Source organism: Struthio camelus, chromosome 2 (assembly GCF_040807025.1).
Source record: "Struthio camelus isolate bStrCam1 chromosome 2, bStrCam1.hap1, whole genome shotgun sequence".
NCBI classification, from domain to species: domain Eukaryota; kingdom Metazoa; phylum Chordata; class Aves; order Struthioniformes; family Struthionidae; genus Struthio; species Struthio camelus.
The window spans coordinates 29,628,351-29,758,454 of NC_090943.1; the positions used below are offsets into that span (position 1 = coordinate 29,628,351).

The 130,104-nt window shown below is 40.9% G+C and overlaps 3 protein-coding genes and 1 long non-coding RNA gene across 13 annotated transcripts; 3 read left to right on the forward strand and 1 right to left on the reverse strand.

Moving 5' to 3' along the window:
- Nucleotides 1-50,150: 50,150 nt before the first annotated feature.
- TAC1 (tachykinin precursor 1) lies at nucleotides 50,151-57,430 on the forward strand. Of its 3 annotated transcripts, none has more exons than XM_068934918.1 (6): nucleotides 50,151-50,290; nucleotides 51,102-51,260; nucleotides 51,608-51,704; nucleotides 52,343-52,366; nucleotides 54,047-54,100; nucleotides 56,941-57,430. In XM_068934918.1, exons 2-6 carry the CDS (start codon nucleotides 51,138-51,140, stop codon nucleotides 56,988-56,990), a joined length of 348 nt encoding a protein of 115 aa, XP_068791019.1. In that variant the 5' UTR covers nucleotides 50,151-50,290; nucleotides 51,102-51,137; the 3' UTR covers nucleotides 56,991-57,430. The 3 variants fall into 3 exon arrangements, with proteins under 3 accessions (XP_068791019.1, XP_068791020.1, XP_068791021.1); XM_068934919.1 differs by lacking the exon at nucleotides 50,151-50,290 and adding an exon at nucleotides 50,319-50,365; XM_068934920.1 differs by lacking the exon at nucleotides 50,151-50,290 and adding an exon at nucleotides 50,326-50,365 and having other exon boundaries at nucleotides 51,050-51,260.
- A 16,474-nt stretch (nucleotides 57,431-73,904) lies between these two features.
- ASNS (asparagine synthetase (glutamine-hydrolyzing)) lies at nucleotides 73,905-92,957 on the reverse strand. The gene is made up of 12 exons (XM_068934922.1): nucleotides 91,948-92,957; nucleotides 90,316-90,598; nucleotides 88,115-88,352; nucleotides 84,438-84,623; nucleotides 84,035-84,136; nucleotides 81,781-81,908; nucleotides 81,075-81,201; nucleotides 79,569-79,675; nucleotides 78,866-78,966; nucleotides 76,455-76,536; nucleotides 76,034-76,189; nucleotides 73,905-74,908 (listed from the first exon to the last, which is right to left on the reverse strand). Exons 2-12 carry the CDS (start codon nucleotides 90,562-90,564, stop codon nucleotides 74,699-74,701), a joined length of 1,686 nt encoding a protein of 561 aa, XP_068791023.1. The 5' UTR covers nucleotides 90,565-90,598; nucleotides 91,948-92,957; the 3' UTR covers nucleotides 73,905-74,698.
- Nucleotides 92,835-103,249, forward strand: LOC104143672 (uncharacterized). Of its 3 annotated transcripts, XR_011139617.1 has the most exons (5): nucleotides 92,835-92,962; nucleotides 97,983-98,143; nucleotides 98,235-98,398; nucleotides 100,597-100,684; nucleotides 102,835-103,249. It is a non-coding gene; the product is annotated as an uncharacterized lncRNA (long non-coding RNA). The 3 variants fall into 3 exon arrangements; XR_693943.2 differs by lacking the exon at nucleotides 92,835-92,962 and having other exon boundaries at nucleotides 92,978-98,143; nucleotides 102,835-103,238; XR_011139618.1 differs by lacking the exons at nucleotides 92,835-92,962; nucleotides 102,835-103,249 and adding an exon at nucleotides 102,547-102,745 and having other exon boundaries at nucleotides 92,978-98,143.
- Nucleotides 103,250-103,488: 239 nt separating this feature from the next.
- Nucleotides 103,489-120,245, forward strand: C1GALT1 (core 1 synthase, glycoprotein-N-acetylgalactosamine 3-beta-galactosyltransferase 1). Of its 6 annotated transcripts, XR_011139619.1 has the most exons (6): nucleotides 104,309-104,439; nucleotides 107,512-107,759; nucleotides 110,099-110,338; nucleotides 112,070-112,737; nucleotides 114,897-115,018; nucleotides 115,634-120,245. XR_011139619.1 is itself a non-coding variant. In XM_009674303.2 (5 exons), exons 3-5 carry the CDS (start codon nucleotides 110,116-110,118, stop codon nucleotides 115,841-115,843), a joined length of 1,101 nt encoding a protein of 366 aa, XP_009672598.2. In that variant the 5' UTR covers nucleotides 103,489-103,727; nucleotides 107,512-107,759; nucleotides 110,099-110,115; the 3' UTR covers nucleotides 115,844-120,245. The 6 variants fall into 6 exon arrangements, 5 of the variants coding, with proteins under 5 accessions (XP_009672598.2, XP_009672599.2, XP_068791025.1 ...); XM_009674303.2 differs by lacking the exons at nucleotides 104,309-104,439; nucleotides 114,897-115,018 and adding an exon at nucleotides 103,489-103,727; XM_068934924.1 differs by lacking the exon at nucleotides 114,897-115,018 and having other exon boundaries at nucleotides 104,297-104,439.
- The last annotated feature ends 9,859 nt before the right edge of the window (nucleotides 120,246-130,104 follow it).

Here is a 130,104-nt window from a genome sequence, read left to right on the forward strand (position 1 = left end):
CTTGCAGAGTTGGATAGTTCTTTCACAATTTCCTTAAAAGAAAAAAGCAACATCTAGTTCTAGTCCCAAATTCTGCAGCAGGTTTTCAACAAGCGCCAAAGTCTCAAGCTCTGCTGAGCACGTGTTGTGTGGCCTATGCTAGTTAGGATGAGGGGGTGAAATGCTAATGCCGCTGGACAGCCTCTAGTTGTAGTCCTGGTTCCATGCTAAACAGAAACAGAAACCACTGGGACTCTTGCAAGGACTTACAAAATTTCAGAATTGGTTTTGCAGATTTGTGAAATTTTTGAATTTTTAGATGAGGATCATTTTTAGATGATGAAGCACCTGGAAAACTTTGTATGGGCCTCCAGTCCTGCACAGTTCAGGATAAAATTAGTAGCTGGTAATAGGATTATTGATCTCCTCTCACCTTTAATTTTTGAGCTACAAAACCAACCATTAAAACATGAAGACAATTTCTTAAATTCATTGGTTAAGAGGCAGCAAATCTTTTTTTCCCCTGGTCAGCTATATTCTACCCTATGTTTGTCTTTTTTTGTGCTCAGTCTATCATAAACCACATATGGTAGATTTATTAGTTTTATTTGACTTATGTTACCAGAGTGACTAATCATTGATTTCTGAGCATTTGGTACCCTTTTTATGAGATTTATTTATTTTTAACCTTAAAATACTGTGTTACAAGGAATTTTTTCAAAATGAATTTTTAAACTGATGAAGACTACCTCACAACACTTTTTTCCATATATTTACTCTCCTTCCCCCCTACTCTGTATCAGAGAGTTTAAATATTGCTTACTGCAATTATACGTTAATGTAAAAGTACTTTTTTTGCATTCGTGCAGAAACTTCTGCCAGATCCTTTTAATTGATTTTATCGCTTTGTTAAGAAGACTTCTTAAATTTTTAATCTGATGGGAATTTATCTTTTCCTAATTTGGAAGTCACATCACTTTGGGTTAAAAATACCCAAATTTAATGGGCTGAAATGGATGAAATAAAAAATTACTGAAGGCTAAATATCCAGCAAAGTGCAAAGACATGTAGTGGGATGAGTTAGCTTCCCAATGCAATATTTGACAGAATATTTTAGAGAATATGGCTGACATGATGATAACACCATTTCCAGGCCTTGCTTGCACCACTCGGAGGGGTTTCAAGGCCTTACAATGATTATGTAAAGCATGAGCATCCGAATGTTACTTAACATTCAATTTGAAATTCAGGCTATCTTGAAAAACATTTAGCAAGAATTTACTAGATCACTGAATAGTTCTTGCAGAATAAGCAGCAGAACCTCAATCACGTGAAAGGCTGGTAAGCAGATGGGACAAGAAAAGGCATACTTCCCGCTCAGGAACGATCCCAGAGGTGATGTTGTGGCAGGCTGATAACACTACCAGTTCCAGGGTGGTTACTTTCTCAGTGGAAGAGAGTGCCAGGAGAGGAGGAAGTCATTAGCTCCTCTTGTAGAGAGGTCTTCTACTGAAGACAGCGAGATCCTTTTCTGATCCACGTGCGGGATGAAGGCCTGTATGTTTGCCATTTTCTGTGTTAATCTTTTCTTTCCAGTGCTGCTTTTTTCTAAGTGAGGGTTCACTTCTGAGAAATGACTTATGGTAACAGTAGTGAACAGTATGTCTTTCCCTGTACACTCATCTCTGTAAATGTGCTTTCTTCATCCATGGGGAAAAAAAAAATATTTCATTCAGCTTTACACCTGTTACTTCCCCAAAATCATGCCTGCAGCACTCTGCACGCTTTCCTTGTGCCTATCCAATACAATATTTACTATGGTCCCTATTTTTGCTCGAGGATAGAGTAGGGACATTATCTAAAAATAGATATATTATAATCAACCCCACTTGTTCTATAGCTCTAAATATACATAAGTGTCCAGAAAAATTGGATCCTTTCTTGCCTGATCTTCTCTCATTAAAAACTATATGGGACACTTGGACAAGTCCAAGTATTCCACCAATATTCAGCCTTGAAAACTGCAGGGACCAACTTTAACCAGAAAGTAGGGACCTCAAATGTTTGCCTGCAGCTATTCTTGGATTTAAGCTACAGCTGCCTAGTTACCAGCTATATAATTTCCAGCAGAGACCAATAAGGCAAATACTGCCCTGAATCCCATAGGTCCACTGCACAAAATTAAATTCCAGCTCTCTCTGGTTAGCACTGAGTGGTGGCAGAGAGAAGAGGACAGAAATCCCATCCCTTGAAATCATTGGTTTTCCCCATTTGTTTGCCCAGCAGCTTTCTCCTCAGGAGCTTTGTGGGGACCAGGACCCCAGGGCTGCTGCTACTGGACCCCAGGCTGTGCCTCACCAGTTCGCTAACACGGCACCCGCAGCAGCAGCAATCACTGAATGCCCCACTTGCATCCTGAAAGTGGGTGTGAGAAACAGCACCAAGAGAGAAGGGGAAGAAAAGGAGACCTCTCCTGCTCTCTCCTGTGAAATGCTCTTGCTTCAGGCTCGTGGGCTCTGGCTCGGTTCAGGCAGCAAAGTTCGTCCTTACACATTTGAACAAAAAGCACTAAGCAGCGCATAAAAAAAGAACAATTTGGGGACCTTAGAACATATCTGATGCTTGTACAGTCCTCTTCATCAGATTCCTGATAAAGCAATAGCAGCAGTTGCTTAAGGGAGCACTTTATGCCCACCATCAGCACGTTGAAAAATATAGTACAGAAGCCTCCAGACGGCGATCAGCTAATACTAAAATCACCAACTATTATCACACAGCAAGAGGAAGAGGATTATTTTCTTTCACAAATTGTTTTGCAATATTAAAAATATTCCTTTTTAAAGGCTTCTTCCTGCAGGGAGTAGCTTCTATACAGGAGTTTGGAAGAGAGTAAAAAGGGTTTGGTGCTGAAGTAGACCGTGACAGTGTTGCTTACAGAGAAGAGGACCTTCAGGAAAAGCACAAGAGTAGACGCTAGGAAGGTTCAAGAGGTTAAAATCAAGTTCCTCTGATGGCATTTTACAAGACAACTCTCCAGATGAAGTGATCTGAACTTCTGTTGCTATTATTAAAATGTGAGAATAATTTTTTCTCTTTCACTTCAAATACCCTTCACTGGATGTGTATACACTATAAATGTTGTCTTTATGCCACATATTTTTGACAGCCTTTTAATTATAATAATTAAAAACTGTTTACGAAGTCAGATAAAAAGAAGGTTGAGTAGAACAGCCTATGACTTTCACTGCCAAAAGGTTCTTGATGGCAGAACTAGTAATAGTTTTTGACTGTGAAAAAGGCTTACATCTGCAGCAACAACCACAGTCTGATGGAGTGTTTTGTGTCTGCAGAAAATTCTGACATATTATATTGTCATGCCCAAGATAGTATAAATGACCTCAAGCTTTGAATAAGATACAGTAGCTGGTGTATCAATTTAAATGATTAAGCAATAAACCAGGGACAAATCTCCCCTGTCATTTCTATGTCTGCCTGCTGTGCCAAGTGCACAAAGAAAACACAAAGACATCAGCATGAGATGCATTTTAAATCTGGGAGCTTTTAGGGAAATTACAGGGTTCTGCAGAATTTCATTCCCCATTAGGTTTGACTAGTGTTAAAGTGGAAAAGGAAAGATCCCTTGTACCTTTTGTCCCCTCTGAGAATCTGCACGCTATGTTTAGGCAGAATGTTTTATCTAATTGAGAATAATTACTCTATAAAACCAAGTCTGACATTTCCTTTTTGTGGCAATCCAGTTTTAGTCTACCGCTAACATGTGCAAAGTAGAGAGTTACTGTAACATTTTGTGGATGGTTTAAAACACTGAGAAGATGCTCCTTGTTATGATGCGTAAGATAAACAAATCAACAGTTTCTAGATGGAGAAACCTTCATTTCTAAGCCCAAAGCAAGAAGCTTCTTTCTTTTGCCAAAATGTGGCGCTGCAGGGATCGCACTCTGCTTGGGTGGCGTCCATCTGCTTTGTCTGCTGATATAGCGCTGAACACACAAAGATTTCTCTGGGTGCACTTGAGGTCATTGCAGAGTATTTTCAGATTTAAAATAAACTGTATTTTAACAGCTAGCATTCTCTTGTCTATCTGCTTCAGTCTGGCCAGTGTACATGGACCTTCGTAAGTCAGAAAAGAGAAAAGGATTTGGGTGAAAAATTTCCAAGCATCTAGACATTTTCACCAGCCATGGCAAGAGGCCAACAGGATGGGCAAAGTCAGCACAGCTGACTCAAGGAAACGAGTTTAGGTAAAAAACATCCCCATCCTCTCTGGCCAACATGCACTGACTTTAATTCTTAAGCATTTGAGAATAAAGCATTAGCTTTTTAAAATATAACCAAAGAAAGTGGAGGCAATCATGTGGGCTATTGTTTACAAGTCATGTGCAGTGATTTTTCTCGTATGACCAGCAAAACATTCTAGTAATAGTGCTCTAGTCTCTGCTTTATGAGGAATATGACTTGTTTCATGTAGCACACAATTTCCCTCTCTTTCTGTTACTGATTTCTCTCAGAGTTGTGAAAAACCTCCATAAAATCCATCTGCTATCTACTATTTCTAAAATCTTTATTATCTTCCAGCTTCTTAGAATCAGTTAGACTGAAAGACATTTCTGCACCAGGAGCTTACTAATGCAGCCTACCTTGCTTCTACTGCACTCTGCTTCCACCAAGCAAGTAATCCTGAGCTGGGGATTTGTAGATTTTCTCTCACAGTGTAACTTCCAAAGCTGAATTTGGAGCAAGCCTCTGTGTCCTCCTGTGCCACAGGATGCTTTGCTCCCTCCTCAGCCACATAGCTCCAGAGTAGACGTGAGATTATTGAAGAAGTACAAACCCAGACGAGTTTCATCATATGTGAAAACTATCTCCCTGAATAGTAGTGAATGATTTATATGCAAAATGCTTGTCCTGGGAAAATTAGGAACAGTAATTAAAATGATATGTGTAACCTCGTCCATCCCACAGCTTATGAATGCCAGTGGGTCACTTTCAACCATTAATACGTCTCACCAGACTACAGAATCCCTTATCTTCAAGTTTTTCTTCCAAAAGCAGGATGGAGGTGAGGTAAATGGCATCCAACTTAATATGTTACTGTGTGCCAGCTGGTCTACGGCCCACGGTACAGGAACCCCTTGTTCATGGCATAACATTAGACATGCAGCCTGGTACTATTATCAGGCTGAGTACTAGCATCTCACTCTCTCCCGCTGGTGCGTCACTTACTCTGTGCGTCACTATGCAACGTGAATGTAATTTGTGGAATAATGTGACTTTCAAATCTATCCCAAAAAATAAGGGTCCTTGAAGATGAAAAGCCTCAGCTTAGTGCAAGACATAGGTGTTTTCCACACATAGACTTCACTAGTATTTCCATACAGTTCAGTTTCCTTAGATTTCAATAAAGAGGAAAGACTTTCCAAAGAGTGTGTATTACAAAGTCTGACTCCTTATGACTGTGGTAGGGATCAGGGAGGAAACTGCAGAATGAAAAGGGCAATTCAGCTTTTAGAGCCTGTTGGGTTTCTGCCCTGGGGCTATTCTGCTTCTCATGCTCACGAGTCCTGCACTAGTCCAACAGATACCCAGAGGCTCTATTTTGGCCCCACATCCGGGTAAGCTCCTTCCAACCAGCAATGACACATTTAATGAGCGCTCACAGATTTCAGCACATCTGCGCTCAGTAGGAGGCTGTGTGAGGTCAGGCATCTGCTGTGTGCAGAAACCCTGCGTAAAGGAACACTGCACACGGATGTCATGTCCTCCTGTAAATCACTTTCAATCACTCTGCACCAATGGAAAAGTATTTAGCTCTCAATGAGAAGTCTTATGAATAACATTTGCACCATCCTGTAGGAGAGGCTGGAGGGAAATATTTTGTAGCGAGCAAAGAATATTTACCCAGCTTCCGAATGCCAAAGAGATTCTTCTCAAATGTTTCAGTGAAACCCACTTTCTGGGACTGTTTCCCAAAGACAAAGTGGGCTAAAAAAGCTTCTCCAGTGGGGAGAATTTGCACTCTGCATGACCGCTTGACTAGTCTTGACTGATGCCTCTTACAGCTGCAAAACTAATAATACTACAGACAGACAGGTCAAAAGAGAGCTTTTACCAAGAACCACAGCTTTGAAGTCAGATTTCGGAGGCCTCCTGGCCAGCAGTTGCTGTCAAACGCTTTCCTTGATGGAGGAGGTTATCATCATTTTTCCGTTTCTGACTGAAAAAAAAAAAATCCCAGGAGCTCTTCCTCTCTTCATTAAAAAGTCCTTATGAACCACTGGGGTCTCCCCTAGCTGCAGTTTGCTGTCTCTCCTGCATGCTAAGAACCCGTTCCAAGCAAAACACCCCGGTTAAATCGATGAAAGTGTTGTCCAAATGAGTATCCGGCCTTCTAGATGTTAAGCTGAGTACAAAGATCCTTATATGATTGATTTCCCAAGCCTCTCAGCATCTGAGTATCCTGTTCCTCAATTCTGTGCTCAGCGCCTGAGCCAAAATGCAATTATGTGCAATTTCATCAGCATTGAATAGGAGGAAATAACTCCCTCCCAGAGTAATGTGTGATAATGATGCTCATTCAGTGTATGTGCCTTGTCCAGTGCTGTTGTGCCAGAGTCACATTTTTGATTTTCTGAGGTGTTCTTCAGCACTGCTGTTGTTCAGCAAATACCTTCCCATCTTCTATGAGGAGTTTTGGTGACAGCGTTCAAATTTGATGATCCTGAACTTCATTACATTCACCTCAGAATAAAACCACATTTAATGTTTTGCATTGTTTTTTTCCAGTTATGCTGCCCTGGGGAGCTGGATGATGGATCACAGAAATCCCCTTGCAAACACAGCTGCCACTGAAACTTCGTAGAGAGAGATGCAGTATCTGTGGAGAAAAAAAAAGTTTCCCTCCTTTACAAAGATTACCTTGAAAGGAGTGTTGAGTAAAAATTGAATAGAAGTGCAAAGACTCTGCAACCGGAACCCACTGTGAAGGCTCAGATGTGTTTCTTTACTGTTATTGTCCATGCAGCAAAAGCTGCTTCAGTTTGAGCAGTTCCCCAAAGAGTCTTTGCAGTGACAGCCCCCCAAATCTGTATGCTGGTTTTGTGTATGAGGAAGCAGGTATGTACCATGTATTATCGTCAGCAAAGAAGCATCTAGCTACTTCTACTGCCAGGGGAAACCTGCTCACTCTCCCAAATAATATGAAGTGATCTCTTTCCCCAGCCAACTCCTAGAGGAGAGCCATTTCCCAGGGGATTAGCCTGCTCGCAAACAAAGATTGCGGAAGACTTATTTGTCCCTGCTGCTATGAATAGAGAACCGCTGAGCCAGCATAGCCATCAGAAGGCGATAAAGAGAGATAATGAAATAGCAGATGGTTCAAAGAGTATTGCACTGGTAAGTGATGGTTGGAAGAGCAACAGATACAAGAGGAAGGGTCAGAGAAAGTAGACTGAAGAGGGTATTTTCTGAGAGGCAGGAGAGCACAAGGTCTTGTCAAGAGAATTTTTCAAGCACCATTGGCGTATTCCAGAGGAAGCTCAAACTATCTGGCCTCTGGATTGGTAAAACCCACTTGATTTTTCCACTTTCTGCAATGTCTGCTTTGCCATAATCAAAGTAGCAATGCTGAATTTTCATTAGCACAGGGAAAGAGAGATGCCCAGAGAGAAGCACATCTGACCTACTTCTATCTCTGCAGGGTCAAATATATCCTGGTGCTGAAGCTAGTCTTCCTTCAAAAATTGAAAAGGTCTTGAGAAGTAGTGAAAACAAATAAGAACTTTTAAGGTTGATAGAACTTCTCTAAACCTTGACTCTGAAGAGTGAATTGAGGTTTTTTTTTTTTTCTCCTTAGGATGAGAGAAAGGTATTGCCGTTACTAGGACCTTTTATTCTGCATTTTAGTGTAACAATCATCAAAACAGCTCCTGCTTTAGATGACTGCAAGCCAGAGTATGAGCAGAAAGACCGTGCTCCTCTTGCTGCTCCATGCTGCTGAATGGGTTTAACAGTTCTTCCCTCATGCAGACCCTGTGTTTTGAAAGTTATCTGCAGCCTTTCCAAGGCAACAACTGCCCTCCCTCATGATATAAATAAAGTCTGAATTAATTATGCAGTGTGGCTCAAGTCATTTCAATAATTGAGCATGAAAGCCTAGAAAAAAAAGCCAATGCTGTTAGTACCTTTCCCAACAGTCAGGCTTGCCAAAGAGAACAGTTTATAAGGAGGGAAAATTGTTCCTCTGCTACCTCCACAACAGAATTCACCAGAGTGACTGTGTACAGAGCTGATAACCAGCCCTCATGCTGCTATATCCAACACAACATTCAGGGAAATAAATCATAATGCCCACTGTTATAAGTGCCCAACAGTCTCCCAAGGGCAGATCTACCGACACCCTCAAGACGAGTGCAAGCTCAGACACTGGTATAGATCAATAGCTCTCTACCACAGACATGCACTCTAAAATAGGGCTTGTAGGCTTGCAGTACTAGTTTACAGGGCTAGAGGTATAGCCTGCAGCACAGCTTTTACTTAAACACTAGTTTCCAAGTAGCCTTATGCAGTCAGGATGATTTTGATAGCTTTTCAGTGCCCTCCTACAGTTTCCTAGGACCGCATTTCTCACCCCTGTATCTTTATTCTTTCGTTTCCTACATGTGTCTGAGGAAGTAAAGGACAGACATGCACCCTCAAACCCATGAGACTGTGTAAGCAGCAAGAATATCTTGCTTGATATGCTGGTTTCCACTGTTCAAAGTGTGTTTTACTTTACCAGCACGTTACACATTTGCCTTACACAGTACAGCTGGGAAATCTTGTGAGTGTTTTTCAATAAACCTTGTTTTCTCAGTGTTAGTGCTATTTTAATTGCTAATGCATTGGCATGATTTCCAATGCATTGTCATGAGAGGGAAGCAAAAGCCGGATAGTTGATATTTATACAACAGCTGAGTGTGATATCCCATTCTCTCATCACTGTGTCCTGTTTCCCAAGTAGGATAATAAATGGGTACATGGTCATTCCTTATTTCCTTTATATATCTAGACCTAGCCGCAGTGGTGAAAGATGCATTTGCTTCTGCTTCTGCTTCTGCCTGGACCACAAAATGGTAGTGTCTGGGTTGTGGGGAAAATCAGAATTTCCCTCGTTGCAGCTTGTGTACTTCACCTCTCACCCTGTCATGTGCACCTCCAAGAAGAGGCTGGCTCCATCTTCTGTATCTTCTCCAATTAGGTAATTGAAGAAAGCAATAAGATCCTCTCATAACCATCTCTTACAAACGGTGAACCAACTCGGCTTCCTCACTTCTCCTGATCCTTCAGGTGCTCCAGCCCCTTGCCTAATTTGGTGGCCCTCCACTAGTCTTACTCCAGTGTGGCAATGTCTTTCTCATGCTAGGGAGCCCGAAACTGGAGCCAGTGCTCCAAGTGTGGTCTCTCATTGGTGTAAAAGAGAAAGGAAGAGCTACTTCCCTGGTCATGCTGGCTACAGTCTTGCTAAGACAGCCCAGTGTGCAGCTGGCCTTCATTGCTGAAGATGAAACAGCAGTGAGCACTTGCAACTTATTTCTACCAGGATATCTAGGACCTTTCTGTAATGCTTCTTTCTGGCCAGTCAGCCTCCAGCCCACGCTGCTGGATGGAGTCTTTCCACCCTGGGAGTAGGATTTTGCTTTTATCTTTGATGAACTTCCTAATATTTCTGTCAGCCCATTCCTCCAGTCTGTTGCAATCTCTCCCAAAGTGCAATCTTTCCCTTTTCTGCTGCTTCTCTTCACGAATCCTGGTGCATAACCTAGACTACTGCAACACCAGTGCTGTTGTGGGATGTATGTGTGAGCTGCCATGGGCTGTGAAGTGTTGATGCTGTGCTGAGAGTCTTGGTTTAGTCAAATGAGCGTTCAGATTACCAAACTCGGTCATGTCATCTCTTGAACTGTAAACTGTCACTTAGCTTTGCTGCCTTCAGCGTGTCCTTTTCTTTTATCGCCTCGTTAAATTTGGCAGATAAATTAAAAGGAAATAAGCAAAAACAAGGAAGAAAGACCATTTGCAATTGAAGCAGTTGACACTGCAACAAGGTGTCCCCTTAGTTCAGAAATGAGCTTGAACAAGAGCCAGATCCAACAGGATGCCAGAGCCAAAGGCCCCTGGAAGCACAGTGTCCCCCTGCTCACCATGAAAAGCTGTGGAGCATGTGTGGCAAGGACCTCAGGGGCTTTAAGGACTTAGTGCACTGGCTGAAAACGAGCGGTGCGAGTGCTCAGAGATCAGGTCCTGGCATCTCAGCCTTAGTCAAGTTTAAGAGCTGAATGACTATTTAGACTCCAGCTGCCTCTGGTGCAAAACCTATCACTCATATATATATAATATGTGCCCTACAATTATTATATGCACCCTCTGAATTATCACATTGCAAACTATGGCCAGTCTGAATATCTAACATAATAAATGACAGTTTAGCTCCACTCATTGCAGACACTGTCAGAGCTACTTCAGAACAAAACTGTGATTTGCTATCTTGATGACGGTCTTTTTTTTTCCCTATCTTGTCCGTCTATCACTGCTTGAAGTGCTCCTTCATCTTGGATTGTAAAAATGTAATCTGATAATTGAATGACAGACCTCTGCAATGAGCTTGGTGGAAACTTATATTCAAATATTCATTCACTGACGTATTCAGTCCTCAGCAACTCTATTATCAGTTTCGTTAAAGTTATTTAAATGCAGATGTGAGTTAGAGCAAGAGCATGAAAGACAATCATTTTCCCTCTAAAAGAAGACTAAGCTAAGCAAAGATCATAAATCCGATGAAGACTGACTGAACCAAAGCAAATGCTCACGCATAATCTGTTGCCAGGATAGGATCAGAAGTTGTGACGTCAATTCAAACAATTAAAATTCTCTGTGAATCAGTGCATCGGTTGTGGTTGCTTCCTGACCTGAAAATACCCCAAACTGCACTGTGATGCTTGCATTCAGGTACGCTGTGCCGGGGACTGGCCGCTGCCAGGAGACGGAGACCTGACTGCTGGAGAGCAGGCAGCGCAGAGCTCAGAGCACACCCACTCGCGTTGCTTCTTGCCTTTGCACGAATTACTTTATACACCTCTATGCTGCTCTGCAGGTTGCAGTGTGCCATACTCCCTGCTCCTCAGGCGTAAAAATATGAATATTTTTGCATGGATTTAGGTTTTACTGTCTGACTGTCATTGCAATATTTCACCAAAAAAGAGAGACGAAGAAAGTCTTTTTAAAAGCTGTGTTTGTGAAAACGTTCGACTAAAACGACTGTATTTCCCTTTAACTTTCAGTTGCATGGAGGAAATTGCAAGAAAGGCCTGAATCTGATCGAGCCACTCTTTTGCTTCTTTTCACCCCCTTTCCAACCCGTTTTATTCTGAGGCATAATTTCCATGCTCAGATTCCTCTCTCAGGAACTAGAGATACTTTCTGAGATGCATTCAGAATTTTTTTCTTCTCAGTGTTAGAGTAGGTGAGATGCTCTTCGGTCACAGCTGTGCTGTGGAATAAGGCAGAACATTGTAACTTGCTGACAGCATAACACTCCCCGATAACTGTCATATTTTTCTTATCTCTCGGAGTTACAGGGTCAACAGAAGAAGTGGCAGGTGAGGATTTGCAGTCTGGCCAATATTCTGTTGCCTTTTTTTCTGGCCAGTCCTGCTCAGCTGCCACGGAGGACCTATAAGCCCTTGGCAGAAATAGCTGTGAATCTGTTTGGTGAACAACTGCCGGGTTGCTTTTATTGTTTTTTATTGGTATTTTATTGGTTGCTTCCGCCCCTTGATAATCAATGATAGATATTAGCTTTGATCTGACTGTTAGTCGGAAACAAAAATGACTCGCCTCCAAGCGGAAATGCTACCTCATATTACAGCTGATTTTAAAATATGCAAAGGTATGAGGTAACCAAGCACTTCAGAACTGAAGGAAAAGCCCTCCCTTAATTAGATCATGCCTTTAACCTAAAGTATATCAATTAAAAAAATTCTGAGCTTGGTACTGAGCTATGGACGACTGAAGTTTATTTTATCCTATGATTTGAAGTTGTGTCTTAATCAGTGAGCTGAAGCCAAAGAAAAGCTGGTGAAGTTGAAAAAGTCAGTGACAAGTCTGTATGTCTGTAATACATCTGTGCATACCAGTCGTCTGTCTTTGCTGAGCTCAGCTCTGCTTTACTAAGGGCTGGCTGCAGTTCCAAATTTGTAAAGGGAAGAAGTCTGCTGTTGGTAGTATCAGTCAGTTGTAGGTGAGTTTATTATGGAGAAGGACTTTTAAAATTCATTTTGAAGTCTCATTATCTGTGTAGTGTCTGCGTGAAAAATGCTGAAAGGAATTCAAGTGATGTTATTTCTACTAATGGTTCCATCAGTGACTAGTGGATTTATTTAGATCCTGTTACAAATTCCTCATAATGCTAATATGTCAACACTGTGCCCTTTGTTTATTAGTTTTCTGATACATATATTGTTTGTCTGAACCCAGTTTTTCTTTCACCAAAATTACCTGTGAGAGGGGTATCGATTCCAGGGATCAGCTTGGAATCCTGTTCATTTATAGTTTGTGTCACCGGGAGGAAAGCTACTTAATAGAAACATCAGTTGTGCCCAGAAGGCATTGGCTCAGAAGCATCCCTTCTCTGTGCCAGCAACACACAGAACCCAGAAAGGAGCGTGGGGACAGACGCGCCATTCCTTCGTCTCATCAGTTAAACGCCAATAAAGCTGCATGATGCTGACTGCTTCTTTCTCTCTTACTTGGGACGAAAGCCAGATTAAGTATGTGAATGGACAAGCAAGGGGCAGAGGCTCGTTTTAACCACGACCTGCTGTCTATGCTTTACTGCTCCTGAGAATTTCAAAGGATTTTTTTAGCATTCCTTTGAGACAGGTAAACATTAGTACGAGGTGGAAACCAGAATTTTCATTTTATAAGAAATTTCACTAGCTTGAGGCTTTTTTCATTCTGAATCAGAGCAAAATGCTACATGAAAATTTCCACAAAACAAATGTTTGAGGGAAAGACTGGATCAGAAGTGGCTCAAGTGAAATGTTTCATTTCAGTCTGGCTTCTCTTCCCCCCATCCCCCGCCCCAGTATAACATTCAACATATTTAGAAGTGATAAAATCATATCTAAAAGAAAGGAAAATATTAAACATTCCAAAACCAAAAATATTGAGTTTAAACCATCCCATTAATAAAATTAAATTCTTCTCTGAATGAATGTTCAGCTTTGACTAAATGGTATTTTCAAATAAGAGAATATTACACTCGGGAAAACTATCCACTTTTCCATGACGCAGTGCAATAGGATGTCCTGCTGCAGGAATGTTACATGCTGGAAAGGAAGGAGGGATGCAAGGAGTATACTCAGCCTTTTTCTCTCTTGTAGCCCTCTTTGGCCTGTTCAGCCTGTTCAGCCTCTTTTATCCAAATCCTGTGTAGCTGTTTAAGAAATAGGAGGGTGCAGTGTACTGGCAGACTATGGCTAACAGCCCAGTTACTCTGGGGAATCCATGGGAAGAGATTAAAGCTAGTGGCCATTCACAAGGTATATGTAAGAAAAAGACTCCAGAATTTGTGAAAGAGAAATTAGGGAGGGAAGGAATTCGTGGCTATAAAAAACTGGCTATCTATTTACCTGAAAAGGTTATTTTGCTCATTCCCGTAAAATTTGTTTACCTGTTGGATATAAACCAGGGTACTGTTCCTCTAAAGTTTTAGGTTTGTACTGTGAGTCTGGCTTATTTAAAACATGATCTGATGAACTGCATAACTCCGTTTCACAAACGGAGGAACAAGGAGAAAATGGTCAGATTTTCAAAGGCCCTGAGCATTTATTGTTCCCACTGACTTCTGGTAAGAGTGATGAGTGCTCACTGCCCCTCAAATCATACTAAAAAGTTATGATTTTTCCTTATTTATATTAGTGGTGAACAAGAAATGAAATGAATAGTAACAGTTCAGCTTGGTCAAAGCTGTTTGTACAAGCAGGAGGACCCGGAGAAAAGCAAAATGGAGGTTGCACAGGGATTGTGTGCCTTTGGATGGGCACGGCGAGACAAGCAAAGTTATTCGTGCTCACCATTTCCAAAGTCCTTAGACACTGATTCCTTGTTTTCATGGGACAGGAAGCTCAAGCAGGGGGAGCAGAGAGACAAGCAGAGTTCCTGATAGTCACAAATGGTGAGTATAGGGAAGGCAACAGAGGTGATCTGCGAAGTCCTTGCTGTGCACCAACACAGCTTGGCTCTCACTTTTAAGGGAGTGATACTTTATCGCTGTTCCCCAAAAAAATCACCAAAGCCTGCCTAGCCAGATGTCTGTAGATTTAAGTTGTTGCAGTCCTTTTAAGTCAGTGGAGAAACTGATTTATAGCTGCCAAGGGCCTGGCCCAGGGATTCTAAATTAAAGTAGACGTCTTAATTACATATGGAAACAGCCGTCAGTTCCAGATTGCATAGAGAGCCAATGGTTATAATTTAATTGTAGTTTTCCACTGTTCATGACATTCTATGACATCAGCAGATTATTTAATTATAGCTTTCTTTCACTGCCCAATATTATATATTATCACTCCCTGTGAAATTGGATGAAATTAATTAAGAAACAAGGTGTTAGGCATTATTTTGAGATAAATGGGCCCATCTGAAAAAGGACTGAAATATCCCTGAATGCTCATCAAAAAAACCTCAATGAAATCACAAAGGCATCAAGATGTCCAAGGAGGCACTTTTTGTAGTGTTACTTTTCAAAGTGGCAAGATGGTTTGAATGGTCCCCCATTTTTTCGTAGTCTTCCACCTACAGCTTACTTTCTGCTGACCGACCTGAGAGCGCACAGTCCTGTCCATTTCTAACGTGAGTTTTTCTGTTCACCCTGCTGCAAGTCTGTGGTTTCACTAAAACACAGGACTTCAGCAAATATTTGCATTCATGGGTGCTCTGTAACAGATCAGTGCAAAACCTTAAATAGAAAGATGCTAGTGTTTCATGCACAAGCCACAAGTCACATGACTTTTTTGTTTGCTTTTTAATACTCTCTTCTAATTGCCCAGCCAATGATGTGACAGTTACTCTACTTGAACAGTAGCACTTCGCAATTCTTGAGCATCTCTCCCAGGCAAACTGTTCTCTCTTCTCCAGGCCAAAATTAATGCAAGTCTCACACCACCCTGGCAAGTGCATCCCTACCATTTATAAAGAGCAACTGAAACCTTTAAAAGCAGCTAGCTGAGTAAAAACGTCTTTGTACACCGGAAATAAAGGTTACGTTAAACAAAACATCATCTCAGGCAGCATTTACTAGGGCAAAAACAAGGGCTCTCTTTAGCACCCTTTTGTTCTTTCCTTGATCCCCAAGGGGAAGGGTTGCCTTTGCAGGTTTTGTTCCTATTTATGGGCCACAGAACAGTGCATTTCAGCATTCAAGCCTGTCAGCAGATGTTTAACAAGTTCAGTCAAACTGAAGCCTGTGCTCTAGCCTGGAGTGCAATGGCAATTACGAGCAGAGATCGCTGGCAGGTGGGACATTGCATAACCCTGCAGAAAGCTTCTAGCAAAGATCAAACTGAGCTGTGTGCGGGAAGTGAAGGGACGGAGGTGGCAAATGGTGAGGAATCCATCAACCTTCAGAAAATCTGTCTGAATGAGAGACTTTCATCCGGGCTGGGGGCTCTTTCAAATCCCAAACTGCCTGCTTTGACAATGTGTTGTTCTAGCTCTCTGTACTCCATTTCCGTGTTTTATCCAAACTGTGGCGGGGCCTTTATGGAAGCAATAGGGGAGGTTAGAAAACTTGTTTTTAAGTCACTTCTAAATGATCTTTTTTTCCTATATAGGCAAAGGAATTGCAGCTGTGTCCTAATACCAAAGAAGGCTGATAAAGGAGAAGGAATGGGCACTTAGCTAGCAGCTGCTCAATCTGGGCACCATGCTTTGCCTACTTTCCAAGGCTGGGGTAAGGCACTCAGCAGCAGCTATATGGCAGCAGGAAGCACTGATCCCAGCAGCCATGCAGAGGTGCACGGGCAAGGCAGCAGCATGGCCAGCCACACTGCTTCAGTCCTGACTGACAGATGCACTAGTCGGTGCATCTGACGTGTGCCAAGTCCAGGCTGTAGAGCGCTGGCCTGTTCCGCACATCTACAGGGCTGGTTTGTCAGGAGATTTGGACAGTTATCAGTAGACGCAAAAGAGAAGATGATCTGACAGGTCTGAAATAGCCACAAATAGTAGTATGCTGGCCTCACTTCACGTTGTAAGAAGGGCTGAGAGGTCATGGCTTTCACCTAATTGAGTTGCATCCAGCCTGACCCTCCACATGTTTAAGGATTCCCAATAGGCATTTGAGATGCAAAAGGTCTACTGGCAATGAACTCAGCTGCACCTACAAACATCAGAAAATCTCCCATCCCCAGCAAGCAGTTAATGCTGATAATTCCTTTAGTGGGTACTCAAGGGGTGGAAGAGCAAAAGCCAACAATACCAAATTCAGGGTATTTACTTTCATGTCCTCATGCATGCACCAGGGTTTCTAAACACTGTGATATTCTCAAAGATGTATTATTCTATCTAAATAAGACAAAAGCTAAATGCAGTCCTGGACAAAAGCTTTTCACTGCGACAATGACCTTGTGGCTAGGGTTGTTGAAGCAGACAGGAAAATAAAGGCAGATTATTTTTCATTTCTTGATTATTATTTATTCTAATTCTATTTTGAAAAGAAACTTCCTTAGCCTCATCAGTTCTTGTCTAATCTGTCAATCTCCTCCACCCTCAAAGTGTCCTCGAATAGCATTAACCGTGGAAAAAATTGGGATTCTCTTCTAGCAAAACTAAAAAGCAGATAGGCATCCAAACAGTGCAGTTTTCCTTCTCCCTTTTCCCCTGTCTACATATATCTCATGGGCATCTTTTGGTTTGCTGTAATATCCTTTTTTCTGCTATTTACTTTGGGCTCTGAGCTGGTCACTTGTGTGAGGCTATTGATGGACAGTGCCAGCTTTGCAGATCTTCTGCTACTGAGTCCCAAGGGTTTAATTTGAAGCTAAGGCTTAACTAAAAAATGTGACTGTAATGATGGGGACATGCTCACTCATGGCCTGATTGCAGCACCCCTGCCTGCATTCAAGAGTACCAGTAACACTCAGGCTCAAAAGCAACCTGTTGACCTGAAGAGATTCAAGTTTTATTAAGGGTATTTTATCACCCCAAATTCTTCAAATAATATTTAGTCTTTCAGAGAAGAAAAGCTGTAATTGCTAGATTGCCTCTACAGCTAGACTCTTTGTTGAAAGAAAAATTCTTTTTTGTTCTTTTCGTACCTACCTGGAGGCCATGAGGCAATCAATATCATGCTGTGACTCAAATAACACCAGAGGAAATTGATGAAGGCAGGACTATCCTGGTGGTATGAAAAATGGAATAGCCTTGTGGTCCAAGATCTGTTCACAAAGCCGCTCTGAAAGTTAAATAATTGATGAAATATTACAGCTAATGAATGCATACCCTATACAACTACATGTGTTGTATTACGCATGTTAGACAGCTCCTTGCGCAACTCTGCCTCAGCACACTCGGCTGGTTCCTGTCCAAGTCTCTAACTCTTCTTTACTTTGTGAAAGTATCTTCCAACAGTAACTTTGGACCTTCACATGGCAAGACACAAACTCGTTTGCCATTATTGTTTGCCTCAACTTGAAATGGATGTGCTGGTTAGCAAGTTCCACACTTGCAATGCACGAAAAGTTTTCGTAGACTTGTTGATTTTAGGGCCAGAAAGGTTTCCTTAAGGTCACTAACCTGTTCTATGGAAAATGGCCAAAATATTTCTCTCAGTAAATTCCACAGTTATCTGGTGGTTGGCGTAGAGCACAGACTGACGTATGATCAGAGAGATCATAGGAAGTCTAGTAAGATTAGGATTTCTTTTATGAAGTTATCTAATCTTACAAAAAATCCAATTGAGGCCGGTCCCACCACTCCTTCCACGAGCTCTCACTAATCCCTTATTATGCTGTAGACCTGAGGCCCGAGATATTAAGATACTTCTCAACTACCTCTTTGAAGAGCCTGAGTGATTTATTTCCTATTACAATACTTTTTTTTATTATGCTACGTTTTACATGAAAATAATTTTTAATTACAGTAAAAAATAATTATTTTTTCCTTTCTGTATAAGTACTGTTAAACTAGACATTGCGTTGCAGGTATCCCTGTGAAATGTTACGTCACAGCTTGCTGAGAGCCTCTAATCTCTCAGTTGCTTTCATGTTAAAAATTTGCAGAGATGAATGTCATGTTTTGAAGACAAAGCCTAAGATATATCATTAAGGATATATTCTTCTGTTAAGAAGTGCTGTCTGCAGTCAGTGTCCTTTTACAAGAAGAAAATTTGTATAGGAAGAAAGAATGGTATCTCTCTGTTGGGACTGTGTTTTAACTTGTGTTGTTTAACTGTGTTTAACTTGTGTGTGCAAGGCTCTACAAATCATTCCATGTCTGCATTGACACTTACTCCTGCTTTTCTTTCTGCAGCCTGAGTATGGCTGGAGACATGGCCCCATCTGCCATGAGATGCTGCTGCCTTGGGGTGTATTCCTCCTGCCCTCCACACGCACTTTTCACACATACCCCCTGCACTCCCCGTGAGACGGTGTTTCTTGAGCCATAGGGTGGTCACCTCATTGCCCTACCTTTGGCAGCCTCTTGCCAAAATATAACTAGCTTCAGCACAAATGGTCAGCGCCCAGTGTCACCCCAAGAAGGGTCCATGCCTGTTAAAGACAAAACAAAGTGTGGGCCTTCTGTGCAGGCTACTTTGAGAGGGTTATTGTGTTAATGCCATTTTTCCCAATACTTCCAAAGGGGAGAACTTGTTTCCTCATGACCACCAGCAAAAGCTGTCCCTGCGGAGTGCCACTTTCTGACCAGCAGTGGAATGTGTCATCAATGATAGTAGGCCTGTACACGTGACTGAGTGCTAACACAGACTGTAGCAGCAAGTCTGCAAAATGATCTCTTGGTTTGCCATGTAATCTCTCACACAAGAAGAACCCGAAGGGAGATACTCCAGTATCTCCCAGCCAGCTGGCGAAATTCACTGCTCTGAATTCAGGTACCTCCCAGCAGCTGCTCTGATTAAGGCGTCTAAAATCAGGTCAACAGTGAAGTTCCTTTGAGGTTCTAGACCCAAATACCCACTAACAAAACACTTAGCAAGGGGAACTTATCTAATCTAGAGAAAAACAAGCACAGTGACCCACTGGACAGCTGATGCAAGACACTGTAATTGCAGAGCTCACAGATAAATCAAAACTTCTTATGGCTTCAGTTCAGTTCAGATAATTACTTTATAAAACTCCTCCCACTTGCTTGTTTATTGCATAGGGCTGGTAAGCGTGACCCTTAGTCTAAGGATGGGTGACAGTCGAATGATGTTACCGCATCATTGCTTGTCTCAATGAAAATGTCTATATTAGTTAAGGTTTCACAACTATTTGATTGTTGGAAAGCACATAGTTTACCAAATGTTCAGCATTTTGCAATATGGCAGACTTCTATGTTTCCAATTGCTTAAGCACTTCTGTTTTAAGCTTTTTACTTTAAAGTGAATAAAAGAACCTTTCATACTATTCTACCATTTAACCAAATTGTGCACAATACTGAAGTCATGTTATTTAAGGCATTATCATTCCTTTCAGAACAGAGCTATCAGGCCCAACAAAATCTCTCCAGAAACTCTTAAAATGATTCTTTGAAGTTAACACTCAGAGTTATTTAAGCCCATTTATCTTGGGAAATTTATTTTTAATTTTCCCTTTCAAGTACAGCTGTAATCCACATATTCTCAATTCAATTTGCTGTTTAACGGAACTGTGGTTGATTGAATTTATACATTTAGAGTAAATTCAGAAAGCTGACTCTTTCCTCAGACAGCTGAAGTGAATAACTCTACTCAAGTTGACAGAGTTGTGCGAATGTAAAATTGACATAAATTAAAGCCACAACCTGTTTTTCTTTGTTTTGTAAAGATTAGTTAAATCAGTTTTATCTTATAGGCACATTCTAGCAGTGAAGCATTTAAAGAGGTTTCTCTGATCTAAAATGTAGGCCATTCAAATGATGAAAACCAAATTTCTGAGAATTCCTTCTCACAAACCCTCATTCGTTTCCCAAAAATTCATTTCATCTATGTTCCATTACGAGTTCACAAAATTAAAATTAAAATGCTTTCTTGGAGCATAAACAACATGTTTCCGAGAAGTCTTGGCTTTTGCACTTCCTTTGTCAAGCAGCTCAATAGCAGCTTTTGTTTCAAGGTGCTATCTCACTTGGCGCCATAACATTTTGGAGGTACTACAGGGAAAAATAATCTTTCAAAAGATGATAAAACATTTTTTTCTCAATTTAGTATTATCGCTTGCATAATCAGTAAACAAAGTTCTCAGCTACAGCAGTATATGGGAAGAATCCACTCCTCTGACTTCCCCCCTCAGTGAAACCAGTTTTTATAAAATGATAAAAAATGCTTTTAAAAAGCTCTCTGATATAAAGTTGCTGTAATCCTCTAAGCGCAACTTCTTCCCCAGTGGACAAGTATAGATTGAAGGCTCTATTATGCCAATGATTACTCAACACATCTTCTTTCTGGAACAGTGTATATCTCACAATATAGCAATTATAGTGAAAGATCTTGTGCATATCCTTAACAAGGGGAATAAACACATCAAAGTGGAATGGAAAGCACATAGTGAAGATATGCTGCTTGTAAACAAGACCATAGAAATCACCCCGTAAGACTTCTTCCTGTGTCTGCAGGGCCTGAAAAATTGAAGTTATCTGTAACGGGATTCATTCCAGGCCATTGTGCAGAACACCGTGAACACTGACAGAGAAGGATTAGAGTCTCCTAGCGTGTTCCCACATTGATGTACCATTAACTAAACTATTAAGAAGGCACTAATACAAAGTGTAACAGTAGCCTCTGTAACTGGGTGCAGATTCCTCATGCCTGCAATATGTACTTTTCAAAGGCAGAAGCTCCACTGCACTTTCGGGTACCCCGCAGCTCCTCAGAGAAGTATTGTGTGGGAGATTTGCCAAAGCTTTCTGTGATCCCAGAGGGTTGTGAGGAAAGGGATTAAACTTCTCTAGCTATCAGTCTCTGAAAGAAGACTAGGCTGAACACTTATCATTTATGATTTTTCTCAGAAAGACAGCTTTCTCCTGGTGATCCACAAAATTGGTCACCAGCCATTTAGTGGCAACCATGGCCCTAGGAGGTGTGTTGCCAATAACTCTGGGGAGCAAGAGACTGAGACCATCAGCCCATGAACTTAATGATGCCATTGGGAAAAGAGGTTCTCCAGTGACCCAGCCAGATCTCCCAAAGTTCATAGGATCTCTCCTTTCAGACAAGGAAAAGAGAAACAGGAAAAACATTATGCGTAATAATGTGAATCGTCATACCATTGAGAGTTTCCGGCTTGAACTGTCTGGGAGCAGCTGCTGTGTTGCACAGATGCTCATGTTACCCCATTCTGATCAGGAAGGACTCAGACCAAAAGCGAAGCAGGTTTCTGTCAGATGCCTTGGCTCTGAATAAACCAAAATAAAGCAAAAATAAAACAGAATAAAATAAAAATGAATAGAACAAAATCTAATAGTAACACATTAGCTGACCTCAACTCAGTTTCCTGACATGGACATAACCTGAGCAGCACCACAGGGTTATCTCCAGCTAGATTCCTAGTCTCACCCTGTTGTAAAGGCTGGTGCTGGCAGGATTTCTGTCCTTCCTGGTGCTTTGTTATCCCTCCTCCCTGTTCTGCCATGACAGTCTTTTCCCTTACATTGAGAAATGAGCTACAATCTAGGTAAGAATTCCTCACATAAGGCTGAGATTTCTTGAAAACAGCGCTGAATTTCACAGGTAACAGTGAGTCAAGGAGTCCAAAAGAAGAATCACTTCTGGGAAGAATTTTCAGCTGTTCTTGTATTTGCTAGTTTGCACATGCTGTCTGAATCCAGACGTTGTCTATTAGCTTGTTTTGGTTCCTAAAATCTTCTTAGGCCAGGTTTCACCCACAGTTTCCTAAAGTGTAAGCATTGTTACCACAGCTACCGATGCTCACTAAATACATCTACCCAGGAGTTACCTCCTACATAACTTCTATCATGGAAGTGGTTCTCCCAATACAACATCAGCTGCAAGAACGCAGCCAATGCTGGGATGTACACTTCCAGCTCAGGACACGGGGTCAAGCCCAAGGAGGCAGAATACAGACACATGAGCTTCCTTTAGGCATGTGAGAGGATAATTCTGAGGCTCTGAGCTGTGGGGAAGCACAGCTGCAGTGCCTGAATAGGTCTAGGGTTATAAGAATTCAGTTTTAGTTTGTTGAGATCAGTGTGCTGGAGGGGATAGGGTTTGTGCCCTGGTTTGGAGATAAGATTTGGTGATGAGTCCTAGACTATTAGGTCTTTTAGGCAAGGACCTTTTTCACTTGATGCCCATACAATTTCTTCCATATCCTTGAGCTTTTGTCGATGCCTTTATGCTCTCTTTTAGAAAAAACAAAAAAAAAGAACAGTAATACCAATACATGATTCTGTCTACTGGTATATTTTGAGCTATTTTATTTATTTTCCTAGCTAATCAGCTAGGAAATCATGTGCCGTATTCCATAAGCTACAGCAATTTTGTCTGCTCTGGAGCAATACAATAATCCAACAGTTCCTCCTGACATATTACAACAGGAAGCTGACTAAAAATTATAGCTCAGTTTTAAACATAGAGGCTGGAGCTAAAGAGTGCATAAAGTTTCATATCAGGATATTTCACAGGATTCTGCAGACTGAGGAATTATATAATGTGCTTTTTTAACATGACAACTGATGTTGCAATTCGGGAGTGCAAAAATCAGATGAACATTCTAAAATGTGTCTTACTTTCTAAGAAGGGCCATATAGACTATCCATCCACTAAAACAGCTTTGTTGTACTTACCAGTGTCATGAGTTTGGACAAGTAACCAACATTTTGGCTGGAAACTTTGTTAAGCAACTTTGAATTTTTATTTTGTTAGTGCACATCATTGGCAAGTAATATAAGTTTATTTTAAATTGACTGAATTTTCTAAATAGTTCTTTCTGAAAAGACTGCAGTTTTGTGAATAGTCATTTCTGAATTCAGCATATCCTACTAGAGAATCATTCGATCTGGAAATGAGCTTAATGAACACCTTTATTCCAGCTCTTGCAAATGCCTATGCCAGCCATACAAATTTCTATCTGCCCCAAATCATTTGTGATATGGATGCAGGAAAGGGAAGCAAGTGGCATCAGGCTGGCTTTAGTGACTATGACCAGACCTGAGGCTGCAGTGGGATTCTGCAGTGCAAGTCTGGCACTTCCTTCGTAGCTGCACCGGTTCCCGGGCAGTATGTGAATGCCTTGCACATCCATCAACACATAGTTTGATTCAATTCATCTTTGAAAATAAATCATCTGAAGAACTGCTATACTTCTCCTTGTGAATTGTTTATGAACTAATCCTGATTTCAGGTGGTTCACCAAGTTTTAACTTACAGGCTGGTTGTATACTACTCTCTGATTACTCTTTTATGTAAAGCATCTCAATGGCTTGGTCCAGTCATGTTTTTCTGCTCTGCAAATGGATGCCTGAACCATTCTCATAGGTAAATCTAGAGTGGGACATGACTCTAGTCTCAGTTCCAGAGGATAAGGAGATACGCATTCTAATATCTGTGAAACACCCAGGAATTACAAATGTGTGCATGATTAAAGCAGCAAGTCATAAAAGTACTCCCAAAATGGAATAATATGTTTTCAATAGCAGCTAGATGACTTTACCATGAATATTCATAAAGCTATTAGTACTTTATTTTTTATACTGTTCCATTAATGCCAGATTAAACTATACCACAAATGTATACCTTAGCAATCACACAAAAACAGTCTGGAGAAAGTGCTGAGAGGCATTAAGCAGTTGGTAAGACCAAAATGTAAAATGTACTTGTTGGGTGGTCAAGTGGCAAATACACTGAAGAATTCAAACACGAAAGACAACGATTTGCACAGTGTGGCTGAACACAAATAGCTGCCTCTACCTTCAGCAGTGCGACACTGTAGGCTTGCACCAAGGATAAATCATTCGTACAGGAGATGTCTCTTATATGTCTCATATTATAAGATGTTATAAACAGCAGTGAGAGAGTAAGAAAAACTTCCTTCCTTTCTATAGAATTTAAAGGGGTGCCCTTTTGCTCTTGTTTGATCTATGTATGTGCTTGGATTTCAGTACTATCTGAGGTTAGCTGTTGACACAGACATGTGATTACAGACTTAGGTATTCAATAATTACTTGCTTTCTCAGGAAGGTCTTGCCCGCTTGTGCATGGTAATCAACCATCTCCTGAAGAACACAACATACCTAGAGGCTGACTGATCGACTGTGCTCATCTCCACATTGAAACACAGCAAAATTATGAGGTGGTTCACAAGGCCACACTTCAAAACACTGAAATACATTCCTCCGTGTTTAGTTAATGAGAAGCAGTCCCACTTAGCAGAGCAGAAACAGGTTAGGGCAGCTTTGCAGCAAGGAAGGATGGAGAACAAACTGCCAGGGGCAATCTGCTCATAGTGGTGGGCAAGACTCTGCCCCTGGGAAACCCAAAATCTAGTACTCTCTTGTGTGGATGATATTTTAAGCATAATTAGAAAGTAGGCAGTAGGCACCGTATTCACTCTCACCTACCCACAAACTGAGGATATGGCTAACAGTGAGAAATACAGTGGTACTTGGAAGGATCACGACAAATAAATGATTCAGACCTATGAGGAAGTGAATAAATTCCATCTGCCTAAAAACCATGCAAATGAATGCATTTTCTTTTTTTTTCCACTGTTGATTTTTCAGTGAGCATATATATCCCATCTTTATCTCACTTTGCTGTTCAAGAGTTAAAAATACATCTGCTGTACATAGCTAAGGGTTCATCTGTGGAAAAGAGATTGGAAATTGGAGATTGTGTAAAACTATAGAAAATATTGGTATTGTTTAAACCCCACAAATTATTATTGCAAGTATTGATTTATCATGCAGGAAAACACCACTAACGAAAGAGAATTCATTTTGTTGTACCTGCATTGCAAAAATGATGAAAGGAGAAGGAGGACCCAAACCCAGAAAATCAAATTCTGCAGTCAAAGCTTTAAGTTACTTTGGCTTCATTAGACAAGAGGAGACAATGTAAGGAGTCAAATTCATTTTGTCTGAAGAAAATGTATTTCATTTTCTTGCTCCCAAGAAAATACAAACATAGTTATGGAGGACAGAGTTTTCAAAGCAATGAGTTGAGAAAAGGCAGAAAATGCCAGATCATTAATTACAAAGTAAATAGGAAAATTAAGTGATCTGCTGAACATAAGGCAAAAGTGAAGACAGGCTTTAATGGAGAGACAAATAGGAGAAAAGCAATTAAGGCACCATTTGGAAATAAATAGGAGAGGTGACGGAGGATAAACCATCAATCAGGCACATGTCTCTATCATTAAATACTTCATAACAAATTATTATGAGTTGTTCCACCTCCCTTTCCCAAGCTGTCTGCTATGTGCTCATGGCAGATGAGTAGAAGGGTCCAAGCCCTGAAAGGCTGGCCAGCTTTTCCCTGACCACAGAAGACAATGACATGCTGAATCACTAATCTACTACTGCACTTTTCTAGCTGATGGCATACCCATAGCCACTATCACCCCTGGCCCCCAAAACACATATACTCACACCTCACTTTGCCATAGGCTGTTTGCAAAGCCTTACGTATGCAATGTATCTGCATGTCACTGTGAGATGCTAGGCAAAAAGGAACAGAATAACTATGGGTAAAATCTGGCCTCAGTGGGAGCATGTTGCTCATGTCGGGGGGCCAAGGACTCTAATTACACATCTCCCAAATCTCTCCTGTGTGACCCACCACACACATGCCAGGTTGCACGATGAACAGAGGAGATGAAATGCTAAGCTCAAGATGAGGAAAGTGCCATCAAACAGCTCTTTGGAGCACGGGCCTCCCATTAAGAGACTCACTCAACTGCTGCAGCACAGCACCAAGGCTTTTCTCCCACTCCCTGACTCTCCACACCAGACCCAGCTGGGACACTGCGAAAGGAGACCACAGAGCAAGCGCTGAGTGGCAACGTGGAGAAGGAACCAAGTGCATGAGACTCCATAGGACTGCCTGGTGCCTTATTTAAGGAATGTAATTCTCCCTCACTAGTAATTCCCCTAGCAACTGTAGAAGAGTCAGAATTTACCATTAAATGCAAGCAATATGAAGCAATATGGCAATATCAAGGGATGCACTCTGTATTGGGCAACTTATTTGATCTTAGAGTGAAGAATAATTCTCCTCATTCATTTCTAGCACTTCCTGCTGCCCCTGGGTAGAGCCATTTAGCAGGTGTAGCCAGAAATGCTAACTCTTCTCCGCTACTGGGGAGTGGAATATGCATATCATGCATATTCCATGCATACCATAATTTCATCGACGGTACTTGCCTTGGGAGAGCCTTCACACAATCCTTTGAAGGAAAAGTCTCTTTTCTCCCTGCTTTTACTCCACTCATAAAATATGTTCCAACACTCTCCAATGTTCCCTGCTCTCCACTTAAAAACCCCGGATCAGTGAAAGGATAAAATAAGCAAAAAAAGAGCTTGAGACAGACCCTCAGGCCAAGCAGCAGCTCAAAGAGAGATTAAAGCTGCCTCAGAAGGCAGAGATTCTTCTAACGTAAACATTAATTTATGGTGCAGAGCCACATAATTCTTAACATTTCCTTGATGTTTACATATATATTTTATCCATATCTACATATCTAAAGAGTGGAGTGGGGGCTCACTAACAGCATAGCCAGATGACACAGCACTCCAGCCACCCTGAGCCGTAGGTCAGGTCCTACTGAGTCCTCTAGCCCTGAATAGACAGTAGCCCTGAACTAAGAAATTCAATTTGCTCCCAACATTTCAACCTATACAGTTACCTTTTTCTACTTTCTCTGCCTTGGTCATTCTTTTTCCCCGGTTAAGTACTAGGCACAAGCAACCACGATTGTTAACAGGCAGGCTTTTCTCCTACTGTAACTTTAACTGGCATCTCGAAACTCCATTTTTAATAAAGGAAATTGCTTTCTAAATCCAAAGAGAAGGGTAGGTGGTGGAGTGGATTCTGCTACATTATTAGTTTGAAAGCAAAAGGGTATAAATGCATGAACATTAGTAGTTTCTGCATCATCAGCTCATACTGTACATGCTGAAATATACTGGTACCATGAAGTGTCTGGTAGCTTAAGCAACATTAAGTTACTGTAGGATTTGACAACTTGTATCACATACCACAGACAGTACGCAGGCAGATTTTGGGAGTGGGCATGGCTAGGAGCTGAGCACTGAGGGATGCAAGAAGCTCCAGTTACAATGATGAGCCGCTTCTTGCCTCTTTAGGAGCATCTCCCAACTTCTGCTGAGTTTATCCCAGCAAACTTCAGCTTTAATTTGGAAAAGGAAGTCTATCTGGCCCGACCACCCTTAAAAGGCTGCAGATCTACATTAGGATATAAGAACTTAGACGCTTGAACTGCTTCTGAAATGCACCTTTACACATACTGCAGGGGAACTGGTATCACTACAAAGGGTTTGTGTATGCAGCTGATAGCTAAAACTTTAAAGCTTCTTTAACTCCTAGTCATTTCTTCCTCAGAAAGAAAGATGGATGGAGTTGCTCAAGTGAAAAACCACGCTGGGTAGTAACCTCAGTAGGCACAGTACCACACTGGAATCAAATTAGAACTGTATTTTCTAAACAACATAGAGATGTCTCTTTTCCCCTCCCAAAAACTGGAAAGATAAAAATGGCGATATTAAGGTGCAAGATGAAGAGCTGCTGCTTAGAGCAATAGAGATTGCACCAGTGCTGCTAGGTTTCCTCTGTGCTGGGTGGCTTCTTTGTTTTAAAGTATCTGGAAACTAGATACTTTTTTTTTCAGGTTTCTGTCTATGTCTTTCAAAAGATTAAAAGGTGAGCAATAAGAATCCTTTGCATTAAGTTACAGGTTTTCAGGGACTGAAAATTATTTTGAAATTATTTGAAATTGTCAGGGATCATGACCACAGTCCTGTGCCTGTGTAAAGAAAGAAGAGCCCAAGGCCTCAGTTTTGGATGCTATATGGAGGCTGAGAACATGACATGGAGTCATGTATTATTCATTCAATTAATCTGAAATAATTAAGAAGGCATCTGCTTACTGGCCTGCCTGTAAGACAATTTTGAACCACTTTTAGCAGACCAGAAATACAAATAGGCAAATAAATAGTAGACCACTAAACCCACTGTGCTACCCCATAAATCATGCCCATTCCCAACTGGCTCCCAGATCCCCACAGTAATACTTCCAGCTGCCTCACACAGTTGGGGAACGGATCGTTTCATTTTTGCTAAAAGGAGTTAAATACCGCCCAGGCAGAGGGCTAAATCACCCTCTGCACATGCCAGATTCTCTCCGCTGAGTACAGAGGGCTCATGTAACTAGCCTAGACTAAGTATCTAACCTTTAAATAAAGAAAGTTACATGAGATGACAATCAGTAGGTCACCAGTGTTTGTATCAGATATTAATTAACCACAAGAATAATTTATTACTTTATTATACCAATACAGTCCAGTCTGTAGCATCTCCTGAATGTGCCTATATGCTGATGGTTTCTGGAAAGAGACTTGCTAACACAGTAGGCCATCGATACAACCTTGTTTCAGTTTTGCTTTGCAAAGATCTTTACTCTGCAGATGAAAAACCTTTATTCAATACAAGCTGATTTAAAAAGTTAAATACTTTGAGAATTGAAGTTATTATAGATAGTAATATTAATTCATAGCTAACCTTTTTATTTTAAGATATTACTTATGCTAAAAGGTCGCACTGTAAGTTAACCTTACAGTCATGATTTATCACTGTGAACTTACACATGTTAACTAAATCACCTATAGAGCAGTCAATATCAATGAAGTATTGGGAATAAGCACTGCTTATGAGCTATGTTAGTTGGCATGCAGCTATGAATGTTAATGAAGTATTATGCGCAGCATCTTTGATTGTAAGTGGTGTTACTAGGAATAAAACTATGCATGTTAATGATGTGGAAAAGACAATGTATTTGATTTGGAACTGTATTTTTTTCTAAGCAAGTATATATCTTTCAATATTTAGCATTTTGATGTGGGTTTAAGCAACAGCCTTAGCCTCCGCTGCTGCTACAACAAAACCAGCACAGTATTTTGACAAACGTGTCCACCCAAAATGCATGAGGTGATTCCATTTCTGAGTTTTGAATACAGCCCCACTTGTCAGAGATTATCTCAGTTTCACTATCAGTGCTGTATTTCAGGGCATTTAGATGAGGAGGATGTATCTGCCGAACCTTTGGCAACCCCAGACGTACATTTTGTACTTTACACTATAAGCAGTGCAGATGGTAGCACTTATGTTTAACTTTTCCTGATACTTCCCACTGTAAAACTTTGTATTCAGTTGTTTTAAATTTTCCCAAACTTTGCTGGTGTGTCTGCCCTCAGCTCAGGTTTTTATGTATTTTCAGTGCTGAAGGCAAAGTGATGACTTGAGACCTTGCTGCACACAGAAGAGGGCAGCATCCTCTTCTCCCTCCTCCTGCTCTGAAGCCTAAAAAGTACCTGACCAACCCAGATGCTGCCCCTTCAGATCTGCCCTTGCAATTTTAGTCACTTAGCATTTTAAATCAGGGGCAGAGCCCCTACTGTGTAGTTTATGCAAAGGGCCAGAGAAGTGCTAGAGAACGATATAGCCTGGAAATCCACCCAACAGTAAGAAAGACTGCACTCATGCCTAAACAGCGGGGCAGTTCACATGCTTGATTGCTCAACCCTGGCTTTCCCTGTTCCTCTCAGTGCTATCCTGGGACAATTCTCTGATTTGATTATTCAGTGTGTGCAAACACTTACAAGGGAAAGATCCTCAGGCTGACTCATACTGTTGCTATATTTATTATTTTCCATTGTTGTGCTGTTGGGCCTACGCATAACGCTTTCCAGACAACAAGCATGCCACCCTTACCAGACAAAAAGCACTGCCATGCAGACCTTGCTGATCTAATTTAGGCACAAAATCAAAAAACAAGTGATGAAAAGTACAGAGGAGTGTGAACTCGAGATAAGGGGATAGTAACTTTTGTCCTCGATACAAAGGACACCTAAGAATAACCTCTCTTCCCATCTGCCCATACGTTCCCATATCACCACAGTCGTGATCCCTGGAGGTAGTCAAGTTCAGAAAGCAGGTGACAGGCGCTCTCCAAAGGTGCCTGAACACCAGGAAGCTCATTTTTCCTCTTTCTGCCAAGGACCTACGTTTGCTTGCGCTCAAGGTAAACTGCAAAGTTTAATCTGTTATCACAGGGGTTGGGGATAGGGAAGCTGGAGATACTGAAAATATTCAGAAGGGGGCTACTCTTATGAGTAATCAGGACTGACTAACATTTCACAGCAACTCTGTTGGGAATTTCCCTTGCTTGTACGTTTCTCATAGCATTTCTATTATCAAGCCTAGCACAGGGGCTTCCAAAACATCTGGAAGCGTGTTGCAAATGGTCACCTTCATGCTCGTTACCTTTTTTCACCAGGAACAAATTTTTAAGAATGAAGATTTACAAGGAGAAATCAGTTTGGGGAAGAGCTCTGAATTAGGGCAGGAGTGGCTGCGGGGTGTAAAATGTTAAAAGGATTACAAGAACTATAAAAGATTTCCTTTTTCAGACATGAGAAATCACAGAACTGAATTCTTCTGTAGTTCATTTCTCTCTTCAAACTTTCATTTGGGAAGTTAGGTCAACATAACAATCCCTAGATCTCCACTAATGCTCATTAGGTGAAATTACATTTTCTTATAGTTGTCCATGACTTCTTGACATTGATCATCTCTTTACTTCAGCCACGGTAAAGCCTACAGTTTTGGCCACAGAAAATCACAAAATTACACTATCATGATTCTGAAAGTGTCTTTCTCATGCCTTTCCTTTCTATTTTAGTTTATGGTGATTTGTCAAAGAGCTGCTATTAAAGAAGAGATGGCTTCAGACAATGACTCTAATCTAAATGTAGTTTGTAAGTATAGTACCTACAACTTTGCACTTCAAAAGGAGCGTGAAAAAAGGCAAGACAAATTCTTCACTGGTTTCTTCCTGAATCGATCTTACTTTCTTCTTTTCGTCCAAGGACAAAAAACACAGTGGTAACAGAGTCATCAGTTTTCCAGAATCTGTTAACAAAGCGAAAGTTTTTGAGGGTTTGACTTTTGTGATATAAGTATGGAAACACTGAGATTATCGTCTTTCAAAAACATATGGAAATCAGGCTATAATAATGTTTGGTGTTGAGAGGTGCCGATTTCGCAAAATTTAACTTCTGAAAAAGCTTTTAGATCCTAGAAGGAAAAGTTCTTATCTCACCTGATATTCTATTTACTGGGATTTCTAAACCTGTTGGTCTGTAAATGAATTTCTGTCTCTGGTAGGGTAAAGCATGGAGTGTATCTTGATTAACATCCAAAAGTTCTAATACTGAAAAGTTTTATCCAGAGCTTAGCTTCAGTATGTCATACATAGATTAAATAATTAAATTATATTGATATGTTTAAAATTACTTCTTATGCAGATGTAATAGTCTATCATATATCAGCAATTTGTATGAGCACATTTTAGTTTGCCACATGCATCACCTGCATGCATCATGACCATCACTTGCGCAAGCGTGTGTGTGTCTGCATGTATGCATGGTGTATATATGTGAGAGTGAAAAACTCATCATCTGGGCATTGCTTTTTGATATAGTCCCACTGTTAGATGCTTAAACTAAAAAAAATGGTACCCATGTGTCTTTACATAAAGCAAATTTGCAGTATCTCATTCCTAAAACACCATTTTAATTTTGTTTGATTTTCCATCAAAGTTTAGTTACAATTGGAGCTTCCAATTCATAGTGCTATTCCTCTCTGAATATTACTAGTCTTACTAACTCTTTTGCTCATTCACAATCTTAATTCTGATAAGTTCATCCTCATGGAGAGGCCTCACAAACATCTGCTCACTCTGCTCACTCTGTAGTAGCCCAGCTCTACTTTTCAAGGAAAATCTCATAAAATGGGCTGTCCTTCATCACATTTAGAGTTACATTGCACTGAATAAAACCACGTCTAACAGATATTAACCTGTTTTGTACTGTTTCGCTTTCAGGAGTTGAAGAAATGCTTCTGGACTTTGTTTAACCTTTATTGCAGTTTGACTGCTTAATATGATTACAACTAACACAGCTCTCTACATATTATGACCATCAATCATTATTTCTACGCAGCTCATTTCTGTGGAGGTAGAATTATCTGCATGAGAGAAATAAAAGACAAAGCAGCTGTATTTTTTAGTATCTATTTGCCAATGAGAGAGGGAATTTTTCTCTACCTGACTAGCCCAATAAGCCACTTAGCAAGGTCGCTTAAGAATTTCCTCCTGCTAATATAATTAGGCTAATTTGATTAGGATGAAACCTGACCTAGGTAACCTCGAGCATTCATCATTTATGTAGATGATGATTGAAACTTTTTAAAATGGAGAGTATGAATGGCAAATAACTCATATTTTTATTCTGATAAAAGAATAACTCCTTAATACTTGTATGTACATAAGCGTTCATATACTTACATATACTCAGAAGTCTTTTAGAATAAATGCAGGAGACTCATTCTCAGTCGTTCCCCGTGATCAAAATCCTACTTGCAGATAGCAAAGAGAAGAGGCATAAATGCAGTTAAATGAAAAGTAATCTGCTTTTCAGTCTAGTATTTCCGAATGCTCTCATATATGTTAGTCAAGCACTTGTAATCATTGCCAAAGACTAATTCCATAAATATAGAGTATCACACTATTTACTTATTCCTAGCTGTCAGAACAGCTACTCCATACACACCTAATATACCTCACAGTGACATTCGCTGACTGTTTAAATGGTCAGGTTCCAGCTTTCAGATATACTGTGACATTTTGATTTAAAGAAATTGAATGAAAATTGCACCATTTGCTTCTTGATGGTTTGGCATCTTCTTGCTTCTTGACACACGGAGAACAGGTTCCATTGCCATTTGAGGTTGGGCTACCAATGCTGTGATAAATTGACAAAAATAACCCAAAATCTCTCATATAACCCAAAGCTGTCACTCCAGATGCAGCAATGGGGATGGATCCCATGCTTATTGCTCTGTTTCCAGACTATGCACTTGGACAAATTACAATACCTAGAGTAAAAGTTCTCCAAGGCCAGAGTTCATAATGGAGATTTATGAACACCTTTGAGCCACTGAAGTAAGCCTCAGTGCCACAGTGAAATATAAATGCTAAACCTTAAGAACAGCCACTCTAGGTTGGCAAAAATACTTGCAGCCCAGGATCCTCTCTCCAATACTTATCCAGCAGGGAAGACACCTTGATGAAGAAGGTGCTTTTCCCAAGGTGAGACTCATCCCTTGCTGACCCATGTAATTTTCTCAGATGCAGGAAACTTGCCTGAACTATTAGTGGTAAGCTGGGCCTTGTTCACTCTCTTCCTGTAAATAAGAAGAATAAAAATAAATGAAAGATAAAAACAGCCAGACCAGCACTCAAAAGGCAGCATGCTTCTCCCACCAGAAGAAAGTGGTGCTGCTCCTTAAGAAGTCACTATGGCACCTCAGCTCCTGTTGTGTCCTCCAAGTCAATCATAAGTTCCCTGTCCGCACCTGAGAGATCAGTTTGAGGAATACCAGAACAAGAAAGGCGTGGTGAAAGTGATGCAACTGGCAAAAGCAGCTAAGGAAAACTAAAACCACATCTTCCATCTTCCCCTATTTTCCTGGAGACATGTCAAGAGGTACAAATGCTATAAGGTCCCTGGATGCTGCTCAGACCACAAACATCCTTTCAGGAAGGTAGTGTACACTGATTACTTCTCCAGAAGAAGGCAGCGGAAGACGTTCGTTAGAAACGTGGGACAAAAAGGCTGAGCAGTTAGAAGAAGCTGAAGGTGCAAATATGGATGTCTTGCCTCCAGCTTGTAAGGAGCGGCAGCTGCTCTCTATGAGCTGCTCTCAAGTAGGCCTCTTAAATGTCTGTAAAATCATCATTTTGTGTGTGAATAAGTTAAATTAAAGAAAGAGGTTTGTCTTCTGTAAGCAGTAAAAATACTAATAAATATATGCTGGAGCAGCTAAAGTAAAATAAAACAGTAAAATAAATGGAATGCATTTTGTGGGAGAAAGACCCCATCTTAAACACAGATAGCAAAGAGTACACAAATAGGGGGAGCAGGTAGCAATATTTCTAAAGACTTTCCTACCTCCTAAACTTGCATCTCAAGATTCCCTGAGCCAGGAGTACTGTCTTTACATCCAATAGCCCTCAGTGGATTTTTCTCCCTTTTGAGTGTGGAGCATAGTTGGTTGCTAATGAACCCATGTAACGTTTTTTGCATCCACCGCTTCCCAGGGCAAGGAGTTCCACAAGCTGCCTGTATGTTGTATGAAGAGCTATCTCCTTTTGGTTTTTTGAACCTTTCACCTGCTGGTTCTCCCATAATGCCCCCTACCTCTTGTACCTGGAGAGACAGTGAGTAGCCAGTCCTTATTCATCTCTTCGTGCAAGACCATAATTGCTTGCCCTTCAGTTATCTCTTGCAGCCCAAAGAACCTACCAACTCCTTTGCTCAACACCCACCTGGAGTCCCCCAGGCACCATGTGTTCTTGTCTTCTCCATGGCCTCAAAACAGGCTGCAAGCAATGTTCTGCATATCCTTCTACTTCACAAAGAAGTCTGGGATCAAAAGACAAAACACAGATTGAAGTGGACAGACTCTTCAGTGAGCAGGTGAATTCATGAATTTGGTTTCTTTAGGCTTTACCCTATCTTATTCTGTGGCCTTTTGTCCAGTGGAAAGCAGTAGTTTCAGTCCCGTTGTTACAAAAAGCAGTCTGTTTTCCTGAAACTTGAGGAAAACCTCTGAGAGGTCAATATATTTCTCAGATTTGGTTGGAATTATGACTACCATACAGAAAAATGCTTATAGTGGACTGAAGACCTGACAGACACAGGCATCGCTATCTTATAAGCCTTATTTCCTAGGAAGTTGAGCTTAAAACTACATTGAACTAATCATATTGCTTGACTCCAAACCACATCTTTCAGATAATCTGTTCTTTTATGAGCAGAAAGGAATATTAGATATGGAAATACCTCATTCATTAACAAGATAACAGACCTGCTAATATAAAAACATTTTTATTTTACATATGAAAGGTAGGTCTTTTAAGCATTTTAATAAGAAAGCTCTGCTTATCTTCTCTTTTCTATTGTTTTAGTGGTTCAAAAGCTGAGAAATCCTGAATTAATCTAGACAACGAACTAATCAATATGCTAATTGTCCTACATATTATTTTTCTTCAAAATTTCAATGCTGATCCAAGAATGACAAGGAAAAGGATATTCTACAGATAAAATGTATATATGGACAGGATAATTTAATAAGAGGAAGAGACTGATTGTTTGCAGCAGTAGAGGTGGAGGAGAGGAGAGAAAGGACCTTAAGGACCCCAAATTTAAATCCTGTTTAAATGAAACTGAGTCCATCTTTGATAAAGCAACATTATGCTACATACTGGCACATTGTACATTGTCATAATAGCATAACACCACTCTACATTCCCACTTCCAGATATAAATTGATGGCTTAGATCCAAAAATCATTGCTTAGTGCCTTTGTGTGCCTTTTTACTATGCAGGTACCCATGACATTTTTGCAAAGAGTTCCCACAGCCTTCCTATTATTTCAGTCACGGTGAAGCAGTTCATATGTTTTTGGACGAGTATGAAGGCTGTCCATTTTTCTTGTCTCATGTCATCATTTCTGCTGAGCAGCTCATGATCTTGGCTGCGAAACAGGGTTTTGAAAGATTTATTTCAGAGTGGTGTTTTTCCCTCTGTGCTCTAAAATGTTGAACAGTGATCACAGTTAGTTGGACACTGTGATGACAAAGACGTCTTAGAAACTGTGCATAGCTCATCACTAGGAGGAAGAAGTTGTAGCTTGTTTTAGGAATAGAGAATGAAGCTTTGAAGATTAGTTAACTTTCTTCACTGAGACAGAATGTTTAAGGGGAAAAAAAAATGTTTAACATATTTTGTTCTTCTACTGTATCATTTTATACTGCCCTGCCACAGCATGTAAAACAACGTGCAGTTTAGCTAAAGATTTCAAGAGTTCTCTTACTTTTACCTACCCTCTATTCAATAAAACCTTCCCTGTGAGAATATCCACCAGATCCTGCTTGTATGAATGGCCAGTGGGACGGTCCATGTTAGCACTTTAGAGGCATGCACAAAGACATCTCCAGTGAGAGTACTACTGGTAAGATAATTTGCAAGATACACTCTTCTTAGTGCAAAAACCAGGTTCTCTGACACAGTGATGTAAAGTATGAACACACTGAAAAGTGCTAGTTTCTACCAAAAATGAATGGAACACATGATAGCCAAAGGTTTGGGAGCTAACGGAATCAATTTCTTTCCACTCCTGTTTAATCTAATGTAGATATAATTTTCAGTTTGCTTCTCCTTCCAGAAACCTTAAAATCTTATTTTACAGTCTGAAGGATAAATTAGCCAAGCACTGGAGCTTTCTGTGAAAATGGGAATTTGTAGTTATCTTCTCTCTAAAACTGAAGATGCAGTCATTCTCCAGTGTTTGAATGCCATAAGTAACATGATCTTGATTAAGATCCCTATTTGATGCCTAAACTATTATTCCATATAAAACCCTAGATATGCCTGACCTTGCAAGAAAAATTTATATCATTTTCTTATACCATCAGGTACTGTAATTAGCCCAGATAATTAACCAAAAAGTACATATTATCGCTTGGGATAGGATTAAGGTTGTGTAAGGATATCCATATAATATTTGATTATGGTAAAATACCTTTATCTAGGCAATTTCTGTGTTAATGAATTTCTATGTTACTATATTTCTATTTTACTAGACTTACCTACTCTATCTCACAGCAAAACTTAGGTGCCCATCACCAAGACGGGGAGAAGAATCACAGAACGACAAAAACGGGTGCCTGATCTGGGTAATCAGCGGGAGTCCGTGGTCCAACGTGTGTCAGAAAGTAACTGAAGATCCAGACTCTGGGCTCCTGCAGGAGGCAGCTCATACCTCCTCTCACTGGGCAAATCCCACCCTGGATGTGTCCCCTAAGCAAACTTAGTTCTAAGTGCATGCAGGCAAAATATCACTCCTCTGAAGAGGATTAGAACACAGCAGAAAACTTGTATAATGGATCTCAATGAAACTAGAAAAATGCTCTCGCTCTGTGCAACTATAATAGCTCCTTTTTGGAAAGGAAGAAAAAACTAGTGTTTTTTTTTTTCCTATTACCTTACTGGTAGCTTGGTTTTAAACTCGTTAATTGATATCTGTGGCTATTGTGTCACGTCAGTAAGGCCTAGGGCAAATCGCCCTAGTTAATAACGTTAGCTGAAAAGTTATGATGTCATGTATTTACTTTTTCAAAAAGGACAAAAATTTGATAGACTGCTTGAGGTCAAATTTGAAAAGGCTGTCATAGCTGTACACTCCTAGAGCCTCTTTCTCCAAACTTTGCCTCCCACCCCTCTCTCTGCTCAGAAGATGGAGCACTATCTTTTTTGAGCTCTTTTCATGTCTACCATTCCTGCCTTATCTTCCTATCTATCCCAAACAAAAATAGCTTCACTGAAGAGGAATTTCTTGTATCTGGAAATGTAAGAAATAGAGAGGCTCTACTGATCTGCAAGGGTGCGAAGCAAAAATCAAATGGCAGACCTTTACCACTTCAGACCACAGTATCCGTTCAGACAGGGCCTTCAACCAGACTGTAGCATTGACAACAGGAGAGCATCAGAATTTTTAAAAAGCACATTCTTCACTCTGCAATTCATGCACTAACTGGGACATTTGGGGCAGTGATTGCAGTTGACTAGAGAAAAAAAGAGGGAGTTAGAGACACGTTTCCCAAATCAACAACAACCTGTGTCACCAGTTGTGCTGTTCATCTCCAGAGGCATCCCTCACAGGATAACTTAAGCTGGGAAGTGCCTCTGGAGGTCATTTGGCCCAGCTCCTGCTCAGAGCCAGGATACTTCAAAGTTAGATCAGGGGACAACAAGCTTGCTCTGCGTTTCTCAACTGTAGATAGACTGTGAGTACATGCTTTGGCATTTTTCAAGCACTGATTTGCATATCACTACATGGAGGGGAATCATCTTTTACAGCAGAGCTGTGATCCATCAGGCTGATCATGACACTGGTTTCTGATCCCAGAAAATCAACACCATCGTGTTGATTTCATACAAATCTCATTCACTGTTGGTGTCAACTCCTGCTTCCTTTTGAAGAGACCATATTCTCCATATTCATGGAGACCATATTCATGGAGCTTCTCCTTTCAATCTAAGATGAAGCCCTTCAACATTTTACTTTAAGTCAGAAACTCTACTATTCCCTTGAAATAAGTATCATTCCCTACAGGCAAGTCTGAGCTGCACTTCTGCCTTTAGCTTTTAACCTGTCTTGCTCTACTTGTTTCCTCCTATGCCTTGCAGATTCCTGAAAGGTGGGACCAATCTGGTTCAAGTCCTAGTCCTTAGGGTTGGTCATGCAACTGAGGACAACTTGAAGAAGTAAAGTTTCATCCATAGGTGTTTTTTAACACTTCTATGACCAGTTACCAGCATATTCCTCCCTCAATAAGCCAAGAGAACTTTTTTCAGAGTCCTTTTGCAGGCAGGATAGCTACTGCGTACATGGTGCATGCAGCTACTTCATGAGGATTTTCATGCTTTAATTCTGTTGCCACCTTCTGCTCCTCAGGCACAGATGTCACTTTTTTTCACAGGTCTTGGGAGGACATGGGGAATATGGCATTTGGTGAAGGTCCATGGAGTACAGAAGACCCAGAATTGCTCACAGCATTGAAGCCTTTCTTCTCCATGTGCAGCTGTACCACAAATCTCAGAATCATATCCGTTCAAGAGAAGGCACCAGATAATTTTAAGCATGTTTTAACAACAAGGGGACTAAGGTGGTACTTATGCATTCTGGCCTGGGAATGCTTCCTTAATCGCATGCCTTACCTCTATTCGAAGTCACACCATAGTCATTTTTTCTCTCAAAAAGGCATAGAAGAGAGAAAATGCACTTAAGGTAGAACAATGATAACCATAGCAAGATTAGTTTAGCCCTTGGCTAACATGTTTATTGACATTTTTAAGAGAAAAGGCTTTTACTCACATGATGTTTGTTTTCTATGCTGTACACTTGACTACACATGTAGAGCTTATCCATATGCTATTAGGGATCGTAAGCAAATCATAGTCTGCCAGAAACAAACCTTCGCTTTCAAAGTTAGGATGAAAAATGCACTACACAGTTTGACTCAGAAGTGCTGTCGTGTTCCATCATTCTCAAGCAAAATATTATCATCAATGGAAAAGTTTAAAAAGTGGGGGGAACTAATAATGTTTAATAAATTACTTGAGAACATATGAAGAACAGAATACATAATGTGTCCTGAGGTAACAGACCTAAGATCTATGAGTAATATTTTTGTCTTTGATGTGTCCAAATATATTTAACATGTTTTTCCTCATTTGCTGCAAAAAACATGGGGTAGGCTACTCAAAATTATAAAAATCATAGCTAGCATTTTTATGAATTATATATCGGCACATTAACATGGAAAGAAATGAACATTTCATGAGCACAAACAATCTTGATTCTAAGGTGGGGAGGAAACTGTCCACCACTCTAGCTTTCATCTGGAGCATGTTTATTCAAGATACTTTCTTAGGGTATCATTTTGATAGAGTAAATCTTATATTACCTTAACATTATTATTGAAGAATTTCACTTAGATATGAACATATCTATTTGCATTTTCTATTTGGTGTAGGTATTGCAAGAAACTAGAGAATATAAAAAACATGACATGTAGACTGTGATTACCTTACAACACTTAGCTGCAGATAGAGAACTTTTCCTCTTTCTTTGATATTAAGTTAATAAATATTCATCCAGCATTTAGCACAATGCAGATCTCTACTAGCTTGACTGAGGGTCTAATTCTGCCACTTATTCCTGGAAATGTTTAAACCCCTACATACCTAAACATTCACAGTTAACATTCCCAAAACATCTAAATGTCTGCTTCTGGAAGTATCACTTAAATCCTAACCACACTCAGAAGCTAGCTACTTAGATATAGAAAGGGTCTGCGGCTGTACAGTCCTCTGTAATTTAATTCCTAACTGTCCGCATAGACGAGTCTTAATCTTCATTTAGGTCCTTACATTGCTTATAAAGTAAAAATATGGGAATATATAAACACATCTGTGGAAAACTCTGATTGGGATCAAGCATCAATGTGAAAGGAAAGGAATAGAAATGCTCTGACGGAGGTACCTATGCACCTGAGAGGCTTGCCAGCACTGTTTAAGAACAATGTCTCCTCTCATTCTAGTTTCACTGACGACAGCCTTATCCTGAATGGTTCATTTCATCCTTTTTTTTCTAAACCTAAGAAGAAATATATATATGTATATGCGTTACTTTTCATGCATTGACTAGTGAATGAACCCAAAATATGGCATATCTACATGTATTCTACTTATTGGACTAGATAAAATGGATGACATCATTCCAGGCACTTTAAGAGACCACAGCAATTCTCCTCAGTCCTTTGACAGAGTGGTTCTAGGTCCTTCCTTTTGGGGAAGAGCAAACAGCTGAGTCAGATGCCTGACTTGAAGACGGCAAGACAGGAGTGCTCAGCACTTTTCAACTGACTGTCTCCAAGTGGTGTCTCGGTTTGTGCATTGGATGTTTGAATCCCGTTTTCAAGTAGATAATTCTTCTTAATTTTGCACAGGAAAAGTAAGAACCTGAATTTCATTGCCTTTAGGTGCCTTCGTAAACACCTAAAACTTGCACATTGTGGTCCTTAGCTTTTTACATACCTAAATCCTCTACCAGATTTAGCACCAGATCTAAAAATTTTAGTAATTTTGTATGAAAACAAAAGAAGACTTCTCTTCTGTAAGATGGAATACATGTAACACATATCATACAGTTCTGCCATTTGGAGGTAAACACTATGCCACCTGAGTTATGTTTTACTAAAATCCTTCCTCATTTTCTTGACTGCAGACAGGCAGCGTTGCTTGCAAAGTGCAAAAAGTATATGCACTGCCTATGCACCCAGTTACACGTGCAGCCGTGAGTGTGGAAAGCCAGGTAGAATTTCAAGTTGGAAGTTTATATGAAAGTTAGCACAGCCGCATGCACAGCTGAAAACTTGTTCGTCGTTTCTGTATGAATTAATTATTCTGGATGTCCTGGGAATTAGTCGTCCAGGAAACCATTCAGGGTGCTTTTTGATAATCAATGCAAACTACCAAAAAATATCTGAACGCACATACTGCACTGCGTCTTTGAGGGCATCAGCACCAAGGCACAATATAGCCCTTAATGGTCAATACTTAATGACCAGGAAATAAGTCCTCATGCATCTCCTGATTTGCTAAATTGTGATCATTTTGCCTTAACTGGAGAATGCTATAAAGCTAAATGAGACCCACCTCCTACTGCAGCAACCAAGCAGAAAGAGAAGGAATTTAGCAAAAAGAGAGATGCCTGCTCACATCTATGCCCCCTTCATGAGCAAGGCTGGGTTGTGACCAGAAGCAGGTCTTGGACTTGGGAATTACACAGCACTCTGCTGTATGAAACCTTAAAGTACTGGAAGCTTTAGTTTCCAATCCAATGATGATCCAGTAATGTTTTCCCTTATGTACACCTACGAGATTCTAGTTTGTCATCTTATTTTCTTAGGTACTCCTTACTCATACTTCAGACTTACCAAACAAATAATTTCCTCTTTAAGACTGGCTGAACTGCTAATTGGGCAGTAATTGGCAAGTGTCTAAGGTAGATAAAGTTATGTTATTTCAGATGAATGCAAGCCAAGAATGACTCTCCCAAAGACATGGGTACTTCCAGATAAACGTTGCATTTACTCTTGCTCATTGGTGCCCGTTGATCAGAGAGGGAATCCCTGAAGGAAGTGCTTATAACGGGTGCGGTGTGAATACATGGAAAGGAAGGGTAAGGAAAAGGCTTTTAAAGAAAAGGGCAACTGAGTTATTCCAGTTTTGAATCAGAAGAGCCCATCCAGGGATGCTTTCTGACCGCTGGGGTAACACATGCTTCCCTTGTCTTGAGGCTAAGATCTTGTGGTTGGCCGATGCATACCAAATTTAGCCTGGGAGGAACAGCATCTTGGAAAAGCTCCTCCAACACTGTGCCCAGCTGAGCAGAACAACTCCTGAGCAGAGCATTGCCCCAGGGCAGGCTGGTCTTGCAACAGTTCCTATGCAGAGCACGCAGTGCTTTCTGACATACAGACCACATCTTATCTTTTCCCAACAGTTTGCTTTTAGTGTGTATATCGACTTGAGCTTTGCCACCCCCAACTACTGTCATTTTTGAGGAGAAGCTGGTTCTTCGGCTGTTTCAAAACACTTGTTTACTCCAAGGAGAAACAGTGCAAAGCGTGAAATGATCCTCCTGGGGACCTTTCTGGGGCTGGATTCAACTTTTTTCTCCCCTTCTGTCCTCTAGGATGGTCACCTGCAAGCTATTTCAGGGCCAGAAGAGCTGCTGGTGACAAGCTCCCTGCGCCAGCAGGACCACAAGGCTAGGCCTGAGACTGGCTGCTGCATCTTGCTACCACCATATGTGCAATGGTGAGTCCCTCTTCCTTAGCCTGTCACATTATGAGATCCTCCTGCTCCTTTTCTCCATTCTTTTGCAAACACTGTCAAGTCTTTCATTGCATACTTCAAAAAGAATTCTAGAAGAAACGGAGGCAAATAATATAAATCTCATCATATCTGGGACTTTGCATCAAACAGTGTGGGCTGAAGGCGGAGAGAAGGCATCTTTGATTTCCTTGGGCATGGAGATGGTCCCTCAAGTCTTACTGTGAGGCAGCGCCCCTCTTCCTCCTTCTGCAGGTGAAATGTAGGCTCCTGCCTTTTAAAAGGTTTGCATCAGCTGTGGCAAAGTTTTAAAATTGCTCAGAAGTCAGCATGGAGTGAGTGAGAAAGAATTACAGCAAGACGATGAAACAAAACAGGCAAAACACCCTCACATGTAACCTGATGACAAATTCTCAGGTTTCCATAGCATCCCCCAGCAACTCTGTCACCTTTGTCCTTAGGACACACTTTTGAATTCCAGCACAAATAGCTCATCTTTGTTTAGGCAGTTACTTTTTAAAAACTTCTGTGTAACAATGGATCCCTATAAATCCATTTTTTTAATCTTTCCAGCTAAATGACTTGGCAAGAAGTGACCTACTTAAAAATGAACTTGTCGCTGTAATTATTTCAGAACTTGAGAGTTTTTTAAAAAATAGAATTTATTATAAGATTCAAAACTGGAAGATATGACAGCAAAACATGACATAGATATTTCATATCAAGTGATCATCAGAGCAGCATGACATACTGTCCTTGCTCTTTTCTCCATTTTTCTATTTTTTTTTCTGCTTTATTTGAGCACCTCACCTTCTTAGCTCTCCCACTTATTTCCTCCTCAGGCAATTTCATTTTCTCCACTTCACTTTTATCACACCACACACAATGTTACATCCAAGGCTAAATACAGGAATGTTTGCTCTGGGAACGCCAGCCTGCTTTTTCAAGTTGTTGCACAATGTTTCAAACACAGGTTGAGGATTTGGAAGGAAGGCTCATAATAATTTTGAGTAAATAAGAAGCAGAAAAGCCATAAGCAAAATTGCTGAGGACTTCAAAGATTTCTGGAGATGTGGCGAACTTCTGTTGAAGATAAGTGACGGAGAAGAGAGATGGAGTGAGAAGCACAAATGCAGAAAAGAAAGAAAAGAGTGTAATTATGGATTTGTAAAAGCTGTTTAACATAACTAGTAGAAAAATGGTAGATGTAGTAAGACTATAATTCAGTTAATTTTTTTGCTGAAACCAGCTTTTATCAGCCTTTTATCCTGCAGATTTTTGAAATTGTTTTTTAAAATGTCCTGTTTTACTGTGAAAAATATTAATATTCAGTGAAGATACAGCCATTTAAATTATCTAGTTTCTAAAACAGAGTAAAATAGAGGATGATTCATACGTGTTTGATCCCAAATTAAGAATCGGTTTCAATTAATCTGAGATCACACCAGACATGGGAAGCATTAATCCCTTTCTCCTGCTGCAACTGAACATCTGGAAGTTGTGGGGGATTAGCAGAAGGCCCCTGTGCAAAATAACCCTTACACTCTCTGTTGGAGAAGGTCTGGAAGTAGGGAGGCAGGCAAGGCTACCCAGCCTTGTGCCAAGGAAATCAGTGTTGCTGTGGCACGCTTTAGAGGGACGAAAAAGGTGGAAGAAAGTGAGTGAAACTGCCCGTGGTTTCCCAGATGACCAAGAACAGCTGCTGCATTTGTTGTGGCCTGGGACCGGGGCTGGTTAACCCTCCTCCCCTTCGTCCTCCTCCACATTGATGTCTCCGTGACCTGAGACAGCTGGCAGCAGCCCTAAGGACGGCAGATGCTGATGGTAGGATACAATGGATAATCACCTGGGTGCTGAGAGCAGGCTAAGGGACTGGCTTTGATGACCCATCCACAAAATTTAGTAAGCCTAGTCTTTGAGGGCTTTCTGAGAAAAGATTGTCCTTCCTACAGAAAAGTTTTACTGAAAATGTGGTAGGACTAGATAAAAAATCAGCTTGTTGCCTTCAGCTGCTGATAAAGTAAGTTCCAGTCTTCCCGTTATCCTTCCACATCACTGTAGTTTTCAAACAAACTTAGACAACCGAGGCAAAAAAACAAAGAGTGAGAGCTCCAGACCTGCAAAGTTCAATCTGAATCAAATCAACAGATTTATATATATGTTTGTAATCTAATAAGTATTCAGGAGACAAACAGGGTCTCTGCTTGCATCAGAACAAAGCAATGTCAGCACTTTTCTTCCAAGAGCAATGAACTCAGTTAATCTGAAGTGTCTGCTCGTTGGCTGCTCTGAGTCCTTTGCATTGTGAGGAGATTTCACGTTGCAGTTTTTCTGGTTGAGCTCAGACCAATGATGTTCACAGTCTGCTTGAGCTTCTGAGAATATTCTGTGCCACACTTTGTGGCTGCCCCTGGCCTTTCTGTCTGGGGGAGACAAATGTGGAAAAACTAGATTGATGGTTTAGAGAGACAGACACCGTCTCCGTGAGGAGACTACCCTGCAGCATTTGCTACTAAAGTGTGCTGTTGAAATGTCGTTCACTGTTGGCTTTGTGACTAAAAATCAGTAAATACTGCATCTTCCATGCTACTTATCAAAACTGTTTGGCGAGTTATGACAAGGCATCTCCAAGTAGCTGCATGTCCAAATCTTTTTGATTTTGTTCTGGCTGAATGAATATCAACCTACAAATGCTACAGAGGCTTTGGCAGATGGTCAGCCCCTGAGAAGAGAAGAGCAGGCATCCCTGGGCAACCAGAGCTACCCTCCCTGCTTCTCCTCACCAGCTCCCCCCTGGCTCTGGCACACATAGAGGTGCTTTGGGATGGCTTTGCTCTCTCTCTGAGATCACCAAATAGCTTAGGGTAAATGTTTTTCTCCTCCAAGGACATGCATTCTCTCTCCCCTAAGGAGCTCTGCCGGACTACATTTATTCTCTCTGTCGATTGCCTCTAGCGCTGCTAGTCTGGGAAGAGAGCCTTGACTGCAATGTTTACATTCAGTATTTTAATACCCTGCAATTTATTTTCATTTCAGGTTGTCTCACTAACAAACTGAATGTCTAACCTAGCTGGACAAAAATGTGCCTTGCGTCAGGGTTAATGATGCTCCCTCTAAGTCAGATGCAAGTGATATTGGCAGCTTGGCAGGATGGAGAACGGTGATGGGAGAGTAAAAGATGACAAGGAACAGAGGAGTGGGGAAGACTATTACCTTGTCTTTCTGAAATTAGAACCAATGACCAACGTTACATTTCCAGTTACTGTGAGATGACTGAGTAAGTGCAAGATTAGCCTTTCTTCCATCTGTACCTGCCCAGAAAAGGGCATCCCTGTAGCAAGCAGATCTCGCTACAGTGATTCTTGTCTGTCTGTTACCGCAAGTAATAGAATTGACCCTGTAGTGTCTGACTTTACAAGCACAAAGATAATCTCTCACTCTATTGAAAGATAGACAGAGAGACAGGCAGAGGCATAGTTATCACATATGGTTTACATGCATTAATATGTACAGGCATGTGCTCTGGAAACGTTAAAGGAAGAAATTAAAGCTGACAAATCTGTAATGTAAAATTTGAAATACAGGTGAAAGAGTAATTCAGTAATCTGGCCACGCTAACTTAGAAACGGTTGTTGTGAGTTCTGCTAATTTTCCTAATGCCACTGGGATGTTTTGCCAATAAATTATCTTACAATGTCAAAATCAATCACCGTGTTACAAAGACTCCTCATCTGCGATCGAAATCATTCTATTCACCCCGGAGACACATATCTGTAAGAAATTTAAGAGGTCATCAATCATGGTTTCTCTTTCCAATGATGACAAAGTTGCATCTTCTGATAAGAGCACTTCCAATGTTCTTGTCAGGACAGAAATCAGAGCTGAAACATGGTCTTTTTACAGATGTCTTTACATAGACTGCGTCTCATCTCTAATTTTGGAAGCTATATAAAATAACTGTTCCGAGACTGAGTCTCTGTTATATGTAGATACCATTACCCAGGTGAAGGGATGAAAAGACATCTCAATATATATGAGAATTAGGCTCTATATTTAATTATCTAGCATACAGTTATACAGCATAGAGCTATTGACAAACAATGCCAGATGCATTCTTTTTATCTCTGGTGCTCTGAAATTTTATATACTTGAATAATTCAGATTTGCATTCACAAAATCTTACATAGTCACATTTTAATTTGCTATTTTCCCAGAGTATATTAGCTGTTTGTTGATGATATAAGAGTCACTTGATAATGGTGTAGCAGCCCATGTGTCTCATCATGAAACTATTGGACTTTCTACTGAAAACCAAATCATCATAAAATTCAAATAAACATTTCACAAGGACCATCACACAGGCTGTATCATTTTAAAACCATCTGAAAAGCAATTCTCTGAGGTGTGTTTCGTAGCCAATTGCTTCCCAGATAGTTTTCCATTAGGGCTGTGATTCAAGCCACAACGAGTGCCTTTAATCCAGTTCCTAAACTCGATTAGGGAAACGCCTGGATAATAACTCCAAAAACTTCTTTCTCTGTCACTTCCACAGGAAACGTTTAACCCTGCCATAGATCACCTTGGATCTAATGAACTGTCGGCTCCTGAACAAAAATCTTCATATTAGTCTTAACTGCAACTGGAGAGCAGGATCTGTGCACTGAGTGTGGACAGGGCAAGCTTATTCAACGGGGACACCTTTGCCCACACACTCTCTCATATACCTCTTTGCAAAGTAACTCCCAGATACAAAACCACTAACATCCTGAAAAGCCATTTACTTTTGTGTGCGAGGCAGGAGCAGTTTTTGGCAGAAGTGAGGGCTTTTTGCAGGTGTGGATAGCATTTTACCATGCTCTGAAGCATCCACAGGGCAGGAACTAGGCAGCACAAAGGCAGAAGGTTCACCCACTTCGAGTCAAGGTGTACTTCCCTTATCTGAGCCTGCTACTTCCTCTCCATGTGAAAGACGGACTCAGAAAGTCTTCTTAAGAACCAATTTTGCTAGTTAGCCATGAAAGCTGCTCACTTCCCAAAAAGTCTATAGTGTAATGTCCCACTATTGCAGGTCAGAGAAAGGTTAAGCAGTCAATTTATTTTAGAAACCGAGAAAGAAAAGTGAGCTTGCCCGATTAGTCATTTTTTTACTCCCACCCAAAGTATTAGATAAGTCTGAGATAAAGTGCTTGAATTCATTAAAGTTGCTAAAGGCAAGAAAGGACTGAAACACGTCTTTTAATTTTTCCTCTCTTGCTCTCTCTTAAAAAGAAAACCCCTGTAATTTCATAGGTCAAGCTATGACTACAGCCATGTTGATAAAATGCTGAATTATGGAGCAAAAAGGACATTTCAGTTCAAACTTATCATGCTTATCATAGCCTAGACTCCTGGATGATAGAATTGACTTCAGAGGAAGCTGGGAGTTCTCAGTATTTCTGTAAATCATGAGTTTTATTGACTTGCCTAAAATTGGCATGCCTAGTTTGATATATCTGACCTTTTGCTTTGTCGTCATTATGGTAAATAGAAATGGTGTAATGAAAGAACACGAGAAAACAATTTTCCTTCGAGGGTCTTCAAAGTTCACATATCAAAGGAATGCTGCAAAGCTACAGCACGAAAATCCGATGGCTGAAGTTCCCCGGTGCTACTAAACGTCACTTCTGCCAGCTTGTTGACAGGCATAAAGAGGAGCATTCACACCACCCACCCTAGGAATCTAAACAGAGGTGCCTAAATTAGGTGTTTGGGCTGTGTGGAACCCCTAGGCAGACTCCTCCAAACTAATAATTTTGTTCTGAACCACCTTCTCGAGGAGCCTGTGTTGACTTCAGAAGGGTCTTCAAAGGATTGGGCCACAACCTTTCTCACCTGCCTTTAGAGTCCTAAAGCAGAAAGTGTGAACATCCCCGAGAGTCTGGAAGAGTCTCCTCCCTGGCTGGTTCTTGGGGAATACACTGGGGACCAAGAATCATTTTTGTTTAAGAGGGAAACCTGGAATTAATAATGCCTTTAGCTAGCAAACAAGTGCTGGGTCCTATAGGATCAGCAGGTATATGCCAATGAACTACCCCTGAAGTGGAGGTTTACCATGGCCAGCAAGGCCACCTTAATGGTTGCATCCTGGAGCAAGCAGAGGGATGGTGCTAGAGAGCTGATTCCAGCTCCTGAGGAATCTCTTCTTTCTCAAAGGAAAGCTAATAGCTCCTGCCAAACTCTGCACTAAGTGCCTTACCTAGGGAGTAGTACTGTGCACCCTGACAGCACAGGTGCTGCGGGACCACCAAGGTCAACTGAGAAGCTTCCTGCACAAGTAACCTCGGACTAATAAGATGGAACGAGTGTGAAATGGAAAGGTGCCTGAACGGTTATCCGAGCTGAATGCCAGCAATAACACAAAGCTGTCGCAGGGGAAGAAGAAAGGTTGTGATTCACTGCTGGAGACTGGCTCATTTCCAAGAAAGGCATTTGCCCCACCAGAGAGCTTGGCTCCGTGCTCGCCGCCTCACGTCCCACCCTCACACGCTCCCAAACGCCGCACAGACCAGGCCAGGTGCCCCTCGCCTCGCAGCGCTCATCCGCGGTGCCACGCGGAGCTTCCCCGCGAGCCGGGCCAGCGCTGGCTCCTGGCCTCACGCAGCGGGCAGCAAGCCTGGTTAAGCTTAAGACAGCTCGCCCAGAGACACGGAGCCCGCCGCCGCCGCGCCCGCGCCTTTCCCTGGCGGCGCCCCCCTCCCGCCCCCACCTCGGCGCAGCTCGGTGCCACTTGCCGTCCCCGCCCCCCGCCCCCCCCCCCCGCAGCACCTCCCTGCGAGCGGGCAGCGCTTCCCCAGCCAAAGCGGGGCGGGGGGCAGAAGGGAAACGCGGCGGCCGCAGCCGCCCGCCGGGGCCCGCGGCGGGGACGGGGCGGCTGCGGCGGGGAGGGCGCAGCGGCGGCCGGACGGGGCGACCGCGGGGGAAGGGGCGGGGGGAGGCCCCCCCCCCCGAAGCCGGGCTGCCACCGCGGGGGGTGGGGGAAGCAGGGACACCTCGCCCCCCCTCCCCTCCCCGGGACCGGGATGCCGCGGCGCCTCCCCGGGAGCGGGGGGCTGGAGGCGGGGGTTGCCCGCCGGGGCGGGCGCTGTCACGTGGCTGGCACGATAAAACCGGGGGTAATTGCGTTTAGGCAAATGAGGCTCCCTCGGCCCTCCCCGTCTCCAGGTATATAAAGTGGGGCGCTCGCCCGCCGACGGCCAATGCGCACGGAGAGCAGCGCCCGCCCCGCCCGCCGCGCTAGGTGCGTGTGCCCGCGCCCGTGCGCGCCGCCGGGGCGCTTGGCCGGAGGGGGGTGCGCGCGTGTCGGTGGGTGAAGGTGTGTGCGGGTGTACTCACATGCGTGTGTATGTGTGTGGGGGGGTCTGTACGTGTGCGTGCCCCTATATGTGTGTGTGTCGGGGGGTGCCTCTGTGTGTGTTTGTGTATCCCGGAGCGTGCGCCTCTCCGTGTGAGGGTGCCTTTGTGTGCGTGTCTGCGTGTGCCTCTGTCTAGACGGATGCGTGTATCTGGGCGTGTGAGGGCGTGTGTGTATCCGTACGTGTGTGGAGAGAGGTATCCATATGCAGGTGTGCACACCCGGTATGGGTGTCGCTGTATGTATAGTGTGCATAAGTAGATGAGTAGGTATCGGGGAGGGGGGTAACCTGGATGTGTGTGCATATCTAGATGGGTGTGGATCTCTATGCGTGAGGGTGTATATATCGACATGTGTAAGGATCCATAGGTGTGAGGGGGAGCTGCATGCGTCTATATGTGCATGTATGCATAGGGGGCGGCTGTGCGTATAACTAGAGGCGTATGTATATAGGTATGTGTGAGGGTGTGTACAGCTAGGTGCATATGTACCTGTCGGTGCGAAGGGGTGCGTGTATAGCTAGATGCGTGTGCATACCTGCATGTGCGAGGGTGCGCACCTCCAGGTGCGTGCGTAGCTGTGGGTGCGTGCGTGTGCGGGGGCTGCGCGCAGCCCCTGAGCGCCGTGTCCCCCGTCCCCCGGCAGGGGACGGCGCTTCGCCCCTTGCCCCCCCTCCCCCCCCAAACCCCATCCGCAGGTGGCCGCAGCCCGTCCGCAGGACGTCGAGGCGGCGATGAGACTGCCGCTGGCTTTCGCCGTGCTCCTCCTGGCCTCGGCGCAGGTGCTGGCCGAGGAGATCGGCGCCACCGATGACCTCAACTACTGGTCCGACTGGTCCGAGGGCGAGCAGGGCAAGGTGAGCGCCGGGGCCGGGCAGCCCGCGGGGCGCCCCGTCGGCGCGGGGCCGGGGCTGGGGCTGGGGCCGGGGCCGGGGCTGGGCAGCCCGCGGGGCGCCCCGTCGGCGCGGGGCCGGGGCTGGGGCTGGGGCCGGGGCCGGGGCTGGGCAGCCCGCGGGGCGCCCCGTCGGCGCGGGGCCGGGGCTGGGGCTGGGGCCGGGGCCGGGGCTGGGCAGCCCGCGGGGCGCCCCGTCGGCGCGGGGCCGGGGCTGGGGCTGGGGCCGGGGCCGGGGCTGGGGCTGGGCAGCCCGCGGGGCGCCCCGTCGGCGCGGGGCTGCGCTGAGCACCGCCCGCTGGTCGCCCGCAGGAGGAGCTGCCGCTGCCCTTCGAGCACTTCCTGCAGAGGATCGCCCGGAGACCCCGGCCCCAGCAGTTCTTCGGCCTCATGGGCAAACGGGATGCCGGTGAGCGGGGCACGGGCTTGGGGGGCACCTCCCTGCGCGCGGCCTCTCGCTGCTCCAAACGTCGCTTTTCCCAGTAGCAACCCCAGCGTCATAGCATGTCGCCCGCGTCGTTAGGTAGATCTTGCTCCGAAGTTGCGATTCTCCCCCACCCCAAGTTTCCTGGAAGACAATACGATCGATTGAAAATAGCCAAGAGTAAAACTGCGCAGTAAAGTTATAAGTGCAAACTAATTGTAGCGTGTAAATAAATACCAGTAAAAAAATCACAATAATCTGTAGGTTGGCATACGTGCCACTAAATTGTCTGAGCACGTGTAGTATGATTTCTGCCATGTAATGCTGTGTACAATTATCACCATCTTTTCTAATTCTAAGTGTTTACCAAACTGAGAATCGGTCAGAGTAACTTGGATCTAAACAGCTCTAAGGTGTGTCATTTTAATTGAAATGAGGCTTTCTAGTCTATTCAAGAATAAATACTGTGGTAATTTGTCACCTTAATTTTCCCTACATTGAATATGCATAGGGTAGTTTCTGTATTAGATATTTCAAAGGATCACAGAAACAGCATATGTGTATGCCAGTCCTTTTTCAATAACTCTTTCCTTTCTTTTTCTTTCCTCCTCTTTTCCATGCAGGATATGGCCAGATCTCTCACAAAAGTAAGTTTAAAAAATCCCCAACATCTTAAGTAACTATTAAAAGATATTCATATAGAGAATTGTATATTTTAGTGGATCGTTTAGAATATAAATGAGTTCAGCTAAGGGCCGGCAGCATAGGCGGTAGAGGAGTATTCTGTCAAAAGATAGAGTAGCCAGCAATAAGGACTTAAGCTTGTACCTAATCTGAACCTCCACAAGCTTTCAGATTTCAATCCACATTAGTGTGTGAATGTTGCAGCTCTTATTTCTCTAGGGGTGCATTCTGCAAACCTTTCTCATAGGCAAGGCAGGCTTACTGCCAGACTCAGAGTGAGAAAATTAAGGCAGCAAAAGCTGGAAAATTAGAATAGTGAATTCCCAAATCTCTGAGAAGTGATGACATGGATACACATGTGAGATACTGCAGCTGTGATCTTAGTGATGTCTGACTGTGAATCAGACCCCCATCGCAGCAGAGGCTGATTGACATATAAACACGCATATCTTGCATCATTAATAAGCATGTCTTGCTTTGTTTCTGTATAATACCAAGTGGAAGATGGTATCAGCAACGTGGTATTATCTTGTTGCATACAGTGACAAAGAGTTTTACTCTCTGAAATTATCTGAAGATGCTTAGACAGGACCTAGAAGATTTTTTAATAAGCAAAAATTGATCTTGTATTTTGTGAGACCTCAGCTGTCCCAAGAGGTCAATACATGTCCCAGTGTTCTCTGTTAATCACTAGATTTTATCACTAGGATTATTTATTTGAAGGAAAATGAAAGAGAATCCCAGCCAAAGCTCATGCCAAATAACTGCTGACTAAAGTAAAAAAAAAAAAAAATATATATATATATATACACACATATATATAGCCTTCTTAAACTGCTTCAGCTCTAAAGTTAATGCCTGTGAGGTCTAAAAATCATTCATCTTGTTTTGTAGATGCATTAGCCAAGCAAAATTCTTTCCAAAGAGAAATTTCTAAATTTACCTCAAGTCAGCCTGGAAAAAGAAGAACAGCTCCTTTTTGGTCCTTAGCTATCACTACATCTGATACATGCTTCATACCAAACCTTGGAGTAATTTATCCTCTACATAACCAGTGCCTCGAGGAGTAATAATGGGACAGGATGGTAATATTTGAACTCGTAAATATTCCAAAAATAGACCCAGACTGTCCAGCTCAGTCATGTCCAGACGTAGAGTCCCATTGGCCTCCTCTCAAATAAGGGCTCTCTTGCCTGGCCTGTGATGAGGATTTTCATCCACATAACAAAATAAACCACCGACAGGTAGAGTAGGTGTATCATACGGATGCAAGCTATGCTAAGATATGGCCTTCTTAGGTGTGTGCTGAAGTCAATAGGAATTGTAGTGTCAATTAGCCACACTGGGAGAGGAATGAGAATCAGTTTTTGGCCATTGTTTTTCTATTGTGGTTAAAAGACAAAATCAACAAAATGTCTATTCAAGCCAATGGGAAGAATTCCACTAACTGGCCTGTGCCTTGGTCTGACCTACCCCAGTGATGAGACAGGACTGTTCATTCTCTGTCTTCTGAGAGTGGTGTGAAAAATTAGTATGTGAGATGAACAGGCTGTGTCTGTGTCGTCTTTCCTCATGAGAACACGCTGTCTTAAAAGCCTGCCTATTTAAAATGTATTAAAACAACTCCAATTATATTTTTTCAGGGCATAAAACAGACTCCTTTGTTGGACTTATGGGCAAAAGATCTTTAAATTCTGGTATGTATATGACTAAATCTGGTACATGGTAATATACAGCAGCTTAATTCTGTTGCCTCTTTGTTCTCTCCCACTGGATGGATGAAGCAGTCTTTGTATGGTGTAGACCCAGAGTTCTCTGAAAAGGGTCCAGGATGTATTTTCTTAATCAGGATATTTCAGGGTGCAGTTCGCTCTAATGCTTGTGATGATCAGCCTGGTTTGAGCTGCCAAAGTGCAGGCAAAATCAGATGAGATTTCCTAGGGCACTTTCCTTACTCTCGCTATCCTCACTGGTATTTATGTTCTTCCAATCAGCAAAATGCTATTAAAGAGAAAAATATTTCTTGGCATATCAGGAGAAATGTAGAGGCTTAAAACATAATGTTCATTTAAACTTGTGATTCAAATCCAGATCTCCTCAGCTAAAGGTGCCTTCTCACCCTTTCAGTGGATCTTTATTTTTAATGAAGTTGAAACAGGAGCTGAAAGAGCAGAGATCGGCCATTAACATCGCCTCATTGTTAGTTCAGACACACTCCCAGGCCCTTGCAGCTTTTAATTTTACTTAGAAATAACCAACAGCATTTTAAGCTTTGAATGGATACTGTGAACTTATTTTATTTTTCCATACAATCTGTATACAGACAGATTCCTCCTCCTTCCTATGAGCAACCCCTAAGGGTAATTCCAAACTGCCAGTTGCTCTAGCTTTCCTGTGCTGTAGGGTAGTAATGAGGAAATCTCTCATAGTCAACCATAAAGTGTCAGTTAATTCCCTAGAAAAGGGATTAAAAAAAAAAACCTAATGCCTATTTCATGTCTCTGAAATAATTCTCACTGTTTTGTTAAATGAATGATAAAAGTTAAATTACTAGCTGACACCTTTATATTATGTGGATACATGCTGTGATCTATATTCTGCAATTATGGTTGTCAGTAACTTTTATTTTCAATTAAACCCTGTTCAGACTAGTAATATTGCTCTCTGCATCATTTTGCAAATTGCTATGTATCATGAATAATTTCATACAATTTTATCTGTGGTGGCAATAGCTATTAAATGCATAATACCTGTAAATATATCTGCTATCATAAAAGTAAATAGTCTGGAAGTGATAAATTTTGTTTGGTCTCCGTTGGGATTACATTTATATTCATATGAGAATGTAAGATACAGTAAAGTGTTTAAAAAAGGCAAGGATTTGATTGCCCTAATTTCAAAAATGCTGGTATAGTTAGAATACTGTTACCTGGTATTTAAGTATTTATCTCTAACAGAGGGGAATAATGAAGCTTTACTCTGTCAGGGTATGTAATACCTGCCTGATAGGTAAAACTAGAATTCACTGCTTTTCTGCCTGACTCCCTGAGAGGATAGTCCCAAGGACTGCGTAATCGAGCAAGATCAGGAATTTGTCTCAGGATTGCTGTCCCTTCTAGCTAATACTGCCCCCCCCCCAAAAGACGTTTAATTGGACAGGAATTAGTCAACCCTTTTCTTGGTGCTATAACGTACTAGTTTTTTTCTCTTAATAGTTATCTTCTGTTTTTCAGAAAACCTTTGAGTCTTCTGGCATTAGGGGAAACATTATATAAAAGTTTATGCTGTTGGGTGTTAAGTGCTGTGCTAATTTTATGTTTCATGTGACAAACCAGGGTGCCGTAGCCCTGGGATCTCGATTCCAATGGGGATTCCCCATTTGGTAATATGGGATGTGGCACTGACCATCTCCCAAGCTGTTCTTACAGTCAGATTAATCCTCCAGCTAGAATCTAGAAAAATCAAACATACAATAAAGATACTAAAATCAATCCATTTTGAGAAAGAAAGCTCAACTTCATTGTCTATTTAACCTGGTGAAATTTGAAATTTTATTAATTTAAAACCTTTGCTGATCCAGAATTCAAGCTCTCTACAACACACAGTGCTGAATCCCACAAAATTAGTTGTGTGTTTGCATGCAATAATCAGATACGTATATGCTCCTTGAAAACAGTGCTCCCTTTGGGGTCCAAACAACGATGACTGCTGTGATCAGCTACGTGACCCTGTGGTCAGGCTCTACAGGCTTCCCTCTCATTTTAAAAGAGCAAGAGGAAAAATCTCCTGCAGCTGCTAAATGCTAAATATGTTACTGACAATTATTTCAGGTGGCGGTTGGTCCAGAGAGTAATCTGAGTTTTGCATAGGTCTTGCTGCAGATTTTAATAAAAGGTGTCATCATGTGCATAGGTTGGGTATAGGGAAGGTTTAAAACCAGCTGACTGTGATTTAAAAGAGCTGATTGTGCAGGGCAGAAGGTGGAAATGTCAGTGTGGACAGCCTCTACTCACAGATTGATCTTTGTGCTCGGCTGCGATCGATTAAATGAATCACTGGAAGGTGAAGAGGCTCGGTGCGAATGGCTACTGCAAGGAGCTCTGTAGACTAGAGGCAGAAAGCGCTGCTCAGACTTCAGCTGTTGAGAAGATACTGTGGTCTAAGGGGGTAAAATCCTTGCTTCCTGTGCAATCCCCGTAGCTGTGGAGATCACTGATCGTCCCCCATGTTTAGTTAGGACTGAGACTACTAGAAGACAGCATCTTAACCTTAATTTCCAGGGATGAGGTGGCGCATTTCACGATGAGGGGGCAAATAGTCTAGGCCTAGTCTGGGAAGCCCTAAATTTGCCCGTGCAAGGCAAGGAGGGGATTTGAGAGCTGCATGTCTCAGGATAACCCTGTCGCCGTTCATGTCTGAATGAGCTGATGTTGTTAGGTGGTCAACCAGCAGGCTGGATATCTCTAACGTTTGCTTACGCTTGTTACAGTTCACACAAGGCTTCGCAATGTGCCTCATTCTGTTTCATTTTTTGCAGGATCCTCTGAAAGGAGCATAGCACAGAATTATGAGCGAAGGCGTAAATGATACGTTCCCATGCATTATTTATTAAACTTCATTTGTTCCGATGGCCAATGCAGTGTAATATAAACTAACCACTGTATGGAATAATTATTTATTTAATAATAATTGATGGGGTTTTTTTGAGTTGTACATTGAATAAAATTATTATTTTTCATATTGTGGCAGCGATACGCGTTGTGTAAGTGTGTTGTGGTTCTGAAAGGAAGGCTCCCTCTGGAACAACCGCCCTGGTGGTGTCTCACAACAAAGCACACTGTTTGATATGACCTGTAAAGTTATGTTCATTAAACAAAGAAAAGATGCTTTTGTTCATAGAAAGCGATTCTATCAGCTTCACAATAAGTGCAGAACAGAACTGATGTACAGTCTAGTGCCTCAATTTGTTTTCATGGTTTATAATGTACTGTAATTTCCGTATCAAAAAATATATTTGTATCATTGCAGCATGTTTTATGTTTTGTGACTACGTATCTATATATTTTAAAAAGGGGGGGGGGTGGGGGAAAGGGTTGAATATGAATCCAAGGCTTTCATTTCACAGTCTGGAATTTTATGATAGTAACATTTTAAATAAAAATTACTCCGGGGATTTTGCAACATATTTTCTCTGGTGATAGTGATGGTATTATTTCCCAAATTGGTCTGGAGTGAGACATGGATCAAAGAAATAATGTATAGTTCTGAGAATAGAAATACCAGTTGGACGCCTTCCTTCTGCAGAGGACATAAGCTTTTTGGTGTGGGTTTAATGAATTCCTTGGGGGTTCTGTTACAGGAGATGGGCATTCCCAGGAGTTGCTCCTGGGTCACACAAGTGCTGTGCGTCATAATCCTGTAGAAACCCCTTGAGAAGTGTTCTATAAAAAGGGCCCAATGTATCCTATAGCTCCAAAGTGGAATAATTTGCTGTGGAATTCATCTGCTATTACAGGCTTGTTACCGGAAAAATAAGCTTTTAATAAATTCTAGCCCTCAGCTTCACAATAAAAACACATATTGACTTGAACCAATGCACTATAAGAGCAAAAATGTGAATGTAATTACCTCTTTAATTAAAATTTCTGGTTACTATGTTTCTAGGAGAGTCCCCAAATGCCATATTATACATCTTATCAGATGGAAAGAAAATACATCTTCACATGCTTTGACACCTGCTAAAAGCTGTAGTTCTCTTTGTTGCTGTCACATGAACTTTGGTCACAGATGAATCAGCAGTGAAAGCAAAGAGCATAAACAAGCTGAATTTCAAAGCATTTAATACAGAGTTATTCCCTGGTGGTTGTCCTCCATTTCTGAAGCAAACTCAGAAAACTCCATTTTCAAGTTCATCCAAGGTATCCTCACAACTGCACCCACTGAGAGTGCTGGTGGACGTAGGACCTTTTGCTTGCTAGTTACGTGCGGCGCCTGGGCCTCCCCGTGCTTGGACGAGATCTCACTTGCGCCTCAGTAGGAGTGGGCTCTAGCAACCAGAGACTGATCAGCTGGTAGGACCAGTCGTACTTTTGGGAAGTTTTTCAATCTTCCTTCTCGTGCTGCTTGCGTCAGGAGAAAACGTGTGTGCTCCAGGGATGTGAGTGTCCTTATGGGCACCGTCACTCTTCACGGATAGTGCCTGTTCGTGCTTTGTGTAAAAGACTATAAATTCTGCCCTCGTGGCTGCAATGGGGCTGGATCTGCATAATTTCAATCAGAATTATACTCTTAAAGAGCTGTACATTTAAACTAGACACGTAGCCCCACAGGCTCGAATATGGAGACTTAGCAAGTCTCAAACATACCAAAATTCACCTCACGAGCCCTCATTTTGCAGATCCCCATGGTACTCACAGCTCATCGCACTGACCTTGGGGATAGCCTGCAGCACAGACACGACCCTGCGCTCAGTGTTGGCAGCATGGGGGTCCCAAGGGACAGAGGTTGCAGCCCGGCCACAGGGAGCACTGACGGCCCAAAGGGGGACCCATGGTCAGGAGGAGCCCTGTGAGGAAGCACGTTCTCCCTAGGGGCATCTATCCCCACCCTGTGACAATATTCACTCATCAAGAAAAAGCAGAAGCAAATGTGTGCAAGGCAGACCTCGACTTTTACCTCTTGAGCTTCCTGGCCAGAGATTTCTCCTAGCTCCATGCCACAGTGAGAGAGCCTAACAATCTATGAGATGCAGCTGAGACTTTTAAAAATAGATGGGGCCACGTCTTCTCTTTTCAACAGAGCCTTTGACTTGCGCCGGCAGAAATCAGAGCCATAGGCTCACATTTGACAAGAGGGTTCAAACCCACAGGTCTGACTGGCACAAACGAGCTATAATCGGCTCAGACATGCAGTACAAGCTTGTGACACCAAACATCTTCAGTCTTGACTCTGAACCCTTACTCACATCGTTTTGCCACCTGCGTGAGGAAGGTGAGGGCTACGTAGTGCGAAAACTGAGCTAGATTTGTGACAGGTGTCACACTCATGTGACAGACAGTGGTTTCATTATATTAGCACGCTGTCAGCTCTTCATCTTCCCAGGACTCATTTTCAGACTCATAAACTTCTATACCAACTCCCACTGAGCTCAATGAGGAGTGTAAGCTAATTGCCAGGATACAGGCATGACAAAATGAGTGCAGAAATGTGTTGAATAATGCTCTGTGAAGGGTAAAGAAATAGCATAAAACTGAATGCTATCTCCTGACCCTTTAAAGGCTCACAGTGCACAGAGTTCACAGCATGTATTATGTGGTGAATCGTGAAACAGAGGAGAGAAAAAAGCTTTATTGCTCGCTCTTTATAGCTTGCATATCTCACAAACCACCCCAGAGAAGCAAATGCTGCAAACATATTCACATACAGAGGAAACCACACACGATAGTTACATTTTTAAGTGTTTGGAGCACAGTACAGACATTAGTTAACAGCATCCAGCACAGAGGTGGGCCTGAATTTTCTAGTAAACCATTTTCCCTAAGAGAAAAGGCTTACCCACCAGCATCAAAATATTCTCCTGTTATGTGGCTGTCTCAAGAATGACAGCTCATGTCTGGTGGCAAAACAATGTCAAGTTTGTGTTAGTTTATGTTTTGAACAGTAAGATTACAATTTACATTGATATATGTATTTATAAAGACATATATTAAGATGCAAATAAAACAAACATACACTAAAAGACACGGATTGAAATCTACCTTTTGATTCTCTCAACAACATCAGCAAAAAATCTTTATGTTTCAATGCAATTTTTCCAAATACTTCACTTAAGAGGATGTTTAAAGCAGCAGCCTACCCCTCCAGTTTGGAATGAGAGCAGGTTTTAACTCAGTGATGCTCTTACAAAGCAAAATTTCTGCTTTCCTCCCATTTTGTCTCCCCCTGGCCCCCGAAGGGCTGGTCTACACTATGGCTTTGCTGGGTATCACTCTGCTCGGCAGAGCGGAGGCAGCGCCAAGGCGCCGCGCCAAAGCCTGCCTGGCCAGGCAGCAGCAGATGCAGGACCTCAGAAACGACCCTCGAGCGCATGCTCCTCCAGCCCAGCCCCTGCCTGCCTCGCACAGGGGCTTCCTCCCACTATCCGCCTCATCTGTGTCCTGCCCGGCTCTGCCCGCCTGAAGTCCAGTGGGCTCAAGAGGGGATTTACAACGTTATTCTAACACCTTTCTTCTGCCTTTACTAATAAACAATATAGTCTATACATTATTGAGCGTTTAAACTTCAGAAGAACTTTTGAAATCAGCTCTGTAGTCTTTAATCTCCCTTTCGAGGCAGCCTGCTGTGTTAGCTTTTAAATGCACTTGGGTGCTGTTGAGCTGCACTGCTTTCAGCGGTGGATCACTCACGCTTTGGATCACTCGGGCAACGTCCGCCCTTCAGCGCCACGGCTCCTCCTGCGCTGCCGTGAGCACAGTTTTCCAAGAAATTCCCTGTCTCCTGGGGGTTCCCAGTCTGCCTCCAGACTGGCTTTATGCAGAGACTCGTCCCCTGTGGTGTAGACACAGCAAAACTTCTCCTAGTGAGTTGGAGCCACAGCAGGCATGTGGCCCCCACAAACCGGGGCGCTGAGAGGGGGCCTGGCTCCAGCCGTGCACGCCGTAGGGGAGCGCAGTTGCTGCAGGGCTCACGGCAGCTGGTTGCCACATGCGCATCCTTTGCTGCTTTCACGTCAAGAAACCTGCATTTTCCGGCGTGGTCCTAACCCAGATGTGTCCTCCTTCCTGTGGAGGCACCCAGCCCCTACTCCTTCTTAGTTAGAGCAGAATAATACCAAGAATTTTTTTTTTTAATTATTAAAGTGATGCTTAAAAATGCTGTTTATTCAGAGTACACTAGCAACAGAGCTGCCAAGAGCCATTACGTAAATGTACACTTTGTCCCTACGTCTTCTTAAACTATGGCTTAGATATCTGTTTTAGCATAAAGAGATATTGCGCAAGTCCCAGTACAAACTTCTGTAACGCCCAAATTTTGTTGTGATGAGCTTAAATGGTTCCCTTAGCCATAATATCGGAGACAGCGTTAATGAACTTCTCTCCAAGTACTGGGACAACAACACATCGCGGCTCCATCTCTGGAGCTATACTACGTTGCTCTGTCAGGATGAAGCTGTCTATGTGATTCTGAGTACAGCTCTGTGTCCTTACAGTACCTTCAAAACAGCTCACTTCAGTTCATTCGAAACAGTTGTTACTGGAAGAGCGCGTGCACATGAAGGGGGTTGCTGTCAGCAAGCCTACACACGTCCTTGAACATATCTACGTCCTCGAAGCAAGACAAACAGCATCTCTGCACATTATTTTCTTAATGTTTTTGAAAGAGCATAGACTGAACATCTGTCAACAGGAGGGGCATCTGGGGTCTATGAAATTCATTATGGTATTCATTAAATATTATCACTGTACCATCTCTGACAGATATCTGGTTTCTATCAGAATAAAATAGAAACTCTTCAGTTCAGAGCTCAAAAACTCCTTTTTAAACACAGGCACATAGGATACAAGGAAAATACTAATGAAAAAATAAATAACAAAAATCACAGTAAAATGTCACCTCTTGTTTTCCATGAGCATCTCCAAATTAAAAATTATCACTATTTGTTGTATATAGAAGAAATGAAATGGGAATAGACTACTAAAAGACCAAGGGCCATCTGGCACAGTGCTTTATGCTTTCACAGAAGCTTGAAAGAAGCCAAGCAGGGTGTAGTGGCTTGACCAAGGTTACTAACAGCAGCCAAGCTAGAAATGCAATATAGACCTTGCAAATGACATCACTACAATAAAGGTACTAGATGAGTGCAAAGAAACTTATGAAGAATAATAAAGAATAAGGCCGATTTTTTAAAAAAGATCTGCCAAACAACCAAGGAAATTTCTTCAGAAAAAGCAAAAGTTTTTTTGTTTTTGCCATCTAAATCATTTCCTACATTGCTATTCTAGAAGTATAGTTGTAAAAGAGTTAAAAGACGTACGTCTGCACCAACATATATCAATAGACTTTTATCATTGCTTTCCACAAGAACTAGTTTGTGTTGAAAACATCTAACTGAGCAGCAGAAGACCATCTTTAACAGTAAACACTCAATTTCGGCACACAGAAATGCATTGTATTTTCTCTGTCATAATAGTCAAAAAAAAATAGATACTGTGTAATTCAGTGTACCAAAGCATTAAAACATAAGCAATATCCTTTGGAAGTAAATCTTGCTTGGAAATGATACCCAGTCATTAATGAAGGAGCACATACATAAAATGTGGTTACGTTAACAGTGGGCACCTAAAAGCAAAAATTAAATGTAAAATCCAACTGCATAGGGAATCAAACAGTGGTGACAGATTGTCCACATATCTGAGTAAAAAAATATTCATGTCTGTTAAGTTATCTGGTGGGTATAACTGAGAAATCAAGTTTGCAGTGTGATAGAAAAGAGATATTCTAAGAGATGTTTTACACAACCCCCCCCCCCCCCCGTGAGAAAGACTTTGCATATGCACATAGCTGTATTTTTTATTGCTCATATGATGAGCTCATGCAATTGAGTGAAATCAATGCCCAAGAACCATGGGGAACCATGGGGCCATCCAACTGGCTGCTCTATCGAGGTCCGGGTGCCACACCAGCTTTTTCTTTAAACCTGCTGGAAAGGATGGTGGAGTTACACAGAATATTTTCCTCTCATCCCTTTTCTACGTGTGCAGTTGCTGAATGAGTCGCAGAGCACTAGATAAACCCCGGAAGAGAGGCCATCAGTCTAGCAGCACGTGTGCGGGACTAGAGAGGGCCCCCTGGCCCCCCTTGGGCTCGGTCTGGCCTGGCAGGAGGGAAGCTCTGCCAAGCTGCTGCCTGCTCCCAAGCAGGGGGAGGCCCCCCTTCCTCACAGCGAGCAGCACATCCTCTCCGCCCCGCGCGCCCGGCCGCCTCGGAGTCACAGCTTACGCAGAGGCAAAGGGAAAACTCCCTTTTCCTTTCGCCACGGTCAGCCACCTTTACGTTTGCCTCGAATGCAAGCAAAGCTTTGCTTTGAAGCACCTGTCTCTGTTCAGAGCTGAGAGCCTGAGACGACTCGATTTGCCTGTCTTTGCAAATGTTTTCTAGGGAACCGTTTATTTGACCATGACTGCTAGTACTGCTGCATCTAAAGTATACAGCAGCTACCTGTGTTGCAGGGGAGATGATTTAATGCACTGAGTATGAAAAGAGAGTCTCATTCAGCGTTTACCGTTGCAACTGCAGAACGAATTTGGCTTGAAGTGCTTTCCAATTCAAACAGCTTATATCCATCAGCAAAGAAAGAGCTTTACTGAAGAAGAAAAAGAAATAACATGCACAAACAAAACAATACCAGCTTTTATTAATCTTCTCTCAGCTGATCAAGCTACTTTGCGTCTGATGAGGCTACTTTTGCCTTTGTTGAATACAAACGGATGAGCTCATTACATATCACAAACAGGTGGAAGTGTTCTGGCTCTCAGTGACTTTAATATTGATATGATATTGTTAGTACATTTCAATGATATTTATTTAATATTAGTACACTTTACAACTGAACTATATAACCAAGATATAACTTCCTTCTTCCTTTGTCAAGCCAAAAAAATATTTTATAACCTTTAATGCTATTAGTACTTCCAAAAACATGCTCAAGAGACTCCTTGAGAAAGATTATCGGTACCAAGGCAGTGCTACCTCGCCTCTCTTCCTCTGATGTTTTTTCCACAGGTGCCAGGCACTGGAGTCATGTGGTTATGTGAGATTCTCGAATTTTTTTCTGAAAAGAAATAAAGTTTCTAGGCAATAATGTAAGACAAAAAGTTTGAAATGATTCTGAAGGAAGAAGGAAAAGAGAAATTGCAGGTACAGTCTTTTATAAAATGTCATGTTTTTAATATATGATTTTTTTGCTTTTATGAGTGCCTCGTACTGTCAACACTCAAAGAAACACAAGAAATATATTTGTACACTAGAAACTAATCACAGAAGTTCCAGGGAAATACGTATCTCAGGACAATTGCTGAAGGAAAATATTTCTTTGCTACAAATGGTATTCCTAAAGATTTTCTCTGTGCTTCAGAGTAGGACTTTTGCTTTGAACGTTCAAATGTTTGGTCAACTATTGAAGTGGTAAAGAGCTTTCAGCTTCCTGACACAGAGATATAATTTATTTTTGTACCTCCAGTCATTATACTTATATAATTTCCCTAAAAAGAGCTCTATATACTGAAATAAGGGTATTTTCTAAAGCACTAAGGTACCTATTTGTTAGAATCTAGCATAAAAGCAAAGAGAGCTAATTTTGTTTTCGAAAAGAAGCAAGTTATTTCATGAAATTTCATTTTACCCTGTGTCTTCTGCCGTCAAGCCAGCTCAAAATAAGACCAGGGACTTCATGTTGGTTTGAGATTCCCTTGAAGAGGTATGAATCCCAAACGTTGGCTATGTCTAGGACACCGACTTGGGCTGCATAAGCAACTATTACCTTTTTAACTTAAAATATGTAAATTTTTCTCTTTTACCAAACGGGTACCTTTTTTTGTTATGCAGATATGCAGTAGTATGTTAGCGTATATAGGAACTGCCATGGAGTGATGTTTCTTTAATCTTTATTGATTTCTGGTTTTAATTCGCATAGTGATTTTAAAGAATAGATCCTGCAGGGGAGGAAAAGAAAAGATAAATCATTTCCATTTGAACTTGAGATTAGCAATTTTATCTAAAGTTGATACTTCAGAGATCTGAGATTCAGAGCAACCCAGCCAAATGCTCTTTGATTATCCCCAAAAAAGAAAAATAGAGCAAATTTAGAAAGCAAAAACGTAAGTGGCTAAATTATTTCAAGAAATGTTTTCTTGAGAAGAGCTACGCAAGCTCTTTCTTTAAGGAAACAGCAGGAGAATATTAATATTGTCCATCAGCAATAGTCCCCCCTCTTTTAACTAGACTTCAGTGACTGAGAAAACCATGATTCGAAACACAAGCTGCTGCAGAGAGAAAAACAATATACTTACTTACTAATTCAGAGCAGCAGTGTGACTATATTTCTATCATATCATTGTACCTTTTAAATACACCTCAAAAGATATAATAGTCATAACGCCCCCAAACACATACTTTAAGCATTTGATCCAGCTGAGGCAGCTGTTGTAGCATTTAAGGATGATTACTGCAAATTTCTAAAGCTCAGTATTTCTTCAAAGCCTTTCTCTACTGAAATGCTCCTGAATCTCTTTATTTTTGTCTGCATAGAGTAAAGGAGATCAAAGCTGTAACAGAAACAGAAAAGGTTCCTGAGAGTGGCTGCAACATTGTTTTTGGTAACTCAGATGAAAAACATGACTGATACCTCCTACACTTTGATTTTTGATAGTGATTGCTCAGGCCTAGATAAAATAGAAACAATTAAACAAACAAACAAAAAGTCTGAGACTTGAAGGTAAGCTGTGAATAAAGGGGCATGTTTTACAGCGAGTTTCCTGAGTGGAGCCATCCATTTCTGCCAGTAGAGCAACACCATCACTTCAGAGAAGATTAAATTCGCTGTTTACCTATCCCTCTTCTGGTGCTTGAAGCAACTTTTTTTCTTTTAACCTTGCTCTACTTTTTGTTTAGCATTGCATACAAGGACCCCTCCGCATATGCCGAAACCCAGCAGGCCAGTCTGCAGCCTGCAGACTCCGGCCGCCCAGCTGGGGGCTGCCGGCGACACAACCCCTCCAGCCCCAACTCCTTCACCGCTTCGTGACCGATGTCTCCTCAAAAGCGGCTTTGCGACTCCCAGGATTTCTGAGGCATCAGCCAGGAATTCAAAGGCAGAAAGTCGATAACGTTCTATTGTGAGCACCCTAACTACATTTATCCTAAATTTGTTCTGCTCCCCCCCACCCCCCGTTTGATATTTTTTTCTTAAAAACTTCTGACGTCCGTTTAACACACCAGTGTAGCACTCTTAGCTCCAGGCTCTTTCCATCAGCTTGGCGCAGGTGAGGCGTGAGCGTGCGAGCGTGTGTATCATAGTAACGCGTTCGCCGACTGATGAACTCTGGCAGGTCGCAGCGCGCTGACGTAGGCTTTCTGCTGTGCACGTTGTCATCCGCAGAAGCAGTACTTCCCATCAGCTCCTGACAGAAAGTACCCCCTCCAGCTGTGCCGATCCACACAGCCGGGCACCTGCAGCACGACGGCTCCAGTGGAAAACTACACGATTTTCCAAGCGTTAGTCCTCAGAAACGAAAACAATCAATATGCGGTAAGCACAGGCAGCGGCTAGAATGAATTAACTATGCACAGCGTTTTCATATATCCAGGGCCTGTACAAACCTGACGTCTGCGGGACCTATGTTTTGGCACAGCAAAATTAGCAGGACAGCAGCAAATGTTGCTGTGCGAGGGCAACTTTTATTCACAGGAATAATGTGAATAATCTTTCATTCCCTCCTAGGAACTTTCCTAGAGCCAGGTCACCACTGAAGAATACTTGCAGAAAGTTTTTAATTATCTCATAAATGTCTCTCATTGGTCATTTACATGCTAAGAGAAGAAAAATGGAAACAAAAATGAAGAAGCATAGAAAAAAAATCAACGAAAATACCTCTTCACAAGCTCATGGAGCAAAAGAAGTGCATTTATCCAAAAAAAGTGTATTTATGAAGAAAAAAATGAACAAACTTTAAAAAACCTCTTTTTAGCCAAAAAAAAAAAGCCACAGTAATAACTTCCATAATAAACTACTCCAATAACACATGCATGGAGGATATTTTCTCCAGAAAACTAGTCATTGCACTTACCTTCTTTTCTATTTCAAGCTGGGACAGTAAGTCGTGCTTAATTTTGCACATGACAGGATAACTGTCTGACAGCTCCAGCTGTTTTAGCTGGTGTTACTCTGCACAGAGAAGAAGTATCTGGACCAAACTCTAGATTAATCACTCTGAGCTGTACAGAAATCTGTTAATTCTTTAACAGTAAAAAAGGTGTGATTTAAGAATGAAGAAATGATGCTCAGAGATCTGAACAAAATTCCTGTAACCTAGCATCCTCCTCCAGTAATATTCAAAAGACACAGGGAAACAAGGGAAAGACCCACCAAAGAGATTTCTAGATCATCATAGGTATTTTGTATTTTTTTTTCTGTCTATATGGACCAATATTACATGCAAACTAACTTATTATGGGCAGCTTATTGTTTTTATCTAGAACTGCACATAACTGACAATATACTCCCTGTCCATAATCTAGCACAGTGAAACCTGAAAAGAGCAAAGCTTGTACTGCGGACCTTACTTAAAGCATGACACAACTGATGGGAGTCTTGCAATGATTTCTCCCGGCTTTCTATGAGATCTTAAAAGCACAACTGTATGTTGCTGTTGTACCCACATGCAACCAAACTGCAGGTAGCTGTATGCTGGGTACTTGAGTTTTTTTTTTTCCTTTTTCAAAACCTATTATCAATCCATAAAACCAGCATTCAATCTAATAAAATATGTATCAAAATTAAAAAGTTAATGGCTTAGTTTTGCATCACATCCTTCCTTTCCGCCAACACCTCCTGCCTGGTATGTGACTGGCCTGTTTGGGGTTCTGCTCCTTGGAAGTTACCGAGACCCTTCTTCAAGCTCCTGAGCACCATCAGATGGTATTGAAAACATCAGACATGGAGAAAGTTTCCTTCCCAGAAGGAGGGAACTAGTACTAGCTCCACACGCATTACTGATTTTCAGTCACTAGGCTAGTCCAAACAAACCTTTTTTTAGCAGTGTCAAGAGAAACCTGCTGGGGAATTGTTTCTTACTTCAGTTTTTCTTTAATTAAACCTAGGTATAATTTTAAGGAGGATGCCTTTCTGAAATAATAACAAAACTGTTTTTATTTTAGATTATGGAAAAACTAAACTTTTAGGCTATTCATTTGAACTAAATGGTTTTTTTGGCAAACAATTTCATGACAGAACAAGTCTGGAAATCTTAGGCTAAAAAGGTGCGCTTGACCAAGAGAATCACATTTGCCTGGATCTAGTTGGCATGTGGCTAGTTTGAGTCTCCAGGCCCGAGCACACATGAGGAGACAACCAACTGGTGTTCTCTACACGATTAAGGACACTGTGTTCTCTGAGGCTCCTCACATTGTTGAGATTCCTCTAAACTGATCCTATGCGCTTCTGAACCAAACATAAAAGTGCACTGTCCACCTGGCCAACCACTGCTTTCTGGTAACTTTTAACTTCATTTGCCAAAAGATGATACGTATTCTTTAAATACCTGTGGGTGTCTGGCTTGAAAAAAATCACCCCAAAACATAGTCAAACTTGGCATTTACAATGGCTGAAGTTTGCAGGGGTTCAGAGCTAATTTGCTGCTAGCCAGCTTTGCAGTCATGGCTTAGAAGGGAGCTTTCCGGAGGATTTTCCTCTTCTCCATCTTCTCCTCTGTACATCTAGGGTATGAGAGAGAAGTTCCTCCACTCTGATTTAGGTATTGCACTTACTTTCCTGAGGCTGCAGAAGGAGAGGTGTGAAACAGTCCTTCCAGAGGTACAGACCACCATGAGGTATGCACTCAGCTGCCCCCATCTCTCCAAAAACTCAAGAACGTGGGTAAGTAGAGGAAGTGAATAATAAAAAGGAAAGTTATTTTCTGTGACTCAAGTCCTCCACAAAGTTAGTGTTATTTTCATGAAGAGTGTCTGTGAAATTAATAGGGCAACAGGAAAGCGAAATAGCATGCACCAGCTTGTAGGAGGAGGGCTTCAGCCTGCTGGGCCTTGACAGCTCCCAGAGTGTCATACTGGGAGCCTGTTCGCCGTCAGCTCATGCTCTGCCTCCAAAAGGGCCTTGCGAAAGTGTGCTAATGGGAAGTTTACGTTGGAGAGAAAATGAGCCCAAATTTTCTATCCTCTTAGAAAATTAAAGACAGTTCAAGACCTGTGCTGAGTGACATTTCACTATGCTTCACAATATGAAATAAAATGTATTATTTCAGAAAAACAGCGCTGGGTGTCACAGTATTCCACATATACAACAACCTTGCTCCTTTTTTTGAAGGCCTTTCAGTTGTTATCTATCTTTTCAATGAATAACGTATCTACTACCCAATGTCGGCTGCCATACTAGCTTTCTTTCTACAATACAAAGTGTGCTGGAAGCAACAGGGAAGAGGCTATATGAAATAATGACAAATACAGCTGAGAAATCTAAGGAATAATTTGAGAGTGCACACATGGATGCCCCATACTGTATCACCGATCTCAAAGCTCAGTGAAAGAGTTAACTAACAGAAATAAAACAGGAAAGCAGAACAGGAGGGTCAAAACAGAGTCCTTTCACCTCAATCTAGGAAGCTCTCACGTCTTTAAAGTGACTGATGACATCCAATATGCTGACCTCCCTGATATGTGGTGTGAATACCACCAATGGACCGAATCCTTTCTTCTGACAGACGTTTCTGCAATCTCCGACATCAGCTTCTGCATTAAAAACCCTGTACTGATTTATGGCCCACAAGGCTTGAAACTCCCAGACAGCTGCTGTAGAGTTGCTCTGTGACAGCGGACTTTCTGTTGGCTACAGGCAGTGGAAAAACACCTCTTTTATTTAAAAAAGACACACAGGTCTTTTGTGAGAACTGAGCGTTTGAAACTCGGAGTCCAGTGACACCAACTCGGGCACATCAGAGTCATGTTGGCACAGTGTGGCAGCCCAGAGCACCCATCAACTTTACTCATATTCTACAGTGACAGCAATTGGAGCTTCCTAATGTATTTCTGAAAAATAATATAATGAATTTTGGTATCTGTGGAAGGTACCCTGTTATCAGCCCATGCAATGGCACCCTGGTTATCCACAGAACAGCTTCCCAAAGCTTCCTTAACAACCCGATTTAAGCTTGAGGAAACAATCAACTCTTCTTGCCCTGCCCTCAGAGGCTGCCAAAAGACTTCCAATTAGTGTCAATTGTGATAATAGCTCTATTTGCATTTTTAAGCTATTATTAGCAAATTGTCAGTCAGTCAGTAATTTGTATCACTTTGGTATAATGAGTATTTAAATATTTAAAAAGAGAACATTCCTTTCTACCACCCCCTTCCTTTTTGAGCTAAAATAATAACGGTTTTAATCAAAAGTAATTTGTATTAATATACATTTTGCCCCAGGTGCTAAGAGCAGTCTTCAAGACACAGTGGTGAGAGATGTTAAATAATATGGCTTATTAATACACACAACTACTTGCATCCTTGACAGAACCAGAACATTTTGACTCTCCCCTCGCCTTCCGCAAGATGATTATGTTGTAGGAATTTAGGTCAGTTGCAAAGATTTTATGTATCTAGGGTTATAACGTCTCTAAATGCCTGTTTTGGACCTATTATTCCATCCTCTCCAGGCTGAAAATCCCTCAGTCAACCATCCTCTGTAGAAAAAACAACTGCAAAAAACTGGCGCAAGACCTGGTTGCAGAGTTAGTTTGGTGCAGGTGAAAGGTTATGCTTGTCAAGTCAGGCAAGCAGCTATATGCTGCCATTATATTACCGATGGTTTTTGGTGTAAAACGTTTCCTGACAAAGTGTTTGATTCTAGATTCACAGGTACACGTAGTCTGAAGCTAGCCATCATTACACAGAGCTCGTAAAACAACAACTGCATTTGCAGAAATAGGAATTGGTTCTAAATTTAAATAACGTACTGCATTTTATAACGTACATGAAAAAAGCTTCTCTTTTTTTGTGTGAAAAAAGCACAGGTATGGTCGTAAACCTATCTATCTGTGCATGTTTGTAAACTTACTTCTAGGATTCATAGTCATACTTCGAAAATGCCATCTGAAATCCTATAATCTGTGTGTTAATTATGGCAAAAATTGGAAAAAACCAACAACTTCAGAGGTAAAATTAACACTTCTCATTCCCCAGCCCAGCGTTATCTTCCACATTTCTTAGAACTGTCATTCTATACTTGTTCTAATTCACGTTTCTCATTAATATCATAACTGTATCTAAATCATTTTCAAATTTAATATTGACTGATAAGCATTTAGTTCTCAGCCACCCTCTCACCTAGAGTACAAAAATCAAGAGTTCTGCAAAATATCCTGTGAGTAAGATTAATGAAATAGTTTTTTTCTGTATGGTTCCCCCCCTCCCATTCTGATCTAGTATTTAGTAAATTCCCTCCTCCAGAGCTCATGCAATGACTGTACCAAAAAGCGTTTGTGAAAGAATAGGATAAAAGCACGAGAAAAACAGGAAGGGAACGAAGTCTTCACTATGCACGAATAATTTTTTTGAACTGACGTGTTAATACCGACTGCCATCTGCTGGCTATTTGGAAAAAAAAACCAAACACACAAAAACAACAACAAAACCCACACAACTCAAAGAAACCCCTACATCTGAATAAGTTCAGGGCTCCAGCACAGATCCAGCCCGGATGCGCTTGGTAAGCCTTCCCCTATGACCCCGGCATGCGGAAGAGACAGGTGTCCTGCGATTTGTAGGGTACCGCTGACATCTTTCGCTGCAGCTCGTAGGATACTTTGAAGTTCTGAAATGGAAGATACAGCGAAATAAAAACTAGCTGCTGCGCTTTATAAGTTTCCATCAATGGGGGAGTTTCCAGGCTAAGATGCAAAGTGGGACTACAAAGAGGGGCAGGTGAAACAGGAATGACTCTCCATATTCTCTTAAGTAAAATAGGCTGGTTTATATTTTGCTGTGATTTTAAAAAGAGTCTAGAAACCAAACCAATACAAAAGTAAACCACATGCTTTCTATATGCTTTTTTTTTTTTTTTTTTTTAAGAGCCTTATACATTCTCCCCCAGGACTCAGCAATCCTGCAAACCAAGAAGTTACTCATCTCCTCCGAGGTGGACTACAGGCTTTAAGCCTCCCCACGGTTGCACGTGCGCACGCGCACACACATGCACTATTCTTGACTAGTCTACTCGGGCTGTCAAAATAGTTCAACTGCATTTGGAGGCAGCCCACAGCGGGAAGAAACAAAGATAAAAGTGAAACCAGAGACGACAGTCTTCCACACTGCACTAGCATCCCATCTCCTCCTACGACAAATTACAAGCCTGTCTGCAACTCACAGATTGTCCAAAGTAAGTGCAGTCTTAAAAAAAAAAAAACAAACAAAAATACTCACACCAGAGAGCTTCACAGACATCATAAAGGCTGTAGACTGCAAACCTACACATGGTGAAGGAATAACTGAATAGGTTTTGACTCCTAAGACTCCTAACCTATGCTTACCTTTAATAAAAATAAGTCAGCAAACACTGTATTTTCCCTCTGCAAATCAGTAAAAAGCTAAAATCATTAGAATCACAAGTGGAGGATCATGCCTCATTCCTTAAACTATTAGGAATTAAAAAAGAAATGAAGGTGGATTTCCCTTAATACCTGGCTTTTCCACAATGTTATTTTTCCCCCCCGAACAGCCTTCCATCTACTTCTGAAATAAAGCTAGAGAGCAACAAGAGAGCAATTTTGAGGTGAAAAGCACATTAGAGTAATGACCAGCAAATAAGTTGAGCCTATTCTTACTTCAGGCAAATGCTATCCTTTCTATCTGAATTTTGAGAAGTTTACAGTGAATTGTAAATCTTCTCTTTACGCATCAGTACTTCATACTCCTCCCCCAATCAAAATATACTTTGTTGCTTCAAAGAAAACCTAAACACACATGCACATGGCCCTGAGATCAAGAAGTCTGCAGGAACATATCCTCTTATTTATCATATATTCATGAATAATTAGTATATGTGTGTTTTTGTCAAGACACGTCCACTACAAGTAAAAGCTGGACAGTTCATGGGCCCCAAGGCACCACCGAGAAGTTTCAGCAAGATGTCCGAAACAGAGATTTGAATGCTGGAATAGGGATTCGAATGCCAAAAAGAAAGTAATAAACAGACAATCATTCATCTTATGAAGATTTTTAACCAAGATTGCTTATATTTTATCTTCTAAAGAGCAACTGACTTTGGTTTCCAAGACAAGAGGGAAATTTAACATCATGCTCTTCATGAAGACAGTAATCTAGTTTATGAAGTCAATTTATAGTATTCATGTATACATATATGTATTTACCACCCTCATGTTTAAGTTTCTAAAAGCGGCCTTCACCCCAATGAATTAATAAAAAGCTGTCGCGGCTAAAAAGTTGTGTTTTTTCTGCAGCATATTAAAAATTCTTATGGTTTCTGAAGAAATCTTTTTTTCCATTCTTCCAAGAAAGGTGTCCAATCCCATTGTCTTCACTGGTGATTTGCCTAACTAAAATCTACGATTAACAGTGCTTTTTCAACCACAGTGTTGGCTACGTGGAGCTCAGCAGCAACATAGCCTGCCTTTCCATCGTACGGGCAGAAATGCTTAATCTCAAAACAAGGAACAAATTTTTTGAAATAATTAGTCGTGCAACTTCCATCAGACTAACAAATCAAGCAATTAACATTATATTTTAAAGAATAAATACATTTAAAAAATAAAGTCCACATATTTAGAAATTAAAGTCCTAGAATTAGAAACAAAGACATAACTGGGCTTCTCTTGTCTGTTCTGCTCTTCGATAAAAGTCACAATATTTTTAGGCTGAGGATATACTTAAGAGATTAAAAACAGCCAACTGATGGTTTTACAGTAATGAATAAGATTCCCATTAATTAGATTAAGTACCACCTTGCACCATCACTACTATAACCTCTAGTAAGCACCTCTGCATAAGAATATACATAAGTACTTCTTGAAAACTAGACCAAGATTCATAGGAATGATTAGAAAGACATTCAGAACAGAATAATATAGACAGAATGAATCCCACAGCCAGGTACACAAATGCACTAAACAGCTAGGGTGAAATTCTCCTTTGCACAGAGGACCTGGCAGCAGTTTGCATCACTTAATCTTATTCAAGTCCTCAAAACTGAGCTCAAATTAAAATATATTAATTGATCACAGGACAAGTGAATACAATCAAGGTCACATGAAGAACAGAGCTGCCAAATCCTTGTCCATATAGAATTTTTCCAAGTATTTCCCAAATATTTTTGTATAGCAGGGTGATTTTTTTATATTAGCATACTAACCACAGAGAGCTCTTATTTCCAATAGCATTGTCAAAACACATCTTAAATACCATTTCAGTTTCAAGTTTGCATAACCTATTGTTTTTTTTAAAGCAGAGAGCATGCAAATTGCTTGCAGCACTTCCATTTGGGGAGTTATTTCAACAGCCTATTCTTGTGCAGCTGACTTGTAATGTTTCAATGTGCGAGCAGAAGGATCAGTAGCTTCAATCCATCTTGGCATCCAGAAGTGGGGCAGCCAGCTGCTTTGCCCTGAGTAATGCTTTTCAAAGATCTCGCGGTAGTAATAACTTTCTTTTGTTTTAGGAGTATTGAAAGGGTATTTCTCCGCTGCCTTTTCCAAAAGATAGTCATCAACCTAAAAGATACAAGCAAAATTCAAATTAAGCTGCAAATACACTTTTTACGTTATACCATTCAATTTGCTACAACTTAAAGTCACCTCAGCATACAAGGATTCAACACTGAATGGCCACAGGTTTAAAGAGAGAAAAAAAAAAAAACTTCTAAAAACTTAAAGCAATCTTCAGCCACTCCCATAAGGAGTTTCCTGGCTTTTTTTTTTTTTTTCTGGTTCAGAGCTGTTGACTCTACTGGTACAACCAAGCTCGTAGCAACGAGACATGGGGATGCAGAGGCAAAAGACACCTGCAGTTGCTAAGTTGGCTAAAAGAGGGAGGATGAAAAGTTGTACCAGCTGAGGTCATTTCTACAGCAGCTTCCACGGCCAACACGCTGCCTAGCCCCCCACAGCCATGAAATAAGTTTGCCCTTACTACAGCAATATAGGTTCAGTAGGGGCAGCACAGCACAGTGGCCTGACCCAACTACTTTCTTTCCTGTGGACATAGCAGAGAAGGATAGCTGGGTATAAGCAGCTGGGAGCAGGACAGACAAGGGCCTGTCCACAGGCCCAGTTACACGGAGCTCTGTCATTCCTTCCTCTCAGTGATTCAACCACCTCTACACACAAAGGAGGCGGTTATTTTTTGTTCAAAGCCAAAATACCGTAAGTTTCCATTGGCTGGCCATGTAAAAAGAGGTTTCACAAGAAAAGGGGCTTAGCTAGGCACGACTGGGAAAAACAAATGAAATAAGCAAGCAAGGACATTATAAAGTCATTATACTGCTACTCAGCCACAAAGTTCATGCAAGTTGCTTCAGCTGAAGCAGCCGCTTTGTGCGTGACCCAGAAATTGTGTTTGCTTACACACAATCTAATTTGCAATCCAGATACTTAAATGATGTGCATTTCCTTATACAGGCATTTCTGCCAGGCTCTAACATTGCTTTGTATCTATTTCAAATGCCTTTAAGCAGCTCAGATAAGTTTTAAACAACAATCGTCCATCCATCTTGCTCTTCCACCATGAAGCTCAAGTTACTGATTTATTCTCCCAACTAAGCATATGATCTGTCCCTCCTTATAAGCCATCTCTCAATACATCTCAATGTGAAAGACAAAAAATTTGTGATATTATACCTGTTGATCAATATAGTCCTGAAGAATAGAAAACCAGGATTTCTTTACAGACGTTATACCATCACTGAAAGCTTCTTTGGGTCTCCAGAGTATTTCTTTGGGAAGCAAGTTGGAATCCTCAAAGGACTGCCTTAAAAGATATTTTTCAATTCCGTTCTGTTTACAAAACAACAAATAACATCATGGGCCTTAGGAACTACAGTACAAAGATCTCGCTTTAAACATTGTATGAAGAAATAGTTTTCTTTCAGAAGTCTGTTCAGAAAAGGTTTCCCAGTAGTCCAACAATCTGGCAAAATATTTAAAGAGTGCTTAGCTTTAAATAGAGGGCTTGCATTGAATTCAGCAGTTTAGCCACGTTTAGTACGTACATCAATTGATCTGTAAGCTTATGTTTGGGTCCCACCCTAGGTTTGCATACCTTTGGGATTCGCAGTTCTGCTGGTAGAGATAAATAATAAGAAGTAAACCGATGATCCAAAAATGGGACTCTCAGTTCAAGACTAAACAAGGAAAAAAAAACAGATGATAGACTGAATTAAATCAGTGAGTCATCCGCTTATAAACTCTATTAACAGTCACATTTTCCTGTCTTTCACATAACATAGGGCTTTCTGCTTTTACTCAGAAGATGAACTTACATATTCACGACTATCTCCATTTTATTCATCAATTTGGAAAGTTAAGCATATGGTCTGTGTGGGATTTATTGACTAAAGCTCTCAAATGATTTATGACGCCATCTGCTGGACAATTTCTCATATAACAATTTAAAAACTACAGTTATTTTGTAGAATTTGCGACCTCTGTTACTCCACATAAATAAAGACATTGAAAAATCCTATTACCCCCAGAGAACTGCCAAAAATCTGCAAGTTGCCCACTGGAATTTGCATCAGCGTTTGTAAGGATGTCACAGACCAGAGTACTGTCACTTCTGACACCTACGTTTGTTCACGTTTTCAAAAAACAAGAACCCCCCTCACATGGCCACCATTAAAGCTATTTCCTACTGATTCTGCAGTACTTGCATGAGTTCTCTCCTATGCCAGTGGCAGATGTATGTGTAAGAAGTCTTTTTGCTTATATTCTCTCAGATATACTGCTGCTTCTAAGGACACTGAGGGCAACAAATAAATGCACAATAACTGCACCTTTAGTAGGAAGAACTCCTTTCAGTTAGTCTGTTTCCTCAAGAGATATTAAGCTACCCTGGCTTTAAAGTGAAATGTTTATTCACTGAAGTCAAATGGCGATGATATCCTGCATTCTAAAAAAAATCTCATCACTTCGGTAGCTTCTCCTCTGATAAAAAACATCCACCACTTCAGGAAATACACATCTTACCAAAAACAAAACAAAAAAACCCCAACCCCCCCACACCACACCCACTATCCTTCGGCAACCAAGTGCTGAGGCTCAGTTTCCTGTACACACACACACACACACACACACACACACACACACACACACGATTTGCATTGCAAGTCTTTTCCTACAGTTTCTTTTGTAACCCGTATGGGTAATTCTCTCCCTTCTCCTAGTCTTGATTATGTGGCCAATCTTTTCAGCACAAAACAAATCACAACACAAACAGCAGGTATCCTGCACCCTGTCCATTTTTTAAAATAGGAAACAGAAACATAAGAAAGTTATAAGAAATCAGCTTATTCATTTTGTGGCAGGATCAATGACAATGCAAGTCTGCTGGTCATGCAAGCTCTCTGCTTAGCTGAGGGTACCAACTTCTTTCACATCCTTACCCAGCTTTTCATCAATATTCTCCTTTTACTTCATGGACTTACTTCGTAAACGAACTCCATTTTCTGCTGTGTACATTGAGTGATTCTTTAAGTTAATAATCACACAGACTGTATCCTAATACCTTTCTATTGCAGTCAGCTACCTGACTGAAGGTATATATTTTTTTCTTTTAGTATCTGCTTTTTTAATTCTTCATATGCATGCTTACTATTACACCCTCGAAACAAACATTCAAAACTCCTCTTTGTTCAAACCTCAAAACAAAGAAACAAAAAAGCCCCCCAGCTTTTCTTAATTCTGCATATTATTGTCTCTAATTCACTGTTTCTATAAAGACCATTACAATGCCAGAGAAAAGAGATTTCCTGCATCAGTTGGCAACACAGCAGGTCTCTACAATCACAAAGGCAGGATCCAATTTTGCAGTGTGGTTTGCTGTTGCTCACGTTCCTTCAGGCTGCATCTTCAGTTTCATGTCGGCATACAAATCTACAGCAGTCTCTTGCTTTAGAATCAGGAGTTACTCTAAGCAGATACAATTAGACACTGATCTTCATTCCCTCTTCACCTTACCATTAAGGAATGGCACTGAAATCTGTCTTTGCTCACCTGCCAAAACTTTTCCTTCAGTAAAATACTGGCTGCATGAGTTTCTATAGCAAGTTTGTCTAGTAATGTTTACCAACAGAAATGTGATTGATGATCACTTTGAAGACCAGGCTTGCCTGTCCTATAGACTCCTAGCCCTCACACCTTGCCTCAGACCTACTCAAGAGCGCAGGGACCCTGAACACCAGCATATATCTGGAGCGTCAGCACAGCCCATTTTGCCACAGTGGGTGGTGTCTCAAGTTCTATTAGCTATTGAGCTCAAGCATAATATGGGGTCTACCCCAATTACTACTACTACTCTAAAGACTGATGTTCCTCCTAGAATAGTCCAGGCATAGCCAGTAGGAATAAGATTATCCTGCATCACAATATTTCCTGGATGGCAGCAGGACTTTTAAGATCCACTTCGGCTCTTAAATCCCACGTGACCTCAGCATCCAAGAGACTACGTTTTACCCATGGGCTGCAGTAGTCCTGTCTGCACGAAGTACATCAAATAGGTAGAGTTCTTTCAGAAGCCTCTCACTTTCTTCTGCAGCTTCTTCGGGAGAGGGTGCCTGTAACATACATAAGCATGCAGCATACAGATTAATACAGCTGCATGGAGGGAACAGTTACTTCCTGCCCTGCATATGGAATTGTAGCAATCACTACACAGTGAACTGTGACATATTTTAGTGAAAAATTCAAGCATGCCTAGTGAGTCTCAGAGTTGAGGAAAATACATGCAACTTGATTACTGGGATTCTGCCTGCCACCTATGCATATAAGCACACAATACCTCTTCAGATACAATACAAGGTATAAGCTTTTTACATGCCTTGGTAAATAAATCACTGTCTACTGAAAGTATAGAGAAGTCAATTTTGACCATATTCATTTTCAGGAGCTTAAGTAGGATCTAAGCAATCTCAGAACTAATAAAGAATACATACCAGAATAACAGTCTCAGGAAATTTGAAGTTCAAAAAAAAAAAAAGAAAAAAAAGTTATTTTTCAAGTGAATTGAATCCCTCAGATTTTATGTGGCTCAGGAAAAAGTCTCAGGAAGTACACAGCTAGTGCAACTGTCAAACTTCACACCTGGAAATCTCAGTAGGGATTGTGCTGAAGAGGAAAACAAGCAGTTCCAGGGCTTTCTGTTAACAAATATATTTACCTTATGGAAATAGATATATCCTTGTGTTAGCTCATCTGAGCCTTCCCCTGAAAAAATGACCACGCTATCCGTTTTCTTGCGTATATATTTGGAGACAAGATACATACCTTAAAAAAAAAAAAAGTATAAAGTTATCCAAATATAGTTATATGCATGATATTATATACAGCTTGTACAGTTTTAATTTAATATTGCAAAAGTTTCTTTCCTACCCTACTTTCTTCTGTAGCAAACTGCACTACACTAAAATAACATCTCAATGTTATTCAAAACCATCACTGGTCACACAAACTAAGTACTGCAAATACATCTAAACTCTGTCCTTATAGTTAGCCATTAAACTAACAGAAAGCCATGTGTGTCCTGGACACTGGGAACGCTGGAGGATTCCTACAGAAACACATACAAGAGTTCTTTTGACTCACGTACAACTTCAGTGCATGTCTAATACCGGAACAATTCTAAACAAACCTTCTAGCTATGGAGAACAAAAATACCAGCAAAAGTTGCTCTTTAACTCTCTGCCACTGTGGGTTGAACTGGATGAGGTACTTTTTTCCAATATGTAAATATATTTTTTTAAAGAATTATTTGTTAATCAGAGTTAGTTCTTCCCCTCTTTACATCTTTCCAAACAGTGTGCTGTAATAATACAAATAGTAGAGGCCTTTCGAAATGGATCTATTTAATTATACCTCACACTAAGCATCAAAAACATCCAGAAAAAATATAAAGATGACAGCTTATTTAAAAAAACAAAACAGAACAAAAACACTTTCAATATTTCTCATTGCAAAGTCCTCTCTTCAAGTCAAATTCTACTGAGGGATCTTTGCCTATCTTTTCAAAACTGTCCTGCCTATTTGGAAGACTAACTTGTTTACAGTGTTTTGGGCTGACACAAGAGTAACTGGGTAAAATGCTGTAGCTTGCACTACACAGAAGGTCACTTTAGATTAGGGTTTTTCATTTTTATCAGGTTGGCAACCCTTTATAAGAAGTTGCTAGTGACTTCCTTCATTTCTCAGAAGCAAATCTACAGTATAAGAAGTCTACCCGACTTGGGCGTACATGAGTTACCAGAGGGTGACAAGAAATATATCACTTTCAATATTAAAACAGGGCAAGGAATAGGGCAACTATAACTGTTTTCTGCTATTGCAGCATTCAGTGCCTTGGATACCCTCTAAATTTTCACCTTCCTCCTACATTCATACTCACCAGACCAGAAAACCTAGACTACCTGTTCTACTGTTCATTTTTGATATTTTTTTTCATCCCAAAGCTTCATGAAGAGCTCTTGATACTTGTTTTATACATTCAGCAACTTTGAAACTAATAACTGTTTTTGCCTCAGTCTGGTATTATACACAAGAGCAGGGAATAGAATTTGGGTGTGCTAGTTCCCAAGTCCTACCAGTTAAAGGATCTAGGAGACAACTGCATGGTTTTGCATAAAATTATATTCAGATAATATAAAACAAAGAGTATTATTAAAAACCTTACCAACTGAAGCTCTTACTGTTGTTATATCATATGTTTCCAAGGAGAAGATAACCTCCTCTAATGCCTGAATTCCTTCTTCAGAATTAAATATTACTTCATGATGTTCACTGCCTATATGCGTTGCCACCTGTTTGTAAAAGGTTATGATAATGTATTGCTTTCAATTTAAAACATTTTTTAAATGCACACCTTGTGGGAAACCATCAGCTCCCTTCTGCTGCAGACACTGAGAATTACATGACAAAAGGCCAAGAAAAGACAATACTGTGGCAGCCACTTTGTTTGCAGTAGTACCTTCATCAAAGGGAATGGAGTTTCCCTAATTACACTATGTTCAGCCAGGGTTAAAACAGATCATCCAGATGCTCGCCCAGAGCATAACAGAATCTGTAGTGGCTCTAAATACACTCAATATTCGCCACGAAGAGAAATGCAGCTCAAAAGTCATGACAGCCTGGATACCCAAAAGTGTACCCCAGATGCTCAAAAGGGTATCTAGATTGCACAAGGCTCTTACTAACTTGCCATAATTAACACACATACAAATGGCAGCATGGGAAAGTACTAAAGATTTATGTCAAGAGAAAATAAATGACTAATAATTAGTATTACAATTAATACTATACCATGAAGTTAATACCATGAATATACAAATACTGTTCCGAGTTGATGAGTGCTAGACAAACTGAAAACAAGCTTACTGTACCTTTCTGGCAGCCAGTATGTCAGGACTGTTTTCCATTCCAATTGCAAAGGTTTGCAAAGGGTAATTGATGTTCGCTTCTTTCATCAGTTTCAGAAGAACTGCTGCAACCAAGCTGGAATCCAAGCCCCCTTCAAAGAAACAAATGATTTGAGTAAGTGTTTGGCTCCCCCCACACTTTAAAGACACTGACTCTGGATAGTGACTCTGGTGAGCGCGTTTCATTTTTAAGCTGTCCGAATCACACATACTTTTTGCAACTGCACATTCACCTCTGCTTAACAAGGTGACTGTGGAACATCTTTAGTAACAGTTATGAGTACTTTTGATGTCAGAAACATCAACAGAAATCTTGCTTTAAGGTATAAAGTTGTTCTGAAATCACTGAGCCACTACAGAACACGCTCCTTCCCAAATTCGCTATAATGGAATTTATTCTCTGTTTCAAAACTGCTCTCTCCATCTTCCTCACACTTACACACTTGATAATCTATTAAAAGAACCATGTAATTTTCTTTTTTTTTTTTTTTTTGATTTGCTGTTTGGATCAAATAGAACTACACTGAAGTTCAGCAACAACAAAACAACAAAGAACAAATCATTTAGCATAAGGATTCCACTCTTCCCTGATCATTTTTCAAAAGTGTATTTAACATTTTAAGTGAAATCAATTTTTGAAACATCTCTTCAAAGTGAAAAGGTTCACTAGTGACATTCTCTTTTTTCCTCCTCTGCCTTCCCAGAGCAGGATTCGAGGAGGGCTTAGAAAAGTTTGGAAAACAAAGAAACCCCAAGACAGGCACAAGGTGCCCAGCTGTACTCTAAGGCTCCACCTTTTTATTCTCATTAGCTAGTTCTGCTAATCCCTGACTACTTCAACTGGCTACTCCCCTTTGACTTACTGAGCAAAGCATGATACCTGTTCTTCATCACCTTCCTGCTGTTATAACAAGAGCAATGCAAACCCCTCTTCTCTTTGTTTCCTACAGTCTGTATGTAGTTTGTCAGCTGAGTGCATTAGCACCTATTCCCACATTCATCTCCTTTGTGGGTATGCTTCCTAGTTAAAATTTTCCTTCTGCAGAAGTTACACGAGAGTCTAAGAAAAGGCGAGCACAGAAATCAGACTGACAGCCTAGGACTTGGAATGTGGGGAAATCAAAACCTCAGCTTCTATGGTGAAGCTGAAGAACTCCCTTTGCGATTGGAGAAGAAAGCACTTCTCTATCAGTGATGCTCCAAACATTCAGAATTGTGAAGCACTGAGATACTCCAGTGTTATACAAGCACGGTGCTTAGTTTCACTACTAATATATAGTAGTAGGGGTGTGGATCCGAGGAGCTGCTGGCCATCTTCTAATTTGATATCTGAAACATCTCTCCGTTTCCTCTACCTCCCTCTCAGATGGCACCACAGTAAGGAAAGGGTCCAAACAGTAACACCTTGCTCATCCTCTCTCATTCAAATGCACAGCTAACAGGGTGCAAAATAAATTAGCATAATTATTCACGTTCAGTGTATGCATGAACAGCATATCAGAGCTCTGACTAGAGGTACAAAGTGCTACAAAACCACAGCAAGAAAGTGCCAGTCTTGGCTACAAAGCCTTCTCTCTTTAACGTATCTCTGTAATACTGTACCATCAGATCACAGCACTGATCAGCTAAGTCAGTGAATAACTTCCTGTACCACAAACTATTACCTCACCTGAAAAAACAGCGTAGCAAATAATTTTGGTCCAGTTGCTCCTCTGTAATCTGGTAAACTAAAGGCAGTCTAGAACGGAGGCTAAAGCATAAAAGGTGACAATTAAGAACCTCCGCTCCTCCTGCTATCTGAAACATGCCAAGGCTCTCCTCTAGGCTCATTTAGTGCAAAGTGAACGTAATGATTTAAGTTTTCTTTCTAGGCACTAACCTAAGCATAAATTGTATATGTTTAAGAGTACATGAGATGATTTCTCAATAGACTATTGCTTTTCTTCTTAGCTAAAAATAGCCAGTATCTCAACAATCTAACATCCCAGCCCAGAGTCAATTTTTAAAGCATAAGACCTTCTACATACTTGTAAACTGAACAACATTATGAAACATTAATGAGTTCTTTGTAACTAAGAAAGTAAATAAGATTCAGATCACTTTAGGCACATTGCAGACACATTGCAGCAGAACAGCCAGGATACTTTCTTCTAATTGGTAGATGGTGGGTGAAGGAGGAGAGAGAAGACACACAATCATTATGATTCTTGCTACTTACCTGACAAAAGGCACCCAATCCTTCTGTGAGTCATCAGACGTTTTCTAACAGCATTTTCAAACAGAATACGGATGTTGCTTTTCACTGTTTCAAGATCAAAACCTGTTCAGAAACAATCAATCAAACAAAAAAAAAAAATCAAAGAAGTGTAACCTGGACGTTGCTGGCTTATGCAATTAGGAAAAAGAGATAACTATCTGCATTTCCTTTGACTATGAGGATATGAAAGTTCTTTCCACATGACTACTTACAAAGAGAATTCTCAGGTATTAAGTTCCTATTTTATAAAGGTTCTTTCAGATTTTTCAAGTGACACTTTTTAAAACCCAAGTAAGTTTTATATTCAAAGACTATCACTTTTCCACTTTAATCAAAATAAAGAGCAATTGTTTTGCTGTACTACCTGAAGGCAAATTTTCCACTGTATCATAAGCAGCATGGAGTGGTTCATCTTTATAACTATGAAATTTTACTAGCTCTACTGATGCAACCTTGCCAGAGGGCTTTAAATCCAGCACTTCATAATGACCCGGAAGAAATGGTTCCACTTTAGGACACAAGGATGTTGAATGCTTTAAGTCAGTAAGTCCTATAGAGACAACAGCGGGGGGAAAAAAAAAAAAGAGTCATTAAGTTTTCAATCTAGGATGGTTATGCTGTACCTCACCCAACAGCCCCTGTACTAAAAACATATACAAATATTTTCTACAGAACATAAGTTTGGTGTAAAATCAACATTTTAAGTCCGAGTCTGCCCTGGCTGACACAGATATACGGGAAAAAAATGCAGTATCTCAGGATTCCTCAGTTGCAGTGTGGGTTGAGAGAGCGATGCCAGCGTACCCAGCAGTACAGATAACACAGTACTTCGCTTTCGGATATTTAGAGGCCAGAACAAAGCATTAGGTCCCTCCAGAGAGCCCAGCAAAATGTACAGAATCCAGAACGGGACAATAAAATTCTGCTGCAATGAGAAAGCAGCTAATCAGTGGAAGCAACACTAATGACAAGTAGAGGCCTGAAAGTCCATCTTCTCCAGCACGTGGCGACTGACTCACAGCCACACAGGATCACCTTAGCTCTCTGAACTGGTCGTCTGCTGAAGATGTGGGCAGCTACAACCCTTCCTTTAGAAAACTCGGTGACAAAAAGCTACCTCTCCTTTTTATAAAATATCTAGTGATTAGAGATCTTTCACTCAGAAAGTGGGACACAACTTTGCCACTATGGAACCTGATTCTACTTCTGGCAGGTTACACACTAGGTTTTAATCATCCCCAGCTGAGGCAGATAGCAAGGAAAAGACGCTTTTAATAACTGGTAAGTAGCACTTTATTCCTGCGAGTACTTAGAAGAGCTCTTCTCTAACTTCCTATTACGATGACCAGGTGAAGATGTAATATGCTTATGAGAATTCACCTGATAGTTGATAGCTGGTTTTATATTTGGAATTAAGTGCAGTCAATATGACAACAGGTTTCTAATGAAACCACATCACTAAAGTGATTGACATTAGTTTAGTGATTTCATAACTCGTTAGTTCCACACTGATCCATACTGCTGCTAATGAATACCAAGAATCAGACTTGTGGCCATGTCTCATTTCCATTCCACTTGTGAAAAAAAATGTTTTGCACGAGTTGGCCACGTGGATGCCACTTGAACAACTCCACAGAAAAGTTATTCACTTGCTTTTACAAGGGGAATGGTAAACCACTGTAATCTTATGAGAGACAATTCCTAAAACATTCTCTTCCCTTGTTCTCTCCCAAGAAGCAGAGGTGGTACAGATTTAGTACCACTTCTACTGGTAGAGGGCTCAACCTGCTTTGGAGTCTGACAACAAAATTAATATGCAATTAATGTGAGGCACAAGTCTAACTCTATGCACTACATTCAACTTTGGAGTAACATTAAACATTTTTGGTTCAATACTGTTATGATAGCAGAATTGATACCAGAATATGATACAGAGAATTACAAAATGAAATAAGCAAGTTATTTTAGGGAGCTCAAGGATAATTACACCTCTTCAGAAGTTTACCCCATCTGTGGGATTCTCGTTTTAATGACATGTTGCTTTATTTTGTACTACTGAACAGCAAGCTATGGGAATCCATAAAGGACAGTAATTACAGTGTTTTTAACCTGGTAGAGAGTCAAGTTCAAAACAGGATTACCAAACAAACCTACTTGCTTCTATTACCACGACCTTTAGGTATATAATATTGTCGCTAGTCACTTCTGTCTTCCCCAGTCCCTTTCCTACCCTCACGCTTAAGAGTATTCTCCTTTTCCAGCAATTTTAACCATACATGTTTACACTGGGAGGCACTTGTTTCTCAGTAGTACATGCTAGGGTCTGCTTCTGGCTCTGTGAGCTTTGTAGTTGTTGGTTTTTTTGTCTGTGGAGAAAGGGATATTTATTGATGCTATGTTAAAATGGAGACTAGGAACCATCTTGAAATTGCAGATGCATTTGTCTCTAAAGTTCAAGATACGTTGCCAGCAATAACTCTCTAGAGGGGTCCTTACACTTGCCAGTCTGAGGTGTGCATACATAATATAGATGAGCAGAGTCTATCCTGTGTTTTGAGTTCCTCTCCAATATTGGCTTGAGTTAGAACTCGATCCTTGCAAATGCTTTTTTTGGCTAGTGTGGAAGCTCAGCTATCTGTATTTTATCTCTTCATTTCAATGTTTTTTGTTCTTCTTCTGATTTAGAGTAGTTTTTCCCCCCCTTTTACCCATTTTTGTTTTTCCCTGGACTTGTTAGGTTAGCATTACCTCAAACTTCTTTGCATTTTAAACTTCATACTGCTTGCGAATGTCATATCTTATTTGGACATGCTTTGTATCTTGCTGGAAGATGATTTGGCATTAGGAAATACTCTTTTTGTAAGACATGTAAACACAGAGCTGAGAATTAAGAGTTGACTCTAAAGGTATTCTGAAGGTGGTTTGAGCCCCCTTTGACTGTACACTTTGGTGATTTTTTTTTCTTCTGTCCGCATGAAGAGGCGATTTCAGATAGTCAAGATTAAGAGCTAGAAGAATATCATCATTTTCCTCACGCTATCTGTTTTTGCTTTGTTAATTAAACCGCTGAAGGTAAAGGAAGACCTGTTCCCGCTCCCCCAGAAGGCATCAGACCCCCTTTGGAAGGGCGAAGACATCGAGAAGAACCCCTGCACAGTTCCCTCCCTTGCTCACAAGCCACTTCTGTGAGTTCCGTGCTGCCTAGGAGACGGCAATGATTTTATTGGATCATGGGTATGATCACCTGTAGTTATTTGCTTTAATTTTCTTTCGTATCATTTACCCAACCCATCTGCTCCAGCCCATTTTACTGTCTTTGGCAGGAAGTAACTCTGCCTTTAGCCTTGAGAATTTTGGAGGCAGTTCCCCTTTTTGGGGAAGGGATTTTTTTTTGAAACTTACTTCTTGGTGCCCAATTAAAGTGGAGGTTGGATACCTGCGTCATCTCAGTTTACTGTAACTGAAATTTTAGGTCCTTGCTTCCAGTAAAATTCTGGATATGTTGGAATATTGGTACTTGCTACCCCCACTCCCTGAGATATTTGGCACAGGATTTCAGACTGAGCTTTTATCTTTTGACTGGATATGTAGTCTCCTTCTAAGAAATGGAGCGTAGTCTCTGAGACATTCCACTTAGCAAAGAAGCAGCTACATGCTTTCTGACCATTTTCATTGTTTAATAGCTGAGACCCAGTACTGAGTACTGCTGCAGTAGTTCATATGTTGAAGTATAAGGATCTAGTGGCATTGTAGGTGACCTAGCTGGTCTCTAGCCGCTGCTCTAGAAGGAATAATCCTCCCACGGGTCCAGTGACACATGTGCATGCCTTGGAGAGGCTGCAATGCTTAAAATGGGAATAGGTATTTCCTTTTACGCCCCCGAATTCTTCCAAGTCTGCCTTTGTTCAAAAGTATTTTTTGTTGTGTTATTACTGAACGTACAGTTCACTTTCTCTTCACACTTAGAAGAAGAGCATGACAAAGTTTCTCTCCAGCAACAACACCTAAGATTATTTAGGCACTAAACACAACTAGTCTTACCTTTTGCCTCAGAACAGACACCCAAAAATCCATCATCAGTCAGCACCTTAAACAGTGGTCTGACTCCATAGGTATCTCTTCCCAGAAACACTTTTCTGTTTGCTGTGTCCAGAAGGATGAAAGCAAATACCCCATCTAGCATGCAAGCTGTTTGTTCTATTCCTCCTCTGTTGTAAAGATGAAGGATAACCTCACCATCCACTAATGTCTGATATTCAAATCCAAACTGCTTCTGCAGCTAAGAAACGATAAACAAAAATAAGCATTTGTAAACACTGACTGTTTATCAATTAAGAAAAAAAATGCTCATATTTGTTTAACAGAAAAACACAAGTTACTTTGTAAATTACTGTTCAAAAGTTACGTAAACTTTTCAGTAGAAGACAAACACGATGCTTCTGTGTTCAAAATATTATCCGGCATCTCCTCTCAGGTAATGCAGATTTATTCCGCAGTCTAGCGATTCTTGTCAGGGAAAGTTTTCAGGGATACATTTTTATTTGGGGATGTAAAATTGCAAACACATGACCCTGGTTTTCAGGAACACTGTCCTCCCCATCTCCCACAGACAAAAGGCCAAAGCAGGCAGCCACTGCTTCTAGGAGTCCCACCCACTACCCCATTACAGTTTCAGAAACACTGACATCATTTTCTGTCAAATCTCTCAATTACCCTTTCTCATCAGATAGAGACAGTGATATTTACATTAAAAAAAAAACAAACCAAACAATGACACTCCAAGCCTATAACACTGATCACGGCTCTGTGGAGTAAAGGACTTTGGAAATAAACTTTGTTTTCCTTATGCAGCCCCTTCAACTCTGCACTGCTTTTTCATTCACACAGAAATCTCCTCTTGCCTTATCTTCCTCCACTCTTCTAAATTCTTTACTCTGCCTGTCCAGATGGAGCGGGGGAGGAAGAAATTAGCTGCCAGACTAAGTTAGACCAAATATACTTCATGTTCTTGTAGTGCTCATTTTAAAGTCCTTTCAGCATTTACCAGACACCAGGGGGTGGGGAGGAATAAAACACTAAAAAGCCATGAAACCCCACCTAATCAGTGTTTTCACACTTTTAGCTATGGTTCTTTGGTTTATGTTTTATTTATGGGGCAAAGTCTTGGCCCAGACTGAGTCAGTAAGTAAGTCACTGTCCTAAACGAGATGGCTGTTTCATCCATGGTTCTTTCCTAGGTAGGTTTCAGCCACCTATTTGTAGCTGAAAACATGAAAGAAAAATCTCTTTACAAAGAAAGAAGGCACATAACATCATGAAAACAATTGAATAAATTCCTGCTGACAGTGATGGAAGTTTTGCATAAATTCCACACAGGATTCAGCGTGTAACGTGATGGAGAATAATCCTTACTGCTTTCAACAGTGGAAGAGACAATGCAAAACACAGCAAGACACGCAGACTGCTGGTACAATACATTTCACATACACTTTGTCTTGAAGTACATCCAACTAGCCAAATATTTAAAGGGGGGGGAAAAAAAAAACAGGACTTAAATCGCATTTCAATCAGATCCCCAAAGACATCAATGTAAACCAGACTTCCAAAATCCCAAGTGTTAGAAATACTAAGACATCTCAGATTATTCATCAATATGATTCATTTTCAGCATTCAGTTTCAGCATGATTCTGAACCAGTTAGACGTGTAAGTCGGTTACTTCATACCCCAAATGTGGACGTTCTGAATCACTTCCCCTTACGAGCCTAGCATAGGTGAAACAGACCATCTTAGCGCGGGGACTAAGGCACACAACGCTATTAAGGTATCATACCTGCTATGAGGGACATTTAGACACTTGAGGAAGTAAGTACTGAGCTGCTGATTGTTTTTCACCCTGGAGAACGTAAGAGATTTGCTTAGGTGGCTCTGAAAAATCCCACCAAGCATCTGCCTTAAGCAGCAGACATTTATGTACTTTTGTGGCCTACTGGAAACATTGATCAAACCTCAAGCTATAAAATATTCATTTCCCGTTTCTCAATTAAAACCTGATTTTCTTCAGTATGAAAGGCTAAGTGTGTGTTTAAGTCACCTTACTGCCACAATTCATTCAGACAATTTACTGCTTTTAAATACTAAATATTCAATAACCTTTTTCAGCTTTCTGGTATTCTAGTCCACGTTTTACACCATTTCTGAATACGCACTAGTTTTGAGATAAAAAAGAAAACACACTTTTACCTGCTTGAAATTGTAGATTTCTCCATTGTAACACAGCCACAGATATGGAAATTTCTTCACCCGGATAGGCTGCATGCCATACAGCTGATCAACAACTGAAAGGCGGTGGAAACCAAAACAGCAGTTGGTGAATCTATTGACGTTCTCAAACCGAAAGGCGTCGGGACCTCTATGTGCGATCTTCATGGCACTTAGGCACTGGACAGAAAGGCATTCATCGCTTCCAAACAGGGCCCAGATGCCACACATCGTGAAGCCGTTGATCTACCTAAAAATGCAGAACCTGTGCAATAAAAACATGAACGTTATAAACAAGGGCTGATACCTAGAGAACATAGACACACTTTTCTTGACAGTTCAATAGCCTCTGCTCATAAAAGTCATCAAGAGAATATCAGACTTTACTAGCACAAGGTAAAACACAACCTACCCAGAACGTGATGAGCAACCTTTGCCCAGCCCACAAAATGCATCCTTTCACATGCACCTTTAGGTGCACCAACGGTGTTTACACATCTTACAGAGCACAAATATAATCAGAATAAGTCATTATCAGGTACTGGATACGATGTGGTGAAGTAGCATCATGTCAATGGAAACATTAACTGTTCTTTCAGTTCTTTCGGAACAGAGCTGTTCTCCTCTCGCTGTCACTCATCAAGGCACGAAGGCAGCCCTAGGGCTATCAACTAGACGAATCCAAGTACTGCTCCTTCATTTCAGGCACGATGACATCAATCTTTGTTTACACGGTTAATTACCTGGGAAACATGGATTTTTCCCTCCCTCCGTCCACCCATCCGCTTGGCAAAGCGCTGGCGCAGCCCAGGCGTTTCAGCAAGCCAGGGAGGCGGCCGGGGCCCCGTGTTCCTTCCCCGCGGGCCCCCTGGGCGGACTGGGCCAGACTGGGCAAGGGGGCGCCCAGCCCAGCAGGGCCAGAGCGGGGGCACTTCCAAAACCCTTTCCCAAGCGCTGGTTTACACGCTACGGAAATACGACAGCTGGGTCCCGTCTGGGGGCCTTCCCGTCGCCCCCAGCCCTGCTGGGCAACTCCAGAGCAGGCAAGGGACAAAACACCCAGCGAGGGAGCGAGCAGATTTTGCCGGTGTCCTCCCTCCTCCCGCCCCTAGCTGGCATTTTAGGCAGGACTTCCCGCCTGCCACATTTCACGCACCGTTTCCCCTGCGGCTCCCTTAGCTCTTCCATGAATTTAAAAGGCAAGGAAAGCACGACTGCCAAAGCCAGGAAGAGCACGGCGGCTACTCTGTTTTACTGAATGAAATTTCAAAGCGAGGATGTCTTTTTTTTAAAAAAAAAAACACGAGCGCCGATCAGGCACCCCGCCGCCGCCATGACTCATGCCGCAGCACATGGCGAGCGGCGGGGCCGGGCCGAGCTGGGCCGAGCCGAGCTGGGCCGAGCCGAGCCGGGCCGAGCCGAGCCGGGCCGAGCCGCAGACCCCGCGCCGGCCGCCGCCCCTTCCCTCCGGCTGCCGCGGCGCCCCGGCCCCCGCGGAGGGGCGGCCAGGCCGCCCACCCGGGCCCGGCCCGGCCCCTGCTCGCCCATCCACCTCCCCGCCCGCAGCCCCGCGGCAGCATAGGGACAAAACTGCCGCCGCCGCCCGGTCCTTACCCGGTACCGGCGCGGGGGGAACCTCCGTGCTCTCCGCGTCCTGTGGAGGGAAAGGAGGCGACTGCAGCCGGGGCTCGGCAGCCAGTACGAGCAGCCCCGCCGCCGCGCTCCTCCCCCGCCGCCGCGCTCCTCCCGCCTGCTGAAACTCCGGCAGAAATTTCATCATGCACCTGCCTCCCTCCCGCTCTCGCTGCCGCGCCGGGGCCTGCGGGCGGCCCTCGTGCTGCTGCGGCCGCGGTCTGCCCCTGCCCCTGCGGCCGCGGGGCCGGCGGAGGCGCCTCGGCGGGGGTCGAGCTCAACTCTCTCCGGAAGAGAGAGGGCTCGCAGAGTTTGTATCTCTAGAAACGTCGTACGGGGACCTGGCTGTGCTCCGCTTGGTTCCGAATAGTAGCTGCGTAGGGTAGAGGAATTTTGCTGCCTGCCTGAACGTCATTAAGGGGCAGTTAGTTTCGCCTTGCTGCCTTTGCCCTGTGAGAGCGTTCGTCTGAAGGACGGTCAGCTCTGAAGACTGGAAGTGATGTGTTAAACATAAACCTTCCTTCCCTGGCCCAGGCGCGCGCGGCTGGAGAGCCGTTAGTAGCAGTCTGCGTGCAGCGCAGTTTCGTTTTCTGCTTTGGTGGACTTAGTTCAAAACTCTGTACAGTTGGGCCGGTTATGAAGATTGCTAGCAAAAGGGGGAGGTCGGCGGGCAGAATCTAAAGAGGAGGTTTAAGAAGTCTTCAAAAGGAATTTTCTTAGGCTTTAGAAAGAAAGGAGAGCGTGCCGATGTTGGTTAGCGAGAAGTAGGCCCCGTGGCTGATGGCAGAAAGGCGGAGGTCGCGTCTGTCTGCCCAGCGGGGCTTCACCTCAACACGGGGCGCAGGGCTGGCCTCGGCAGAGGGGGGCTGGGGGCAGCCGCCGCGTGCCCCGTTCGCAGGGGCCGCGCGGGGCAGCCGCGAAGGGCAGAGCGAGAACGCGCGCCGTGGCGCACCGCATCACTGCCCAAAGGAGGGCCGTGGCTGCGTCGGTGAACTCGGTATGTCGTGTCCCGTTTGTCTGTCTGTTTGTTTGCTAGGGATCTAAATATCACCAACTGTGCATTTGAAAGACTACAAGAAATGACAGAAGTGTTGCATGAACCGATTTTTTTTTTTTTGGTCTGTGCTTTTTGTCAAAAGCTTTTTCTTGGTATCTTTCCTTCTTTTCTAACCTAAAGAAAACACTAAGATAAAGTTGTCTGGATTTTCATTTTATGTACGTTTCCTGGTTCATATCTCATACATTGCTTTACAGTAGTAAATCACAAACCATTTGGCAAAATGAGAAGAGTTTCATGCAGAACCTGAAGCAAGGAGGTGAGAACCAACTTGCAGAAAGTTGCCCAGTAAGTCTGGGCAAGCACAGCCAGGAAAGAGTTAAACCTCCTACGGCCTGTTATTGTCTGCAACAGCAGGGCACGCTGGGTAGTTGCCACATATTCATTCTCCCCCTTACTACCCACTTTTGAAAAATAGTATGAGGATAACTGCTTCATTTTGATATGCCTTGCATGTTTCATCCTCTGTTTTAATGGAGTTTGTGATGTTGTATATAGGACTAATGGGAGAAATCCCAGATACAGCCTATTTCTTCTACACGTTGGCAGTTTTACTGTTTGGTAGTTAAAATAAGTGCAGATGATAACTGAGATGTCTCTGTTCTTTTCTAGTTTTTATTTGTTTCTTCGCTTTTGAACACGATCCCCAAGTAGCCCTCTACACTCCTTTTACATTGCAGTGCTCTTTGATGGTTTCTATCAGCAAGTCTGCATACAGCGCTGGATGGCCCAGTGCCACAGTTCTGCTTTTCTTGATCGTCTTTCCTCTCAATTCTTCCCCTTCTTGCAGGCATTCACATGTGTACTAGTTTCTCCAGGTCTTCTCCACCTTTACTCCCCAAAAGCAAGTTTTAGCAGTATGCGAACTGATTATTTTTCCATTTTGGCTGAGAAGAATTTAAATTGATGCTAGCCAAATCAATGTATTTTAATGTAGCTGTCGTGGCTGTGTTACTGTTAGACCGAGCTGGGAACTCTCGGTAGTTGAGCATTGCTCTTAACTAAAGTCTACGCTCCTCAGGGTTTTTTTTTTTTTCATTAAAATTTAGTACTTTTCCTGCATCCATTAGATACAGTACCGCCAGTATATTTGGAAAACTGGAAGTCCATGAGATCCGTGAAATCTACTTGAAGAGGAGGCAATACTGAGGAGAAATTGGAGAAGTCAGAATTTGTGATTAAAAGAGATATATAGTGAAAGTCTTTTACTTTCAAAGCGGTGACTAACAAGTTAACAGCCTATACAGCTTCCTGGAGGTATCCCTCATGATTTCTGGCTTTCTGCTTGAAGGAACAAGTTTCAGCTTGGTTTTGTGATCTTGGCTGGGCAAGAAAACAAGATTTGAAGTAGAAAACAGTAGCGAGACTCACATATTAGAGAAAGCTTTTTCCCTTTCTGACAGTGTCAAATGCACATACTCTGCAATTTCTCAGGCAGGAATTGAAGACCATTTGTTGATGGTGAAGGTTGTTCAGAATAGTTTCTTGGCCCAGGTCATTAGGAACAGGCAGGACTGCAAAATATCAAAAATTCTATTGATGTGCATCAATACAACCCCCTGTACCACCCTTTTGCATGGCAATACCTAGCAAATAGCTATGCCAGACCATCTACATATATGTGGATCGTTAAAGGTTCTTCATCACCAGTAATTTGAAGGATAATAAGTATAATACTGAAATATTTCCTATTAAAAGGGGGAGAAAACAAAAGTGATTTTGGTCACGGGGAGGACAAGGATATGTGTCTTGTCCACAGCCCTTGTGCAGCTCTACTGCCATGATTTCCTTTGCATCCAGTGTTCTTTTTTAACCTGGGCCAGCTATTCTCCATCTGATCTTGAATACATCCTGCATTGCGGTAGCATTTTTTTTAACCCTCCAGTGATAAGTGGTTTATGATGGAGTCATGGGAATCAGCAGTTTCAAGTTTCCAGATTCATCACATTATTTCAGCTCTCAGTGACTGCTCGCAGTTTTTATTTATGAAGTGAGCAGGGCACAGATCACCAAGAATTCTGTCTTCTCCTTTTTTTTTTTTTTCCCTCTGATGATGCCCTTTTTATGCTGTATTTGCAGCACAGCACTTTCCCATGTGTCATCACAGGCCTAAGCAAACGTGTCTGCTACTGTGATTTGTTTGTGTTTGTCAGCATCCACAAATTACGGTGGTGCTTAATTCCATCTACTGTACTTTATCCATTTATATCTTGTGTTCTGAATGCACACCATGATAAAGCTGTAATGCCTTTCTGGGTGCAGGGAGTTACAGTACAGCTCCATTTCTGCCAGGAAAGAGTCACTTTGGAAAGACCTTTCTCCATGATGCATCCAGCAGTGCAGCCCAAAGAGAAGATGGGAGAAAATTTTCTAGGGCAGGGACTAAGCTTGAAAACAGAAGATTGTTTCTCCTAATGGAGCCACACAGAAATGTCTTTGTAGCACGATAGCATTGGCAGGCCGTTACGTACTGGGAGGCAGAAGTGGTGGGTAGGGCTCAGTGGAAGGAGAAGATTAGTTCCTCCTCCCCAGCTGCATCGGTTGACATAAATACTGTATTTCATATTTTGGACTAGCTTGACAAATGCAAAGGTATGTAGCTAGATACACGTACATTTACCAAGCAAGATGTGTAGTGCCAGATGGTCTGGTAACACGTGTCTGACATCCCAAATATATGGGTATATGTCAGGGATATGCTTAAACAGAGAGCAAAGCCATTTTCGCGTTCTGTTTTTTCTTACCCACAAGAATAGTAACATGCTAGTAACATATGGTAACGGGGTTAAATCTTCAGTAATTACACTCAAGATCTCAAGCAGAACCATGCTTTAATCCCCATGTCTGGAAAAAAAAAGTGAAAAGAGAAACTATGGAATTTAAAAGCTCTTTGGGGATCTGTAGCTTGCTGTGAGATAGCCTCTCATTCGTGTCATTTAGCCTACCTAGTGGCACTGCCCCACGTTTCAAAGTGCACCAAGTGTGTGACTTTTAAAGAACTTCTTAACCTAACAGAGCTACAGAGCTGTTAGAGATATTTAAAGTTATAGGGACTATTTTTCTTGTTTTCCTCTGTGTTATTTTCTTTTGCTTTGGAAGACATTTAAAGGATATACAGACTATTTGTCTCTTCAAGACAGGATCCTCTTTCCCATCTCTTGGTATAAAAAGCAGTCGTCTCTCCCACTGACAGTTCCTATTGCTGTAGTCTCTCTTATTTAATCCTTTTTCTTTCTGCTTATTAAGCTTGACAACAATTAATTAGCGGTCACAGCACTGAAGTGTTAGAAGACTATCTTTTTCTAGAGCTGGGGCGTTCAGAACTTCACTAAAGTACTAGAGAAGCACGTCTAGTGCAGTATGAAGAGAGAAAACAAAATAAGGCGATTTGTTATTGGCTATACAAAAGACCAAAAGTACATTTGCACTACTGTAGCATCCTTTTTTACCATCCCAGCCTTTTCATTATCCCCTGTGTTTCTTAGCACAGACAAGCAAGGGTTGTTGACAGAGCTATTGGCCATACAGTGCATGTTGTGGGCACAGCATATTGTTAGGAGGCTTCAGACCACAGAGGAATGAAACATTGCTGACTTTAACTGAATAACAGTGGACTTAGCTAATGAGAAGAAGTCCAGTGTAATTTATTCTCTCTTCCCTGGGGGACCTTTCTCCCCCTACAAAAATAAAAAAAACCATTCCGTATGCTTTTTTAACCGCTTGTGGAACGAGACAGAAAAAGTAGTTGTCTGATACTGATTCCATAATATAAAGCAGAATTTGCGAGTCACATTGGTAGAACTAATTTAAATTCTGGCTCTTTCTCATACAGTAAGAAAGATTAGGTGCCAGTTGGATTGGCATTTAGACTAACAGTTGTGGTCAACGTGGGAGGATTAACTGAAAATTACAATCTTCAGTTCACTTTTTCATTATAATTTACCCATTGTGATATTTTGCCCATCTGAAGAGATGTGTTGTTTAATGCAAACAAGATCCTTTTCATCTGGTATACAGCCACGTTTTGCTGAGATTTGGCTAGGTGGTATAAAGTTGTAGCAGCTAAATCCGTGCCTGAAAGTGTATAACAAAGACTTAAAATACAGAATTGGAATAACTGGACAGGATTCTAATGAAGTCCGTTTGACACACCTCAGCAGTGCTGCTTTAGTCTTTTAAAGCAGCATGTTTCATTCTCTGATCTGCATGCTACTAGTGGTCGGGACGACATGAAAAGCGTTCAGCAAAATGTTCTTAAATACATTATATTCTCCTAAATACAGTTAAGAAAAATAGAGGAGTAATAATAACAATAGATGAATGCTGCATGAGAATCGTCTTTTTTAAGACAGTTAGATGGTCTTTGGTTTATAAGGGATTGAGAAACGCTATTCTAAAGCTTACGAATGCAGTTGCTGTTTCCCATCACTAGGTAGAGTTCTTACCTCAAAATGAGGAATGGTCACACTATTCTGTTTGTATCATGAACAGGGGTGAAGAACAAATACAGCAAAGGTCTCTGAGCTGAAATAACTGGACTTGCAAATGTAACACTGCAGTGTGAGGAATAAAAAGCTGTATAAACATATACACTAAGCCAGTTATTTTCTCCAAATGACAAAGCTGTAATGGTGAAAAGACATTTTTTCCAGTTTTGTCACAGAAGTACACACTGAAATTTAGACCATTTTGCAGTCAGTGTATAGTGGCTTCTTACTAATTCTGCTAAATCAAAAAGTACTGAACCCTTCAGATGAATGCCTTGTTCCTTCATGGTGGCAATTTACTCTGCTTTCCTCTTAGGCATTAATTCTGGATTCTATACAGAGGTAAACTGTTGTTGTTGTTGTTACTACTGTCATATAAACAGTAAAACAGATTGTCAGATTGTCTTTTATTCCCAGCTAGAAACTCTTGCAACAGATTTTTTTTTTTAATAACTGTCTCTTTTCATAAGTAGCACCTCATGAGGAGAAAAAAAATTCTAAATAACCCAACATGCAGTATCAATTCAAAAGGATTAAAAGAATTGAACAATTAATGATTGCAAAGTAGGAGAAGGCTTTGTTCTGCATTCTGATTCCTACCGAACAGTACCTGAGCTTTCATCACAGATGTCAGGTAACAACATGGGTATTTTTACTAATCTAACGGCATAATTTCCAACATTAATTCCAACATTTCTATAAAGCTTCTTTTTTTTTTTCCACAGGAAAAAATATGGAAACACGAGCCAGCTGAAATCGTCTATCAACTCTTTTAGAAACACAAATACGCAAGAATTGTGGTTTATAACAGCTTTACTTTGAATCTTATTTTAGCTGACAACAGTCCTCTGAACCTCTGCTTTTGCCAGGAATCTACTAATGGACTCAGGTATGAAACAGGCAGCCAAAAGAATGTATGCACACGTGTGGGCTATACCTCTAGCCATTTTGAAATGTACCTGTTGTGGTTTGCACCTTTCGTGTGCCATTTTTGTGGACTTTGACAGAGAAAGTATCTGCACCTTTCCTAGCTACCTTTTTAGCCACATGCATGTGTAGAATAAATGGAAATGTACTTACCCATTTACATTTCAGAGAAATATATTAGTAACAAGAATAACGTGAGACGTAGGTCTCGTAAATGCTTACGTCCGATTTGTGAGGCCGTTTCTATAAATAGAGCAGGGTCAGGAAGTAAATTTAAGTAGCGGAAGTTGATTAATTATCAGTTCCCTCCTTGGCATGATGGATGTCCACGCCAAGCAGCATTCCCAGATAAAATGTCTGGGCATGGTTTACAGAAGAACATCTGCCAAGGGCTGTTTCTAAAGAGCGACGGAGGTTTCACTCCGTCCACCGTGCGGTCCTGCAGTATTTTAGCAGACATTGAAACCCTTCGGTAGCTCTGCATGCCTTCATGCCACATTCCACAGCATGCAAAATGAGTTTTGTTTTCTCAGTTTCATCATTCGAAAATCCTACTCTAACGGGTTGCCAAACAGCCCTCAGCTTACTTTGAACTGAAAAATTATAAAATAATTATGTCTAAGAGTGGTCCCTGGCATGGTTTCACTTAGAAGTACAGGTACAGTGTAAGGGTCTGGTCCAAAAAATTTTGAAATGCGTTTTGGGGCAGGTCTGTAAGCAGGAGAGAATCCCTTTGGGGCCTACTTTTCATGCAGAATTTCCAGGATGATAGTTTATCACATTTCTGTTATTTCCAATCAAAATAAAAACAAAAGCATTTAAAATCTTATAGATCAGTAAAGAACAAAACCCTCTTATTACAAATGATTTTAAAGCATTCTTATTTTCCCATAAACAGATGTTTCATATATCACATTACCAGCAAGATACAGTGATTAATTTCTTATTCCACTCAAAGTCCATCATTCAAGTTTTTGGCACACACTAAATACTAATCTAAAATTTCACAATGGCTTGTTTTAAGTCAATTATTGTTGCAACCAGATCTAATTAACATGAATAGCAATGTAGAGATTATACACTGTTTAAATGCAGACAGTACTTTACAGATCAGTGGTGTGTATTATTACATGGCAATTCCACTATTGTTTGTGCAAGAAATATAGTAAGTAAAGTTCCCTATCACAGTAGGAGGCCAGCCAGTGGCCTTATGGGGTAAAAGGAAGCCTGGGGATATACTTCAGCACAAATAACCCTCTTACTTCTTTATTATATTATAATCTACTTTATTTTTTTTCTTTTTGATCATCTCTAATCAAATAGATTACAGTAAATAAGGTAGATTACTTCTACACCTCTGTATACTGTTTTAACTGTTCAAAGAGACCCTATGGAATTAGCATGCCCCTCCCCAAGCCAGCTTTACTTGCCAAAAAAGGGGTGGTAAATCATGAGTTCGTTTGCTGAAAGCCTTTGTTTTGGTGTGAGAATTAGGGCAGAAGCATGGATTATGCTTGTACTTGACCTCGTCCAGAGTGCCTGCAACTACAACCTGTTTCTGTATATAATGATATAAAAATAATGACTACAGTATTAAAGGGACAAAAACAAAATGAAGTGAGTGAACATTTCAATACAGGTGAACTGTCCTAACAACTCAGGCTTACTAGGGGGATGCATCTTCTGCAACAACCAGAAAGTTTAAGCATCCCAATTACTGAAGGCAGCTTTAAACCAAATAGTTGCATGTACACAGTCTCATTTGAATAAGAATGCATTATAAACGTGCTATTTAAGTCAGAATTATGTATTCATTTTATGATCATTCAGGCTGAAAGAAGCCACTAAATCATACAGAGCTGGCTCTGAAGACACGTGCAGAATTTCAGTTGAATACACAGTTTGGATTCTTTATTTAATAGAGTAAAAGGCTACATACTGTCATTGCCATTGTAGATCTATATATTTTTAATTTGGTTAAGACCAACAAAGAAATTTGACTTCTCAATAACGTAGGCAATAAGTTGGGGGCAGGTGAAAAAGCCATGAGATTTTGTTTTGCGTTTTAAAAGGAAACCACTTCTGAGTTATCAAGCATATAAATGTCACAGGGCAAGATTCATAGCCTCTATGGAGACCTCTGACTGTTCTGTTTTTCAGAGTTTTGCTTCTGCAGTGATTTGGAGCAGGACCTATGGGTGACGGGTTAGAAGACTATCATCACAGAGATCTGTGCCTTCACAAGCAGGTACAGAATGGGTACTTGGTTCCTTACAGAACATCTCAGTGTTTAGCAGCTTTTTAGGTTACTCTCTCTCTGAGTCAGAACGGTCAAGCTAATGTGTTTTTTTTGTAAAGGTTAAGCCAGTAAAAGGCTATATTTAATCTGGTCCTCTGACCAAGTGGGAGTGAGCTATAAACTGAGTAGAGAAAACAAAAGTAGCTTTCAGTCAAAACACATGGAAGTTACTCATTCATATACATTTTCATGGTCTTGATTGATTATTCATAACAGTAATTGAATAAATGGTGTCAAAATAAGACCATTTATAATTGAACAAAAGATTAAGAAAACAAAACAGTTATCCATAGAAGTATATAGAATTTGACCTTGTAAAGTTATTTCCTTGTCGGTCACTGACAAGTAGGAAATGTGCTGCTTGCAGAAGAAAGTCACTATTTATTAAAATTTATTAAAATATTTATTAGATATCTAACTAGATACTTAGATTCAAATATGTTATGTATATCATCAATGCCTTGTGAAATAGCACAGCCTGACAGCAGCTGTGGCATTTTGCCTTCCACCTTGAATTTTTGCCAGCTTTCTTATTGAGAAACCTGTATTCTCAGACTCCTGTATATGGAAAAGTATGGGAAATTTAAGAGAGTTTAGAGCAGTAGCTGCTATGACTAACCTGTGAGTGGGATTTTATAGTGGCTACATACTCTGGAGCGCCCTCCAGAGGGCTTTGGGGGGACGACAAGGGATGCCCAGCTGGGTATCTGAACCAGGCACACCTAGTGATGTGTACAGTGACTGAGGGCCTGTTGCCCTGTTTTTGCCCTGTCATCTTTTGGGAGCATGCAGGAAACAGTCTTTATGTTGATTATGGTTAGCATCCCTGGGCAGGGAAAGGTCCTCACTCTTTGCTTGATTCATTGTGTGCTGACCTGAAGACCAAAGTAAGTTACTTCCTTTTAAAGTAAACAACCAAGACATTATTTTACCTTCTGGTGTGCGCACAAGAGTGGCTGTAAATGAATGAGAGGGAAGTGATGTGGATCTCATAATATAGCCATATTACCATAGTGCTAGTATGTCGCCCATCGCTGCTGGGCTCCTATAGAAGCAGTACATTTATACAGAAATGGACTGCGCTCTGAGAACGGGCTGAACAGAATTCCATGCCCTGCAACTGAGAGCGAGCACCAGGCCCATTCCCTCTTTCTGATAAAAAACAAGAGGATGGCTTTTTTCCTCTAGACAACAAACTGCATCTGGCTGGCTATACAAAGTAGTGCTGCAAAACAAAAGGTGTGGAAGTGTATGTGCTACCACAGCACACTGAGGCAACCCCTGCGAGGAAGTGCAACTCTTCACGTCCCTATATACTGAACTGTCAGAGATTGCTCACCTACCCCTGAGTAAAATAAACCTGCTTGAATGTGTGGTCGGTAAATTTCCCCACAACACTGTTGAATGGTTATTACATTCTGGCCAAACCAGTCACATCTGTTAAAGCAAGCACAGCGTGTACACCAATAGGCAGGTCATGACTAACCTTTGTTCAATCACTGTACAGTCCACTTCTCTCTTGAAATTTTCCTTCAATAACCAAGAATGACACAGCTCAATGAACATGTCAATAAGAAAAAGCATAGCACTTTGTGCGTATTTATACATATTTTATATATATATATATACACACACACACACACGCACACACACCCCTGTATTTTCTATACATATGCCACAGTCCTTGGCAGTAGAACTCCAATAACGCAAAACCAGGCTTTATAACTGGCCAAGCAAAATGAAATCTTTGTTCAAGTCAATCATATCATCTGCAATAGGATACATTTTGAAAACTGCCTACTGTATTCCAGAATTTTAAGGCATGCCTTGGACATGAACGGACGCAACTCTTTGTCAGACTTTGGTGGAGGGAAAAAATAGGAAAGACACAAAAACACACTACCACATCTACCACTTCAGCACCTTTTGCAATTTCCATTGCCTCTGTAATTGTTAGTCAAGATAATTTATGAACGCTAAAACTAAAGCTTCTTCCTTACAACAAATATACTCACCTGACTTCTTGGCTTTCTTCTATGGTGAAACTCACTTAAGGAGGTACCACCATTCACTAAGTTGCTTGTTATTTTTATTTTGAGGTGACAACAAATTGTGGGATGGGCCAAGAATGAGCAACCATGACCTGGAGCCATGGCGATGTGGGGGCTTCTTAAACCAGTACAGAAGCCAGCATCTTGTGTAGCTGTCCTGCATGACTAATTTTCCGTTAGAGGAAAGGGCATGCATACCTGGGGAATAATTGGTTTGGAGAGAGCAGAGGCAGAGAGCAAGCTCACAGACTTACTGTCATGAAGAGGCAAGGCTACAGTTTGGACTGAATGCCTGGAAGGGCTGGAGGGGAGCTGACAACTATGAGGGGATACGGCGAGAGATCAAGACCAGTGTGCACAGTGATCTCCATCTACAGAAACACCAGCGGCCCCTACCAAGGACCAATTCCTGTTTGTACCTATCTGCACCCCAGTCCTTTTATAAAAATGTTTATCTAGTACGTACAAAAGTCCATTTTGCCAAAGTGCTACCCTTTGATTACATTGTAATGGAAAACCCCTTTCAAAGCTATAATGCCTCTTCATATTTAATAGATTTTCCAAAGGAAAGAGTAACGTCACAGATGTGAAAAAGGTAGGCAGCATTAGCGCAGGGAGATAAGGAATGATTTCTGAAGGTGCAGTTACCTAGCAACAATCTCTTGCAATTGCCTAATGGTATTTTAGAAGTGCAGAGGCTCCAGACCTACTGAAGCGAAGGGGATGAAGGGCTGGAAAGCAGTGAAGCTCCCACAGCCCTGCCCCAGCTCACAACACAGCCGCTGTTTTGCACAGGCAAAACCAGGCAGCCAAGAGAAAAGTAATAGAGAAAGCGAAGGGATCAGCCCTGCATGGAGGATTTCTTTCCCAGAGACAGAGAAGGAGGCATCACCACCGCAGTATCATACCACTTAAAAACCTTTCAGTGGTCAAGAGGAGAGGTAACGCTCTTTGCCATTATTTCCCCCCCGCCCCCCCGCGCCCGGCATGTTCTCCCCTTCCAGGGCTATGCCGTTTCTTCACCCAAAGCCCCAGGCACCCAGCCGGGCAGGGGAAGCAGACCCCGGCCTAAGCCCCACCGCGGGCACCCGCCTTCCCCACAGCGGGCGAGTCCGGCCGCTCCGCACGGGGGGCGCGGGCTCTGCCCGCAGCCTCGCCCGCCAACGTGGCCGCGCTGCCAGCGGACCGTGAGGGGACGGGGCGGGGGTGGGAAGGAAACAAGGCCAGACTCCCGCTTCCACGCGAGACTCGCGCGGGCAGGCGGGCGGGGGAGATTCGGACGCGGGGCGCAGCGCGCCCCCGCTCCAGCCCCCTCCACCGCTGCCGGTCGCCCGTTACGGGCGGGCCGTTACTCCCCGGCGGCGGTGCAGGCGAAAGGGAAGAAAGGTGCCACGCGGCGGGGCCGGCAAGGGTTAAAGGCGCCTGCGGCGCCAGGCCCCGCCTCCTCAGCCCTCGCTGCCCAATGAGCGCGCGGCGGGCCGGCCCGGCCCGGGCCCCTCCCCCCGGGTGCGAGTAGCGCAGCGCGGGGCGGCGCGGCGCGGCGGTGATGGTGCCGGCGGCGGCCTGGGGCGGCGGAGGCTTCCCGTGCGCGCGGCCAACGGCTGCCTGCGGGCCGCGCGGCTGAGCGCCCGCCAGCCCCCCTCGGCGGACGAGGTGAGCGAGGGGGCGGGAGTGGCGGGCTTCGGTCGGTCGGTCTCGGGAGAGGGCGGCGGGCAGGGCCCTGGAAGCAGCCTCCCGCCTGGGGAGAAGGCGGGTGGAAGGCGCCTCCCTGCGGTGACGGGCGGGAGGAGGTGGCCGGGGCGGTGCGTGTCACCCGCCGGCGGCAGGCCGGGGCGGAGGGGTGGGGGGGAGGCGGTGCGCGGACAAGCCGCCGTTGGCGGGGCCAGCAGGTGTCTGGCTGCCCGCCGGCGAGGGAGAGGCTCTGAGGGAGCGGCTTAGAAAACCGTGAGTCACGGAGGGCGCGAAGAGAGGAAAGAAAGCGCCCGGCAGAGAGGGGAATTGCTCGTTGCTCCCCACCCATCCGCCTCCCGTCCCGAATAACGGGGACTTCCTGGACTGACGTCGCAGTTCCCTGTAGTAAGAACGAGGTTAATAGAGGTCTAGGAAGAGCGTGAGTGGTGCCGTTGGATACGGTAGCTTATTGCTAAAAGAAGGTGCCAGATTTGGGAAGCTGGTAGGAAAGAGACTATCAAGAGTTTTCTTTCCCCTCACCTGTACTGTGGATTATTACAGGTATTGTTTCAATGCTGTTATCATTCGCCTGTACCAAAATACTTTGCTTTTGTTGTTTATATTTGGTGTCTTTTGTGTTTTTCATGAGAAAGGTCATCTCCAAAGAAATGTTTATGCCATTAGATTTTTTTAAATATAAAATATCTTTGAAAATTAAAAATATAATCCCTGCCAAACTTGATTGGCAGGGATCTGCAGCAGTTCATAGTAATGCTTGATGCGCATAACATTGGTGAATGCACACCTGTTCTGAATATAGTTTCATTTTAAAAAAATATGATAGTATGTTCATGTAAAGTTACTTGAAATGACACGGCTTGGTGAGCAGAAAACCTTTCTTGGGCACTGTACAACAAACTACGTTTACTACATTTTTATTTTTAATTGTTCCTTAATGTTGCTTGACTGTTAAGGACACAGTAGTAGGGATCAACTTCGTTGCCGTTTATGCCATGGGTTTTCACTTCATAAATAAGGGATCCGAGACAGAGCTGTGTGTATAAGCTGGCCTTATTCTGTGTAGTTAATTTATCGACTCTTAAGCCAAAATGATTATGGTATGATACTGGGGTGATATGTTCTATATATGTGTTTGTGTGTGAGTATTGGGAATACATGCTCAGCCTTGTCACTGGCTAGACCTGGAGACATGGAGCTGCAGCAGCCTTACTTCCGTTGTACTACTGGATTTGTCAAACCCTAACACATGAAAATTATTTTTCCTCTGAGTTTGAGGATTTGGGAAACTTTGACTCTCAAAACTTAAATTTTGAGATAAATCTACAGTGATTTTTAGATTGTGGTAGAGTTTTAAAACATTAAGGTGTCAGTCTGGTAGATGTGAACGGGGCGACTTACATGACTGTCTAACTGTATATGTTAGCTTAAGCTGCCATGATGTAGTAGTGGAGCACAAATTAAGCATAAACTTAGGATTTTGTTGTAGTTTTTTCTTCTTAAAGCGTATCTCTTCTTGAAGTCAATAGAAATAAAGATAGAAACAGGAGTAAAAAGGAGGATCTTTTAGTGAACTGGTAGGTTTTGCTCTCCATATGTCTTGCCTCCGATTAAATCCTTTTATAGGAAAAAAAGAAGAGTGGGGATACTTATAAAAACTGACCTTCGTTTTAGACGCTTTCTTGTTCTAGTCTGTTGCGGTACCATTTGATTATTTTGCTGACAAGTTAAAAACCTTGTGTCAAATATCAACATAATATAAAAAATGAAAAATTACTGTCCCATTTGCTGATGGAGAGCTTTTATATGCATATGACTATTCATGCATGTGTATAGTGGTCCAGTCTGTTGATATGAAATTAACAGAATGATGAGCAGATTATTTTAGATTGAAAGGTCTGCAGTTGCACAGTTTTCATGTGAACTATGAAGTGGTGCCTCAGCATCTGGCCCTGCCTCCATCCAAAGAGCCTCCTTCCTAGTGGAATGCTGCCAAATCAGCTTGTGGTTTCCCATTGTGATATATACACTTTGTACTGGAAATATTAAAATAGAAATCTTATCTTACATTTCTTTCTGAAGAATTTAACACAGCTGTAGTTTCATGTAATTCCATAGTTTAATAAGCAGGAGTTACTTTCAAATGATTTTTTCTTTTACTCTCTCCTAACCAAAGTAATTTAACAGCTGTTAGAGCAGACAACTGAACTTGAATGGCAAAGAGGCACCTAATACTAAAGAGTGGAACAATAGGGACTTTTTCTTCTGGGAAGTGCTGTATTTACTTTGTGTTGATGCATGGATTTTTTTTTTTATTTCCTGTTTCATTTGCCAAAGGCATTTTTTTGTCCTGGCCCTCTCCGTTTCTGTATTGCCAGTTTTTGTGGTGATTTTGAGGTGATAGATGGGATGACAAAAAAAAACCACAATAAAGTAGATGTTTTTCATACAGTGGGTACTTTTCAGTGTCATAGGCTGCTTGTGCATATAGATTTTCCTTAAACGAGGTTTGTTTTGGAAGACACGTGATGTAATCCCTCATATTTTCTTTGCAAGTTAATGGTATATAAGACTCCAGTAGTAATGCTGGAAATGAAGTCATCTTTGCAACTTGTGACGTAGGCCCTTGAAATCTAGTACATTTTATACTTCAAGGTGCGATGACTAAAGGGTATTGTTATTTTACAAGTCTCCACGGAGATGGAGCACCGAATTCGGGTAAGACAATGTATGGTAAAAAAAATTGCATAAAATGCTTTTTCGTATTAAAAAACTACAGCTCTTTAACAGCTATAGTTACAGTTATATTAATTTGGGGCAGCCTTTAAGTTTCTTAGTTTTCCTTCTGTGCTTTGTAGTTGCCATTTCCAGTTTTGTTTCAATTTTGTAGTAAGTAAGCAAGGTATATCACCTTAGAGCTGCTTCCCTCTCACATGATATAGATCTGCACATGTTAAGTAAATCAGATGATTTCTAAATGTGTCAGCCTGATTATATATATGCATCTGTTCTCTGTCCTCTCTTCTTTCCTTTCAGATGTGAGATCAGACAGACAGAAAGCTTGTATCTGGAGTGCATGTTGCTGCCCAAGTGATTCATGCAGCTTGCTTGAGGACAGTCCTCTCGGCAGAGGACCTCTTCTGTCATTGGCTAAACAAGTTCTTTTGGTGGCAGCAGCTATTTTCCACCTGGTGGATGTCAGGAAAAATTCTCAGTGTTTGTCAGAGTTCGATACCTTGTTTAGAATCTGTTGTGAGTAAGGGGGCTTTTGATTCTGCTTAGAGGTAAGACTTTGCAGGAATATATTTTCATGACGTTTAGAACCTATGGTGTTTTTCTCCACTATTATTTATTTTCAGTAGTAATAATTAGGTGCTCTCTTGCAATCTGATGTGTAGCAGACAGGATAATATCCATTTAAAACATCATTTTTGCTGTAATATAAGGTATAGGATGTGCAACTACATTTTGAGAGGAATGGGCCCTGTATGCCATACAGAATTCTCATTTTGGGAGTTGTCTACTCTGATAGGAAACTTGAAGCTTAAGATAAATTCAAAAGAATGTAAATTGCATGAGTTAGAAATGTTAAAAGATTATATTCTTCTAGCTGGGTTCACTGCGTGTGTCATGGAGTCCTTTCATGTTACTGTTTCCTGAAACAGTTTCTCTCTTTACTACTGTCTGCATCTATCTCCAGCATTCCTTTGCAGCTGTGATACCATACATTGAGATCTGTTTCCCTACTTTTTCCAAAGGGTCCCATTCTTCTTGCACACTGGTAATTCTCAGTTCCCCATAACCTCTTCCTCTGCAGTTATTTTTCCTTCTGCACTGTGGATGTATTAATGCCACAGCCAAGCTGTGAGATATTGTGGTTGAAAGTATTAATACTTGCTCCTTCCTGACTTACTGATGCTCTGTGCGTTCCATAATTTTCTTTTTATGGCTAACTAGCCAAACTGAGTTCTTGCCCATTGACGTTAAAAATGATCCTAATGGAGAAACACTCTCAATTTGTTTGTAAAGTTCTTGCTTGACTTCAGTATGTATTTAACAGTCAATGTTTTTGTAGCTTCCGTCACTGAATTATTAGAAAACATCTCAGCCCTTTTCAAAGATCTTTCTTCAAATGCCTGAATAGTTTGCAAATATTATATATATATATATATATATATATATATATATATATATATATATATATATATAAATATGCACATTTGAGCTCACCTATATGCAGATGTAAATGCTAGTTTTGTTTTATTTTACAAAAATGGTTAGCCAAATCCTTTTGGTTTTGAGGAGCAAGGATGTGGCTGAAATGAAGGTCTTACGTTGCTAGAATAGAAAGTTTTTGATATGTAGAAGATGCCATCAGTCAAAGATGTTGTTTTCTTCTCTTCTTCCAAATACTTTTTAAAAATATGCATATTCTGTATGTAAATACAGATATTGTCTAACTCTCTTCTGAAAGTATATCCTCGGTACTTCTAAAAATGAAAGGAAAACTTCCCTGCTCTGAGGTCAGAGTAGGTTTACTTATAAATGCCTTCAAAGTCTGCTTGTATGTGACATCTGTTAAAGGGTTCCTCTAATTTACTTACTCTTAGAGCCTGAATACATCTCATGATCATATCCTATCTTGACCTGTAGATTGTCTTTGATCATCTTTTGTTATCTTCATAAGAGACTTAAGTATCATTCTTTTAAAGGGCAAGTTTGTTGGGACCAAGAGAATAAACAAGCGAGTGCATATTAACTTTTTATAATTAAATTGTTACACTTTATGTACATTCTTATATAAATATTGTATCAGTGCAATTAAATGAATGTTTTCTGTATGTGCAATGGCTATTTTGGTTTTTTGACTATCCTTTATAATTGAAAGCTAAACAATGCATGCTTTGCCTTTTGCACTAAATTTATCAGTGAGCGTGTTATCCCAAAGAAGGGTTCTTTCTCCTGGTGTGCTATGAGCTGAAAAACACACAGAATCGAGATATTTATTTAATTCATTTCTGTGCAGAGATGGGTGCTAGGTGGTGATTCCACAAAGCTAGCACACCTGATTACTACACAGCTTACACTTCATACAGTTTAAGCAACAGTTATCAGTACAGTTTACAACTACATTAAGTCATCCTTGTTCCCATTGGTTCTGTGAGGTCTCATCTTCATTTCAAGTCACAGTATCCTCTTTTTCTACTACGCATGCTCTGTGGGGAAGAGGCTTTGATCATTTTATTATGCTAGTTAGGTTAGCATAGTCCAAGTAGTTCTATCCTGTTTATCAGCTGTTTTTGTTCTCTTCAGGTTTATATGGGTACTTCCTTATCTGTTTGCCTTATAGTCTTGTCTTGCTCCTTCCTTCGTGGCCTTGTTTTGTTAACTACCTGTGAAAGACTGAATGATGCCCTAATCTCCTTTTTTCCCATACCTCCAACAAGTGTACAGTTTTTATATTAATATTTGTATTGCTTTTGTGCTGAAGCTCCCATGCATGTCCAGGGGAGCTCATTACTGAGGCCTCCAGTTTCAGAGTTATTCCTTCATTTTCCTGTATTTCTGGATTTGAGTTCAGTGTTGCTTTAAGCTTAATGTATTTTTCATTTGTTTCTGACAGTCTATTGCCTTCAGGAAATGGCCTCTTCTAAATCGCTAATGAACCTTCTAACCTTCGCTTTCGGATCAGCAATAGGATTTTTTCTATGCTATCTTCTGTTCAGCATGATTCTAGAAGAACAGGTTAAGATCCAACCTCATATTCTTCACAATGATCCGCATGATCAACACTCAGCAGATACTGGTGGTAATCAACTACAAGGACAAATGAATTTCAATGCAGACTCTGGACAACATAAAGGTATCTTGTTACACCTGACTAATTCAATAATTTGCCTTCTTTTCATGCAATGTAAAATGTTGTTTTCTTCATTGCCGAGAATTTGTATGAAAGCTTTTTCTTCTGCTTTCCCCATATTCAGGTTATGTCTAAGTAACTTTGTTCTCCTGAAGTGTACTGAATGATATTTTTGTTTATATTTTTTCACAATAGTGATTTTTCTACCCTTAGAGCTCAACTGCTTGCCCAACTGCTATGTGCATACTTGGCAGTTTCTTTATGAAATTTGGAGCTTCTTTGCAGAAACTTCTCAAATGAATCATTGACAACAAATGTGTTTTTTGATAAGCAGATGTATGTGGTAGCACCGTAGAGATCGCTGAACTGCTTTTTTAGCTTAAAGAAGTTAGTCTTGGACCATTTCTAACTTCTGATCCTAGCCTCTAAGATAAAACTGAAAAAATAAATCAACTTTTTGACTGAATTAGTAAAACTAAGAATTAGTGCAGGAGAGTCACTGTGGGCACTCTTTGCCGAGCTGAATGTGGAGAAGTCCAAAGACACATTGCTGTTCTCAGTCAAAAACAGACTGAGTTGCACTTGAATTTTTTTTTCTTTCTTAAGAATGTACACCCACGTAATAGTTTGGGCATACTTTTACATTTTACATATATATATATATATATATTTATTTATTTATTTATAATGCAAGAGTTCATTCTAAATCCTAAGTACGGATAGTTTCTGAGCTGGGGCAATTTGGATGAGAAAAATTGTTTGCACTATAATGCATCTGCTGTACCAGCCATTAATCAATAATTTTCTAAATAAAAGTATTTAAATTGCACAATTAAGACAGGTTTGTCAGTGTTTTGCATGCAATCGTAGAAAATTGTTATTAAGAAAACTGACCTTGCATAAAGGATAAACAGGCAGATTTTAGGACCAGTCCTGCATATCTCACTCTCCAGGGGATATTTTCTAGATAAGTTTAAATTACTCTCTATATTTTCAGTGAAAAGGCTTCTTGAGTAAAATGAATGCTTGGATAGCTTGGAAAACTTTATATTATACATTTAAAGTAACTGTGACCTTTTATAATATTGCATTATCGGAGGGGAAGAAAAAAGCATTTCAGCACAGTAACAATATTAGTTTCATAGTATTCTAAACCTTTTTATTACAAATACAGTTTAACTTGATTTGGTGATAAATTATTTTGTTCTGGCTTACTATCTGCTTTTTCCTTCAGAAATACATTACTATTTTAGAAATCAGGTTTTGTGAGTTAACATAAATATATATAATAAAACTAAGTAGCTTTTTGACCTTTTTACTTGTCATCATTAAGTTTTCTTCACTGTGAATGGTAAAATATTCAGCTTTTTAACTTTCATTAGTCTTCCAACGCCATGAAGAGGATGGTTTCTAATAATTTTTATGTATGAATCAAGACTTTGTAAAACCCACTTTCCTGAACAAATGCATACTGTGATATGGTGCTAATGCTTTCCTCTTTCCTGTGAAATCTAAAGTAGCTTTGAGAATTTAAGTTTCCTGTGGCAAGGGGAGGTTGTTTTTTTCCTTCCTAAATTTAACATTGATTTCAATAGCTGGTGCATTTGGAAGCAGACACCTTTTCTCTCTGTGCATATCTCTTCGATATAGAAAGAGAATGTTTAGAGGAGGATGTTGCTCTGTTTTACTGCTCAATGAATTGTAATACTGGCTTTTTTTTTTCTTTTTTTAAAGACGAGAATAAAAATATTGCTGAAGGACTGTATCAGAAGGTGAAAATACTTTGTTGGGTGATGACTGGACCTCAAAATCTAGAAAAGAAAGCCAAACATGTTAAGGCCACTTGGGCCCAGCGTTGTAATAAAATACTTTTTATGAGCTCTGAGGAAAATAAAGACTTTCCAACTGTGGGCTTGGAAACCAAAGAAGGCAGGGACCAACTGTACTGGAAGACTATTAAAGCTTTCCAATATGTTTATGACCATTATTTTGATGATGCTGATTGGTTTATGAAAGCAGATGATGATACATATGTTATACTGGACAATTTGAGATGGCTTCTTTCAAAATACAGTCCTGAGCAACCCGTATACTTTGGAAGAAGATTTAAACCTTATGTGAAACAAGGCTACATGAGTGGAGGAGCAGGATACGTTCTAAGCAAAGAAGCTCTGAAGAGATTTGTTACAGCATTTAAAACCAACAAGTGCTCTCACAGTTCTTCTATTGAAGACCTAGCACTAGGAAAATGCATGGAGATTATTAATGTGGAAGCAGGAGATTCTAGGGATACAAGTGGTAGAGAAACTTTTCATCCCTTCGTTCCAGAACATCTCTTAATCAGAGGATACCTACCAAAAACGTTCTGGTACTGGAATTATAATTATTATCCTGCTATAGAGGTAAGTCCTTAGAATACTGGTACCCATTATATGCTGTACATCTTGTGCTGCTCTGCTGTGTCAATTAGCAGTATAATGACAACTAAACGTCTTTTACGCCAAAAGATTTTTGTAGTGAGATCCTGAGATACGTTTGTGCGCAAAAGTGTTAAATGTGCTTGTCATCAACTGAAACTTGATGGTAAGAACTTAACGTTCCAGAAAAGTTAGTGAATCTTAAATTAGCATTGCTATTTTGCTATGTTCTGTGGACACCAACAAATGATGAAAGCTTTTTACTAGGTTTGTCTGTTGTCACCATTACCACCTTCCTTGAAAAGGTTTTGTTCTCTCTATTTTGTTCCCCCCTATGTCACATACAATGCCCCTAGCTTCTTCTCCAGCCCCCCAGCTACCAGTTGGGCTTGGGGCAACGTGCGGTGTGGTTCAGTCCGAGTTGTGTGTGCTGACTGAACAGAGCCAGGTCAAATAGAATGGCTTAGTTGACATTAAAGCCTGCTGAAAGAGAAGAGGGTACTGATATGCCTCTGTCTTCTACCCAACTGCAGACTTTGCATAAAGCCTATAGGAATAGAACCAATTTTGAGACTTTTGTCCACTGTTGTAGTTGGTTAAAATTGGCCAAGAGATTCCCAAGTTGCTGGAGGGATTGGTGGGTAATGGTATGTGTGACTACGTTGTCCGCTAGTCTTTTTGCCTTAAATGGAGAGATGTTACAATAGACTTCTCTTATCTCTGATAACTGTGAGTAATATCTGGCTTGAATGATGGTAGTGCCCCTTATTTTTTTTTAATGTAAGGCTGTTAAGATGTACGTGTAAGTGATTGTTCCAATTGGCAATGAAAAGATTACGCAAGATTAAACGTAGTCTAGAAATCAAATAAAAGCATGACGCAACCTAGGAATTATAACTAGGCTTCTGAAACATTCTTCCTGTAAGAACCTCAGATTGTCCTTTGTGTTCCCCATCTGAATTCCACAGTTTAAAAAAAAAATTACTCAAAGTTAAAAGGATCTAAAGGTATTCAGTAAAGTTTATGATTTGCACATAATCTGTGGTGCATGATGAGGCTTCTTTTTCAGGATTGTAATCTCACTTTTGAATGTTTTATTTTTCAGGAATTTTTGAGATCTATGTAGGTGGCCAAAATCAAGAATAGGATTTCAGATTTTTTTTTTAATGTGGTGAGGTTAGAAAAAAAATTTTTGATATATTCTGTTCATTGTAAAATATCTATTTTTAGATTGTATTCAGTAACTAGGGCATTTCATATATAAAAAGCAGCTAAGATTCTGTATTTACTGTGTCAGGATGCAACAGCTTCAGATAGGGTTGCAGTTCAGGGGTAGTTGAGCTGTGGGCAATTATATCCATAACTCACTCAGTGGTAGTTGGGAACTGTAACAGAGCTTGTGCATATTTAATTCTATCCTATTATGTTTGTGTTTGCATAGAGACTATATTACCTGGTATCAAAAGTAAACTATACTGGTCTTGAGTTTCTGTGGTCAAGCCTAGTAGATATTGAAATAATAACAATTATATAGCAATCATGCTCTTCACTACCTTCCAAAATTGAAGCTTAGTTTCAATGAGAGACGGAATATTATCTTTATGAGCTCTGCTATTAAATCTAATGAAAAACAATTAGTATCTTCCACATCTCCTGGCTCCTAAGTTTTTTTTAAATCTATCACGTTTACCAAAATTTTCTCTCTGGCAAATAAGCTTCACAAAACATTGTCTTTTATCTGAGAGTAATCTCAGCTATCAATGCTTGTAAGCGTTCACTATTGTGGAGGCTGCAAAGAAGTTCTAAATTTTTGTTGTTGCATCAGTGTTCTTGTTTTCCTTGATCGCTCCCTTGTTCAGTAGCTTAATAACCTTGTTCGTTCCTAATTAAAGATTTTTTTTTAATTCTAAACTGCATAGATTAGATTATCGTTTTTTAAAACAATATTTTGTTGCATATGTTTTCTTGTGCTCCCGAGTGTTTTTCTTCAGTTTATATGACTTCATTTTAATTTTGACTGACCTGAACTAAACTTACAATTTGAGTACTTGTTTAAACAAGTCCAGCCTTTTGACCTTTCACTTTTAACCATATTCAGGAAAAAATTATCATTTTTCATTTAGATTTCTGCATATCTTTTGTAGGTCATATGCTGAGTGAGAAGATGTTTGCCTTGAGATTAATGTTGATAAGAAATTTCAGAGAAATCTAAAAATACGTAAATCACAGCCAGTATATCCTGAAGTTGAATCACAGCTCGTCAAAAGCAAGTTGCAATTACTATATTAACAATAATCGTTTAGCTCTAGAAATGCTTAGTAGTGTCAATGAAAGTAGTAAACGTAAATAAATAAATAATTACGAGAATGTTCGTAGGAAGGTAGGTACTGATGACTTTGCCAAATCACATAGTGTGTCACCACACACAGATACATGCGGTTGGCTGTATACTCTGGATGAATCCTGTCATGCATATAAGTACGTACTGTTTCATATAGAACTGCAGTATACAGGCCTAAGGCTGCTTGCTGCTTTGCAGTTTTGTTTAAACATTTTTAGCTTAAAAAAAAAAAAAAGACATGGAAAAGCAAACAAAACTTTGCCCTCTGTCCTTAATGAAGGCAGCTTCAGCTTCATCATTGGCTTGATTACAGAAGCAAAAGACTTTGCCCAACTTCATTTTGGACAGGTGCTTAAGTAAATCTGTCCAACTGATCCATTTTGCTTGGCTAATATGAAAGTTTTGAAGTGTATGAATGATTGATAGTAAATACTAAGTTTCTTACCATGAAGTCAAGTGTGTATTTGAATTTTTCCTGGAGTATATCTAGGGCATGCTTTGGAATTCTTGCTGATTACTTTGGCTTGTTTTGTATTTTAGGGTCCTGGATGCTGCTCTGATCTCGCAGTTTCATTCCACTATGTTGATTCTATGACTATGTATCACTTGGAGTATTTGATTTATCATCTCCGTCCATATGGGTATTTGTATCGGTACAATCCTGATTCTGCAAAGAATCTGGAAGAGCAGAACAAAAAGGAAGCACTGGAAGATAATCAAAATCTAAAGCAAAAAATTTCTGAGAATTAATTGGGCCTTGAAGAGAACTAAAAGAAGCCAGTATGGTGAGCAAGAATGTCCTTGAAATCCTGCATCCAGCTTGGACAGAAGACCAGAATTACTCGTGGTGATTCTTATATCCAAAATCTTACGTTGGCAGTATTTCCTGTCAATGTCTGTATACAGCAGGGTCTAGTGCTGGCTCTGACTATTTGCAGCCCTACTCATGAAGATTTGGGCCCTAAAGCTGTGAAATGGGAGGTTGTTCTGTTACATTAGTACCTGGAAGAAGTTGTATTAGAAATGTGGTGGACAGATTCAAAGATAATCATACAGTATTTCTATTCCTTTTCTGTTCCTTTCTTTGTTTCCTTCCAGATGTTCTGTTAGGTCAGTTCTAATATTAGAAATTTGATGCTGCACAGTGAAATACTTCATGATGATTTTATATAATATTGTCAGTAACTTGAAGTTATGTTAAATATCTTGCCCTATAAGGAAGGGGTAGGGATGAAAATAGAGCCTGAAATCTGTTTGCCTTAAAGACAGACTAGTTAACGTAAGTAGACGGAGGTCCACCCAAATGAGGTAATCTGAATTGTTTCACAAATGAAATTCATTGCTATGAATTCATTTTTAAACTTTTTACTAAAACTGCCTATTTTACAGAACAACATGAAGTCAAATCACCTCAGTTTTAGGGAGAAATCCAGGAATGTTTAAATTTCTGAGGTGATGTGAGGAGCTTACATATTTGCCTGTGGCAGTGCTTTTTTTTTTTTTTTTTTCTCCTGCAGTATGTCAGCTTATCGATTGATTGATTAGATATAAAAATTCATCTCAGAACTTCTCAGAAAAAGATAAAGCGGATGGTTTTTCAAATGTAAGTCTTTCTCTTATCACATCTTCCATGCAACCAAAAAAATTTAGTATCTTAGCAAAGTTACGCTGGCACATAATGAAGTGGTTTCACCCAGTATTATGATTAGTTTATTTCTATTTAATTTTCACATTACTGTATATTGAGATTGTGGAGTTAGCTTGTTCATAAAACTGTACAGGCACAAACAAGTCCTGTTTTAAAACTGCAGCAAAGCTCATTTGACTGTTTCCCTACACGTTTAGTTTAGTTGGCTAAAATAGTTAATTTCACTTCTCTGAAGATTTTCTATCCTCCTCTTAAACTTTCTTCTGTATTTGTATCTGTTACCTTTTTCAGAGCAAAGTGTTAAACGCTCCTTTGTGAGGCTGAAGTATATACTCATTCAGGTAAACCAGCCTGAATGCAGGAATCTTTCATAGTGCATTAACTTTCTCCACTACTTCGTGAGTGTCTCTGCTTCTTATCTAAAAACACTTTATTGGTGTTTTCTCTGTGGTGACAAAATGTGTATTTTAATTACTGGAGAGTTCTCAGAGGCCAAGCCTACGTTTTTATATACACAGTGTAAAACCTTTCAATTTTCTCTCTTTCAAATTTAGTTAATAGCAAAGTTTTGTGTGTGTGTGTGTGTGTGTGTGTGTGTTTCTTAAGCTTGACATGTAGAGTGTCTTTATTCTACACTTGAAAAAAAGTTTCTTTATCTTTTTATCAGTTTTTACCTTCATCATATTGATGAATTTGGACAAAACCTAATTACCTCCAGCCATTGTTTTGGAAAGGGCACATAGTGGTAGCAGATGGCCTTGCTGAATTCTGCTGTCCTTCAGGATGTTCCTGGAAGAGGATATTACCATAAAGTACTGGAATTTTTTTTCCAGAGATAATTGTCACATGGATTGGGGTTCTAACTGTTGTCCAAAAATAGTCTGTCATGACTTCTTTTCTGATTATTACTCTGTAGCATGATGGCGGTTAATGAAATATCTCATGCTATTGAAATATTATATCCACCTTTGCTTCTCTGCCTGAAAGTAGGCTGGTAGGGTTTATATACCATATATCAATTAAATAATTACTGCAGAGTTAAAGCTGTGGGTGCTTTGTGAGCAAGATTGCTTCTGAAGTACTGAAAGGGATAAGAGCTTTATTTTATGTTAATATAGTTATTTAGGAAGTTGTAACTGTTAATCCTTTCAAGGAAGAAAAACCCTCTAGTTTGTGCTAATCAAACGGACACTTGTCCAGAGGAGAATGTATAGTAGCTTCTTTTAGTAAGATGCTTCCTATTGTGAGCTAAATGTTTATCCTACGTGCAAGTCAGACCAATAATATTGTGAAATCCATATGCTATTGATAACTGCAGTGACGTTGTTCAGACTTGCGATTAAAATGTTCTGTAATATTTAAGGAAGTTACAAAATGAAAGCAAGATCCCAACCTCAAACTTTCTCTTTGTCATTTCAGGCTGCATAGAAGGTCTGCTGTACTGCTGTCTGTAATTGCTTATTACTGCTTTCTTCATGATTTCTTCCCTTGGGATTTAAAGATTTTGTTTCACAAGATGGAGAACTAATCTTGCATGTTTTCTGCAGATTTGTGCCTTGTGTCTGCCTTGCCCTACCTGTGAGTGGCATCATTTCCTCTTTGTGTTCCTTAATATCTTTTCCTTGAATCTTCAGTTTTATCACCGGTAAGTCCCAGGTGGACAAGAGGAAGCAGATAATGTGATGTTTGAACTTTATGTGAGTTGATTGCTGAGGTGGTAGGTAAAGCTGGCACTGATCAGTTCACAGTGAAGCCTTTTGCTCGGCAGCGGTTCTAATATTTGTCCACTACCCATCTGCAGCTTTTGGGTTCATCAGAGTGTCTGCCCCTCCACAAAACATGTAGGATCTAAGAGGGAGTGAAGAAATAAAGGCACAAGCAAGCAGCATGTTTATGCAAGCTTCATTTCTTTAGGGAATGAGGCTGAAAAGATCAAGGCTTGTAATAAATAGGTGGCCTGTCTGGAGAAATAAGTGTAGCCTTCTCTTTAAGCATTTATTTTTGCTTTGTTTTGAAGTGTCCTTGTTCCTAGGCCCCTGAAATTATTTCTTCTGCCTTTCTAGCAGTATTGCAGAGAAATTTTTTTTTTGCCTTTCAATATTCAGCCAAGCTTGAGAAGTATTGCTTTATATTCTGTGATTATAGCAGTGGGCTTTTGCTCTCTGTTGGATTGGATTGTCCTAACAATAAGCTGATACCTATGAAATAATTGATTTCTATGTCATCTCCCTTTGAAAGCTTAAGTAGACAAGATTGGAATATGAACGGTTAGTATAATTCTCATATAAAATATTATACAACTATTAGTAGTTTATTATTTCACTCTCAGGTCTTCATGCTTTCAGATTACATTTATTGAGTTTGAGTATTTCTGCAGCCCAAGAAGGCTACTGTATTTCAGGTGGATAGACCTTTCTGAAACAAGAAGCATAGACTTTCTTAGGCTATACAGATCATTGCTCATTTAAGGAAAAAAAAAATTCCTAACTCTATAAAACCTAAAAGCTTCCGTCACCAACACAGTGATTAAAATGATGCAACTAAAGAAGTCCGAGCTAGTTTTCTTGAAATTACTAGGTTGCAGGCTTTCCTTAAACAGTCTGTATTTGGACGTGGGACGCTGCATGGATGTCACTTGGTTTTACAGAACAGTATTTTAACCTTGTGTCACAAGTGTATTTTAACTCGGAAGGAATGAGACTATCCACTTGTTACCTTCTGATCAAAGTTCTTAATTGGAGGATGATGTTAGTCCTTGTTTTCAGAAAAAGACTAATGTTAATCTTCTTTTACTCCTAATTCTTTTTTGCAATCTGTATTAGTCTTGTTTAAAAGCGGTTAAACACTGGTGGTATTAGCACCTTCTTTCATTTTGCAAGAGCTCTTTCCCTGATGCATTTTTGTCTTTGGAGACACTTTGTTTCGCTTTGGGTAGGGTATATGTTAAAATAACTTTTTCTTTACGTATTGCCATTTGTTCTGTTACACTTCCAAAAGTAAAACTTTCAATTAATAGCTGGTAAATCTATTATAAATGGTTTGCTGTCTGGAAAAGGTTTTTTTTTTTTTTTATCTCTGTCTTAGAGAGAAAAGCATAGGTTATTTCTCTAATGTACCTGCTACTGATGTTAATTGTGCACACACAGATGAAAACAGATCCCTCAATACAGGACTACTTGGAAAGGACTATTTTGTCCTTTCCCTGACAACCTCTGTGGAAGTCCTATGTTTTACCATGCTGTATTTAAAAATATTCCACAAATGTTAATAACTCTAAGAGAATTTAATATTGCTGCTGGGCAGTGTGTTCCATTTAGAACTTGTGAATGTTTCCTTTTGCAATTACGGAGACTCATGTCCCTAAGAAAGGTACGAGTTGTTGACTTGTCTGCAGTGATCACCATAAGAATTTATTTCTTAAATATTTTCATTGAAGTGCCTTTGACAAATTTTTAGCATCAAAATTAAGTTAAGAATTGAACAAATAAAATAAGTTATCTCATACACAGTGTATGTCTGTCTTCATTTATCCCTCCTAAATACTTGTATTATAGCAGCACAATTCAATGTAATAAAAATGCTCCTTTTTTTTAAGCAGATGCAGGACAACTAAAAAATTCTCACGCTTGCTAACATTTTTTGTTATATGTATGTTGTTAATAAATAGTAAACTATTTAGAAAGCAAAGGTGTTATTTTTTGAATGTAAAATTAATCATAGTTGCTAGTGTAAGATTCACATAAACAGGCAGTTGTTCCTGCATGGTCCCGATTTTCAGTGTCTCTGCATTGTTACATAGACCTGAGTGAACTGATTAAAGCTAATACTTCAATGGTGGAGTAAAGCTATTGAAAATTAACCCCGTTTTGTAGGAAAGACCACCTTTTAAAAGGGTTTATTCTTTCAGTTGTTGTAAAGGTCCCCAGGCATTCACCACTAAGTCAGAGTGACTCTTATACAATCATTTATTTTGGCTCGAGCTGGGTGCCTCTGAAGAGGGACCCAGAACAAAGAAATTCTATGATAATTCTTGGATAATTATACTCCTTACAGTATATCCTTTTGATTGGTTCATGTCTACATCCCAGGACGCTTGCTATGTTCCTGCTTCACAGTGCCTTATCTTATCCAGAGGTTAATCTATACCTCTATCCATTGTTTTTTGTATCTTATCCAAAGGTTAACTGTTACCTCTGTCCATTGTGTTCTGCCTCTTTGAGGGCTGATTCTAGCTGGTTCTGCAGTTGTTTTGTCAGCAGTATCCCACAGGTTCAGTTAAAGTTCAAGCTTAGGCCTGCAGGCTTCACTACTCCAAGCGCTGATGCTAAGTTTAATCAAGATTATGCCAATGGAAATAACAGTAGTTTTCTTACATCAGTGAACCTCTTACTTCTGCAAGAAGACTGTTAAGATTTAAATGCTGTGCTTTCTAACCTAGTTTTTGCTTTTCAGTAATACTATTAAGTATAGAATGATGATTAAATACTTACAGTATATGTCGATGACACTGAATTCAATACAGTTTGTTTTCTGCATTCAGTTTTGCTGGGCCTGTATTGACCTTTCCACCCCGGGTAAATGAAGAATAGCTGTCGGGGCATAGGAGAATTTGGGCAGGAATTAAAAGAAAATTCAGTGCAGTTAAATCGTAAATTTAAATAACACGATCAAATACCTCAACTCTTCAGGGTCATTTTCACACATCTGTTGTGAGCTACATAGCAATTTTAGAACAAATCCAGAATCTCAGCTAAATGTTTTAGTCCTCCAAATCTGATGTGATAGTGTGGCATCTCTGACTAGAGTTTTGTTTTATTTTATTTTTTTCTCCTTCCTTTTTTTTTTTTTAATTGGTACAATTAAAGTCCACTACTGACCTTTTCATACTACTTTGCAAAATATCAAGTTAGAAAACTGGGTGTTTTCAAAGTATTGTCTAATGCTGAGGTAGACACTCTTCCTGTGCAAGTGTTACTTTGGTTCATGCAGAATAAGATTCAGCAGTATATTCCATTTGCATTTATTTATTCCATTCTGTTTATTTCAAGATGGGAAGCTTCTTTTCTTTAAGTATAAAAATATTGGATGTTGTACATGGTAGCTACAAGCATGGTACAGCAGTGAATATTTCACTACCTTAGGCTCTATAATACACCCTACTAGTACTATTACCTTGGATTAATTAACTATTTCATTACTCCTGACTGGAATGTAAACATGTCTGTTAAATGCAGGAGGTGTGACCACAAATTTAAGTGCGCTCAAAAGCTAGAGTATTTTAGCTAAGGAACAGCAACAGATTGAACAGAAGATAAAAGCTTGTCTCTGAAGTTCCAGGTGTAGGTTATGCATTTAAGGCCTGATGTTGTAACTATCTATTGTCAGGATCAAACCAGGTGCAAAAAATTGCAGGGTGATACTCACTATTATAAAGAAAAACTGTTTTGTAAGTGTGTCGTTCTTTTGCTTGGGTTTTTATTTTGTTTTTGATATGTAACAGTCTGCAGATTTGATTACCAGAAGTTGTAAAGATATACCGAAACATCATTAATGAACGTAATCTCTCATAACCTGCTCACTTACAGAGAGCTTCAAGGAAATTTCCTAGGGTTCTGTTCTGTGTATTAGTATAAGTATGAATTAAGAAGAAATTTAAGTGAACATTTTACATCCGAGTACTACTAAATTTGTTTTGATCTGCAGGGAAAATAAGCCTGTATGGTTCCAATGCTAGCTGCAAAATGGCTAGCAGTCTTTCTTCCTCTTCCTCAGGATACCTTTTTTTTTTTTTTTTTTTTTGCCTTCATGAGGCTCTCCTGTGGGTTTCTCTAGTGAGGGAACTATTCTGATGTATATAAATATATATATAAAATGAATACATAAGTGAGAAAATCAGAGACCTGTAATGAGTATTTTCATTATTCCGTACATGAGGTATTTTAACATAGACATCGGAAAATAGCTGAATCACAGGATCTTATTTCTAGGCATTAGTGCTGTAGTTGGCATTTATAAAGAAAGAGGTTGTTTAATTCAGAAATGCAGCCTGACCGCTGCATTTTTTTAGCTTTTACACACCCACCCCCCCACCCACCCACCCCCGCCGCAAGACTGCTTGAAATACCAATAGAAATAAGTTGTAGAGAGTGCCCTCGACAGTGAAAGAGGTCAGTCAACAAAACATGGTATAAAGATTACTTCTAAGTACATCTTTATTAATGTTGTAACTCAGATTTAATGTGGTTTTGAGCTATGACCTATTCTTTTACATTTTCATAACTCTTTTTACCAGCTTCTGTCAACCCCCAGTTCCATCGTACATAACAATTTTTTTGTGGTGAAACAAGCCATGAAGTATGTTCCCTTCCTCCCAACCGAAAAATGAAAGACTTTCTATAGGCTTTATTCTATTTAGTTTAGGTTGAAACTTCAGGTGCTGGAGTCTGCCATGGTACTTAACAAAACCTGATATTACAATGTCCAAGTTTTACTTTGGGCGTTTCTGGTGTGTAAGGCACAGCTCTCAGGGATGAGAAAGTGTTAATCCTTTTGCAATGTTCAAGGAGTTACCGTTTTTTGGCGGTGTGATTGGTCTTTTAAACAGGTTTCCATCCTTTTTTTTTCCTTTGTCTTTTTGTCCTGTGAATAGTTTAAACTCCTGCTCTGCAATGTGTTTCTGAGACAAGTATGTGATATTGGATATCCTGTTGTCATTTTTCATGCCAGAAGTGGCTGTTCACTTCAGGTCTGTATGTAAAACATTATGCTACGATAAGTAAAGTCACTAACTTAGAAACATTTTGGAACTGGTCTATCTAAATGAGTCTCTACCAAAGAAAGCATTGGAACCCTATTTCACAGAACTGCAGAATCACAGAATGGCCAAGGTTGGAAGGGACCTCTGGAGATCGAGTCCAACCCCCCTGCTCCAGCACGGTCATCTAGATCATATTGCATAGGATCGCGTCCAGGTGGGTTTTGAATAACTCCAGCGAAGGATACTCCACAACCTCTCTAGGCAACCTGTTCCAGTGCTCTGTCACCCTCACAGTGAAGAAGTTTTTCCTCATATTCAGACGGAACTTCCTATGTTTGTGCCCGTTGCCTCTTGTCCTGTCACTGGGCACCACGGAGGAGAGTCTGGCCCCATCCTCTTGACACTCTCCTTTTAGATACGTCTACGCCTTGATGAGTTTGCCTCTCAGTCTTCTCTTCTCCGGGCTGAACAGGCCCAGCTCTCTCAGTCTTTCCTCATAATCATCTGAGCAGCCCTTCACTGGACTCACTCAGAGATCCATGTCTCTCTTGTATACTGGGAAGCCCAGAATTGGACACAGTACTCCAGGTGAGGCCTCACCAGGGCTGAGTAGAAGGGAAGGTTCGCCTCCCTCGACCTGCTGGCAACACTCTGCCTAATGCACCCCAGGATCCCATTGGCCTTCTTGGCCACAAGGGCACATTGCTGGCTCATTTAAGCATCATTTGATGCTTAAAATGCTTCTCAATTTAGTAGGATGTACTGCTGGACTGGCTTCAAATTGTGGCAGCCAGTTGGGCTAAAGATGTATGACAAATGTTTTCTGTTTAATTTTCCTTAGAGAAAAGGGAGGGCTCTTTGTATCAATGTTCTTCCAGAAGGACTGTGAATTTTTCAACTTTTCACTAAGTATTGCTAGAGTCATTATCTAATTTTAGGCTTTTGCCTAAAGCCGTGAACAGTTTCCTGCAAAGCTGAGTGGCAGTAGTGTTACAGGGTAAGTAGACCCGAATAGGATAGAGATGTGACCTTCTCAGAAACGTTAAACAAACAGGCAATTTGTTCACGTCAATTTTTATTTAAGCTCTAAAACTTGGCTTGTGTATGTACGTAAGTTTGCAGGATGCAGTTCTTCAGTTTTACAGTACCAAACTATGGCCCATGTGAATCCACCTCTTTGGCATCTTGAAGTCAAAAGGTCTGGTTTGTTTCTTTGAATTTCTAACCTGGCTTCCAACAACTGCTCGAGGCTTTGATTTCTTCACCCTCCTAGGGTAAAATCCTAATCCACTGAAAGGAAAGGAGCTTTGCCAGGAACTTCAGTCATGTGAAGAACCAGATTAGTGCTGTTACCTTGCTCCATTCTGAATTTTCCATCTTCCCCAGCAGCTCTGGACCCTGCATGTAGGTAGTCAACGTCTTGTCTCACATTAGTACCCTGCACTTTTTGAAGATCTTGACTGAGTAACTGAGAGAAATTAAAACAAATAGATGTGTATGTGTATTCAATTTTTGGAAAGAATTGTGTCTCCAAACTCCTAGTTCCACTGCATTCAGGAATACCATGGCATTTTCAAATATCTGTTCTGTGGCTATTTAACTGGAAGGAGGAGGTGGCTGTAAACTTGAGTCTTCATCCTTCCTAGATTTGTAGCCCAAGTGTGTGGCCTGCAGGAGTTAAGTATACATCATATGAAAATCACATTTGAGGGTTTGAATTTTTTCCAGCATAGAACAGTATCTTACCAGTAGCTCAAGTATTCACTATTGAAAACAGCAGGTTTCACGTATTCCACTGCAGATCCTGTTGAAATCATAGCTGAAATGTGACTATGGTTCAAGGACAGGTAGAGTAATCATGTCTAAACCTCATTTTTAGACATAGTTTAGAAAAATGAACCTCTCCTGTTCAGAATCTGGCACAGCTTCAATGTGAACAATGACGTCTTTGTTTGTATTTGTCAATGTTGTCTCAGTTTTTAGCAGAGAACAGGCAGTGTCTCTTTACCCACATTAGAACATCTGTTATCAGGCTAATCAAGAGCATCCTGCTTTTCAAATGATCCCCTGTCAACTAGCTTAGGTTTCATGAACGTTAGCTTTGTCAGCTTCCAAAACTGTCCTTCATGCATTTTGTTCAGACTCACTGCAGTTGTATTACTCAAAATGTATGGTCTGCATTCTCATTTTAGGTAAGTTTCATGATCTCTAAATGCAGAAGTCTTATCAAACTTAGATCTGAATATTCACAAACTCGCACCAATCCCACTGGAAGAAAGTCTCATGCATCAGCTATCTTCTTGCTTTAAAACTATGATTACAAAAGTAGTATTAGGGTCTTACTAACGCACTGGTTACTAATATTTTCCCCAGGAGAATGAGTCAGAGATCCATGGATCCATTTATATTTCAACTTTAAAAAAAAATCCTGTTGTTAAATGCAGTTATGCTAGGGCATGCTTTGACCAGCACTTTTTGCTCAAGGAGCTTTCAGCTATACTGATGGAAAAAATAGTACCTTAAAAATGTGTGGTACTATTAACTAAAAACATTTCTAGTTTGATCTGGTCTTTGCCTGCTGATCAGTCGTACAGCAAAAAGTTTATCCATGTTGCTTAACTTTTTTCTTGGAGCCTATGAGTTGTGGATTTGGTGTATATTTTTAGCAGTGCTTTTTAAAGATCCATGTGTAGGGATGCCAGTGCTGTCACACTGAATGCTCCAATCTCATGAGCCTCAAAGAAAAGGTAGAGAGAGCATTAGTTACTCTTACATATAGCATCTAGGAATTTTGCTTCTGATATCACCATAAAATGAGTAAAAGTTACAAGCATATAATAAGAACAGAAAATGAAAGCATATTTGTAAAAAGGATAGGTTTATTACCTAAATTTACTTGGTCTTTTACCTAAATTTACTTATGTGCTGTATGTCTGGGTCCAGGATAGAATGAGAAAGATATTGGCTGGTCCTATGGCCTTCACATTTAAACAAGGGTTACTTACGTTCAGCTGGATTAGCTATTATTTTTACTTCTAAACATGTAATTGAATACTGTAGAGGTAGCATTTGTATTAAGATGAGTGTAAGAAAAGAAAATTATTAATATTAGTCAGGTGGATGCCCCGTGCTAATGCATCCATCAGTAGCACTAGCAGAGAGATTCCAGCGTGACTGGAGAGGAGAAAAAACTCTGATTTTTACATTCTCATATAATGCCGCTGCCTAGATCTCAACTATAACATCTGTATCAGTTTGAGCATCTCAGCAAGGGAATGTGCTCACGATGGATCTTCTGTGTATAAGCTGCAATGCTTTGTATTTCTTGCTATCTGGCAGTGCATTCTATATTTAATAACACCTCAAACCTTTTTCTCTGAATGAAGAACAATCTTGACTGCCCTGAAAAGCTTTGGGTTGTTTGAAATGGTCAGGTTTCAGGATAAGGCTCACTTACATTTGGCTGTTTTCAGGAGTTTAAAGGTCTGAATAACCCACTCTCTTCTGAGCAAGGATCCTGGATGGACTAGATGGCCTCCTGAGGTCCCTTTCTGCCTGAATTATCCTACAATCCTATAATGTTTTATCAGCTTTGCAGGGAGCTGTTTTGACATCTGCATGGTTCCTTTCAGCTCCTCAAGGTCCAGTCGGTCCCTGCTGTGTCTATGCAGTCAGCTTTCTTCTAGAGCCAGAGAGCCCCAACCCGACCCCCAGCAGGGCTCAGTCATGCCCTCTGATCCTTCTTCATGCTTCTCCCATCATGTTTCTTATCTTCTCCCTTTCCTTCCGGAGGGGAAGGAAGTGTCACTGAAAGACTTCTGCATATCATTCTAAATAATGCTACACAAGATACATATTTCTTTTATCTCCCTTTTTACAGAAGGATGGTTAGATGCCTATATTGTTCTGTTTCGGTGTTGATGCATATTATTTCCATCACTTTCTGCCTATAAAACTATGTTCTTCTTTGTATCAGAGCTTGCAAATAAGTGCTTCATTTTGAGAGATGGCAGCTAAACTCAGTAATGGATATTATAACTTAGTAGAGGCTTAATCACTCCTCTCACTATTCTAGTCTTCTGCATAAATAAAACATAAAGCATTTTTTTCCTGCATTATACTTAACCACAGGCAAAATATATTCATACTGGGACAACTACACTTAGAAAACATGTGTGATTAAAAATTTTTTCTTCTGAAAAGATTTGGCAGCTCTATGAGGAAGCTTTATAATTTAAGGCTTGTGTAATGGAATGTTTTCAGAAATACAGAACATATTATATAATGAATTCCTGGACATTAGAAGTACTCTCGTGTATGTCAAGTTCTTGGAGTGCTGTAATTTGGGCAGAGGCCTCAAATCTGAGGGACGGGACAGGACAGGACGGGACGGGACAGGGCTGTTTGACTGTATTAAATAGCTGACCGACTCTAGCTTCTGAGTTTGCCCTCCTCCTTCCAGTGCTGTGTCCTTGTTAATCCACAATTGGCTTTTTGGATTTAAAGGTCCCTCTTTCTCTGTGTGTTCCTTTACAGTTGTTGTGGCTACTGCTTGCTGAACTCAGCTGATCGTGTTTCCCTGCATGCAGAGCTAGGTGGTTCACTCAGCTATTTGCACAGTTCCTTTGTCTGTGTTACAAAGACTTCTAATCTCTGATAGCCAGTAGGTGTGTAACCACTATTAAAAAGCCATAAAAAATTACTATAGGCAAGGTGAGAACATGATCCAAACAGATTTTTACCAGACAGAAGTAATATAAGGTCTTTATATTAGGCCTATGTTGCCTGCAGCACCCGTAATGTGTCTGAGTTAAGCCCAGTGCTTAACAATTATTTTTTTCTATTCCTTAAAAAAGCAAATACATTAAGAACATGAAAAATAAATGCAACAAGTTAGGAAACGTTCTCCTTTGATGTTCAATTCATCATTACACTCATACTTTGCGTTTAGTTGCTGTTTTACAATACGTATGTTTTCTATTAGAGGGAGGAAGCAGGCCTAGACCTGCCGAGGAAAACGTCCAAACAAAAGCTTGCGGCCCTGCGATAACCTCATAGCAATTAGAGCACCAGACAGGGGTAGGTGGAGAGCAAAGGGTGCTACAAATGTAAGTGGTGACTGTGCAAGGTAAACATGCACCTAAGAGTGAGAATGATCCAAGTGCAGTCATTGGAATGATTTTTATATCATAAATATCTTTTAGATCTGCTGTTAATGCTGCCCTTTCCCATTGCTGCTGTTTGACTAATAGAAGCTTCTCTTTTGAAGGCTGAAAGGGGCCCTCTCTCTAGAACAGGAAGCTACAAAGAGCAGCATAAGATATGTAAAAGCAGCAGGCTTTTAGTGTGCAAGTTCGACTAATTTAAAAAAAAAGTGTGTGTGGAGGGGAAGTTTAGTCAAATGATGTTCTGAGAACGAAACCTTATTCTCAGAGGTGTTTACAGAACAGATGTTTCTGGGCATTGCTAGTTAGAGCTGTCTGGGGAGGCAGGAAGGTAGCTCAACTTATATCGCAGGTGTGTGTGGGGGGGGTCATACTTGGCATATTGAGATATAACCTAGAAGCGGAGATCAAATTCCTTGCTTTTATCCTGGACTTCCTGCAGCCTTTCTGCATGCTTGCGAAAGAGCTCTGGAGCGCTTATCCTCAGATCACCAGGGTAGATAACCCAGAGCAGAGTTAAGGTTGTTCCTGTGTGATAAACACCTTCATTTCCAGCATTACACGTTCTGCACCAGGTTTGGTGCTGGACGCTCCCCGGGAGCTGGGACCCTCCTTCGCTCCTTGCTGCTGTTGCTCTGAGGCCTGATGTGCTTGGGTTCCCAGCAAACGCTCCCGTGCTTGACACTTATCGCTGGAGCTAAATTTGCCAAATTCAGCAATACTGTAACAGCTATAGATGAAGTGGGGCACTACAAGAGGAAATGAGTATCAGCAATTAAATGATTATTTCTCTTTCACTGTGTGTTTATGGGGTCTGTTGCTCTTTGGGTTTTATATTACAGAAGTACTTAAAGATTTTTTTCTACCTCTGTGTCCCTGCCTCATAGTTAACAAATACCGGCAAGATACGTCACTGCAATGTTCAACAGGACATTTGTTCAACGTCCAGCTTATGCAACGTCCAGGTTAAACATCAAACATAAGACAATTAATAACTTCATGAAAGAGACTGAGGAACGTGAGGTAGCTGCAGCAGTCAACAGACAATGTAATTTTGTGAGATGAATTAAGAGGTGATTTGAAAGTCTTCAGCCAGCTCTTGCTGCTAAGCTAGTAGTTTTTGAAGTTAACTTTGATATGATTTGTAAAAACCTGTTGACGTCTTGCTATATTTGTTTTATCAAGGCATTTTGTTATTTTCCTCCCGGTGGCACTGTAAGATAAAGCTAAGGTTGTTGGGGCCTTGTACTGCATCTGCATCATTTAAAATGCTGCGTTTCTTTTCACTGACATGAGAAGTTTTTTAATGTTCGACTTTAGAACCAGTACAGCATCTTATGGTACCCTAAATTACTAATGTGAACTCTAACTTAATAAAAGAGAACTTTGTTGAGGAGTTTTCTTCTCTTAGAAAGGAAAGTTTCAACCTGCATATAAATAG

Excerpts from the sequence above, each read along its gene's own strand:
- ASNS (XM_068934922.1), bottom strand. The coding sequence starts at position 90,564 with ATGTGTGGCATCTGGGCCCTGTTTGGAAGCGATGAATGCCTTTCTGTC. Across the intron at positions 79,676-81,074 it reads AACAGTAAGAGCTTCAGTTG|GTATGTATCTTGTCTCCAAA; the intron begins GTAAGGTTTTTA and ends TTTTTTTTTAAG. Across the intron at positions 74,909-76,033 it reads AGGACTATATTGATCAACAG|GTTGATGACTATCTTTTGGA; the intron begins GTATAATATCAC and ends TGTATCTTTTAG.
- C1GALT1 (XM_009674303.2), top strand. The coding sequence starts at position 110,116 with ATGGCCTCTTCTAAATCGCTAATGAACCTTCTAACCTTCGCTTTCGGA. Across the intron at positions 110,339-112,069 it reads AGACTCTGGACAACATAAAG|ACGAGAATAAAAATATTGCT; the intron begins GTATCTTGTTAC and ends CTTTTTTTAAAG. Across the intron at positions 112,738-115,633 it reads ATTATTATCCTGCTATAGAG|GGTCCTGGATGCTGCTCTGA; the intron begins GTAAGTCCTTAG and ends TTTGTATTTTAG.
- TAC1 (XM_068934918.1), top strand. The coding sequence starts at position 51,138 with ATGAGACTGCCGCTGGCTTTCGCCGTGCTCCTCCTGGCCTCGGCGCAG. Across the intron at positions 51,261-51,607 it reads CCGAGGGCGAGCAGGGCAAG|GAGGAGCTGCCGCTGCCCTT; the intron begins GTGAGCGCCGGG and ends GGTCGCCCGCAG. Across the intron at positions 52,367-54,046 it reads TGGCCAGATCTCTCACAAAA|GGCATAAAACAGACTCCTTT; the intron begins GTAAGTTTAAAA and ends ATATTTTTTCAG.